Source organism: Narcine bancroftii, chromosome 8, assembly GCF_036971445.1.
Source record: "Narcine bancroftii isolate sNarBan1 chromosome 8, sNarBan1.hap1, whole genome shotgun sequence".
Taxonomy (NCBI): Eukaryota; Metazoa; Chordata; class Chondrichthyes; order Torpediniformes; family Narcinidae; genus Narcine; species Narcine bancroftii.
The window spans coordinates 86,139,372-86,283,550 of NC_091476.1; the positions used below are offsets into that span (position 1 = coordinate 86,139,372).

A 144,179-nucleotide genomic window follows, 5' to 3' on the forward strand; every position below is an offset into this window, starting at 1 on the left:
GCCGAGAGTGTACGATCCCCTGGTGTAGCAGTGAGTGAGAGGGTTAGATCACCTGGATTCTCAGTGGTTGAGAGTGTACAATAACCTGTTGTAACAGTTGGTAAGAGTGTTCAATCCCCTCGTGTAGCAGTCAGTGAGAGTGTATGTATGATTCCCTGGTGTAGCAGTGAGCGAGATTGTTCTCTCCCCTGGTGTAGCAGTGGGTGAGGATGTTCGATCCCCTGGTGTAGCAGTGGGTGAGAATGTTCAATCCCTTGTGTAGCTGTGGTTGATATTGTGCAATCCCCTTCTGTATCACTGAGTGAGAGTTTTCGATCCACTGGTGCAGCAGTGGTTGAGAATGTTCTCTCCCCTGGTATAGCTGTTGTTGAGAGTGTACAATCCCATCGTGTAGCACTGAGCGAGATTTTTTGATCCCCTGGTGTAGTAGTGGGTGCCAGTGACCTATCACTGGTTGTAGCAGTTGGGGAGAATGTTCAATCCACGAGTGTAGCAATGGTTTAGAGTTTACAATACCCCAGTGTAGCAGTGGGTGAGAGTGTTCGATCACCTGGAGTAGCAGTTGGTAAGATTGTTTGATCCCCTGGTTTAGCATTAGGTAGAGTGTTCGATCCCCTGGTGTAACAGTGGTGACAGTGTTTTAACACCTTATGTAGCAATGGGTGAGTGGGTATGATTCCCTGGTTTAGCAGTGGTTGACGGTGTTTGATCCCCTGGTGTTAGCAATTTGCAACAGTGATCGTTCCCTTTGAATAGTTCTGGGAGAGAGTGTTCTGCCCCTGGTGTAGCTGTGATTGAGAGTGTACCATGCCTTGGTGTAGCAGTGGGTGAGAGGGTTCAATCACCTGTTGTCGCAGTGTGTGAGATTTTTCAACCCCCGATATATTAGTTGGAAAGAGTGTTCGATTCCCTATTTTAGCAGTGGGTGGAATTTTCGATCCCCTGATAGGTGAGAGTGTTCTCTCTCCTGATGTAACAGTGGTTGAGAGTGTTCAATCACATGTAGCTATGGGCAATAGTCTATGATACCCTGCGCAGCAGTGAGCGAGAGTCTTCGATCAATGCTGTAGCAGTGGTGACAGTAGCCTATCCCCTGGTGTAGCAATGGGTGAGAGTGTATGATCCCCTGATATAGCAGTGAGCGAGATTGTTTGATCCCCGGTTTAGCAGAGGGTGATAGTGTTCAATCCCCTGCTGTAGCCGTGGGCAAGAGGGTTCAACCCCCTGGTGTAGCAGAGGGTGAGAGTGTTTGATCACCTGGTGCAGCAGTTGCCGAGAATTTTCCATCCCATGGTTTAGAAGTAGATGGAATGTTCGATCCGCTGGTGTAGCAGGGGGTGAGCATGCTCAACCCCCTGGTGTAGCAGTAGGCAAGACTGTTCTATCACTTGGTGTAGTAGTGGGTGGGAGGGTTCGAACCCCTGGTGTAGTGTGGGCATTAATGTTCGACCCACTGGTGTAATAGTGGGTGGGAGGGTTCAATCCCCTGGTGTAGTGGTGGGAGTTAATATTCAATCCCCTGGTGTAGCAGTGGGTAAGTGTTTGACCCCCAGGTGTAGCAGTGGTCAAGTGTCTCCTATCCCCTAGAGTAGCAGTGGGGGAGAGGTTTCGATCACCTGGTATAGCAATGGGTGAGAGTGTGTGATCCCCTGGTGTAGCAATTTGTAGAATTGCTTTTGTAGAAATAGGTGAGAGTGTGTCATTCCATCTTTTAAAATCTTTTTTAATTTTCTCAAGTAATGATATAAATTTTCTAAATTTTTATCAATACTAATACCTAAATATTTGATCTAATTATTAGTCCACCTAAATTGAGCAAACTCTTTATTTCCTTCTACAAATGGCATAACTTCACTTTTATCTCAATTAATTTTATAACCCGATATTATGCCATAATCTTGCAACTTTTTATACAATACTGCTAAAGAATTCTGTGGATCTGTTATATAAATTAATACATAATCTGCAACAAAAGACTAATTTTATATTATTCTTTATTTACCATAATTTCAGCTTCCTGGCTCAATTGCTAAAACAAACTCAGGAGATAAGGGACAACTTTGCCTTGCCGATCTTGTTAAAGGGAAAGGCAAGGAAAGTGTGGGGCGCTGTCATACTGAAAACAGACAGAAAGACTGATCAACAGGCTTTATTCCACTTAAAGACCCTGCTGCAGTTAGCTGTGTTTAGCTGTGCTGGCTCCGAGTGACTGACCTCGAGGAGTCGGATGTAGCTTATAACCTGGTGGATGATTGGCAGCCGACCAGGTGAGGCTTGGTCCATTCAGGTCAGCTGATTGACAGCCGGCCAGGTGTTATCTTGTCCTCCAGTGCTCTTCCTGCAGGTATACAGGTCATCCCCGCAGTAGGCTAGTGGTGTATCACCACATTCACTCCCTTCTTTAAAATTGTCCCGGGGGGAGGTTACATCCCATGTTTCACAAGTCCCAAACATATGTACATATTTACAAATTTAGACAGTCTGGCGGCCGTCACAGGGTTGGCTCCTGGTCAAGGGTCAGTGAAGGTAAGTGGCGGCTAGTCGGGGGGGGGGAGGCTGGGGCGGGTGCCAGAGTGGCTAGCATGTTGCAGCATGGTGGGTGGCCAGGGCAGCCGGAGTTGGAGCATGTGTGAGGCATTGGATGGGTGGGGGAGCGGGGTCATCCCCCACAGTTTAGAGAAGGCGTAGCAGGCTGATATGGTACTGGGTGCCCCACAGCTGTCCAGGGCAGGGGAGATGCATCAGGCCGGTGTGGTCCTGGGGTGATGGAAGCTGTTGTGCTGCGGTTGGTGCTCCCACTGGTGCCAAGTCCTTGGTTGAGACAGTGTCCTCCCTGCCACTTGGATACCTAATGTAGGTGTAGTTGTGGTTGGCGTGTAGGAGGAACACCTGCTCAACCAGGAGGTTGGCCTTATGGGCTCATACGTGTCTGTGCAGGAGTACCAGTCCCGGGGACGTGAGCCATGCTGGGAGAGAAATTACAGTTGCTGATTTCCTGGGGAACAAAAGCAGGCGTTCATGAGGGGTGTCATTGGTAGCCTAGCACAGGAGTGACCTGATGACGTGGAGCACCTTGGGGAGTACGTCCTGCCAGTACTTTATGGACCAGCTCTTGGATTTAAGGGCCAGGAGGACTTCTTTCCCAATGACTCCATTTTTGCACTCCACCTGCCCATTATCCCTTGGGTTGTAATTAGTCGTGCAACTAGTTGCAATGCCCCTTCCTGTCAGGTACTGACGCAGCTCCTCACTCATGAAGCTGGACCCCGGGGGACTCCTTTTCAATGGCAGAGTGCTCTAGCTCGGAACTGTGGAGGGTCCTGGAGAAAAAGGCAGCAAGGCAGCCCTTCTGGATAAGGATAGCAGCGAGCACCACATGGAGGCCTCACTCTCCACCTGTAAGGGGAAGTCCTCATCCAAGACATGCATCGTAGCCTCTCCTGATCCATGTAAAGGATGCCTGCACATCAGGTGGGAGGGGAAAGGTCGTGGCCTGGGCCGGTCCCTGTCCGAGAAGCAGGGAACCCACTGCGAGTAGTACAAGAAAAGGCCAAGGCACCTGCGGAGGGCATTGAGTGTGTGTGGGAGGGATAGGTCCATTAATGGGTGCATCTGTTCTGGATCCGGGCCGATGATACCATGTACTACAATGAACCCCAGGATGGCGAGGTGGGTGGTGCTGAACACGCACTTCTCTTTATTGTAAGTGAGGTTCAGCTCCTCGGCCCTCCAGAGAAGTCTTTCCATGTTGGCACCATGATCCTGCTGGTCGTGCTGCAGATGATGACATTATCCAGGTACAGGAAGGTCGCTTTTAATTTTAATCTCCCGCTGGAAGATGGAGAACCCATTAGTGACCCCAAATGGAACCCGGCGGAACTGGTACAGGTGCCCATCCGCTTCAAAGGTGGTATAGGGCTTGTCCCGCAGATGGATGGGGAGTTGGTGATAGGCCGACTTCAGGCCAATCATGGAGAAGACCCGGTAGCAGGCTATCTCATTGACCATGTCGGCTCTCCTCGGTAAGGGGTAGGCATCCAGCTGGGTGTAGTCTGACTGTAATTCATGACCATCCTCGGCTTGCTGCCCAGGTCTTGGGCTCTCCATGGGCTGTTGCTGGGCTCTATGGCACCTTCCACCAGAAGCCACTGCACCTCTGCCTTGATAAAGTCTCTATCCGCGGCGCAATGGTGCCTACTTCTGGCGGCTATTGGCTTGCAGTCTGGTGTGAGGTGTGAGAAGAGGACAGGAGGGGTGATGCACAGTGTGGAGAAGCTGCAGGTTGGCCGAGGCTGGTTGGATGGCGCGCTGTGGAGCATGGGTGGGGGTGGTGGCCCCCCGAAGGCAAAGGTGATGCTCTGCAGGTGACCTTGAAAGTCTAAGCCCAGAAGGACTGGGGTACATAGTATGGGCATAACCAGGTATGTCTTCCTCCCCCCTACAGTCAGACAGGGCAAGCAGCACCCGAGAGTGTTAATGGTTCGGACCTGGGTGGCGAAGGCGATAGGTGGGGTAGATTTTGAATTTCAGAGAGCGGGCCACGTTCGGGTGAATTAAGCTCTTGGTGCTGCCACTGTCGACAAGGCACTTTGTTACCTGCCCATTGATCTCGACATCTATCATGGAATGCCTGAGGCTGCGAGGTAAGTCTCTGGACAGTGTCGTGGCCACTAGGACCGAATCGGAGTTCCCTGATGGTGGAAGTGAGTTGCGGGCGGTGTCGCTCTCCGTAGGCATGGGGTGCAGTGGGTGGCAATTAGCAATGTACGCAGGTGTGGGGTGCGTCGGGAGGGCGGCCTGGTCAAACCCATGTTGACCATGTCGTCATCGTCGTCATCCATGCTGTGAAGTCGGCAGTGTGTGCGGTGTAGGCCTGGGAGACCCTGGTTGGCTGTGGTGCCTGAGCCTGCCCGGCACAAGATGGCAACGCCACATGGGGGCACATGGCGGCGGCATGGCTGACCTTTCTCTTTGGCTGAGCGGGTTGCGCCGGAGGAAGTGATGTTATGCCATTGACAATCCGTGCCAGTGATGTCGCTACACGCAGCGGAAGTGACGTCACTCCGTGATGCAGAAATGACGTCTTTGTAGTCCGTGAACATGGCATCTTAACAGGGCGGTGCTGGTGTGGCAGGGGTCTGGTCTGAATGCATGGTGAGCATGTGGCGATCATTGCCAGCGAGGCTGGAAGTAGGCCTGCTGAGGCTGGGGAGGCCGGAAGTAGCTGCGGGGGCAATGGCACCACACAGCAATCGCACATGGCCAGAACCAGGAGGGAGGGGTGTTGATCGTAGAGGGCTGCTGGGCTGCTGGCAGGCTTAGAAAGGCATACCTTGGCATAGTGGTCTTTCTTGCTGCATTTTGAGCAGAATTGATACCTGGCCGGGCAATTTCGTCGTGACTGTCGATCAGACCCAAATTGGGAACCACAGTACTTACAAGGACGTGGAGCACCCACAGAAGATATGCTCTCGTCCCTCAGTTTGTCTTGGGCTACAGATGTGGTCTGTGCTGTCCACGAGAAGACTTGGGGGAGTCTGAAGTCAAAGGCTTTGCTGTGTAGGACTGCTACCTCCAGGGCTTGGACTACCTCCACAGCTTTGGCCAGGGAGTAGATATTGTCCTCCAGCATCGTCTGCCTGATGGCTCTTGAGCACAGACAAAGGCGTCCATGATCAACCTTTCAACCTTCTTTTCGGTCACCCCAGGTACTGCCACTCACAGTTGGGCCAACTTATACAGGGCTCCCAGGTAGGGTTCAGCTGTCTTTCTGGGCTGCTGGGCATGAATACTTAGGAAGTATCTGATGAAGACTACGTTCGTTGGGGGTTTATACATGGTTTCCAGGGTGTTCATTGCCTCCAAGTACTCAGTGCAGTCCTTGAGAGCTTGGAAGGCTTGGGGACCCAACTTTGAGCTTTTTCCTGTCGGAGTCTAGGACATTGGCATGTGCCTCGATGACTGCTTCGACCATGTGCTTCCAGATTTAGAAGTGTGCTTGCGCTTCCAGGTGACATGGGTTGACCAAGGCTCCCAGTGCTTAGGAGCTTCTCCATAGCAGCTTAAAATTTTAAGTGGAATAAATTGTGGTGCGCTGTCATACAGAAAGCAGACACAAGACTTAAAGACTGATCAACAGGCTATATTCCACTTAAAGTCCCTACTGCAGTTAGCTCTGGTTAGCTGTGTTGGCTACATGTGACTGATCTCGAGGGGCTGGATGTGGCATATATCCCAGCGGATGATTGGCAGCCAACGAAGTGTTGTCTTGTCCTCCAGTGCTCTTCCTGCGGGTACACAGGTCATCCCTGTAGTAGGCTTGTGGTGTATCACTGCAGAAAGCTGACTGTTGGTAGCCACTTTGGCCATTGAACTACTATATAAAGCCTTAATCCAATTAATAAATATTGATCCAAATTGAAACTTTTGTAAAACTTTAAACAAATAGTTCCATTCTAATCTATCAAAGCCTTTTCTGCATCTAAAGACAAAACTAATGCCAGCTCTGATCGTTTTTGAGCACCATGTATTAAACTAATCAATATTGCTAAATTATCAGTTGAATATTTATTCTTTATAAATCCAGATTGATCTGAATGAGCCAGTTTAAGTAAATATTCATTTATTCTATTTGCCAAAACTTTAGCTACAATTTTGTAATCAACATTTAACTATGATATAGGTCTATAAGATCCCAGCTTCTGTAAATCTTTATCTTTCTCAGGTATCACTGTTATCACTGCATTTTAAAAAGATTCAGATAAAGAACATGTTACAGTAGCTTGTTTCAGTACTTCAATTAATAAAGGCATTAATAAGTCTTTAATTGTTTTATAAAATTCAGATGTTAATCCATCTTCTCCAGGAGATTTTCCATTTTGCATAGAAATCAGAGCTTTAATAACTTCTTTCAATGTAAATGAAGAATCTAAATCTTTTTGCGCTTGACATTCAAAGATGGCAATTGAAGCTTAAGCAAGAAATCATCAATCTTATCTGCATTGTTTATTGATTCAGATGAATACAATTTAGTACAATATTCTTTAAAAGCATCATTTATATCCTGTAATTTATGTAATTCTAGAGGATTTATTAACAGCAGTAATAATCCTCGATGTTTGCTCTGCTTTCAACTGCCAAGCCAACACTTTATGAGCTCTTTCCCTCAGCTCATAATATTTTTGTTTAGTCCTATCAATCACTCTTTCCATCCTATAAGTCTGAATTGAGTTATAATGCATTTTCTTATTTTCTAATTCTAACCAGTCTTTCTCTGATGAATTTTCTGTAAGTTTTTTTTCCAAAATTGCAATGTCCTTCTCGAATTCCTTTACTTCCTGTAAATACTTCTTCTTAACCTTAGCTGAAAAACTTATTATCTATCCCCCTCAAATAAGCTTTTAATGCATCCCATATAACAAATATATTGTCAACTGAATTAGGATTAGACCCTAACTATATCTGTATTTGATTCTGTATAAAATCACAAAATTCTACATTTCTTAACAATGATGGATTAAATCTCCATCTATAAATGGATTCAATTTTTTCCAAATTTAAACATGACAAAAAAATTCATAAAAATCCAAAATTCTGAATAAATTTGACAATTCAATAATATAAATATACCAAAAGGATCAGTAGTTACCGATTGTGTAGCACAGGGTGAGAGTGTATTGTCCCCTGGTGTAGCAGTGGTTAAGAGTGAATGATCCCTTGGTATAGCAGTGGGTGAGAGTGCTCTATCCGCTGGTATAGCTGTGGGCGAGAGTGGTCGACCCCATGGTGTAGCAGTATGTGTCAGTGTTCAACCACCTGGTATAGCAGTGGATGACTGTATTCGATCCCCTGGTTAGCTTTGGGTGAGAGTGTCCTGTACCCTGGTGTAGCAGTGGTCGAGAGTGTTCAATCGCCTGGTGTAGCAGTGCATGAGAATGTACGATCATCTGGTGTACGAATGAGCGAGTGTTTTCGATCCACTGGTGTAGCAGTGGTTGACAGTGACCTATCACCTGTTGTAGCAGTTGGAGAGACTGTTCGATCCAATAGTGTAGTAGTGGTTTAGAATGTACAATACCCCAGAGTAGCAGTGGGTGAGAGTGTTCAATCACTTGGAGTAGAAATGGCTGAGAGTATACAATATCCCAGTATAGCAGTGGGCAAAAGTGATTGATTCCCTCACATAGCAGTGGGTGAGAGTGTTCAGCCATCAGGAGTAGCATTTGGCGAGATTATTCAATCCCCTGGTGTAACAGTGGGCGAGATTGTTCGATCCCCTGGTTTAGCAGCAGGTAGAATGTTAGATCCCCTGGTGTAGCAGTGGGTGAGAGTGTTTTAACACCTGATGTAACAGTGGGTGAGTGTATGATTCCCTGGTGCATCAGTGAGTGAGATCGTTCAATCCCCTGGTTTAGAAGTGGGTGGCAATGTTCGATTAGCTGGTGTGCAATTTGCAAGAATGTTTGGTCCCTTGAGTATCAGTGAGTGAGAGTGTTCTATCCCCTGGTGTAGCTGTGCTTGAGATGGGACAATCCCTTGATGTAGCAGTGGGTGAGAGTGTTCTATCCTCTATTTTAGCAGTGGATGAAGTTTTTGATCCCCTGTTCTAGCTGAGTGGGAGAGTGATCGATTCCCTAATGTAGCAGTAGGTGAGAGTGTTCTCTCTCCTGATGTAGCAGTGGTTGAGAGTGTTCAATCCCTTGTGTAGCTGTTGGTGAGAGTGTGCAACAATCCCCTGATATAGCAGTGGGCAGGAGTGTTTGATCACCTGGAGTAGCAGTTGGCGAGATTGTTCGATCCCAGGTTAAGCAGTAAACGAAATGTTTGTGTGGCAGGCTGCACCAAAGGAAAACACAGGCACAATACTGTTTGGGGCATCACAGCTTTATTCCACTCACATAAATATCTAGTTGGCTGCTCACTGTACTTACAGTGTGATCCCGGGGGAAGAGAGAGAGCACACAGTTGGGATCTCAGCATTATACCATGGGCCCTCTGGGTCCACCTGGTGGTCAGATGTCTTTAGGCTGGGTGCTGTGTCTCTAGGCCACCCGATGTACCACAGTGTATCATTACATTCAACCCCTTTAAAATAGTCCTGGTATTGCTCACATGTCCAGGGTATATTGGTTTCTGCATCCTTTGGGACCTCCGAGGGAGGGTGCGTGGTTTGTGCTGAGAGGGGAGTTGATCGGCTGGGTGTTGTGGGTATACTGGGTGGGTTGGGTGTCCCCAGGGGGGTGGCATTCATCATCTGTGGTGCGGCTGAGAGGGGTGTTGGTGCTTGGAGGGATGCCGATGGTACATCGATTGGGTTGGTCTGGGGTTCTTCTGCTTCTTCCTCTTCTTCTTCGGCCGGTTCTTCTTCAGCTGGTGCCAGGTCCCTCATGGAGACAGAGTCCTCCCTCCCATCAGGGAACATCACAAACACGTAGTTCTGGTTCATGTGGATCAGCTCTCCCCTCTCGACCAGTGGATCCATCTTATGCGTTCGGCCATGCTTCTTGATCAGCACTGAGCCCAGTGAGATCATCTAACGTGTCACCTTTGAGCTCGGGGTCGATTTCCTTGTGAAAGAGAAAAATCTGTCATGTGGGGTCATTTTCGTGGAAGTACACAATAACGACCGTATCGCGTGTAACACCTCGGGTAACACCCTGCCACCTAGATACTGGGAGGTCCTTTGACTTTAGTATCAGAAGGACCGTCTTCCAAATGGTACCATTCTCCTTCTCTACTTGCCCGTTCCTTTGGGGGTTGTAGGTTGTGGTGCGGCTGGTAGCAATCCCCCTCTCTCGGAAGTATCGCGGCGGCTCGGCACTCATGAAGGCTGCCCCCCCTGTCTGTGTGGATATAGTTAGGGTATCCACACATGCTGAAGATGGGTTTCAGGCACTTAATTACTTCTGCCATGGACACATCTGCACAGGGGATGGTGAAGGGGAACCGGGAGAACTCACCTATGACGGTGAGGAAGTAACAGTTGTTATTGGTGGATGGGAGGGGACCTTTAAAATCGATGCTGAAACACTCTAATGGCCAGGTGGATTTGATAAGGGCTACCTCAGGCGGGCAGTAGAACTGTGGTTTGCACTCGCACATATACGACAACCCCTTGTAATGGTCCTTAACTCTTCTGCCGAGAACAGGAGGTTGGCGTTCTTAATGAAGTGAAACATCCTGGTCACTCTGGGGTGTCCCAGCTCGCTGTGAATATTCTGCAGCAGGGGCATGTGTTGAGTGGCCGTGCAAGCACACCTGGACAGCATGTTCGGGGGTTCATTGAACTTACTGGGGCGGTATCGGATGTCATACGAGGAAGTAAACAGTTTGATCCTCCAAAGTAACATTTTATCATTCTTAATTTTCCACCTGTTCTGATTGTCAAATATAAAAGCTACTGATTGTTGGTCTGTGACCAGTGTACAGCGGCTGGCCGCCAGGCAGTGCCTCCAGTGCCTTTTGCCTCTACTAGGGCCTGGGCCTCTTTCTTCCCTGCTGAGTGCATGGTTTCTGAGCCCTGCACTGTTCAAGAAAAGAAAGCCACTAGGCGTCCCTTCTGGTTCAGGGTGGCTACTATGGCTACATCTGAGGCATTGGTCTCCACCTGGAAGGGGAGTGTTTCGTCTACAGCCCTCATGGTTTTGTGTGCCAAGGGGTCGCGCAGGCTGTTAAATGCCTGGACTACCTCACTGGGCAGAGGGAATTATTTTACTCTCATCAGTGGATGGGCCCTGTCTGCGTACTGGGGTATCCACTGCCAGTAATAGGCAAATAAGCCCAGGGATCTTTTGAGTGATTTGGGTGTTGTAGAGATGGGTAGGTCCATCAGGGTGCGCATGCGAGTCAGATCTGGTCCCAACTCCCCCTTCTGTACTACTGTAGTGATATGATTATATGTACTGGCTGGCCCACCCTCCAGGTGTCCTTCTACCTTGGCTCCTCCCTTAGTCCTGCCCATGTGACCCCAGGCCATAAAGGTCAAATCCCCTCTTAGCCTTGGCCCCGGGCCAGCAGTCTCAGGTACAATAAAGTCTATCGTTCCCCTCAGTCTTTATCTGTGTCATTATTGGGGCTATTGATAATGCCCAACAATTCATTGCACTAGATTTTTGTGGTCTCCGGTAATGGAGAAATTGCTGCACCCAGAATGGCTAGAAGTTGACCCCCCAAGTCCCAGATGCTTCGGTGCTCTTTGAGCAGTGGATGAACTGCTTCAACATCTTTCTCAACGCTGCTGCTGAGGTGGTTGACTTTGATGAGAAGAAGTTAAAAATCCTTCGGGCACGAGTCGGCCAGAGGGCCTTCCTGGCCATCCAAGGCAGTGTGACTTACAATGAGGCGATGGCCGAAAGTGAATGTGATATACTCCCGTTACCTGCTGGCATCCAGGAAACAACAGCTTGGTGAGTCCACTGAAGAGTTCATCCAGTCCCTGGTCACACTGGAAAAGACTGTTTGGGGGAACACAAGGCCACTATATCCCTAACCCAGTGCGAGGAAGAACTGATTTGAGATGTCTGCGTGTCAGGTGTAAGGCCAGATTATATCCGGCAACAACACCTCGAGGAGGACCCGCTCCCACTCAAAAAGGCTATCAACTTAATCAGGACTTTAGATGCGGCTCAGCACCACGCATTGTCAATCGCAGGCAGAAGCTGGCCATCTCCATATGTTCCACCACCAAGGCCTTTGGCCTGGGACTCAGCGTCTGGCATAAATAGTCTGATCACAGTTGCGATCACACTGACGTCATCGTCGAGATCCTACTTCTGTGGGCAGTCCCAACATTTGTGATGCCTCTGCCCCGTGAGGGGAGCTAAGTGTTTGGGCTGCGGGAAGAGTGGCCATTACCAGAAGGTCTGCAGGTTTCGACCACAGTCCGGGAGCAGCGCGGTGTGCTTTCCAAAGGAGCTTCCGACACTGATCGCGCGTGCGGTAAGGGAAGCACCATCTTGTCAGCCATCGCTCTCAACCTCAGCACCTCAGCTTACCGCCCTGATGATGTCACTTCCGACTGCCAAGACTCCACTTCCACCTTCTTCCTCATCAAACACTGCGTGGTAAACATGGAGGTCGCCATCTTGGGAAGGCCTCCCCACCGATGATAACGATGAAGGGATGCCTATCTTGGCATCGGTCACTCTGAATCAAGCCAGCCTTCATCCGATCTCAAACTCTATGATGCAGATTGAGATGAATGGGCATGAAACAAACTGTCTTTTCGATAGCGGCAGCACGGAAAGTTTTGTGCACCCCGACATGGTCCAGAGACTCCCTCCCAGTCCGACCCATGACCGGGATGGTTTCTATGGCTGCAAGGGATCAACAGACCAGTATCTGGGGGTATTGTGTAGCGTCGCTGATGGTGTGGGGGGGGGGGGGGAGGGGAGTGTTATAACGATTTTGTATTGTTAATTATGCCTTGCCTCTGCGCACTGATCCTCCTGGGCCTCCACTTTCAGAGACAAGTCAGTTCAGGAGCGTAATGATGGCTTTTGGGGGGGCCCAACCACCGCTGACCATCCACAGCCACCAATCCCAGCATCGCCTTGTGGTCCAAGCACCCAGTCTCCAACACCGTTCTGCAATCACACAACACATGGGTGACCCCAGCCCCCGTCACTGTTTGCGAACCTAATCCCAGATTCCAAACTGATCGCCACCAAAAGTAGGTGCTATAGTTTGGAGAACATGCAGTTCATCCGGGCTGAGCTTCAACGGCAGAGGGGATCATAGCCCCTAGCACCAGTCCCTGGAGGGCGCAGGTCCTCGTGGTCAGAGGTGCGGCAATCCCTGGTTGGTAATTGATTATAGTCAGACCATCAACCGCTTCACCCAGTTAGACACGTACCCGCTATCCCGGATAGCTGACTTGGTAAATAAGGTCACTAATTACAGAATTCTTTTGACAATTGATCTTAATTAAGCCTACTACCAACTCCCCCTAAGTCCAGCTGACCGAATCAATACAGGCTTCGAGGCGGACGGGAAACTTTTTCACTTCCTGCGCGTGCCTTTCGGAGTTACTAACGGTGTTTCTGCCTTTCAGAGAGTGATGGACTGGATGTTGGAGGAGAAAAAGCTGATGGCGACATTCCCCTACTTCGACAATGTCACCATATGCGGCAATGACCAGCAGGACCACGTCGCTAATCTCTCAAAGTTCTTGCGTACGACCAAGTCCCTCAACTTGACGTTCAATAAGGACAAGTGCGTGTTCAACATGGAGTGCCTGGCCCTTCTTGGATGCATCGTGACACATGGTGTCATTGCCCCCTGAACCTGACCGCATGTGACCACTCATGGTGTTCCCTGTCCCAAACACCATGAAGGCGCTCAAGAGGTGCCTGGGGCTGTTTTCATATTATGGACAATGGGTGCCCAGCTACGCTGATAAGGCCCACCCACTAATTCATATGACCACCTTCCCATTATCGGCGGAAGCCCAGGCTGCTATTGACCAAATTCGAGGAGACATCGCTAAGGCCACGATGCATGCCGTTGATGAAACCGTCCCCTTTCAGGTGGAAAGCGATGACTCCAATGTCACACTGGCCACCAGATTAAACCAGGCAGGTAGGCCAGTAGCAGTTTTTCCCCACACCCTGCATCGTCCCAAACTTTGGCACTCCTCCGTCAAGAAGGAGGCTCAAGCTATCATTGAGGCAGTGTGCCACTGGTGGCACTACCTGGCCAATAAGGGATTTACCCTGTTGACTGACCAGAGGGCAGTGGCTTTCATGTTTAGTGCCAAACAATGGGGTAAAATCAAGAATGAAAAGATTCTCAGGTGGAGGATAGAATTTTTCACCTACAACTATGACATCTTGTACTGACCAGGTAAGCTCAATGAGCCCCCACCCCCCCAGATGCCCTATTCCTAGGGACATACACCAGTGCGCATCTCAACCGCCTCCAGATCCTGCACGATAATCTGTGCCATCCGGAGTCACGATGTTGTACCATTTTGTCAAGACACAAAACCTCCTGTACCCCATAGAGGATGTCCGGACCACGACCAGATGTTGCCAAATTTTCGCCGAGTGTAAGCCTCAGTTCTACCGGCCAGAAAAGGCACATCTCATCAAGGCCAACTGCCCTTTTGAATGACTCAGCGTTGATTTTAAGGGCCCCCTCCCAATCACATCCTGACGGTGGTGGATGAATTCTCCAGGTTCCCCTTTGCAATCCCCTACGTGAATATGACCTCGGCTTCAGTCATCAAGGCCCTGAGCAGTATCTTCACTCTGTTCGGATACCCCGATTACATTCATAGTGACCGGGGGACCTCGTTCATGAGTGAGGAGCTGCAACAGTACTTTTTGGCCAGAGGCATAGCCACCAGCAGACCCACCAGCTATAAACCTAGAGGTAATGGCCAAGTGGAAAGGGAGAACGGCACCGTCTGGAAGGCGACGCTCCTCGCCCTTAGATCCAAACATTTGCCAGTGTCCCGCTGGTAGAACGTTCTGCCCAAAGCCTTCCGCACCATCCGGTCTTTAATATGCACCGCTACTAACACCATCCCACATGAACGCCTCTTTGCGTTTCCTATGAGATCGGTGAATGGTTCCTCCATCGCTCCCTGGCTGACAACCCCAGGACCAGTTATACTTTGGAAGCACGTCAGGGGCCATAAGACAGACCCACTGGTTGAAGTGGTGCATCTCATGCACGCAAACCCTCAATATGCATTTTTGAGGTACCTGGATGGCCATGAGTACACTGTGCCAATATGAGACCTGGCAAGGGCTAGAGACTCTGAGACCGCCTTGCTGGCTACTGACCACACCGCAGATCTGATCGTGCTGCATCAGAGCACGACCCTGGAGCCTGAGCTGCCTACCTTGCAGCTGGACGTCCAGGCATCTACATCCCCATGCAGCAGCGGAGGACCCTCCAGCACTCCCGGAGTCCACCGCTGGCACCCCTTCTCAGACAGCCCCTGCAGTGGACGCTCTCCCGTCAGTCCCCTCTCCAGAGGGGTGCCGTACAGACACACCGGATCCACAGCAGTCCGACAGACAGAGGAGGCCGCCCGTACGGCTCAACCTCTAGCTGGCGGGGGCGTCTGCTTCTCCCGCCTCTTGTATTATCTGATTATACTGCGGCTGTTGTGCTACTGTATTGTTATTAAAATTTGTTGCTGTTATCACCCCGGTTTGTTGATTGTTTTCTGGTGGGTTCCATTTTTTTTAAAAGGGGGATGAATGTAGTGATATGATTATATGTACTGGCTGGCCCACCCTCCAGGTGTCCTTCTACCTTGGCTCCTCCCTTAGCCCTGCCCATGTGACCCAAGGCCATAAAGGTCGAATCTCCTCTCCTTCCCGCTCATTCCTAGCCTTGAACCCAGGCCAGCAGTCTCTAGTGCAATAAAGCCTACCATTCCCCTCAGTCTTTATCTGTGTCATTAATGGGTAGTTGATAGTGCCCATCAACTACGTAACCCAACAAAGCCAGCTTCCTAGCCCCGAACACACACTTGTCTTTGTTGTAAGTCAGGTTGCGTTCTTTGGCTGCCTCCAGGAATCTCTTTAGGTTTGCGTTGTGGTCGCTCACCGAGTGCCTGCAGATGGTAACATTGTCCAGGTATGGGAAAACAGCCTCCAGACGTTAGTCGTCCACGAGTCGGTCCATTTCCCTCTGGAACAGTGACTCTGAACGGGAGTCGGAGGAACTGAAAGAGTCAGCCATCATCTTCAAATGCCGTATAGAGCTTGTCGCTCCTCCTGATTGGCACCTGGTGGTACGCAGCCTTGAGGTCGATGGTGGAGAAGACCTTATACTGGGCTATCATTTTCACCATCTCGCTAATCCGGTGGAGAGGGTATGTGTCCAGCTGTGTGAACTTATTAATGGTCTGGCTGTAGTTGACCACTAAGTATAGTTTTTCCCCTGTCTTTGCTATGACTACCTGGGCTCGCCATGGGCTATTGCTGGGTTCAATGATGCCCTCCTGCAGCAATCGGTGTGTCTCCATTTTATATTGTGCCTGTGTTTTCCTTTGGTGCAGCCTGACACAATTTATTCCACTCACATAAATATCTATGGGTTGCATCCGGCTGAGCCGCTGTTGCTGCAGCCATTGTCGTCTCCATCGCCTCTGCCACCTGCACAGTCTCTTCCAGGGACACTGTGCTTCATCCTAACGGCCGCTGGTGGAGTTCATTTAACCAGACCCCCACCACCTGCATGTCCCTCATCAGGTCCTGTTCTATTTGCTGTGGGGTTCTAACGTGGAAGTTGCATGCCTGTCCCAGGACTCTTACTGAGAGCATGAAATCCCAGAAGGACTTCCCTGGTTGCTGTCTTCTGGTCAGGAGATGGTGTCTCGCATGTACTTCGCCTCCCCCTTGGAGATAGTGGGACTGGAGCATGTCCATAGCCTCCCTGTATAAGGGGTAGTCCTGGGCTAATGCATATGGGAGGTCTCTCAGCTGAGCCAATAGCAGCATGAAAAGGTCTTCTGGGTCTGCAGCCGGCATCATCAACGAACATAGTTCAGGAAACAATGTCTCCAGCGGCTGAAGTGCATGCGTGCGATGGGGGTCTAGTTCCAGGCATTCTGGCTGTAGCATCGTTGATTCATTTCTAGGTGCCCCGATCACACTGGGGCTGGGGACTGTTGCCTCCACTGGTGGACGTGGGGCTCCCCAGGAACTGGCGTTACCTGGTAGGCATCTGCTGAGGGTCCGGTGTCCTCGCTCTCATCCCCGTGTCTGAGCCAGTCACCACCAGGTTTGTGGGGGCTTGCAAATGTCTCAAACATGAAGGATTCGACCCCCTCCTCGATCTCCTCCTTGCGCTAGGGTGGGAACGCCCAGGTTGGGGTCGATCTTTGCTGGCTTGCCATATTTATGTGAATGGAATAATGTGGCAGGCTGAACCAAAGGAAAATACAAGCACAATACTGTTTGGTGCAATACAGCTTTATTCCACTCACATAAATATTTAGTTGGCTGCTATCTGTGCTTACAGTGATCCAGGGGGAGAGAGAGAGCCCAAGGTTGGGACCTTGGCATTATACCATGGACCCTCTGGTCCCACTTGGTGGTCAGATGTCATTAGGCCAGGTGCCATGTCTCTAGGCCACCTGTTGGCTGAATGATGTACCGCAGCGTATCATCACAGTTTGATCCCCTGGTGCAGTAGAGAGCAAGATTGTTCGATCCCTTTGTATAGCAATTTGGAAGAGTGATCAATCCCCTTCTAAAATAATGGTTGAGAGTGTTTTGTCCCCTGGTGTAGCAGTGGGTGAGAGTCTCCCATCTCCAGGTGTAGATTTTATCCTCTGATTTAGTAGTTGGCAAGATTTTTCGACCCACTGGTATATTAGAGGGCGAGAGTGTTTGATTCCCAATTATAGCAGTGGGTGAGAGTGTTTGATCCCCTGCTGTAGTAGGGTTGACATTACTCAATCCCCTCAAGTAGCAATGGCCAAAGGTGTTTTATCTCCTAGTGCAGGAGTGGACGTTAATATTTGACCCCCTGGTAGAGCAGTGGGTGAGCATGTGTGATCCCCTGATGTAGCAATTTGTGGGAGTGTTCGATCCCCTTGGATAGAAGTAGGGAAGAGTGTTCTCTGCCCTGGTGTAGCAGTGGTTGACAGTGTTCAATCCCTTGTGTAGCTATGAGTGAGAGTATTCTATCCCCTGGTGTACCACTGAGTGAGAGTTTTCGATCCACTGATGCAGCAGTTGGTGCCAGTGACCTATTACCTGTTGAAGCAGTTGGTTGAGATTTTTCAAACCCATGGTTAAGCAGTAGATGGAATCTTCGATCCCCTGGTGTAGCAGTGGTTGAGGGTACAATACCCCAGTGTAACAGTGGGTAAGAATGTTCAATCCCCTGTTGTAGCTGTGGGTGAGAATGTACGATCACCTGGTGTAGCATTGAGTCAGAGTTTTCAATCCACTAGTGTAGCAGTGGTTTAGAGTGTTCAATACCCTTGTGTAGCAGTGGGTGAGAGGGTTCGATCCCCTGATATATCAGTGGGCAAGATTGTTTGATCCCCCGGTGTAGCAGTGGGTGAAAGTGCATGATTCCCTGGTGTAGCAGTGAGCAACATATTTTGACCGCCTGGTATATTAGTGGGCGAGAGTGTTTGCTCCCCTATTTTAGCAATGGCTCCAGTTTTCGATCCCCTGCTGTAGCAGTGGGTGAGAGTGTTCTCTCTCCTGGTATAGGAGTAGGTAGAATGTTCGATCCCCTGGTGTAGCAGTGGGTGAGAATTTACATTCCCCTGGTGTTGCAGTGGGTGTGAGTGTTTGATCCATTGGTGTAGCAGTGGGTGGGAGTCTTCAATCCTCTGATACAGCAGTGGTTGAATGTGTACAATCCACCTGTGTAGCAGTGGTGAGAACTTTTGATCCCATGGTTTACAGTTGATGGAATGTTCTATCCCCAGGTGTAGCAGTGGGTAGAATGTTTGATCCCCTGGTGTAGCAGTGGTTGTGAGTGTAAGATCCCCAACTGTAGCAGTGTGGGAGAGTTTTCGATCTCCCGGTGTAGCAGTGTGTAAGTGTTCAATCCCCTGTTGTAACAGTGGGTGAGATTGTTCAATCCCTTGTTGTAACAGTGGGCGTGTGCGTTCGATCCAACTGGTGTAGTAGTTGGCGAGATGTTTGTTCCTCTGCTGTTGCATGGGATGTTTTGGTGGCAGTTTGGAATGACCTTCTTTGAGGTTACCTGGTTTGCATCTCCAGTTATGAGTGAGAAGGCATAGGGATACGTAGTATAATGTTTGTCAATCATAATGTTTGGATCCTCCAGTGCCAGCATAATATATGCCTGTGAAGGGATGAGACCACAGTCAAGAATTCCCTTGGACATCAAAGGGTTGGTCCTTCAACCCCAGATGTTCCAGATGAGGGAGTTTTTGGATAGGATTATCATGTCTGAGCACCACAAAGGGTTAACCATGAAGTCAACACCACCACCTCTTCCTTTATCAGGGTACACCATCCAGTCCAAGGACCAGGTCTCCATGAAGCAGAGTACGCAGGAAACTCTCGTGTCCCTGTGGTCCAGAAAACTTGCTCTGAGCTCCTTATTCATTGTACAGAGACTGTACATTGGCTGGAAGAAGTGGTGCAGATCCCTGAGTTCCATCAATTATTCTGTTGTGGAGCCATTGGGGAGCTTAAAGTTCCTTGGTGTGCTCACAATTATCACAGAAGATCACGCAGATCACCACTGGCTTGGTTAATCACCCGGACCAGACCTAATTACCAGCAGTGGGTTATAAAGCACAACATGTGGAGTAGCTGGGTCTCTTTTCTCCAAGGAACCAACCTGAGATCCACTCGAGGTCATGAGTCAGAGCTGACATTGGAGAATCGAAATCAATGTGTGTGTGGGCTTTGTGGTGAACACTGATTAACCTACATCATTGTACCGGGCTTTCTTTTCCTCATTTCATGTTGATGCGTAACCTGCCCTAGGTTGCGGGCTGGTGGGTACAGTTGATGCATTTTCCTCTACTGTACATCTCTATCCAGCATGGTTTATAGGTAAAAATTATTTAGTGGCGTCCAGTGTGATTGTTGTATGTACTCTGTGTGAGAGAGTGAGTGATTGTCATTCCCAGTGGCAAATTTCCCTCATGGGCAAATAAAGACTTTTGTTACAATTGATCTGTCTCCAGACTCTTGGCTTCTTGGACCTGTCGAACTTATGCCTCACATTGCAGGAGCGTTGCTTAAATGGGATTCAAAAATTATTGAGGACACTTTCCAACCAGCACACAGGATCATTGATCCATTACTATCAAGAAGGAGGTAAAGGAGCTTCAAAATCAAGACTGTTGGGCAATGAAATTGCTTCTTCGAACAGATTGTGAGATTGATGAACCATATCCTGTTATCAAGTAAATTATCTCAACATATTCATATATGCTTATTTTAACTGATAACTTTATATATTCATATATATGTATATATGAATGTATAAAGATATCAGTTAAAATAAATATATATGAATATGTTGAGATAATTTACTCAGTATACAGTATATATATATGTATGTATTTGTGTGTGTGTGTGTGTAATATATATTATATATATGTGTGTGTGTGATTATTACCTGCTGTATACATGTATGCATGTATGGGCATCATGGTCCCACTGGTGTGAAATGATATTTGCAAGTCAAATTGAGATTGATCTTTAAATGATTTATTTTGCCCATTTCAAAAAATGCCTCTGACTGAAATCACAGGGAGCTACTGGACACATATTCCAGATAACCTGCGATGTAAAAAAAAAACTGGATGCTGCAAAGTGTTGAAATGTGTTGCACAAGATGATACAAATATTCAACAGGTCAGGTCGTACATTTGGGTAAACAGAAGAGTTAACAGTGGAGTGCAATGGGATTTGATCAAAAATATTCCATCTCCTTCACTGCCAATTTCATGTGGCAGTTTGAAAGGGCCTAGTACTGTCAAGTGAGTAAAAAGTCCCGTAAAGTTATCAGGAGCCAGTAAGTTATGATACCAATTAGATGCAAAATTGGAGATGAAACAAGTTGCGAAGGATGTATGGGGAATATTGAGTTGCTGTCCAACATACTTGCGTTTCAAACTGAAACCTACATGTCTTGAGACAAGTTTCCAAATTAGAGGTAATGAAATGACAGAACTTAGTTTTCATAAAAACCCTGCCACAGCCTGGTGCCCCCATTTGACTGTTAGATTTTCTCTTTAAGTGTCAAAAGGTACTACTTTCTAAAGTTCTTCCGACTGGCAAATTTCTTTATTGTTACAACGATTTTTGCCAAATATCGAAATGTTGGTATTTTCGAGGAGTGTAAGAGGGAAAGGATGACGTGATGATGTAATTCAGAAGTTTCTTCCTCCAACCAGCCACACTTAATTTTGGAATCATTAACAAATCTCTTAACTGTGGCCCTGCATTTAAAGAAGTTGTTAACAGGCATTACAAAGATGATATTGCTTATTATCATATGCACTGTACAATGTACATACAGTATGTACCAAAATTCTTACTTGCTGCAGCCAAACAGGATTAAAATTGGTCATATATAATTACACATTTATAGATCGTGAATTTTTATAGCAATCATCGTACATAAAAAAGGGCAGGGCTTCCCAAGTGCCATTAAAATTCTCATCCATCAGATCGCCTTTGATATTTTTCCACTGAGTTAATTCCTGTGGATTCAACTCCTTCATGATCAGTACAAGATCCTCTTTGCCTCTTTTCACTCCCTCAAAATATCCAGTCAAGCTTACTTTCTCACAATCAAATGACAGTCTGATTAAGCTATGAATCTCTTGCCACTGATTCACATCCTCCCCCTGAATGCTTTCCAATCACTGATGAAAGACTGACTTTGAGTTGTAATTATGCGATCTGTCTCTTTCTCCTTAATTTACAAAACAGTCACACATCAACATGATTCTTGCCCTCTGGTACCAGTCCGACAGGCAAAGATCACTGAAAATAATAGCTGGAACATTTGCTTCTTTAAAGGAACTGGAATATTTTAATCAGGCCTAGTAATGCGTCCATTTTTAAAGAGCAGGATCCTTAATTTTCACCGTCCCAATATTTATCATTTGCACTACTTCACAGTCTTACTGTTGAAAATTAATTCCTGTGTACCCCCTGGGTGAAAACAGATGCAAAGTAATCGTTTGGAACTGCCCACTTATATTCTGACTCCCGACACAGTTTGGGGGTTTAGCTCCAATATATAATCGATCCTTTTATGTATAACCTTTTGTTGAAAGTATGATTTTCTTGCATTTTACCTACCCTTGAATCTTCTTAACTTTCTGGATTTCATTTTTTAAAATTTCATGTGGCACTTACTATACATTTTCGGCAGGGCAAGCATTTATCATAAGATTTCTCTGCATTTTCCTGAGATGTCGATTTTGGATTTATTTAATTGACTATAAATTTCTGACCTCTCTTTAAAGGTTGCCCTCTGATCTGAGAGTAGATGCTTCCAGTCGGCCTTTGCTCAATTATGTCTCAGTCCAGTAAACTCGGATTTACCTTAGCTTTTTTTTGGTGTCTTTTGCGATCTCTACGTTAGATCCTACTGAATTACGTTTGCAGCCTCCACAATATTTTCCCATTGCTATCTTGCCACTTGCTGTTTATTCCCTAATACTGAATGATGTTACAATATCATTTCCTGATATTGAACATTGAACCCATACCCATCCACTGTGTCAGGTTTGCTTCATTCAAATTTTAGAAGTTCTCAAATATTTTTTTTTTAAATTCTATATCTGTTTATTACTGCCCAGTTCAGGTTGGGGTTGATGAGACTCTTTATCTTTGTTGCTTTGTTATTTTTGTTCATCTTCAATGTCTGTCTACATATTTCCAGTCATGTCTCCTTCTCTGGGGGGGAGGGGGTGTATTATACACCCCAGAAATGCCATTGGTCCATTGAAACATTTGTGTCGTTCAGCTCCTCTCATTGATCTTCATAATATACCACCGTTTCCCTACCACTATATCTGAAATTATTTCCTTAGCCAATATTGCTACATTGCTTCCAATTCCATCCCACCTCCTGCCTTCTACATCAGGAAACGAGAAACATTCAGTTAACATTCCTGCCCATGTTTCCTTACTGGCTACCACACCTTAATCCCACATTGGCTTCTTTGGATGGATGTCTTGGATTAGAGACAGTCCCCGGGTTAAAAATGTCCTATTTGCAAGCAATCTGTAGTTACAATCAGACAATCCAACCGGAAATAGAATGGTGTCAATTTCTAGTTTGAGCGAGGTTGAGTCATAATTCTAATAGAACTGACCAAAAATTGTTAAATTTTATTAGTATTGTGCCACTCATTGGTCCCACCGCCCCGCTCTCTCCCAACAGCCCACACTAATCCCACTGCTCTGCACCCTCCGACAGCCGACCACCAGCCCCCACACCGATCCCACCGCACTGCATTCCCCAACTGCCCACCACCAGCCCACACACCGATCCCACTGTCCTGCACACCGCGACAGCCCGCCACCAGACAGACACTGATCCCACTGCCCTGCACCGCCCCCCCCCCCCCCGCGACAGCCTGCCACCAGCCCCCCCCCCCACAGATCCCATTGCCCTGCACCCTCCGACAGCCGACCACCAGCCCCCACACCGATCCCACCGCACTGCACTCCCCAACTGCCCACCACCAGTCCCTGCACCGATCCCACTGCCCTGCACCCCCCTGACAGCCTGCCAGCCTCAGGGAGGGAGGGGGGAGGAGGAGAAGAAGCAGTGTGACCCATCGTCTTACGACTGTCAGGCTACGCCACACGCTGCCTGGGCAAAGCAGCAGGTGGGAAAAGTGCCACGGAGGAGGGAAGGAAGGGGAAAGTGAGGAGTGAGTGAAGGAGCTAGGTGTAGATCGCAAGAAGCAAAGATGCAGGAGGGCTGTGCGGTGCCTGAACAGTAGCCAACTCTCCGTATCTTCTCCTATAAAGTGTTTGGATTTATCCAGTTACTTTTATTATTGTGTACAGTACTGTATTATTATCCTTATTACGTTTAAGATATTTTAGTGTATTGTTCTGACTTACAAACAAATTCGAATTAAAGACAGACCTAAGGTATTAGAACTCACCTTTAACCAGGGGACTGCCTGAACTTCCATGAAAGCATAAAGAGCTGCCCAGCTTCTTTGTTTTTCCCATCTTCACCTCTGCTGCCTTGCAAATTCATTACTTATCCCTTATTTTCCACATTTAATTTGCTTCTGAAACTACTGCCAGTTTCCCAGTTTGAAATAATTTAGTTTAAATTCTCACCAATAGTATTAGCAGAACACCCCACAAGAACAAGGGACTAGCTTACACCCATCCCATGAGCAGTCCAAGCACTCCAGGAATGTGATGTCCTACTTCGAGCATCCCCTCCTCAGTCCTTGTCATGTCCTTGTGTTTGAATAGTGTACAAGCAGCAACTTCACACTCCATGTCACCAAGACCTAAAGCTGATTGTCGACTTCAGGAAAGGGAAGTCAGAGGTACACAATCTAGTGATCATTGAGAGATTAGGGTGAGCAAATTTCAATTGCTGGTGGGTCACTATCTTGGAGGAGCTTTCCTGGACCCATCACATCATTGCAATTGGGAAGAAAGCTCGTCAGCACCTCTGCTTCCTCTGGAGTTTGCGGAGATTCAGTATGACATCAGAAACACTGGCAAATCTTTACAGATGTGCAGTGGAAAGTGTGGTGATTTGCTGCTTCGCAGACTAGTATAGGGCCACTGATACATCGGAGCAAAAAGTCCTGCAAAAGGCAGTCATCACTCACAGTACATCACAGAGAAAATTCTCCCAACCATTGCATTAATATACTGCCTTCAGCAGTCATTATCAAGGATCCACACAACCCAGGATATGCCCTGTTCTCACTGCTGCCATCAGAAAAGAGGTTCAGATGGTACAAGACCTGTACCACCTGGTTCGGGAATAGCTGCTGCCCCTCAACCATCAGATTCCTGAACAATAGACTAATTCAGAGACTAATTTAAGGTCTTTTACCCTTGGCTCATTATTTATGACTGTATATATGTTTTCTGTATTTGCATAGTCAGTTTGTTTACCTTTTGCTCTTTTGTATTGGTCTTTCTTCTCGAGTACTATTTACTGTTACGGGTAATTAAAGATTCTGCCTGACCAGCAGGAGAAAACATCTCAGGTTTTAAATGTCATCCCGAACTCACTGCAGACACCCCATCCTTCTTCCTAATTCAGTTCTTGATGCTGATTTAGACCGTGATTATTTTTTTGCAGTTCATGACCCACCCAACTGCCTCTACAGTTAAACAGGAATATCTGCAGATGGTGTGACTGAGTGCAATGTACAAACATACTAGAGAAACTCAGCAGGTCATTCAGCATCCACAGGGAGGGGCAAAACCAACGTTTTGGGCCTGGGCCCTTCATCAGGGAGAGGTTTTCCTGCCCTTTAGTCAAATACCTTTGCAACCCTTCTTTCAAAACCTCCACCACCTCAAGAGTAGACCACAGCTCAGTGGTATCCTTGAACATGGCACCTTGAAAGTTCACATTCAAACAGCATCCAAAAAGCTGCAAAGGTTTTGTCTGCCCCATCCCCTGCTGATAGTGAATTATGTCACCGTGTCCTTTCTCCTTCCACTCTAAACAGTATGATTTATGGAGAAATGGACTTTGTCTTGACTACATATATATATTTTCTGAGGTAGGCCGACTGCAGAAATGGGCAGTCACATGCCAAATGCAATTTAACTCCAGGCAGTATCTAAATGTTTTGATTTTGAATAGGATACAAGAGGTCTCACCTTCCATATTCACAAATGTGTGAAGCTGCCAAATGTCCCATTTTCAAAAACTGCCCAGGATGCATACATTACAGTTGCCTAGGTGCTCTAAATTTGAAAGTTTACTTATTGAAGGGGGGGAAAGAGAGGATTTATATCTGAGATGTATGCTTTATTACAGAATGAAATATTTAAGCCGGATATTCATAAATCTAAATTAAAATGGTAAAAAGATTTATCCATATCTATTTCTCAAGATGATTGGATGACTATATGTGAGGATAGTATGACTAAAATTGTGAATGTAAGGTATAGATTGGTTCATTATAACTGCATTTACCAGTTAAATTTAACCCCTGAGAATTTTTGGAATAGAATTAAGGAACTTTTGGAAGTTTTATTTAAATTTAAAATTTCGCTTGATCCTATGGTATTTTTGTTGGGTCATATTAAGAAATTGAGTTTAGAATTAAAATCAGATAAGTCTCAAATTTCCGTTAGCTGTGGCTAGAAAATGTTTGGCAATGACTTGGAAAAATGAGACTGATTTGAGTATTCAACGATGACATCTGGAAATGAGGTCTTGTAGTCCACTGGAAAAGATAACGTATAATTTACGTCATAATTATATTTTCTTTGTTAAAGTTTGGAGCCCGTATATGAGATATATGGGATTGAATTTGTAATCGTTTTTTCCCCCCACAAGTCATTGGGGTTCCACTAAATCATGGCGATAGTTGAAGGTTGTTATGTAAGTTGATCTCCACTTTTATCCCTTTTTTTCTTTTGGGGCAGTCTAGAGGGGGGTTGGGAGGGGTGGGTTAGGGCTGGTGGTTGGGGCGGGGGGGGGTGTTATATGGGATAAAATATTATGTATTTACTTGCATTTTTATTGTATGACTTATTTTGATCAATAAATAAAATTTGCAAAATAAAAACCCGGCCCAGGATTCTGAGCTTTGTAGATGGAGATGTTCTTCTTATCGATGCATAAATGAATGGTAAACTCCGGAAAGGTGTGCAATTCTGGAACTACTCTTGAGAGAGGACGCGGAGGCAATGCGGCATTTTTTCGGGATTTCAGCTCTAGTTCGGTGGACAAATTGATGAATCCCTGCATATTCTCAGATCCAAGATGGTTTTAATGAAAGATCTCACGGAGGTTTGCTTTGCTGGAGAAAGAAAGAAGCTCTTTCTTCGGGCAAGTTAAAAGTTTTAGCTCCCATCTAATTCCCAAAGTACCCGATGGGATGAGGAGATGGAACCATTTCACACTTGCAGCTTAGCGATTAGCGCAACGGCGATCAGGGGTTCGAATCCCGCTCTGTCTGTAAGGAGTTCGTACAGATTCCCCGAGTATGCGGTGGGTTTTCGCCGGGGGGCGGCGGCTCCGGTTTCCTCCCATCGTTAGAAATGTACCCGGGGAGGGTTGTAGGTTAATGGGGTGTAAACTGGGCGGTGTGTCTAGGTAAAGGTGGGCTGCTTATTGAAAGATCCAGCACGAACATTTTGGGCCGAGGGGCGGTTTTTGTGCCGCCCGCACTTGTGAATTCTGGACTGCCCTGTAAATTCTAGTGGAAAAAGCCCGTTTCCTGTTCCCACATGCTATCTCTCCTGTTTGTGAAGTCCTAGTGCGCTTTACATCGCGTCGGAGAGCCAGAACCGCGTTGATGTGGTCCAAACACATCCAATTGCCAACGGGATACTTAGGCGGGTTCATTCCAGTGTGTTATCGAGGGCGAGTGAATGACGGCTAACAAGAGGTTGGAGATTATGCACAAGGACGACGTTCAGTCATATCGACTCTCTTTCCAAATTGTGGGCGACCGGCCTCTTTCAAACTGCCTTCGTTCTTCTTATCGATGCATAAATGTCATTTTTTTTAGAAAAATGTCCAGACCTGGTGTTGCTTATTTTCATTGGACCTCGGCCAGGTGCCGCCCATTCATTCATTCCTCTCTCTCACACCCACCCCCCCCCCACCCCCCCCACCACCACCACCACCACCACCACCTCCTTGGCTTGCACCAAGCGGTGGGTGTGTGACTAAAAGAATGGAAACGTCAGTAATAATCACCAGCTGCGGGCGTGGGTGGGGGAGATTCAAATGTATATTAATTCGTTAACACACTGTGATTTCTGAATCAGCGGGCCCTCTCGGCAACAATTTGAACTTCCTTGCAAAGCCACGAACTAGTTAACTTAGTTGGAATTTAAATACCTTCCTCAGTTCCGTTAGAGTGTAATTGGACGATAGACCTGAAAACAGACAAAGCGACCCGTCTGGCCCCTTTCACCTCGACTCTTTATATGTTACTGCTCAGAGAAAAATGTTTCAATATGTTGGAGTCTGGACCATATAGGGGGAGGGGAGTCGCAGGATTTAAGGGGCGGCGAGAAAACTGGATACATGTTCCTTAAGTCACTGTTTACGAAATAACTAATGTTTTATTTCATTTGTTTTGATCGGGGTTTAAGTCTCATAAAAAAGTTCCATGGAATTCGGTTTTTATTTTAATATCGGAGTTTCCCTTCGGTTACGCGCGGATCTGGAGCTCCCCTCAGCGTCGCGACGGTTTAACGTTTCAAAAGCGCAGGGAAGTCAGCGGTTGCCTGAGTTGCTGGTGGGAGAATTCGGTGGGCGAGAGGTGGTGGAGGAAGAGGCGGAGGAGGGGGTTGGAGGGGGGGGGGTGCTGTCAATTCCACGGGGTAGCCTCACAACCTCACAACTAGCCCCAGCAGAGTGGCATTTCAATTTCACAGCAATTCATCGGGAATTAAGAGACGAAATTAGTCAACAGTTAATATAGAGAGGGGGGGATCACCATTACGCACCGGTCATAATAATTCCCTGAGGTTTTTAAAAACTTGGTCTGTCTGGTATTTGGAGGCACCACAGTGTGGGGTTTCTTGTTAACACTTACACATACAGTTGGCAATGGACTGCTAATCCGCCTTGTCTTCCTGGGCACGGCTCCGGAGTCACAAAACCCTTCGATTTTTACCCAACATTTAAGGTGAGTGCGGCTTTTTAACCACTAGATGACCAATGGCAAACTAAAATACTCTGAGTACACGGAGTCCTGGAAAGTGTGTAAAAATTATGTTTTTTTTAAAAAAAGATCGAATCCATCCCCGCCCTCCAACTAAACGAAGTAAAAATAAAAAGAAGCCGGGAAAAATGGGGAAATCGCAGAGGACATGAAGGTGAAACTTAAAAGGAGCGAGAGAGGAGAGAAAGGGACTGAGAAAGAGAGATAGAGAGGGCTTAGAAAGAGAGAGGGGCGAGAGAGAGAGGTGAGAAGGCGATATGAAAGGCCTGGGGCAAATTAGTGGAAATGACACTGTTAACTCGACTGCAGTTCCCGGTTTGAACTGAGGAAACATGGGGAAAGGAGATATATACAGTGGCTGGAAATAGAAAGAAGGAGATAAAACGCGTCTAGATACGGAGAGAGATAGGCAGTTTAGGGAAGAGGACTGAACAGTTCAGTAGATGGATAATTTGGAGGAGCGCTTGCGTGTCTGGTGCGGATTAGGAGAAAGTAATTTTCTATCTGAATGAGTTTGGGTGCAGTTTGTGCCCACGGTGGACGGTTGGACACTTCCAAGCCTCCGACAGGAAATATAGAGAGATCTGGGTGAAAGGAGCACTGGCTAAGTCCGACTTCTGTGCACACTCTCAAATGTGGGAATTCTTTCAGGACGTGGAAGCAAACGGAACGCGACTCGGGGCAGCTTGGAGGAAAATGTTTCAGACTGTCCCAGACACCTCGTCTTACGTAAAGGTAAGATTGAGGCAGCAGTAAACGACCAGACGCTTGCAGTGGCCCAATATTAAACTCATGGAACGTCTCCGAGAAAAAAAAGACCTTTATTGGTAGGAAGAACAGAAGATAATTTGATGCTGGATAAGCAATATTGAATTTGTCCTTATTTAACTGGGTTTAAACGCCCCGCTATAATTTAATTCCAAATTATAGTTTGTTCAACGTTCAGTCATGTCCATCCAAGTGGATTCCAGTCAGACTGACGCAAAGAATCACGACCCTGTCTGTCCGCTTAGTTATATAGGAAGGGAAATCGTTCCTTCCCACCATCGACCCTGCACTGTCCCCAATCTGTTCTTACTACAGCGACAATACCTGCTGGTCTGCAGTTCTTTTGATCTCACTTGTCACTGACTTGGGTGATTTCTTAAAAAAAAGACTTCCCCAGCAACCTGACAGCCCCCGGGTCGACCATCTTTATAAATTTAATGCACCGCTCAGATTCTAGTGATACCATCCTCCCATGCCAGCCACCCCCCAACTCCCAGTTCGGCGGTGAACGCGAGTTTCCAACAAAAACCTCTCTCCTTTTACCTGTAGAATCAGAGTTTTAGCTCCAGCAGGCCTAGAAACGGCGTGTGCGAACCTTAGTCAATCCAATGAACTAATCGCCATCACAGATGAGCTTTAAGTTTCGCCCTCAACTCCAGTGATTCCAGACTACCTTTGAAATGAAGGGTTACATCTGATAGGGACTGGAACAACGAAATAACACCCTTATCAGTCAACCACGTTTGCATTTGTTACAGAGACATAACTAACCAAAGTTCCAACTTGATATTTGTGGATGTTCTTCACTCCCCGTGTATCCTCCTTTAAGTTGATAATTTCTCGATCAGAGCATTGAATTACCATCAGGCAAATTGTTAGAGCCCCTCGAAAGTGCCCCATTCCACAATGAAACGGTGAAATCGTTAAAGCAAAAAAAAAAATCAGAAAGCATGCGTGCAGCCGCAACTTTGATCCGTTAGCTAAATATCTGGTCACTCGGGATGATAAGTGTACGTGCATATATGAAATATAAATATTTTTGAATTTACGTCTTAAATTAAGTTTAACGTAAAATAACGATTCAATGTATTTTGCAATCGCTGCGTTCTTCTAACTTATCGGTCGTATTTTTTTTACAAAGTGAAAATCAGATAATTGCAGGTGCGTTAAGGCGTGGATCCATTTATTTCTGACACCGTTGGCACTAACACTTAATCAGAGGGGAACCAATATCACAGCGCTTGCAGCGCGCCTCAAACTATTCAAAGAGGACCTTCAGAAAACATTTATGCTTCTAATATTCTCCGGCGGTATGCAGACCTCGAGTTTGTGCCTAACGCCCTTTTAATAGTATTTTTTTCCCCTCTCATCCAGTCATAACGTTTGTGTTATGATACAATGCTTGGTTTTCAGACAGTCTCCAGCCAAGGGGGAGAGGTCTGTGAAAGTGGAACAATTCTCAGTCTGTTCGCTGTTCTTACCCCGAGTCTAGGGTTCAACCAAAGCTCAGAGAGAGAGAGAGAGAGAGAGACTCAGAACTTGGGAGAAAACCTTTCTTGTGCTAACATGGAACGATATTTAGCCCTTTATATACTCCAATACTACGAACTGGAAGTCCTTGATCTAATTACAGCTCGAACATCTATTACTTTCTTAAGATAACTGTGCATCAGTTTTTTTTAATGGAAGCCAAGACAAAACCTTAAAGCAGGAAAGGAACAAATACTTTGCAGTTATATTATGTTTCATTCAAGCGCATCCAGGTCTTGGTCGCAGACTTGTTTTCCTAAGGTCAGCCGAGACTAGGAGTTCTCCAATAAAAATAAATCTCAAATTAATTATGGCCCCGAGCAACAGCCCAGACAGCTTGCTTGTGTATTTGGAAGAGCGGATTTTTCTCTCCCGTTTTAACATTTTCCTTCGTGTCTTGTAATTGTGGGAACGACCATTTGCTTAAACAACAGGGAATCGTTAATCGAAATCATTGCATTTTTTTTTTCAATTGCCCCTTGTTCCATCAAAATTATACATTTTATCATCTGCAAAGCGGCCTCACAAAGAGCTGTTATGCTCTGGTTACAAAATGTAACACGACTCAATCCCTACCCTGGCGTCCTGAATCTCGCGTCAGAAAGGAACCTGAACTTATTTGTCCCATTCCAAATTGTAAACAAATCTTGATGTTAATTTGCGATGCCCTGCTTCCAAAGTGATGACAACCAATGGGGACCCCAAGTGGACCAAGATTCAACGCTCGCCTTTTCTGAAGGATGCGCGCGCAAATATCAATCTCTGTAGCAGCTACAGCGAAGTGGTGGTGAGTGTGTGTGTGTAGGTGCGTGTGCAAGGGGGTCAGTACAGGGTGGGGGGGGGGTTGATGTGGATGTGTGTGGGGTAGGTGGATGTGCCTGTGTGGAAGGGGAGTGGGTATGTGTATATGTGTGTGGGGGTGGGGGGGAGCGGGTGGTCGGGGTGTGTGTGTATGTGTGCGTTGGGGGAATGGGTGGGGAGAGTAGGTGTAAGTGGGCGAGTGTATGTGTAGGGGGTGTGAGTCTGTGTGTGCGGGGGTTGTGGGCGTATGATGATGAGTCGGGCCCTGTACCGTGACTTTAGGCTGTGGGGTGCGTCAGGATGGGACCATCCTGAAATATCAGGCCCCCGCATTGACCACAAGGTTCTCTGGAGAAAGTTTGGCCGGGTGGGGGGGGAGTTACTGACAAAAGAATTCTGAACAGTAAAGCTCGCGCATAAAGATAACGAAATAAACATAAGTACAATAACGTTGTTCCTGGTGTTCAGGAATAACATTCCTCTATAATCGACACGCAACCAAAAAAAAAATCCGAATACACCAAATGTGTTGCTCTTTCACATTATACAAGAGGGTTTAGCTGAGGCTAGCGACGGGACGCTCAGAACGCCTTCAGTGTGAACAGACGAGCAAAACTTTGTAATTATCACTGGCTGGAGCATTCGCCCCATCTGTGAGCCCACCGCGACTCCCCGGCGGTCTCCTCAAGTTCGGATCTCCAGCTGCATTGAAATGCTGGCTGGATTGATGAGGATAATTTCAGAGGGGGGAGGGTTCTGTGGGCTTTAACTCGCCAATTTAGTAGAGAGAGAGAGAGAGAGAGAGAAATCGAATAAGGAGACTGGAGACTAGTGGACTCGTTCAAATAACTGGAGCACAAGGTCTAGACATAACGGGAGATTTCACATAAATATATCTAAATATATAAAAGTTTCACCAGGTAAATTCTTCATTCTAAATTCTACTGTTTCAGTCAATGTTCAGAAAGGTGTACTTTATAGAGAAAGGACAGCTGGTTTCCCAGGCGTTTGCCGCGTTTATTGGGAAAGTGTTGGGTCGAATCGTTTTACGTTTTTCGTACTTTTTGGACAAGTTTACGCCGTTTATGTCGCTGGCCCCCGCGTGGTTGTGTTTTTTTTTAAATGCGCAAATTCCCGCTTGATCATCCGAAACAGCAGGAAAAGAGCTGAAAAATATTCCTCTAAGTGACGAGGCTCGAGCGACAACAAAAAAGCGCTGATAGTTTATTTCATTTCGAAGTTTTGGGAAAAAAAAACAAGTCACCGAAGCGTTCGGTTGTGGTGCGAGTCCGGGTTCGTGCTGGCGGCGGAGGAGGAGGTGAAGCCGTTTCGGTTGAAGGGCGCTTCCCGACAGGAAAACGCACGGAAAGCAGAACTCGCTATTGTTTCTCTTTCCCCTTATCTTGACGGCCAAAATATCCTGCTTTAAAAACATGTGTAATGAGCGCCCATCCATTGGTTCAGCGGCTTTCTCTCAAGCGGCTGACTTCACTTCCCAAAATCGCCAATCTTTCATCCGGTTACCTCGCTTGTCCGGCCAGAATTGCCGTTGTAATTACCCCTTGACTGTGTCATGTTCGGGAGACTGTTCCGATTTGGGAAAAAGGGAAGAAATCGGGTGAAATGGACGGCACGATTACGGTAAGGAGAGGTGGGGAGGTGGGGTGGGGGGGGGGGGGGGGCTCTCTCAGAGGCTGACTGACTGAAACGTCTCATCGCCAGCCACCCCTTTCACTGGGGACGCGGCGTCGCTAGTTTCCAGCCCAAAGCGGTAATCCGATTTCCTCATTTTTTCCACGTCCTGCTAAACTTCCTTTTCCTTTCAAACCTGGACGCTGGTGTGGGAGACTCAGCTTCAGGCAGCGGGGCGCCTGTGATGAAAGAGACGCGTCGCGGTGAGTGGCAGCCTTTCGCATCGAGTGGACATTGCTTCCTCGATCACTGGGACGGCACGCTCTCAGCGTTGGGCGCTGCTCGTAAACTTGGCCATCGCTTACTGGGGATTAAACGGGAGGGGGGGGGGGGTGCGAATCCGGGGCTGGCCCACTCAACGCAACCTGTCCACCGATCCCTCTAAGGCCACGATACCCACAACTTGTTGGCTCACTAACCATCCACCCCACAGGTATCAGGCGTGAGCCGAACATAGCCCAACAACCATGACACCACCCACCTCATGAGTTCAGAACGCATTGTAACCAGCTTGGTCGCGCCCCCCCCCACCCCCAAGTCTGTATACTGCCGGGATCACCCCGCTCGATCCCCGTCATCTGCTGTTTGCAGACAGAATTTATTTGTCTCAGATGTTCAATCTGTATTTGTGAATTGTCTCAGCATGGGAGCGGGTCTCACAGAAGGCACAACGAGGGATACAGATATAGAACGGCAGGATCGACAAATTAAAGATCGCTGCAGCATGAAGATTTTTTTTTATTTGAAAGGTTGATTGACTCTTAACCGAACACCAGGTTTCTCATGAAACCCGCGCCCTTATCAACTAAACATACTCTTCCGTTCTTTACACCCATGTTTCCTGACAGACTTCCTTTCCTTAGTATGGAAAACTAAGGACTAACCCCCTAAAGGAATATTAGAGTGTTCGTGTTCCCTGTTTGTCAGCGCGTCTGTTATTTGGAATGATATTTTTTTCTATCACTTGTTCTGGCCCGGAACAGGACTTGCCTCCTCTCCTTCCTACCCTATCCATTCACATCCCCGTTCAGCGCAGATGGGGCGTGGGTGGCGCCAGTTGCCTTTGGGACCTGACAAGTGCAACCTGGTTGATCCACGGCGTGCCCTTGATACATAGTCCTTTGACTGTGGGGAGAGAGGCAAGAAGATGCTGATTTCGACAACAGGACCAAGCCAACTGCACCACCGTTCCGCTCCAACCTAGCGTATTCCTGCCACTTTAAAGTCGACAATGACCACATACAGTCCTCACTGTATTTCCCCAAGTGTATGCGGATCTTAATCAAGCCCAGAGTTTGAAGTTGGTAGAAGCAATCCAGCTGTAACAATTCCAGATCTAACACTCGATATTCCTTCAACTGGTTAAATATTTAGGCGTCTTTCACTTAATAAATATCATAGTTAGAGAGATTCTGCCATGGGTTGCAAATTAGAGACCTCACACCATTACAGTTATCGCACACAGGGAAGATTATCTTCTCTACAGTCTACAGGTCTCTTGTTATTTGACAACATAATGGTTGATTGAGTTCAGAGTGAGAGCTGCCTACCCTCCACCATCAGACACCTCGACAGCAAACTCACTCATTTAAGGTCTCTTACTTGTGCACTTTAATGATTTTTTAAAAATTCTCTCTGTATTGTACAGTCAGATTGTTTCTATTCGTTACCAGTTTACAGTTCTTTATTTATTTACATGTATGCGGTGTGTACAGTTTTTTTTGCACTACCAGCCGCGCCCGCAGGAAAAAAGAATCTCGGGGTTCTATGTGATGTCAAGTATATACTCTGACAAGAAATCTGAAATCCGAGAAATTAACCCGATGTGAATATAGGATCACGTTTGTCTGGAGAAGTGGGTGTGTGTCTGCCAGCTTTCTGTCGGAGGGTAGAGTTTCTGATGTTGTTCTGGGTCCCTGCAACTCTCTCACTGCTTGCCCCATCTTTGCTCTGTTTCCAGGAGGCTCTGTCCGTTGTGAGCGACGACCAGTCCTTGTTTGACACCACGTACGTCGCTGCACAGCTTCCCAAAACGGATATGACGGCTTCAACCGCCGCAGACTATGGACAAACGCACAAGATTAACCCTTTGCCTCAACAAGAATGGATCACTCAACCTGTCAGGACAAATATCAAGAGGGAATGTGACCACATGAATGGTTCCAGGTAAATCGGATCATCCTTCAAGCATGTGCCCTCTACCCTGCATTGCAAATGGTCCTGATCTGAAGCTCTGGGAGAGTCTCCGCACCAGCCTAATCTTTTCGGTGATGTGGACTGTTTGTAAACAACACCACTAAGAAGGAATTAAAGCATCCTTGAGAATGTTCCTATATAAGACCATAAGACGGAACAGAATTAGGCTTTTCAGCCCATCGAATCTGCCCCACCATTAAATCAAGAGCTGACCCATTTTCCCACTCAGCTCCCCTGCCCGGCCTTCTCCCCATAATCTTTGATGTCCTGGCTAATCAAGAACCAATCAATCTCTGCCTCAGATACACCCAATAACCTGGCCTCCACAACCGCCTGCGGCAACAAATTCCAGATATATCCCCCCCAACACCCAATCTCCGAAAATCCAACGAGCACAGGCCAAGATCTATCCTCATAGATAACCCTTTCATTTCCCAAACTGAATAGGCATTTGTAGCCACAGTAACGGTGCGACAAGCTTAACTTAACCTATGTAACATGAACAGTGAAGCAATATTCATCTCAACTCAGCAGAATGCATTCTGTGACACTAAACCCCAACCCGCCCTCCCTACTCCGCGACGAATCTCGCTGCCTGCAGGCCTTTAACTCAAGCGTCGTTGTTGGTAAGTGCTCAGTTGTCCCTGGATCCAAGTGCAGGCCAGAGAAAATCGCACACACCCAAATGCCGTCCACCCACAACTAACAGACCTCGAGGCGCGGGGCGCAGTTGCACTCCGACGGCTGGGATTGAAAGTGGTCTGGTCTGAACTTCTACGTCTTGAGAAAATGCCAGCGGACCGTTTGCACAACTAGATTGGGTCATTTTCGTCATAACATGGAGAAATAGGTCAGAGCGAGGAGTTTCAGCCAGTGGCCTTCCTTCAATGGTTTGTTGAAAGCCGAGGGAGGAGGGAGCGTTGAAGGACCGTTATATAACAAACAAGTCGAAGCTTTTAACGATGGCATTTCCAGATGAATTGGCATTCTTAGCTCACGCTTTCTAGTGTAGGATTCTCTAATCCTCTTTTTTACCCTCGTCTGCAGTGCGCCAAGAAAGAGCAGAACCCTGTCAAACATCTTACAGGCAGCGAAACTTCTGCAGTCAATAGTCCCTGTTTCAATGGGTAAAACAATTACATAATTTTATTAATTCAGGGCGCTTGTAGCAAAGTTCCCCCACTTTAATTGAAATCATGGGATTCTTTATACCCAATTGAGAGTGAAGTGGCTTCATCCGGAAGGCGCCCAGCGCTCAATCTGGCAACAGAGTTTTAGTTTAGAGCTCACAGGATATCTGCTCCGGTACATATTTTTTTTGCCACCCTTACAACCGCTGAAATACATATATATATTTTTTGAACGCGCCTGTACTGTTTATGTCCTTGGACACACACGCACCATTCGCAAAATAGAAGCCCACAAATGGACGGCATGACCTGGGGAAATTAGAGCCAGATTGAAAAGGACGGTTGATTGCACCTTTGCACGCAAGTGGTTCATGCTTCCTTCAAGAGAGGCGATGGATATTGTATTTCCAGGCGCACACAGTCTCCCCTTGACCATTTTATTGAAAAATAATCTAACTGAAATGATCCACCGTGCGGAATTCGTGGTAACTTGTGCCCATATTTTAAGGATGGTCGAAAGAACGTGGGCAGAAGGGAATGTTGGCGAGCAGCGTCAGTTCCGCCGCCACATCGATGCTCATGTCTCTCTGTGTGTGCCTTTCTTTCTCTCGTGACGTTTGTGTTGATTTGCACGGACAGGGATTCCCCCGTGGACTGCAGCGTTGCGAAATGTGGCAAGCTGGTGAGCGGCGCTGACACCAACTCCATGACTTACAGCAGTTACATGGACGAAAAGGACGGCCCCCCTCCGCCAAATATGACTACCAACGAGAGGAGAGTGATCGTTCCAGCAGGTAATTCGTCCAGAACGTAGACCTCGGGTGGGGGTGAGGGGAGGGGGCGTCATTGTCTTTAAATCCAGAGTTCCCCCACATCAAAAAAAATTTCTGCATAAAACCAGAGGCCACCAAATTCCCATCTCCCCAAAGTTAATGAACTAAGGGGAAGTGCTCTAACACTGCGCAGAAATTGACTAAATTTGATCCAATTATACACTGAATTGCTCTGGGTTGAGTACATCTGGATTGAGTAAATCACTCGCTGCGCCGGCCGGGTGGGAGATAACCCCCACCATTCCCTGCACGGAGCAATGGTACTGCCCCTTTAACGAAAACAACGTACGGATTGGGGAATGAGTATGTTGGAGTCGGTGCAGTTTGCGCAGGATATTGAATGAGTTACTTAGCTGGCTGGTATTCTGCAGATCCCACTCTATGGAGCCAGGAGCATGTCAGGCAGTGGTTGGAGTGGGCCATCAAGGAGTATGGGTTGCTGGAAGTCGACACCGGCCTCTTCCACAACACAGACGGCAAGGAGCTCTGTAAAATGAACAAAGAGGACTTCCTCCGCCTGACCTCCCTCTACAATGCCGAGGTCCTGCTCTCGCATCTCAATTACCTCAGGGAAAGTAAGTGCCGCTTCTGTTCTTGTCAGCGGTTAAAGTGAGAAGTATGTAACGAGCCGCGTTGTTTGGTGCATGCCGGTTCGGTGCTGCGTGGAAGGGAGGACAGCCTGTTCGATCCGTGGCTACTTTAAAGCACATTTAAATAATTAACCAGAAGCCAACAAACTTCTTGCACATTGTGTGGTCCATCCGTTCTGAAGCAGTTGCCACTTTCAAAAGAGGGGACGCGGTGGTTTTTAGGACTGAGCGTTGCCAGAATTTGAATCCCTATTCCCCCACCCCCCCCCTCCCCACTTCATCCATGGAAACTGGTGATCTGTGGAAGAATTTGACATCTTCCGGTTTTTGGCACGGGAGATTCCACGCCGCCGTTTCGGTGACGAGGGGGTTAACTGTCGTGGGGAGCTTGCAGCTGGAGTGAACGCGCGTGTGTCGGAGCTGGGTCGGATTTGCAGACTCCTTGTCGTTCTTGACTGTGGAAGCTTCAGTCTTGCTTGCGATCTGGTGCATTGATGGTGCCGGTGAGAAATTTATTCCATTAAAAGCCTGACTGTTAGTCTCTTCCTTTAGATTATTTAACGAGCAAAACTCGGTTAAGATTTTGCAAACTGCACACATCTAAAGCCACCATATTGTTGATAACGTCTCAACCCAGTATAAATATCACATTTAAAAATTACATTAAGCAATTAAAATGTATTGGTTTGGAGAATTCCCTGATCTGGTTTCTTTTGCTGCAGTGATCTCTCTTTATGTCTTAATTAATTCGTCGAAATCTGTCAGGCCTAATTGTGAAAGGGTCTTCGCTTACAGATTTTTAAACGTATTGCTTTGAATTGGCATATGTTGTCAGTATGGAATGGGAACTTCACTGTGCAAAGAAAAATACGCGTGTAAGCAGTAATGGGAACGGGCCCTCTCCCACCTCCCTCTCTGCCGACAAAGTTATAAGGCCGAGAAAACTGTGTGGGTTCACTGGCTGGGAATGTCTCTGAGGGAACAAGAGTAGGTTAGGTCTCTGCTTGTAAACGGGGGTGGGGAGATGCTTCTATATTTCGGACATTCAACTGTGAATGTCTGTGGACTTCTTCATCGGTCATTGCGGCTGGAAATAAAAGTTTTGCCCAGAGACCGAACCCAGTGAGAATGGACCGGATTTTGAGATTACAAATGTGTAATAATACGGGGTTTTAACTCTGGTCTCAGCGACTAACTTCCACCCTCTACATTCCTCAATGGGAATTTCCTCTGTTCCAGTCGTTCTGCTTCCGGACCTGTATTGAGTTTGGGCAAAATTCGGTCTGCAATTCTCATTTTAGAATGAAAATACTCAGTTCACTTTGTCCAATATCCCAACCTCAATTAATTCCATTATTGCAGATTATTTCCCCATTTTTTTTGGCGTCGACGCTGCTTGATCTGGAATTTTATTCCATCTTAAAACCGTTTAGAAATGTGCAGCACATCTTTACCTGCAGGAAGGATTGTTGCAGGGGGCATTTTGTTCTGGATGATACATCAGAACTGGAAATGACACTCTGGTGTGGTCCAGCGCTCAGCAGATGTGGCAACCCTCATGTTCATTCAAGGCAGTGAGGCTGATCACAGTCCAGAGAGAACAGTGGAAGGAAGGATAGAACCCCCGTTCGCATTGGTTGCCATGAGGCCTAAGGCGATGTGTTTAGGGTCCATATTAGTTCTGCATTTCGGGTCAAGCCTGTGTATGTGTAATTCTGACCCAGAAATCCACAATGCTCGGAGGATGACGGCAGGGACTGTCACCCCTCAGCATACAATTCATCCCGGACCCACGCCCGATCCAAATCATGGCATTGCCCGGGTTTCTGCTCCATTTCAGGCCGTCTCAGAAGTGGATGAATATTTCGTGGAGAGCGTACCTGTAAAACACCAGGGCTGATGAGGTTGGCGGGACATCGGGCGGGCGGGGAACCGCTCCTCCTGAATCTCGTCTGAGTCGCTTCCATTCTCTCTCCTCTCTCTCTCTTTTTCCGGTTGAAAGCGGTTTCAGGGTCGTCACCCCCCCCCCCCCCCCCACCGGCAACGTGGAGGGATAATGCGCACGAACCCGTCTCAATACGTGGGGAACATCAAGCCCATGATCGAGAGTATATTGTGGTCTGGCTCTAATGGGAAGACAGTCTAATAATGTTAAATCGCAAGATTTGCCACTGAAGGCAAATTTCCCACATACCAGACGCGCGTTTCTCTTCAATCGCCGCGAAACTTCAACACACACATACAAAACACCGTGAGATCCAACTGAGAGACGGGCAGCCCCCGGACCCACCGCCAATGAGTTAATTCACTTCAGTTCAGGGTCTCCAGCAAAGAATAATAAACTGGAGGACTCGAGACCCCAGTATCTCCAACTCTTGCCTTTCTCGGAAGTAGTCTCCCTCATCCAACTATTGGATGGTACTCTATAGACGAGGAACGAAGCAGAGGAACTATTTAATAGTCTTGTCTATCAATGTTTAATGTAGCAACAATAAAGTCATATTCATCAGCGCTGGGTTTCTATCCGATCTCGAAAGCCTGGCGCCTCGATGCAACAACAACGTTCGTGAGCGACTGCTTTAAAATTTAGCAGCTTTGATATCTTTTAACCCTACGTGGTGGCGGGAATTGAGCCGGTAACTTCACTTCCCCTGAGAGTAAGGGAGCAATTCGTTGCCGAATTCGTTCTATGCTCGTTTCCATATCCAAGCTTATCTTGAAGGTTGAGACTTTTGCAAATACAAAACAAAACAAAACTGCTAGGCTGCGGACTGCGACAAAACCCGGGAAACGGCGTTAACATGAACAAACAAGAGGGGGAAAAGAAAGGCACATTAAGGGTTAATTACAGCGAGAGCGGGCTGCATTCTCCGCGCCACAGCCCAGGTGTAAGCGGCTGAATCTTGACCCACCCTGCTACCTTACAGGTGGACAGCCCGGAAGGTGTTCCACGCCAGGTTCATTACGCCTGCTCTCCCAACCTTGCCTCTGTGTACCACCTGCTTTTCACTTGTGTTTATTTCAAGGACGATTGCATGCTGTATTATTGCCAGTGTCCACATCAGTTAAAAGCTTCTGAGTCATCCTCATATACCAGGCTGTGTATTTCGTAAATTATAACCTCACCGACATTAAACATTTATAGACACACCCTGCATTTGTCATCTCCACCCCCCTCCCCTCCAGCCCTAGGCTCTTCCCCTCATACCATCCCAAAATGAACTACATCCAAAACGGTCAAGAACATGAAATGTGAAGGGGTTCTCTCTCCATAGATGCTGCCCGGCATCATTTTGATCATTTAATCGCAGTGTTTTACTGTAATGCAGATGCAGACCATCATATAAAACGCCACCCATGTCAGAAATGGGGAGGATTTCTTTTGATGGTTTAAGAATCTTTTGGGATTTTTGGCCCTCTCAGTTGTGCATGCAGAGTCATAGAACACAGGCCCTTTGGCCCACAAGTTTGGATCCCAAATAAAAAACTAAACCCTCATACCCTTCTATTTTTCTTTCATCCATGCACCTGTTTTTTTTTAATCCCCTATTGTTCCAGCCTCCAACACCACCTGTGGCAATACATTCCAGGCAGCCACATCCCTCTGTGTGTAAGAAAATAACTTACCCCTGATGTCTTCCCTAAACTTTCCTCTCTTCACTTTGTACAGATGTCCTCTGGTGTTTGCTACTCCCACCCTGGGAAAACGATGCTGGCTGTCCACCTTAACTGTGCCTCATAATATTGTAGGCCTCTATTAAGTCTCCTCCCATGCTTTGCTCCTAGATATATTTAAAAACTGCATTGTTTTGGATTTCAAGAGACCAGAAATTTAGGGATGAAACCAACCATAAAATCAGTCAGAATCTTACTGATTGACAGAGCAAGTGGCAGAACAGCTTCTCCTGCTGCTTTCTATTTGAATTGTTAATCAATTAATCCTATTAAATTCCTTCTCAATTCCCAAGCTTATGGAGTCAAAGAGTCACACTGCATAGAAGCAAGCTGACCACCTGCCTGCATCTAGCTCACCTTCCTCCAAACCCATTCGATCCATGTATCTCTCCAAATATTTCTCAGTTGTATCTGCCGCAACCTCTTCCCTGGGAGCCCATCCCATACACCAACCACTTTCTTTGTTATTGTTACCCCTCAGGTTCTTGTTAAATCTCTCCCACTCACCTTGAATATATGTCCTCTGGTTACTGATTTCCCTGCTCTGGGCAAAAGATACTCTGCATTCTCCCAATCTATTCTCCTCATAATTTTGTACACCTCTGTGAGATCACCCTTCATTGTTCTGGACTTCAAGGAATAAAGCCCTAGCCTGCTCAACCTCACCCTGTAGCTCAGGCCCCTGAATCCTGGCAATGTCCTCGTAAAGCTATTCTGCACTCTCTCCATCTTGCCAATATCTTTCCCATAGCACAATGACAAAAACTTTACACGATACAGCTGCAACTTGAGCTCCCAACTTCTATACTTAATATTCTGAATGATAAAGGCCAGTGTGCCAAAACATTTTTTGACCACCTATCTACTCTTGATACTCCTAGATCTCTCTCTCTCTCTGCTCTATAACACTCTCCAGATCCCTACCATTTATTGTGTTGGTCCTACCCATGTCTTAATTCCAAAAATTCAACATTTCTCATTTTTCTGTATTAAGTTCTACCAATCATCTCTTTGCCCAACTGATCAAGAATTCTTCTGCAAACTTTAGCAACTGTCTTCACTGTGAACAATTATTTGGTGCCATCCACAAACCTACAAATCATGTTTTCATCAAAATCATCTTCTTTTATATGAAACCTGACTATTATTTATAATAAATCACAGAATGAGTTGACAAATGCCCAATGCCACAGTAACTGAATGGAAAACTAGGATTGAAAATAATAATTTTAGCAATAGGGCTTCAGGAGTGCCAGGTTTAGACAATTCCTCCTGGAAACTTGAAGGGAACAAAATCAACACAAGCTGTGTGGCTCTTTGAAAGAAAAATCAAATGACAGAGAAGGTTGATCAAACAGACAGAATCAAGTTTTCTTTCGAATTTATGCATACGGCCCGGTAACAGGTCATTTTGGACACACCGCCCAAGTACACAAATTAACCTACAATCCCCATGCAATTTTTGAGGGTGGGAGGAAACTGGATCCCCCCAGGGATCCTTATGGATTCGAACCCCGGTCCCGATCGCTAGTGCTGTAACAACGTTGGGCGAACCCCTATGCCAACCGCGTCACCCCTGATTTTAACACATGATTGAATTATGTATTTTTGAGAAAATGAGGAGGATTTATTTTTAAAGGAAGAGGATTTATAAAGGACTGCTCTCATCAAGCACTCAAGTGCATCTAAATTCATTTTTATTGCACAATTACAGGGAATTTTACATTACTTTGAACCTTACAAATGCTGTCTCCTCCCAACTTATTGATCACAACCTCTGTCCATATAACTCCATTCCTTTCTAGTCTGTATTATCCACTGCTTATCATACTCAACAGAGCATATTTTCACATGTCAAAGCGTGAAGCCCTTGAAGTAAATTTACTGGTAGGAATTGACGTCCCTCTCTCCAGCAAAGGGACACAACTCACAGAGCATTCCAAGTTGATGGCAACTGCTGCAATGAACCATATTTTCAAGTTGGAACTGTTTGTGTCTCACAGTAGAGCTCATTAAATTCTCCTCCTCAACACTGTCAGGCCAAGCGGCTTTGTCAGAGGTGACTCACATGTTGCTTTGGGCCCATTTTCCAAATCTCACAAGTACAATCCAAAAAAACAAACATTGCGCAATTGTTTTTACTGATTCGTCATTTGATTTTTTTTCATGTGAAGAGAGCAGATTTAATACATTAATCGTATTTAAAACATTTTTACATAAGGAAGACACCAATGTACATCTGCCAGTCCCACATCGCTATTTATTTTGTACTTTTGACAAGTATTTTAAACAGGACTTGACAGGACTCAATGAATAAGACAATGAATAAAGCAAGTATTTTGGAAATGAAAGGGTGGAGGAAATTGGGATAGTTGATGTTGGAGCTAGTAGGATCTTAATGGGCATAATGGTCTCCTGCTCTGAGATTTATTGAATGATTTTATTGTTTATAAAGACCAGAAACTTAATTATTGAAGTAATTTTTAGTGTTCATCGGTCCTTTCTCTTCAACTGTAGTGAAAAAGATTTACATAATCACATTCAAATGAAAATTTTTTTTCCAACATATAGCTGCCAGAGCAATTCCCTGCAGACTCCACAAGATACTTGCCATTTACAATCGAATAAATACAATTAAAAAAAAATCAAAAAGTTAAAAAAAAATGCTTGTGACCACACAGTGAAGCCAAAAACACATCATTTCTTCTGGTCAACACATGATGGCCTCATGCCGAGGACACTTCTAAGCTGATCCATTTGCATCTTCATTCCTTTCTTCAGCAACCTGGATCTATTTGTCACTCACTCTTAACTTTACTTACCAAGTTATGGGCGCATTTCATCTGTTATCTTTCCATATCAATAGTGCTCGAACTGCACACTTCATAGTCCTTTTATAACTCACACCTTTCTGGGTTATTTGTTTTCTTTTGAATTACTTTGTGTTTGGGTTGGATAATGTGCAAAGTATAGATATTTTAGATCACAGATCTGATAGAGGTAATGCAGATCACAAGTGATGTGGAACAATAAAGTGATATATATTTTAAATCAATAGTAAAATTGGGAAAGAAGAATTTAGAACAAATGCATCCTGCAGTAGGAACTCCACGGGTAAAGCATCATTTGTGAAGGGAAAAGAATTGTCAATGCTTCAGGTTAGAATTCTGCATCAGGTCTATTCCTTTCCCCCACAGATGCTGCTTGACCCTCTTTTAGTTTGGTTATTTTTCTCCCAATTCCAGCACCTACAGTCTCTTTCATTTCAAAGATGAAATTATGTTCACCATGAAGCTTCGAGCCAAACTTGAAACAAAAAGTGAATCGCCAAGGATAACTTGAGTAATGGAACATAGCAGACTACAGCACAGTACAGGCCCTTTGGCCCTTGATGTGCCAACCCATATATGCCTTAAAAAAAGTATTAAACCCGCCCTACTCCATAACCATCTATTTTTCTTCCATCCATGTGCCTCAGTTTCTTAAATGCCCTTCATTCTTCAGTCTCCATCACCATACTGGCAAGGCATTCCAGGCACCCATAACTCTTGGTGTAAAAAAGAATGTACCCCTGATGACTTCCCTAAACTTCCACCCCCATTCACTTTATACACATGTACTCCAGTGTTTGCTATTCCTGCTCTGGGAAACAGGCACTGGCTGTTCACTCTATCTGTGTGCCTCTCATAATCTTGGAGACCTCTATCAAGTCTCCCCTCATCTTTCTGCGCTCCAAATAGAAAAGACCCATCTCTGCTATCCTTGCCTCATGAGACTTATTTTCCAATTCAGGTAAATCTCCTTTGCACTCTCTCCATAGCATCCATATCCTTCCTATAATGAGGAGACCAGAAGTGAACACAATACTCTAAGTGTGGTCTCACCAGAGATTTGTGGAGTTGCAACATGATCTCTCGACTCCAGAATTTAGTCCTCCTATTAATGAAACCCAGCATCCCATAGGTCTTCTGAACTATCCTATCAACCTGTGGGGTGACATTGAGGGATGTATAGATTTGAACCCTAATGTCCCTCTGTTCATCCATTAAGTAACCAAACATTAACCCTGTACTCAGGGGTTTGACCTTCCAAAATGTATCACCTCATAGTTATCCGGATTGAACTCCATCTGCCACTTTTCAGCCTAACTCTACATCTTGTCCATATCCTCTTGTAACTTTTGACAACCTTCAGCTCTATTCAACTCTTCCAATCTTTGTGTCATCTGCAAACTTACTGACCCATCCTTCCATCTCTTCATTCAGGTCATTGATAAAAATCGCAAAGAGCAGGGGTCCCAGAACAGATCCCTGCAGCATTTCACTAGTCACTAACCTCCAGGCAGAATACTTTCCTTCCACTACTACTCTCAGCTTTCTACCTGCAAGCAATTTTTTTAATCCACACAGCCAAAGTTCCATGAATCCTATGCCTCAGGACTTTCTCAATGAGTCTCGAATGGGGAACCTTGTCAAATGCTTTGCTAAAATCCAGGTAGACCACATTCTACCACCCTACCTTCTTCAATTTCTTTAGTCACCTCCTCAAAAAACTCAATTAGGCTAATGAGACATGACCTTCCCTTCTCAAAATCATGTTGACTATCCTTCAGTAGGCTATACTTCTCCAAATGCTCATAGATTTGGTCCTTAAGAATCCTCTCCAATAGTTTGCATATACCTGATGCAAGACTCACCGATCTATAATTCCCAGGATTCTCCCTATTATCTTTTTTAAACAAGGGGACTACATTTTCCATTCTCCAATCCTCTGGCACCTCCCCTGTGGCCAAAGAGGACTCAAAGATCATAGCTACTGCCCCAGCTAGCTCTTCTCTCACTTCCCACAGCAACCTGGAGTATATTGTGAATGACCCCAGAGACTTATCAGTCTTGATGTTTTTAAGATGATTGAACACTTCCTCCCTCTTCCTTAATCTCCACATTGTTCAGCACACAGGCCTGTTCTATTCCAACCTCACCCTGGTCCAGGTCCTTTACTTTTGTGAATACTGAAGCAAATAATTCATTTAGGACTTCCTCCACCTCCAGGCACATATTGCCTCCTTTATCCTTTAGCAGCCCCACCTTTATTTCATCATCCTTCTGTTCTTCATGTACGTGTACAATACCTTGGGGTTCACCTTAATCCTACATGCCAAGGTCTTCTCATGACCCCCTCTAGCTCGTCTAAGTCCCTTCTTAAGCTCCTTCCTGACTGCCATATACTTCTCATCAGTCTTTCCTGTTTCCTGCTTCCTGTATCTAATAGATGCTTCCTTCTTCCTCTTAACAAGTTGCCTCATCTGCTTCATCAACCATGGTTCCCTTTTCCTACCATCTTTTCCCTGTCTCAGTGGGACAAACCTATCCTGAACCCTGTACAAGTGGACCCTAAACTTCCTCCACATTAGTTCTGCGGTTTCACCCTTGAACGTCTGTTTCCAATTTACTCTCGCTAGTCCCTGGCTCATCCCATCGTAATTAGCCCTTCCCCAATTAAACATTTTCCCATTTTGACTGCTTTTATCCTTATCCATAGCCATGCTAAGGATCAGGGAGTTGTGGTCACTCTCACCAAAAAGGTCCACCACTTGACCAGGTTCATTACCCACAACCAGATCCAGTGTGGCCTTTCCTCTCATCAGCTGGTCCACACACTGCGTCAGGAATCCTTCTGGAACACACCTGAAAAGTTCAGCCTCATCTATCTCTCTTGTAGTCAGGAGGTGCCAGTCTATATTAGGGAAGTTGAAATCACCCGTAACTACAACCCTGTATTTCCCGCACCATTCCAAATTCTGCCTGCTTATTTGCTCCTCGGTGACCCAAGGACTATTTTGTGAGTCTATGGACTACTCCCAGCATGGTGATAGCTCCCTTCCTGCTTCTGATATCCACCCTCATCAACTCAGTGGAGACTCCCTCTGCAGCTTCCTTCCTTTCTATAGCGGTGATATTGTCCCTGACCACTAATGCTACTCCCCACCTCACTTACTTCCATCCTATTCTTTTTAACACACCTAAACCCCGGTACCTGCATCAGCCGATTCTGCCCTTCCTCCAACCAAGTTTCATTAACGGCCACAACATCATAGTTCCACATATTGATCCATGCTTTGTTAATCCCCTTTATTCCTAATACTCCTAGCGTTAAAATAGGCACATTTCAATCCCTCTAACTGCCTACATTTATACCTGTCCTTCCTCATAAGCTTAGAACACTTGGCATCATGCTTTTGACCTTCTGCCCTATTCTCTGCACTTACATTCTGGTTCCCACCCCCCCACCAAACTAATTTAAGTGATAATATTACTGTTATTTTTCATACAATCTGTTTCAGATCACTTGCACCTTTGGAATCCAATTTAATGATAAGATATGTTTCTGACCAGAATTCTGTCGATCACTGATAGGCTTTTTTCATCCATTTATAGTGCACAGAGAATCTAAGGGTCACACTGCATAATAAAAGGCTTTGAACCCTCATCCACCCCGACTGAATCCCCTGCCATCAAGGATCCATTTAGACCACTTCCCTTTTATTGTCCCCACATTTGACCCCCTGCTCCCCATGACTCCTTTCAGATACCATGCTTCCCTGCTCTTTGGAAGCTGTTTGCAGCGGTCAATTAACCAACCACCCAACATACCTTTGGAATGTAGGAGGAAACTGGAGTACTGGTGTGGGGGGGGGGGGGGTGGGGGGGATCCCCACACAGTCACAGGGAGAATGTACAAGCTGCACACGGTCAGCATTGTAGGAGAGGAGTGAACACCGGGCTCGGGAGCTGTGAGGCAGCAGCCCCACCAGCTGGGCCATCCCGACCTTTGCCTCAGGTGAACTGCTATTGAAAGTTTTATGGCCTCGTGCACATTTTGCTCTAGTATTGTGGTCATTGCTTGACCCGCTAAAGTTCCCTTCCAAAAAAATCTCAGCTGAAGCCATGCAATTTAGGAACAGGAATACACCATTCATTTCTCAATCTGTCCAACAAACGTAGGACTACCTGTCGCTACAATTTAAAACATTTAGTTATTTAGAAATTTATCTACTCACCTCTGAGTCGAGCTACGCGACCACAGGCTGCTGCAGGGACTAGGCCATAGAGCCTCGGGATTGCAGAAGAGAAGGAAGGAGTGCGCAAGATGGAGAAGTGCGGTAAGCGACCAGGATCCGTGCTTGGCTGAGAGCAAACCCCAGCCGCCTGGTTCTCCCATCCATCCTGCTTGCCAACGTCTGCTCCCTGATGAATAAAATGGATGATACCTTACTCTAGAAGGATGCACAACGTGAGGACAGGGACTGCTGTGTTTTGGTCTTCACAGAATTGTGGCTCAGCGACAGGGTCCCAGATGCCACCATTCATCTGGATGAGCTCACCTTATTTCAGGCTGAAAGAGATGCTGCTCTGTGTGGCTTGTGCATTTACATCAACACAGAATGGTGCAAGGATTCGGTACTAGTCTCCAGTCATTGCTCAGTGCTGGTAGAAGTTGTGACTGTCAGAAGCAGATAATTTTATCTACCACGGGAATTCATCACAGTCTTCATAGTAGGTGTGTACATCCCACATTCCCCCCTCCCCAGCGCAAATGCTAAGGAGGCGATCCGGGAACTGTACGAGGAAATAAATGATCTGCAGACTGCACACCCTGATGGACTAATCATCATCACTGAGACTTCAACCTCAAGTCAGGGCTAGCTAAATTTCACCAGTATGTGGACTTTGTTACAAGAGGGATGAACATGTTGGACCTTGTATATACGAACATTTCCGACGCGTATCAGGCAGAGCATCGACCCCACCTCGGATATTCAGACCACATCTCTGTAATGCTAATCCCAGCAAACAGATCACTCGCTAGATGCTCCAAACCAGTCTTGAAGCAGGTTAAAACCTGGTCAGCGGGGTCCATTCACGCACTTCAAGACTGCATTGAGCTCACTGACTGGCACATGTTCTAGGAAGCAGCAACTTTTGGCGACTGCATAAATCAATGATTATCGGCCTGTCGCACTCACTTCCATCGTCGTGTTTCGAGGGGATTGTCATGGGGCACCTCAATCATCTTGCTGCCCCCTCACTGGCCCCCCTGCAGTTTGCATATAGATCCAACTGCTCCTCGAACGACGCTATCGCCACCACCCTTTATCTAGCCCTCACCCACCTGGAAAATAAAGACACGTATGTTCGAATGCTGTTTATTGACTTCATTTCGGCATTCAACATGATCATACCTCAGTACCTGATAAGGAAGTTGAACCTGCTGGGCCTAAACACCTCTCTCTGTAAATGGATTCTCGACTTCCTAACGGGGAGACCTCAGGCAGTCCGGATCAGAAATGGCACCTCCAAGACCATCAGGACTGCGTGCTGAGCCCACTGCTGTTCACTCTGCTGACCCACGACTGTGCAGCCAAACACAGCTCAAACTACGACATCAAGTTTGCTGATGACACGACATTGGTGGCCCTTACCAGTAAGAATGGGGAGACGGCATACAGAGACGAAGTGTGGACACTAACGAACTGGTGCAGAGCAAACAACCTGTATCCGAACGTTTAAAAAAAAGATGGTTGTCGACTTCAGGAGGGCCCTGGGGGAATCACACTCCCCTGACCGTTGACGGCTCAACCGCTGAGGTTGTCAAGAGTATCAAGTTCCTTAGAGGGCACTTGGTGGAGAATCTCACCTGGTCCCTAAATACCAGCTCCAGTTCCAAGAAAGCCCAGCAGAGCCTCTACTTCCTGTGATGGCTGAGGAAAGTCCATCTCCCGCCCTCCGACTTCAATACATTCTACAGGGGATGTATCGAAAACATCCTGTGCAACGGCATCACAACCTGGTTTGGAACCAGTACCACCTCGGACCGCGTGACCATACAGGGGATGGTGAAGTCAGCAGAAAAGACCATTGGGGAACCTCTTCCTAGCATGAAGGACAGGTACTACTCTCGATGCAGGCGGAAAGCAGTAAACATCGTGAAAGACTCCACACATCCCGCACATAAACTGTTCTCCCTCCTGCCAGATGGCAGGAGGTACCGAAGCACTCGAGCCTTTACGCCCAGAGTGGAAAACAGCTTTTTGGCTCCTGAACTCCCAGTACAGATATGGATATTGTGCCATGGACTTTCAGTGTGTACGTCTCAATATCTTAATATTTTAATGTGTTAACTGCTTTCCTAACTTGTATCTATGTAAATATGCTCCATGGTCCTGAAGAAACACTATTTCATTTTATCGTGCAAGGATGAAATGAATGACAAAGTAGATATGCTAGTAAGTGTAAGTTTTTAATGTCATTCTCCTTATATAGATCATAGAAGATAGAACATTACAGCACAAGAACCAGGTATTTGAGTCAGGATATCGCTGCCAAACATGATGTCAAATTAATCTAATCCCATCTTTCCACATTTGGTCCATAACCTTCCATTCCCTACCCTGTTCATATGCAGTTTTTAATGCCTTAAATATTGTTACCATAAAATGTTCCACCACTTCCCCTGACACTATGTTCCAGGCACTTACAACTTGATGTAAAAAAAACGTTTGCCTCCCAATTCTCTTTTAAACGATCCTCCTCTCAGCTTAAAGTGGCAGCCTCTAGTATTTTAAGTGTCCACCCTGAAAAACAAACCCATCGACCATCAATCCTTCTCATAATTTTGTAGCCTTCTATCACGTAACCTTCTGCCTCTGATGTTCATGAGTAAGCAAATCAATTTCTGTCCACCCTCTTCTTAGAGGTGATAGATTTAATCCAGGCAACATCTTGGTGAATCTCTTCTGTCCCCTCTCCAAAGCCTCCACATCCTTCCTGTAATGTGGCCACCAAAACTGCGTACAATCCTTCACCAGCGCGTTTCATACCATTTTCCCATACCTATTAACACCTTGGTTCACAAAGAACTCTCACTGTGATGTAAAATGACATTTGACTGAACACCTACAGCATTTGCAGAAGTAAAAACTCAGATTTTAGATCAGCTTGTCTAACAGTGTCCATTATATAGCAAAGATAAAGATACATAACCAAGATTTCAGGCTTGATGCCTTCACTGTTTGACCTGCTGAGCTTCTCTAGTATTGTGTTTTTACTTCAACCATGGTGTCTGCAGACTTTTGTGTTTCGCTTCTGCCATTTGCAGATGTGTCTAAATGTTCAAAGTTATTCAAAATACCACGTGGCAGGTGCCTGCTGAGAAATCAATGAGGAATACACAGAAATATGTAAATAAAGGGTGATACATTCATAAACAACACATTTTATGTGCACTTTCAGTTATTCCTTTCCCTTATTTTGACCCCATATGCCTTTTGACATGAAATTCATGCTCTCTCCTTTTGGACACATTTGATTATAAGTTTGAATAACCAGCAGAAAAGAATTTAGCTTTCTGTTTCATTGTTCTGGGATTGCAGCCTAAAAAAATCTCAGTGGGTTACAGCAAATGGAAAATGCCTTCTTAGCATTGAGTAATGGAGCATATATTCTTTGGATTGGTGCATTCTGAGCCTTTATATGCAGGCATGAGCCTTTATATGCAGGCAGATTAATCAGATCATGTCCAGTTATAACCATGTAACAATCACAGGCCTTCTAGTCCATGCTGAACACCTTCTCCCTCCTAGTCTCATTGAGCTGCATCTTGTCCATAACCTTCCATACCACCTCTTGTCCATATACCTATCCACTTTTCCTTAAATATTAAAATTGAGGACACGTCTATATTTGGCTACATTCTCCAGATCCACAAAATGAAGGAAATGTTCGAGCCTAGACTGGTCTTTCCCAATCTTTTTTTTGGCTATGGCACTGTAGTGTATGCACTACACGGGCGTGGAGAAGAACGACACACAGATACACCAAAGCCATGAAGTCAAGACTGATTTATTGCTCTGGATGTCGCATTTGTATGGGCCCCAGGCGCCTGGGATTGGCCGGTGTTCCTGCCACAGTTCCCATCTTCCCGCCGTGCGGGACGTCACCTGGGACAACAGGTCCTGTTCAAAGTTTATGGGCCACCGTTCCTGTGAAACAGTCAAGTTTAATTGGTTTCTTCCAAATTTCTCTGCAACTGACAACATTAAAAATATTTTTTTAATTTCAGTCCTGTGGCCCCCATAAATATACGTTACCCCTGGGGTGGGGGGGGGTGAGGCGTATGACCCGTGTTGGGAATGGCTGTCCTAGACCAATTGCCACTGTGTCCATACTACTTTCCAATCATTTTGCACCAATTTATTTAAATGCTGGAGATCTGCAAATCGAGAAGAACTCACCGGCAGATCTGTAAGATGTTGTGGTCAATAGTGAGGGAGGATGGTTGAGATTGTGGGGAGTTTTGATTGGACTGAAGGTTGGTCAGAAAAATAACAAATGGTCTGGAGAAGTTATAAAGTACAGCATTTATGGAAAGGCAAATAAAACAAAGGAATCCATGCATAAAAAACAGTAAGGTACTGAGAGATTGTAGAGGAAGAGAAGTGGATCTTGATAATCCAAAAGATGACATGGCAGGTGATGTTGGTGAACAGCCAGTTTTGCTTGTCATGGCCACAAATGGTCCAACAGGAGGATGACCTTTGATTATATAGTGCACAGGATCCACCTGCGTAACATGTGTGAAGAAGCAGCATCTCTTGATGCTGCCTATCTCAGTCACCAATATGCTGTCTGATAGACCTCATGAGTGCAAGACCGAGTCAAACAAACCAGTAAAAATCTGCAACCGCAAGGTGTTTCACAGCGAGTGCACGACTGAGTCAAACAAACCTGTAAAAATCTGCACCTGCAAGGTGTTTCACAACGAGTGCAAGACCGAATCATACAAACTGGGACCAATGCCTGAAGAGGGCGCACAAAATCAGTAAACCGGTGCGGACTCGAAAGGCCAACAGGCCTGTTTCCGCTCCATAAATGGTTATATTGTTATATGCCAATGAGTGGCCTCATGCAGGAACTCTCCACTGTGAAGAGTGTCAATGTTTTACGAGCAGTTGCTCTGTCAACATTACATTCACAGAGCTAACCCCCCTCCCCCGATCAATTCTCAGTTTTTCTCTCATGCCCTCCCACACATATGACCACTTGGCTGCAGGCCTGTACTCCTCTCCCCCCCCCCCCCACAACTGCCCCTTCTACCCTACCTTTTTATTCCAGACGTCTGCCTGCTTCCTGTTCATATCTCGGGCCCGAATTATTGGTCGTATATCTTCACCTCCTATGGACGCTGGTGCTCCTGCTGTGTTTCTCCTGTGCTTTTGAGTCTTTACCACAATCAGAGCATTTGAAAACTTCTCCTTTCACTGCAAGTGGCAGAAGCGGATCTTTATTTTGCTTTTGCAATGTTGGTGCACCAGATATGAATGATGAGTTACTTCATGAACTTGTGCACCTACGGATCCTCGGGTTCATTCAGCCTTAAGATTGGTCTGAGGCAAGGCTGCGTCACTGTGAAGGAGCACGTAATTTACCAAGGTCTGCTGGGAATAAGGCATTGGAGAACGATGCTAGCTGACCTTCACACTCTAACTGGTGAAGTGCTTCATGCTGCATAGACAAGAGGTTTTTTTAAAATCAAATGATCAGAAAATAATCTGATGGAAACGAGACTATAAAACACTGCAACAATTCTACTTATAGTGAAACAAATTTGAATATCAGGAAACAATGCTGAAGGGGTAACTCAGGATGACTGAGCTAAAATGCACTGAAATCAGTGAAACAGAAATTAAAAATATATAAAAAATAATTGAGGGCTATAAGGTGGAACTAACCAGATAGATAGGATGGGAAAGACTTATTTCTATCAACGCACGCAAGTAACTTTCGGACATTTATTGAAGTTAGTTGGCGGAAGTATTAGAGTCGAAACGTAATTACTACCTGTGTTGCTGTTATGCCATTAGTAATGTATCTCTGTGTATGGCAGGCCTGCCTCCTCCCTGTAACTCTTCCCTCTGGAATTCCCCAATGAAGGCCATGACGCCCGAGTCCCTCCCTCAGTACAAATCCTGGAATCGGGCCAGCAACAGGAGCATGTGGCAGTCTTATGGTAATAAAAGCCTTTCGTAGTGTAGCTCCAGTCTTTTGGCATTGCTGATAGGGTATCACGACCTCACCCTAAGTATGACATAGAGAAATGTGGGGATATCCCCTTCAGAAGGAAGTGTAGAAATACAGAATGCTGGTATAAGGGAGAAAGTTTACAGATTGTTTGAGCAATGGGTGGCCTTGAATAGAAGCACAGGAAGTTAACATGCAAGCACAAGGAGCAATCAGGAGTACAGAAGGTTGGCCTTTCTTTCAAAGGGTGCATGCATAAAAATAAGGAAGTTTTGCTGCATTAGTACAGGACTTTGATGAAAGCACACTGGAGTCCTGCATACAGTTTTAGTCATTTATTTAAAGATGTATAAGACCATAAGACATTGGAGAAGAAATAGGCTATTCAGTCCATCAAGTCATCCCTGCCATTTAATCATGAGCTGATCTATTTTCCCTTCCTTCTCCCCATAATTTTTAATGCCCTGGCTAATCAAGAACCTCTGTCTTAAATACACTGGATGATCTAGCCTCCACAACCGCCTGCGGCAACAACTTCCACAGATTCTCTGTCCTCTGGCTGAAGAAATTCCTTTATACTGTTCTAAGTGGATGCCCTTCAATTCTGAAGTTGCGCCCTCTTGTCCTAGACGCTTCCACCGTGGGACACAACCTTTCCACATCTACTCTCTCCAAGCCTTTCAGCATTCAAAATGTTTCAATGAGATCCTCCCTCATTCTCCTAAATACCAACAAATGCTGGCTAAGAGCTGTCAAACGCTCCTCATATGATAACCTTTTCATTTCTGAAATCATCCCAGTGAGCCTTCTCCACATCTTTTCGTAAATGAGGAATCCAAAAATGCTCTCAATTCTCCAAGTGAGCTCTCACCAGGGCCTTATAAAGCCTCATCATCATATCCCTGCTCTTATATTCTATTCCTCTTGAAATGAACGCCAGCATTGCATTTGCCTTCTTCACCACTGACTCAACCTCCAAATTTACCTTCAGGTTAGCTTGCACAAAGTCTCCCAGGTCCCTTTGCATCTGGGTATTTTCAGTTTTCTCCCCATTTAAAATATTATCTGCCTGTTTATATTCTTCTACAAAAGCGCGTGACTGTCCATTTTCTGGCTTGCCATTTCTCTGCCCATTCTCCTAATCTGTCCCAGTCCTTTGGCAGCCTCCCTGATTCCTCCTCATGACCACCTCCTCCACCTACTTTCATATGATCTGCAAACTTGGCCATAAAGCCATTCATTCCATAATCTAAATCATTGATATATGACATAAAAAGAACCGGCCCCAACGCCGGCCCCTATGGAACACCACAAGCATCTGGCAGCCAAGCAGAATATGATCCTTGTATTCAAACTCTCTGTTTCCTGCTCATCAACCAATGCTCCACCCATGCCCATATGTTTCCTGTTATACCATGGGCCTTGTTAAGAAGCCTCATGTGCAGCACCTTGTCAAAGCCCTTCTGAAAATCCAAAGACACAACATCCACTTCATCTCCTTTATCCAGCCTGTTTGTCACCTCTTGAAAGAATTCCAGTAGGTTTGTCATGCAAAATTTTCCTTCAAGGAAACCATGCTGGTTTTGGCCTATCTTGCCATGTACCTCCAAGTACTCCATAACCTCATCCTTCATCCAACATCTTTCCAACCACTGACATCAAGTTAACTGGTCTATAATTTCTTTTCTGCTGCCTCCTTCCCTTTCTGACTATCTTTAACTTAGACGTACAAAACGGCAGCAGGCCTTTCTAACCCATGAGCCCGTGCCACCCAAATACCTCAATTAACCTACAACCTTAGTTTTGAAGGATAAGCGGAAACCCGAACACCCTGAGAAAACCCATGCAGACACAAAGAGAATGTGGCAGATTCAAACCCGAGTCACTAGGATTGTAGTGGCATTGGACTCACTGCTACAGTAACCGTGCCACTCCAAATAGTGGGGAGACATTTGCAATTTTCCAATCCTCCAGGACCATTGTTGATTCCTGGAAGATCATTGACAAAGCCTCCACAATCTCTACTGCAACTTCTTTCAGACCCTGAGGGTGCATTCCATCTGGTCCAGGAGACCGATCCACCCTTAGACCATTCAGCTTTCTGAGCAACTTCTCCCTTGAAATAGTAGCTGCACTCACTTCCCTTCCCTAATACCCTTTGACATCTGGCACACTGCCCATGTCTTCCATAATGATGCAAAATACTCCCATCTCCCATCTTCTTGTCTCCCATTATTATTTCTCCAGCATCAGTTTCTCGTGGCCCTCTATCTACTCTCACCTTTCTTTTACTCCTTATATATTTGAAGAAGCTTCCTATGCATTTGATATTATTTGCTAGCCTTCTTTCATACTTTATATTTTCCCTCCTTATGAGTGTTTGAGTTACCATCTGCAGTTTTTAAAAAAAAAACCCACTCCTCTAATCTTCCCACTAATCTTTGCTTCCTTGTCCGTCCTCTCTTTTGTGTTCACGTTGGCTTTGATTTCCCTTGTCAGCCACAGTTGTGACATTTTTCCATATGAATATTTCCTCTCTTTGGTTCGTATTTTATCCAGCTCCTTCCCCATTTCTTGCAGAAACTCCATCCATTGCTACTCTGCCATGTTCACTACTGGAGTCTCCTTCCAATCAACCTTGACCATTTCTTCTCTCATGCCACTGCCATTCCCTTTACTCCACTGAATTACTGACACATCTGACTTTGTTTTCTCCTTGTTAAATCTCAAATTGAACTCAATCCTATTGTGATCACTGCCCGCTACTGGTTCTTTTACTTTAAGCCCCTAATTACCTCCAGCGTATTACACAACACCCAATCCAGTACAGCCGATCTCCTCATGGGCTCATCAACAAATTGCTCTAAAAAAGCCATCACTTTGGCTTTCTCTTTATTGAGATCCAGTCCCAACCTGGTTTTCCCAATCTATTTGCATGTTAAAATCCCCCATGACTATCATAACATTGCCCTTCTGACACATCTTTCCATTTGCTGTTGTAAATTGTTGTCCACCTTCCAGCTACTGTTTGAAGGACAGTATATAACTGCCAACAGTGTCTTTTTACCCTTGCCATTTCTTAACTCAACCCATGATGATTCTATATCTTCTGATCCTATGTCGCCTCTTTCTAATGATTTAATGTTCTTCCTTACTAACAGAGCCACCGTCTACGTACTTGCCTATCCTTTCAATACACTGTGCCTCCTTGGACATTAAGCTCCCAGTGACATCTATCCTTTGGCCACGACTCCGTGATGACCACAACATCCTACCTGCCAGTTGTGTGGCTATACGACAAGGTCATTCACTTTATTTCTGAGGCTGCGTGGATTTAAGTTCAAAACCGTTAGCCCTGTATTTGTTACTTTGGACTCTCTGGCTCTATTGCATTGCTACACATTCCCATGGCTGCAATTTTCCCCAAACTCCCTATCAGCTGTCCCTACATGTGTGCTGACTGCCTCTTGCTAAACCTCTTCACCTCCCTGTGAATCTAATTTAAACATCCCCACCCCCACCACAGCATTAGCAAACCACCCGGCCAGGTTGTCGGTTCCCTTCGAGTTCAGGTACACCGCCTACTTGTACAGGTCACCCCCTTCCACAAAAAAATGTTCCAATGATCCAAGAACTTGAAACCTTATCCCCTGCACCATGTCTTCAGCCACACATTTGTCTCCACAATCTTTCTGTTCTGATCTTAACCAGCTCTTGGCTCCGGGTGTACCACCTTGGAGGTCCTGCTCTTCAGCTTCTTTCGTAACACATGGAAATTAATTTAATTTAATATATATATTTTTAATTTAGCATGGCAATAGGCTCACGAGCATATGTGCTGCTCAATTGACCTACAGCCCCTGATAGATTGTGAACAGTGGGAGGAAGCTGGAGTCCCCAGGAAAAGCCCACACAGACACAGGGAGAAAGTACAAACTCCTTACAGACAGTGCGGGATTCGAACCCTAGTCCCAGTCGCAGGCACTGTAACAGTGCTGCGCTAACTATACTAACTGTGCTGCCCCAGGGCCTCAACCCCACTCTTGCATATTTCATTTGTACCAATATGTACCACAACCTCTGAATGTTCATCCTCTCCCTTAAAGAATATTCTGCACCCACTCAGAAACATCCTGCATCCGAGCACCTGGGAGGCAACACACTATCCACCCTCGAGTCTCTTTTGTTAACAGAGAATCTCCTATCTGATTCCTTGACTTTCGAGTTCCCCGTGACTATCTCTCTACCTGTTTTCACCCTTTCCTTCTGAGGCTTAGAGCCGACCATGATGCTATTGGTCTGGCTGGAGCTGCCTGGCCCAGATAGGTCATCCCGCCAGGAGTATCCAAAGGGGTGTGCTTGTTGCTGAGGGGAATGGCCACAGGGGTACCCTGCACCTGTCTGCCTATACCTTTCCCTCTCCAGGTGGTCACTCAGCTACCTTCTTCCTTCCTCCTAGGTGTGATTACATACTCCTGTAACTCCTGTCTATCATCCCCTCAGCCTCCCAAGAGATAAACCTTGCAGATGAAGTCATCAGAGAGGATGCCGTTGGCTTCCCTGACCATCCACATTCTGCAAGTTCAGCACATTCCTGCCCTGGCTTTCTTTCCCACTGTCTATTAAAGAGGAAAGAGTTCAGAAAATCTGCCCTTTCCTTGCCTCAAATCTTACACCTCAACCTCAGCCTCCATTCACCGATGCCTCTCGAACCAAATCCTCAAAGTTATGCTCCTACAGTGGGCCACTCACACACTGGCCAGTCTACTTGACCTTACCTTCCTTTTATTGACTACCGCCAAGTGGACAATGGGGAGATTTAAACGAGCACCTACTTCTTCTGGTTCTTTATAACCGCTCCTATTGTCATTCACAGACCCTCTCGCGTAGTACCTGACAATACTTGAATGAGCATCTGCCTCTCCCGTTGATTTTTAACCACTACTCCTCTCTTACACAATCCCACTCACGCATTCCTGACTCACATCCCACACATGTACTTGCAATAGGATGCAGTTCAGAGAAGGTTCACAAGGTGGATTACTAGGATGAAAGGGGATGTTATGTGAGGAACGTTTGACAGTGTAGCTCAACACTCTTTGGAAGATAGATGAATGAGAGATCATTCTATTCCAACATAACAGATTCTGAGAGGAGATAACAGAAAGATTCTGAGTGGATGTTTTCCCTTGTGGAGAAATTTTGACAGAGAGGACACTCTTTTAGAATAAATTTGCACCCATTTAAGAGGAAGTTGAGGAAGAAGGTGCAGGTGTTAGTCATCTGGAATGAAAATGGAAAATGTTAAAATGACTTGGCAAGTCATAAATTTAAATTAAAATTTTAAATTTAGACATACAGCACGGTAACAGGCAATTTCAGCCTATGAGTCCATGCCACCCAATTTACACCCAATTAACCTACACCCCTGGTATTTTTCGAATGGCTGGAGGAAACTGGAACCCCTAGAGGAAAACACATGCAGACATGGGCAGAACGTACAAACTCCTTACAGACAGTGCAGGATTCGAAGCCTGGTCCCAGTCGCTGGAGCTGTAAAGGCGTGGCGCATAGAGAGAAATTGCCAATCAATATTTCAGATTAGGATCCTTTATTGCAATGCACTGTGATCACAGTTTGAAGGGTTGACTGGTCATTTCTATCCGTGGATGTTGCTGACCCACTGAGTCCCTCAAGTTCCTCGTTGGTTTGGTCATAGATTCCAGAATTTGCAGTTCCTGCATTTCTCAATGTTTTGGGTCGGGGTCCTTCTTTGGAACTGTGAAACAGAAGCCTCTTTCAGGTGGCCAGAATACCCCAATTTCAAGCCATATATTCTACCCAAATGCGGGTGTAGGGAGGCCACCTGAAAGAGCCTGACATGGCTCAGAGGAGTACTCACCAACGAGGAGGGAATAATCTCCGCATCTGAGCAGTCTTCCCGAGGCACCTGTATGCAGCCACCCGAAAGCGGCTGCTAGGGGGCGGGCTGATGACAACCAGCCGGCAACCCAAATTCCCGCTGCCTGACAGTCCCCCTCCCCCATTGCCCCTGCCCTGACATCCCCGTGCTGGCCACACCCGCCCCAATGTCCCGCGCTGACAGGAGCTGGAGTGTGCTCGGAGGGGCTGTCACTTGAAAGGGCTGTATCCGCTTCTGCAGAGGCATTCTTGGCAGAGAATGCACGTGAAAGCGGCTAGAGAAAAACAGTTAAATTTTAGCAGCAGTGTAGTTGGAGGGGAGGTAGTGAATGGCTAGAAAAGAGGGAGTGTCTTTGATAGCATCAGACAAGAGGCTGATTATCTGTGTCGCGTGTTGAGAGGATACAAGGTGCCCCAGCCTCAGAACCACTGACACCGACAAAGAAGCATCATCTGATCCTGACTAAACAGGAAAACAGAAAAAGGGCAGAGCCAAAATGATGACAGGAATAGCCAGTTCGGATGCAGATAGAAAGAGGAAGCTCTCTAAAGGATTTCATATTAAGTCCTGAAAGATCCCATGTGCTGAAAGAAGATGGTGAGGAGCTTAATGTTCCATTGGTCCTCACTGTAATAAAGCAGAAAGCCACAGGGTTGAAGATGAGAGTGAGAATGGAATGGGATGATGAATTATTTAAAAAAAATTAATTTAGAGACATAGCATGGTAACAGGCCCTTCCAACCTATAGACCAGTCACGCACAAATACTTCAATAAATCTGCAAACCCCGCACGTTTTTGGAGGGCGGGGAGGAAACCGAAGCACCTTGGAAGAAACGCCCAAACTCCTTACAGATGCAGTGAGTTGGAAAGTGGCAGGCAACCTGAAGCTGAGGGTCACTCCCTGGAATGTGGGTGCTCAACTGTAGGGCGCTACCAGTAACTACAAAGAGGCTAAGGGAATGATAGGCTTTAATATACAGAAGAACCTTGCTGGCCTGGATCCAGGTATAGGAATGGAGGGAAGGGGGAGGTGGCTGGACCTTTATGGCCCCAGGACCACGGGGGAGGAGTCATAGGGTATGAATCATCAGTGGGCGGGCCAACTCCATTTATACAGTAGTCCACAATAACTATCTACAATGGAGGAAACATATCACCACATCAACAAAGCGAATGCCGAATTTAGTTTGGTTATATTCAGTGCAGGGAAGGCAAGAGCTGAGGGGAAACCTCTTCTCTGAGAGTCGTGCATGATTGCATGATTGAATTTCTAATGGGTTTTTGGTCATTGGGGGAAGATGTGGGAACAGACTGGAATGTGGATTTGAGGCCATTCAGAGAGCTATCCCTCCCCCATCAATACTCACCATTTTTCTCATCTGGCCACCCAGCCATATCTACCTATGACCTCTTGCCTGCCTGTTGGCCTGTGCTCCTCTCCTTGCTCCTTCTTCCCTCCTCCCCCCACCTATTTATTCAGCCACCTGCCTGCTTTCTGCTCATACCTTGAAGGAGGGCTCAGCCCCGAAACATTGGTTATATCCCTTTGCTTCCTACAGTTGCTGCGTGGCCTGCTGAGTTTCTCTAGAACTTTTGTGGATTGCACTACGGTCACAGCATTTGCCGACTTTCCTGTTTAACACTATACTGTATTTGAGCTGGTCATGTGTAATTGAGTATCATTGAAGTGTTGAAGAAAGCTAATTCAGCAACTTTGCAATTATATATAATTATGTTTTGAAACACTGTCATTTTCTGACTTGATTTACATAATATAACCATTCGGACATCAGCTCTGAGATGTGTGATGCAATATTCAAATTATCTGTAAGGTTTTGGCTGTCTGGTTGTGGCATGCACTCAGGTGGTCCTGGGAATCTCTAGTGGTCAGAGCAACACTCTTACAGAACAAGCGATGGGACCGGGGTTCAAATTCTGTGCTGTCTATAGGAGTTTGTATGTTCTCCTCATGTCTGGGAGCTCTGGTTTCCTCCCACCCTTCAAACCATACTGGGGGTTATAGGTCAACTGAGTGTAATTGGGCGCGATGGGCTTATGGACTGAAAGGGCCAGCTACCGTGCTGCATGTCTAAAATTACATTTAATCTAAAAAGATATTATGATGGACTTGGTATGAGTTGGATATCTGAAATCTGCAATTAACTGGTCCATTTTCTCCTCCAGGTAGTTCTCCACTAAGTTATTCAGCATCATCTCATTCTGACCAATCAACACGTCTCCCAGCCAAAGAAGGTGAGTCCTATTCTTTTATTCCACTCTTTTTATATGTGATTTCAACACGTATCTGATCTTCATTTTTGATTTTAAGGCCAACTATGTAGCAATCTTGCCTCTGTTCACGTATCCATTCTGCAACGTGATTTTCCAACTCCTGCCAATGAGTGATTCCTTTTCTCAATGAACATTGCCTTTTTGGTATTTTTCTTAAAGTCTCTTCTTTCTTCCTCCAATCTCTTACCCACTTCTCATGCCCATCAAATTTTCTTGCAGCTGCGCAGTTGGCTTTCTTGGCTATTTCTATCACTTTTAACTTAAAGCTCGCTTCATATTTTCGTCACGTGCTGTGTTGTGTCGATGGTCCCTCCATGATAGCAATCACCTCCAGCCAACATGCAGCAGATCCATCTGCGCGATTTATTGGCGGCGGGGGGAGGGGGGTGTCGATGTATACACCAGTCAACGGCCCACCTCAGCCATCATGATCTTTTGGTGTCGACTTATACACTGGTCAACAACTCAGGCATCCAGAAAATTCGGGTTGACAGATATGCTGGATATACCATAAAACCTTTCAAATGAGGCGGAAAAACTGAGGTTGACTTATACACCGGTCAACTTATATGCTGAAATATATGGTAATCTTCAGATGAGTTATTTCCTTCAGGTGTGCCCTTTACACTTAAATTTGGCATTGAGTTCTTATTTAGCAAAAAATGCCTGGACATAGACACAATTGAACTGTTAACAGACTGGGATTACTGGGTAAGCAGGTTACTGGAAAGAGAATTCTGACCAAAAATGTTCTTTCTGGATTTCTGGAGTAATTTCTGGATCAATAAAACTTGGTCATCTTTAGTATGATTCCAACATCTAGACTTATTCTGTGTATAAAACACCTGGATTCATTTACCACCATTTACTCCCAGATAATATCTATTTTACAGGTTAGTCACCAAATGGCTTGATTAGATTATTGCCGGTATATTTTATTAACAAAACACCTGCACATTTTGCTCTGATTCTAGTTGTACCTGGAATAATTTACACTGCTCCCGAGTTAGACTTGCCAAGACACCGTACATTATAGGCTAAGGAGGAGGAAATGTATAAGCTACCTATACCTGCTCTGTAAATGTGTAAACTTTTATCAAATTTGGATTGCACCTGACCTGAAATTTTCTATTGATTTATATTAAAAAAAAATGCATGCAACTTTCTCTTCATATTTTTCGGACCATTTAATGTTTTATTAATAATATGATCCTGTTACGTGACAAAGCTTTTAAAATTGCATTTTCTTAAACATGCTTCACATGGCTGCAAATTGTAGTGTGGTGGAATTTTCCTGTTTCCAAAGGGGAATTTGAAGAAGCAGCTTCTCTGAACACTTGACTTTGTTCTCATTGAGTGTAGATTTATTTTCCCAAGGAAATAGAGTAGATGTAGAAAAGGTTGTTTTCTGTGGTGGGAGAGTCAAGGACAAGACGACACAACTGCAGGTTTGAAGGGCGTCCTCTTAGAAGAGAGATGCGTAAGAATTTCTTCAGCCAGAGGTCAGTAGATCTGTGGAATATGTTGCCACTGTCAGTTGTGGAGGCCAGGTCATTGAGTGTATTGAAGGCAGAGATTGATAGGTTCTTGATTAGCCAGGGCATCAAAGGTTGAGAGGAGAAGGCCAGGTAGTGGGGCTCAGTGGAGAAATGGATCAGCTTATGATTAAATGACTCAATGGGCTGAATGGCATATTTCTGCTCCTATGTCTTACAGTCTTATGAAAACATCCCCCAGAAATCAGTTTCATGGGCAGGCTTGGGTTCTTTCTTGGGCAGGGAACACTGATACAGAGGCAGACCAAGAAAGAGATCGAGAAAAGTGTGCCCTTTGATCAGATGCAGGATCATGTTCATGGGTGAAGGACGTAATGCACAAAAGTATGCAGAAACTCAACAGCTCACATGGCATCCATAGGAAGTAAAAGGACCATCAAAGTCATGCAACCTGATCTTTCATGGGGAATCGCATAGATGCTGTAAGACTGGCGGAGATTCTCCCAACACTGGAACTGAGCACTTGCTGCTTTTTGTTTAACTTCATGAGTGCTTGATTGCAGGGATGGTTAAGTCCGATTGCTTGGAGACCACTCATTGATTGTGCAGTGGGGGGGGATGGGGGGGGGGGGAAGAGAGAGGATAGATTCAATGGCAGATATGTTGAGGCAAGTTCTGAATGGAGAGTGGTAAACAGATGATCTCAGAGACCTGCATCCTCCAACACCTTGCACACAGGTAGCTTTGAGAAGGTACTTAGTTCATCCTTTTAACTGCAAGGCTTCAGTTAAGCCAACGAGCTAAGATTAAACCTGGTAAGGAGATGAAATATGAGCATGATGTTGCATGAAATGATTTAAGTAAGCAAGCTATCTGCTGGCAATGAATTGCACATGCTAGCGAGGCGTAGTCACGTGCACATTTTGACTAAGCGGAGAATTTGACAGTATGTTCGGATCCCTGTGCAATCAATTTTAGATGTTGAAATGCCCTGTATTTTCATTGAATTTTACTTTCTTAACACTAATCAGTTGTTATATTTGAGGATTGTTTACATTTGTGCATTCTCAGTTCAATATTTACATGGGGGGGGGGGGCTTCTTCGATCGGAGAGGGGTGGCTGTGTGGATTGAGCTTCCGGGAGAAGTAGTGGCGGCAGGGTCCATTTTGCCATTTAAGGAAAAATTGGATAGGTACATGGATGGGAGGGGAATGGAGGATTAGGGGCAGGGTGCAGGTAGGTGGGACTAGAGGAGTTTACTTGATTCGGTGCGGACTAGGTGGGCCGAGGTGGCCTTTTTCCATGCTGTGATTGTTATATGGTTAATTCTGTATTATTTTTGAAGTTGGATGAAAACGTTACATGAGCTTGTAGTGTGGTCAGTGTTTTGAAAGAAGCACTGAGTTCACATGTTGACTTTCATTTTGGTGACATGACCAGAAATTCTGAGGTAAAGCAGTCTCTATGGTAATTGCACCAAAAGAACTGCAGTAACTCTGCTCCTGGTCAGAAACTCTTGCATAATCCCTGTAGAAATTCTCAGGCACGGTTTCAAATACATTCTGGAAGGACTGGGTAAAAATGTTTTGGATGTGAGGGACCTAAGGTGAAACAGATGGAAGGGTTTCAAAAGTATGGCGTAGAATATAAATTGAATGGTGTCTGAGAAGGAGCAGCAACTCATCATAGTTTTGTTCAAGGGCTTATTGGAAAATATAATAGCATATAAAACCCAAAGGATTCTGTCAAAACAGAATAGCCTTGCACACTCAAAAAAGCTGTCTTTCATGTGCTTCACCTGTTTTCATTTTTGAATGTGTTTAATTGCATTGCAGACAAAATGAAATGTCATGTAATTCAATTTCAAGGCACTTATGCCCACAATAGAAAGCTTCCACTGAGAAAGTGAATCAATGGATTAGTATGACAGGACAGCTGACCATTCAACTTACCACCGGTGCTGGTGCTTCTGGAGATTAATCAAGATGGTTCCATTTCTCAGTTCTTCTTCATTTAAAAAAAAATCCTATAGCTATTTTGAAATCTACCGAACGACCATGCCAAATAACGTTGCCCAAATCCTAATCACTTACAGCATGGAATAATTTCTTTTATTGGTTGTTTTATGCAAATAATGGTGTGATGCCGTTAGCGTAGCCATAGCACAGCACCAGTGACTCAGGTTTGAATCTGGCACTGCCTACAAGGAGTGTGTACATTCTCCCTGTGACCTGCGTGTGTTTTCTCTGGGTACTCCAGTTCCCTCCCACCCTCCAAAGTGTACAGGGTTGGAAGGATAATTGTGCAGTTGGGGTTTCATGGGCTGGAAGGGCCTTCTTAAAATTATTTTTAAAATATTTAATTCATCTGGTGTCGGGCTTTTGGAAACAATTTCTCCTTCATTTATCTGAACTCTTCACTGTTTTAAACACCCTCATTAAATTTAGGATTTGCTTTCTCTACCTCAAGCGGCAAAATATGTGGCAAAAATAAATGACACTCTCTGATTACATTTCTTCAGGCAGCAGTAGCAGAAAGCCAAGACTAATGGCTGAAGTTTATTGGCAATTACATTTGAGATACTGTATTAGGAGATGACTCAGGCCAATGGATATGGGTGAGCATCAGACAGGAGGAACACTGGCATCAGAAGCAGAGAGCATCGACCCGCTGTGGCTGTAGCTAGTCCAGACAGGGAGGCACCGAGGCTTCCATCCTGCACCGCTTCCATCATATTTTGGACCAGGGATTTGGGAATCTCAAGAGTGTGAATGATATCAGCTTGCCTGCTAAATATCGTCAGTGTTGGAGTGATAGCCGGGGAGGGGTTTGGCAAATCTTTCACTCAGAAGATAGTCTGTATCTGGAATGAGTTGGCAGAGGAAACTGCGGAAGTGGGTTATATTCTGCTGTTGAAAAGACATTTGGGCCAGATGTCTGGCAAGGAAAGGATTTAGAAAGTCAAAGTGAAAATCTAAGTGGAGATTTATTGTCAGAGTACCAACGTAAAGCTGGGAAAACTCACCAGTTCTAACAGTATAGTTTACATGGCAAAGATAAAGATAAATAACTAATGTTTCGGGTGTGAGCCCTTCATCAAGGTATGAACAAAATGGAGGCAGGTGCCCCAACAAAATGATGTGGGGGAGGAGCAAGTTCCCACAGGCAGGAGATGGCGGATAAGGGAGGGAGGGCACACCAACAAACAGAAGGAGGAGGGATAGCTCTGTTAATGGAGAGGGAAGGGGGTGGAGAGCTGGAGGAGCGAGGACAGAGGGATTTTAATTTATTTAATTTAGACATTCTCCACTGTAACAGGCCAATTTGGCCCTATGAGTCCGTGCCACCCAATTCACACCCTATTAACCTACACCCCGGTACATTTTGAATGATGGGAGGAAACCAGAGCCCTTGGAGAAAACCCATGCAGACACAGGGAGAATGTACAAACTCCTTACAGGATTGCACTCGGGTCTGATCCCGAATGCTGGTGCAGTAAAGGAACCCCTACACCCACCGTGCCACCCTTAGGGATAGGATAAAGAGGGAGAATGGGGTCGATGTTAATGCGATCCAGTTGAATCTCTTCTGATTTCCTGGTGGTCTTGGTTTGGCAGTGCATGAGGTCATGGAGAGTCATACCAGTGTGAAAGTGGGCACTGGGACATCCCTGTCATTAAGGTGGACAGAGTGAAGATGCTTAGTGAAGCAATCTCCTAGTCTGCATCCAGTCTCTCCGATGTAGGGAAGCCCGGATGGAACAGATGACTCCTGCGGATTCTCAAGTGTAGTGTTGCTTCACTTGGAAGGACCGTTTGGGGGTCTGAACAGTGGTGAAGGAGGAGGTGTGGGTGGCAGTGTAGCACTTTCTGCAGGGGAAGGTACCAAGGGGGTGATTAATGGGAAGGGACGAGGGAGTCATGGAGGGAATGGCCCCTATGGAAGGCAGAGAGAAAGAGAAAGAAAGATGAGTCTGGTGGTGGGATTGTGTTGTAGGTGACAGAATCTCCGGAGGATAATTGCGGAGGGCAGCATGGTTAGTGTAGCAGTTAACACAATGTTATTACAGTGCCAGCTACTCAGGCTCGAATCCGACGCTGTCTGTACATTGTCCGTGTCTGCGTGGGTTTCCTCCGGGTGCTCCAGTTTCCTCCCACCCTCCAAAACCTATAAGGGTTTTAGGTTAATTGGGGGTATTTGAGCACCATAGGTTCATGGGCCGGAAGAGCCTGTCACTATGCTGTATATCTAAATTAAAATAATGTGTTGGGTGCAGTGGTTGGTGGGATGGTAGATGAGGACAAAGGGAATCCTGTTACTGAGGCATCTCAGAATCAGGATTTATTGTCATGTCAAGTCATTAAATTGTTTTGCGGCAGCATCACAGAGCAAACATTCATATTATGAACCATTTTATAACATTACGATAAAAAAAAACAGGGCATGAAAAGTAAGGCAGTGTCTTTAATTCATTGATCATTCAGGAATCTGATTGCAGTGGTGAAGAAGCTGTCCCTGTGCTGCTGAGTGCCCATCTTTAGGGTCCTGTACCTCCTTCCTGATGGTAGCAAAGTGAAGAGGACATGGCCTGGGTTTGTGGGGGTCTTTGAGGATAGAGTCTGATTTTTTTAAGACACAGCCTCATGTAATGTTAGATGTCCTCAATGAAGTCTGGTGCCTGTGATGTCACAGGCTGTTAACAACCCTCTGGAGTTTTTTCTTGACCTGAGAGTTGGCTCTACCATACCAGGCAGTGATACAACTAGCCAGAATGCTCTCCACGGTACACCTGTAGACGTTTTCATGAGTTTTCATTGTGACAGGGTATATAGATAAGTTTTTTGGAGAAAATTTGGGAAAGGTTTGTTAGAGTAGGTTACATACAAACACTTTAAAACAGATCTTATTTAAAATACTGGAGCTCTGCCCCATGCTAGACATATTGGTGCCTCAAGGCTTTTGCAAGAGCTTTGAAGAGTGCTCAAGAGACTTCACTAATGGATAGTTGTTTACAGAAAGCAACAGATGAAAGATCTTGCTGGAGCCACAGATGTCTGGAAGAGAACTTGTTATTCTAGCAGGGTCATGTGGTTTTGCAAGCAGAGAGAGTCAAACAAGCTTTCTCTCAGAGAGAGAGAGAGAGAGAGAGAGAGAGAGAGAGAGAGAGAGAGAGAGAGAGAGGGAGGGAGAGATATCACTTGTACAGTATCACATCCAGCAATAGTAGCTGGGACTGGAACAGGACAAGCTGACAAGCTTGTGGAAAGCCCATTTGAAAGATGGCCTGGTCAAAGCCCTTGTGGTTCATGCGAGAGGAAAGAACTGACTGTCTAATGTTTCACTTGGAATAAGGGAAACAAAAGGAACTCTGTGGTGACCTGAAATAAAGAGGTTTTCATCTGGAGAACCCTGAAGGGGCAAATTTTGTCAGCAAGACACTAGAGTGGCTGATGGAAGTCCATCAGTTATGGATGTGCTGGAACAACAAATTTCTCTCTGAAAACCGACATGAACATTCCTGAGTGGTAAACATTTACCTTTCAAGCACCAAAGCCTGGTGAACTTTATAAATGTTCACAGTATAAGAATTGCCTGCAACCAGTGAACTTGGAAGAATGAGAAGTGAGATTGGACTGTGAATGAAAGAACTTTTCTGAACTTGCACACACATCACATACATGTGCGCTTAGAATTAGAAGGGGGTTAAGTTGGGTTAGTTAAGTCAATAGTGATAAGTTAAAGAGTGATTCTGTTTTCTGTTTAAAGATAATTAAAAGCAATTTTTGTTTAAGTAACCATTTGTCTTGCTGCTGGGTTTTGGGGTCCTCTGGGCTCACAACATCGGTGACATACCGAATCTCATCAGATACCTCACAAAGTCTAGCCACTGGCGAGCCTTCTTCGTGATTGCATGAACATGGGAGTAGAGGGGCCAAGACAGGTGAGCGGGAAAAGGAGGAGATGAAGGTAAGGGCTGAGCTGATGCTGGTTGAGAGGAAACTACATTTTTTAGAAGTAGTAGGATATCTCAGTTGATCTAGGCTGGATGACCCCATCTTGGGAGCAGATATGACAGAGACAGCGGAATTGAGAGAAAGAAATAGAATCTTTTCAGGGGACTGGTTGTGAAGAAATGTAGGTGACATAGTGTGGGAGTTGGTAGGTTTGTATAAAAACATCTGTAGAAAGCTTGTCTCCTGGATGGGGACAGAGAGATCAGGAAAGGGAAGGAGTCACCAGAGATGGACCAAGTGAATTTGAGATCAGACTGAAAGCTAGCAGTAAAGTGAATAAAGTTGATGAGCTCATCATAGGTCCATGTAGCCATCATTGTAGTGGAGGAAGAGTCGAGGTGCCTTGTCTGTGTAGGCTTGCTTTGTGGATTGCTCCACAAAGCCAACAAAAAGACAGATGCAGCTGGGACCTTTGCGGGGACCCATGGCTGCTCCTTTGATTTGGAGAAAGTGCAATGAGTCAAGGGAGATGTTACTGAGGGTGAGAAGAAGTTGGGAGAGGGTGGTGATGGAAGGGAGACTAGTTAGGTCTCTTGTCAAGAAAGAAACAAAGGGCGTTGAGACCTTCTGTATGGGGGATGGAGGTGTAAAAGGATTGGACATTCACAGTGAAAATGAGGCGGTCAAATTCAGGAATTGGAAGTCATTGAGGAGATGGAGGGCAAGTGAGGTATCGTGAATATGGCTAGGGAGGGACTGGAGAAAAAATGGAGTCAAGATAGGATGATACCAGTTTAGTGGGCTGGAGAATGCAGAAAAAATGGGTCTACCCGAATGATTGGGTTTGTGTATCATGGGTTGGAGGTAGGACCTGGCAGTTTGGGGATGGGAAACAATGAGGTTGGAGGGAATGGGAGGGAGATGACCAGAAGTAATTATGTTAGAGATAATACTTTAGGTGCTTGCTTGAAATTCATGGGTAGGGTCATGATGAAGGGATAAGTAGGAGGAGGTGATTGAGAGCTGCCATCTGGCCTTGGCAAGGTAGAGGTCAGTGCACCAGGTGACAACAGCACCATCCTTGTCTGTGAAGTTGATAGAGAGGCTAGGATGGTTGTAGACAGTGGAGGGCAGAGGGTCCAGAGGGGTTGAGATTGGAATAAGAGAGGGAAGTGATAAAGTTGATTCAGTTTTGTCTCAGTGGCAATTGGAAATAAGAGATCCAGAGTGGGCACCTGGCCAGGACAAGGTGTCCAGAGGAGGGAGAAGGCTTAAAGAAGGAAGAGGTATCTTCAGTGGGGTGGGGTGGGGGGGAATGGAAAATCCTGGTTGTGGAAGTGGGCATGGTGGTGGAAGAGTTTGGCATCATGGCAAACACAGAACTCATTAAAGTGTAGGCCAAGGGGGACAAAGGTAAGGCCTCAAATGAGGACAGCATTCCATCTCTGAGAGAGGAAAGCCAGAGGGGATGCTGAAAACCAAGCAGGGGTCAGAGTGGGTGGGTGGAGGGGAGGAGAGATGGGGGGGGGGGTGGAAAATACCTGGATGTGGCTTTCTCTACCTTGGAGAGACTGGATGCGGACTGGGAGATCACTTTGCTGAGCACCTTTGCTCTGTCCATATCAATGATAGGAATCTCCCAATGGCCAACCATTTCAATTCTGCTCTCCACTCCCACCATGGCATGTCTGTCCATAACCTCATGCCCTGGCAAATCAAGAGAAACTCTTGATTTTCCATCGAGGCACTCTCCAACTGGATGGCATTAACATCAACCTCTGGTTTCTGCTAGACCACACCCTGTTTTCCCTCTTCAACCTATCCCTTTGTCCTCTTTCCTTCAGCTCTCCACTCCCATCCCTTTCCATTTACAGAGCCACCCCACCCTCCCTCCCTCCCTTATCAACCTCCTGCCTGTGGGACTGGGCACTCTCCTCTGCCCCTCCCCCATCATTTTGTTTGGGTGCCTGTCTACATTTTGCTCCTACCTGAAGGGCTCAAGCAGAAAACATCGGTTATGTACCTCTATCATTGCTATTTAACATACACTCTTTGACCAGCTGAATTTCCACAGCTTTGTGTTTTTATTTCAATTACGGTGTCTACAGACTTTTGTGTTTTGATCTCTGATTGAGTCTGTTGTTGAGGAGTCTGATGGTTGAGGGGTAACAGCTGTTCCTGAACCTGGTGGTGTGAGTTTTGTGGCACCTACACCTCTTTCCTGATTGCAGCAGTGAGAACAGAGTGTATGCTGGGTGGTGTGGATCCTTGATGATTGCTGGTGCTCTCCCTATAGATGTTCTCAGAGATGGGGAGAATTTTGCCTGTGATGTCCTGCTCTATGCCCACTACCTTTTACAGGGCTTTCCACTCAAAGGTATTGATGTCCCCCATACCAGGATGTAATGTAGCCGGTCAGCACATGTCCCACTGCATATCTGTGCGCATTTGCCAAGCCAGAAAGTAGAGGTGCTGAAGTGCTGTCTTCATGATAACATTGTGTGTTGGGTCCAGGAAAGGAATTTAAATGTGCTCATCCTCCCCACCTCTGATCCCCCAATTATCACTGGATTGTACACCTCTGGTTTTCTACTCATGAAGTCCACAATTAACTCTTTGAGTCACTGAATGCAAGGTTGTTGTTAATACACCATTCAGCCAAGTTTTCAATATCTTTCCTATATGCTGTCTCATTGCCCCCTTTTATACAACACACTACTGTGGTCCTGATGAAGATTTTCTTACCAATTCTCATTGATTGTGGTCTGGAGGTGAGGAAATCCGGGATCCAATTACACAGTAGAGTGTTAATTCCAGGTCTTGCAGTTTGCTGATCAGTTTTGAGGGGATGATGGTGTTGAATGCCAAACTGTAGTCGATAAAGAGAATCCTGATATCTGCGTCTTTGCTGGCCAGATGTACCAGGGCTTTGTGTAGAGCCAGTGAGATGGAATCCACTGTAGACCTATTACTACAATAGGCAAACTAGAACGGATCCATTTCACCACTCAGACAGGAGTTGATTTCAACACCAGTATTTCAAAATACTTCATCACTGTGTTTGCGAGTGCCACTGGTCGGTAGTCATTTGGGTGGGTTACCACACTCTGTTTGGGCAGAGTATGATTGAGGCCTGTTTGAAACAGGTGGATTCCATGCCCTGCCAAGGTGACATATGTAGAAGGATATGGAAAAAATACAGGCAAATAGGACTCATCTGAATGTTAACTTGATGGCGTGGATGAGTTGGGCCAATGGGCCTGGTCTGTTCTGTGTGAATCTATTCTGGATCAATGTAATTATCACCAAAGAACTTTGTAACAAAAAGCAAGGAAATATCACAGCACAATGGACTTTAAAAAACAAATGAATTTCAAGCAGATTTTGGTGTAGTATGTTATATTTATGGAAGGAAAATAAATGAATGCCGAGTGAAAGGAGGTTGAAATGGGATCTTGTGGCACAGATTCACAAATCATTACATGTTCAAGTTGAAATTCATTTAATGTCATCTGACTGTATGTATACAAGCTGACTAAACAGCGTTCCTCCAGACCACAGTACGCGCGCACGCACGCACACACACACACACACACACACACACACACACACACACACACACACACACACACACACACACACACACACACACACACACACACACACACACACACACACACACACACAAAATTAAATGTAAAATTATTTTGGAATAATTTACTCATTCCATTTATGAGACCCGAGGTCACAGGATACTATTCATCAATCTCACAGCCTGCAGGAAGAAACTTTTTCCCAGCCTGCCAGTCCTGATTTTGATGCTCCTGTTCCTCCTTCCTGATGGAGAAACTTTCAGTGACTTCTGCACGAAGGCTCCCAAGTTCCTCTACACCTCTGATTTATGAAATCATTCCTCATTTATAAAATAGCCCACATATTTAATCCTTCCATCAAAGTGTATGATCATACATTGTTCTCTACCTGCCAGTTCCTTGCCCAATCTCCTCACTAGTTCTTCTGCAAACTGTGCCCCCTCAAAACTACCTGCCCCTGCTCCTGGAACCATAGAACCCTGCAGCAGAGAAACAAGCCTATTCAGCCCTTCTAGTCTTTGCTGAAGCTTTAATGTTTGCCTAGTCCCACTGACCTGCACCCAGCTTATAGCCCTCCATACCAATCCCAACCATGTACCTGCCCAAATTCTTCTTAAATATCAAAATTGAGCCTACATTGTCCATTTCAGCTGGCATCACTCTGAGTGAAGAAGTTTCCCCTCATGTTCCCTTTAAACTTTTCCCCTTTCACTCTAACCCATGACCTCTGGTTTGTATTTGACCTTCCTTCAGTGGAAAAGCCTATCTACATTTACTCTGTCAACCCCCCTCATAATTTTAAATACCTTGATCAAATATCCCCTCATTCTTCTATGCTCCAGGGAATAAAGTCCTGTTTAACCTTTCCCGGTAACTCAGTTCCTGAAGTCTGGGCAACATCCTAAGAAATCTTCTCCACTCTCTTTCTATCTTATTGATATCTTTCCTGCAGTTAGGTGACCAAAACTGTACACCATACTCCAAATTTGGCCTTGGTTTTATACAACTTCACCATAACATCCCAACTCCTGTACTCAATACTTTGATTAATGAAGACCCAAAGCTCTCTCTATAACCCTATCCACCTGTGACGCCACTTTCAGGGAATTATGTATCTCCTATCTTTGTCTCATCTGCAAATTTGGCGACAAAGCCATCATCAATCTCATTTGCAATGTTATAGAGGTGAAATAAGCAGTCTCTGTGATTGGCTGGGTTACGGGGTAAAATGGTCATCTCTGTGAATACAGGAATGATATGGAAAATCCACATCAATGTCATTTATTGCATTAAAGTTGCAAGTACACCTTTTGCAGGGGGAGGGGGTGACGGAATGATGAAGATATCTCTGATGAGATTCCTTTTGTGGAACAGTGGCACTGGTAATGATTGAAAGAATGAAAGAAAATGCAAAAGGATAGCGGAAGGTGGGATGCTCAAAGCAGGAATAGCCTGAGGAGCTGCCGGGGCCCAATTGGAAATATTTTTTGTGGGGCCCCAGGTTCACCACTAAGATCTGTAGAATCTTAGAGATATTAAATAAAGTTTATTATGGACTTTATATCTATTATAGAATGTGCGCTTAAAAAGTACATGTAATACTGGGTGATCCAGTATTTTAGAGGTTGTTATTTTGGACTTTCTACTGCACAGTTAAAAAAAAAATCAAAATATAAACCTTATAAACAAACACTACTGACTTTTTTATGAATTCAGAAGAAAATTAAAATCATTGCTGTTCTCTATAAAACAAGCAATGTGGTGTTAGATGTATGTTGCAATGTGTGGTTTGTATTTGACAAGACTAGAGTAGATATTCCCCTGGCGCAGGGCCCCCTTAGGCGTGGGGCCCCCTTAGGCGCGGGGCCCCCTTAGGCGCGGGGCCCCCTTAGGCGCGGGGCCCCCTTAGGCGCGGGGCCCAATTGGCTTAATGCCGGCCCTGGTTCAAAGAGTATATGTCAGTGGTGAAGTCGGGAGAAGGACACATTCTGATTTACTATGATTTACCTTCTCCATGGATTAGACAGAGATAGTGTTAAGTTTAGACAGGAGGGGGAGCTTGATTTAGAGTGAGCACTCCTCACCCGAGTTTCTGCCAAGCCCAAGATCCTGCTGCAGTCATCCACAATAAACATAGGGATGGAAAGAGTCTCATTTGCAAGCCAATGTGTGTTCAGGAAGCAACTACAACATGACTTGCTCACTTTTATACCCAATGAAGGCAAGCATCCCACATGCCTTCTTTACCATCTCAACTTGCATGGCCACTTTCAAAGATCTATGGATCTGAATCCCACAATCCACCCCATATCTCTCTTTGAAGTGCCCTGCCATTCACTGAATGCTGTCTCCTCCCAAAGACTTCCCACTTCTCCGCATTAAACTCCATCTGCAATCTCTCCACCCATATCTGCAGCTGATCGATATCCCTTTGCCTTCTTCGATAGCTCTCTATACTGACAACAGCTCCACCAAATTTTGTTCTCTGCCAAATTACAAAGCCATCCATCTCCATTCTCATCCAGTTGATTTGTCTAAATTACCTACAGTTGCAAAAGCAACAGAGGGCCCAGCACTGATCCCCGTGGAAGAATTTCCGTTTGTTGCCTTTTGAGGCATTAATGATATGGGACAGAGTCACATAATGAGTACTGAACGAAGGAAGTCATTTGGCCCATTGGCTTCATACTGGCTCTCTTACCTGTCCAAACTGTGATCATACATACCACCTCCTCTGGCAGCTTGTTCCATATACCCACCACCTTAAAACTGTCATATCTCCTTTAAATATTTTCCCTCTCACCTTGAAGCTATGCCCTCTAGTTTTAGACTTCCCATCCTTCAAAAAAGTGCAACTATCAATCCGATCTCTAATCACATAACTTTATGTATCTCTATAAGGTTACTCCTAAGCCTCCTGTACTCGAGTGAGAACACTCCCAGCCATCTAACCTCTCAATATAACTTAACCTCTCAATATAACTAAAGCCCTAGATTTCGGACAACGTGCTGGTAAATCTCTTCTGAGCTCTTCCTAGTGGTGACTAGAATTGCACACAGTATTCCAAGAATTGCCTAACCAATATCTTGTACAGCTGCAAAACAATGTCCCAACTCTTATACTCAATACCTAAGCCAATGAAGGCAAACAATCTAACCAACCTTCTTTACTACATGTCCATCTGTGTCACACTGTTTTCAGGAAGCTATAAGCATGCACACCAAGCTCTCTCTCTCTGTACCTCCACACTTCCAACATCTCTGCCATGCACTTTATGTGCCAGTATTAGGTACCTGAAAAATTCATCTAGGTGAAAAAATGTTTCTTCCGTCTTGGTCAAGAATCCCAGTGCCAGCGACCAAAATTTGAATCTGGCACTGTCTGTAATGAGTTTGCATGTTCTCCCTGTATCTGTGCAAGTTTCCTCTGGGAGCTCCAGTTTCTTTCCACTCTCCAGAATGTATCGGGATTGGAAGTCAATTAGTGTATTTGGGGCTGGAAAGGCCAGTTCCATGCTGTATGTCTCAATTAAATTTAATGCAATGAGTATCCCCTTATTTTGCGACTGTGACCCTGGTCTAAGACACACAATCCAGAGGAAACATTTGTCTACATCTATTTTGTTAAGTCCTGACTGAATTATGTACTTTTCAATCACATCCAATACAGGCCTTGTTTGTACTGGACATTTGATCTTGCCTCATGGCACAGATCTACCCCATCCCAGGAAACAATTTAGTGAGCTTTCGCTGCACGTAATTGAGAGCAAGCATTTAAGAGGCTTTTAGATAGAGATGGATGTAGAGGCATACATCATAGATGCAACCAGCAAAGTTTTAGTTTAAATTGGTCACCATGTTTGGGGCAGACATGGGCTGAGGGATCTGTTCCTGGGCTCCACTGTTCTATGTTCTAATGTGCTCCTGATTGAAACCAGAGTTCAGTTTGACCAGCCACACACAAACTTCTGATTATTCATTTCACTATTTTTCACCTTCTACAGTATTTTCAGACTTAAAATTGATGCAATGAATTTGTGCTCTGGTCACAGTATCAATACCTGATTCAAATACATGTATCATGAAAATGCATTTGTTAGTGCAGTCATGTAATTCATTAAAAGTTTTGGAAACAAATTAAAGGATAAATGGATATTACCTGGTTGGCTGCTAAGAGTATTATACAAAAAAAAAATTACACTTCTATGAAATGTTCCAATTTAATCATATTGAAATCTATTTCAGTGAGGGCAAATTTGCCTACCTAGTAGTGACCTGAAATTTCTAATAAAAGACTAACTGCTTCGACCTCAAAATAACTCTCGTTTTTGGAAGTCTTATCTCTCTGCTCTTCTCTTCCAGTCCTTTCAATCTACTCCAACTGCCTTGTTACAGTATATGACTCAGTCTTTCTTAAGGTCTCCCTTGCTTTTAGGTTCATTGGCCACTTTATGCTTGATAAATGAAATTTGAACATTTATATTTTGTCTCTTCCAAGTGCTAGCACAGAATTCTCATTTCCTGCCACTATTAATGTCCAAACTGATTGATCCACAGCAGTGCCTGATAAACTGTGTCAAAATTTGAGAATTTTGACGGGCCTCATAGTTCACACTCTATGTGAGATACGATTTATCAGGAATTAATAAGATGTCCAGATTAAGGGTTAGCTTCGTGGTTAACACAACACTATTACATATCCGCGACCCAGGTTTGAATCCAGCACTGTCTATAAGGAGTTTTTGTGGGCTTTCCCCAGGTTCTCCAATTTCTTTAGCATGGTTTGCAGGTCGATTGGCGTATTTGGGCGGCACGGGCTCGAGGGCTGAAAAGGCCTGTTACCATGTCTAAATTAAATATAATTTAATGTTGTGCTCCGTTTTATCTTATTGATGTTCCTCACCCTCTCTCCTAATAGATTTCTCTGCTCGTCAATCATTCTGTCCCTTCAGCTATGGCCACCGAGCAAAATCAAACTTAGCTTCTCTGCAATTCTTCTCAATGTCTCATTCCAAGATAATATTTAACAGTCATTTTTGAGTTTGATAAATGAGGACCATGAAATGTTTTGCTCACTGAGTAAATTCTAAGGAACTCCATCCTATGATAGTTAGAAAACCAAAGTTCCATTCCAAATCAAAAAGCAAGTCCTGCGATTTATTTTTTTCTCCCAGAGGGTGGTGGGTATATGGTATGAGCTACCAGACAAAATGGTAGTGGCAGGGACAATTGCAAGCTTTAACAGATATTATGGCAGGGAATTAGATAGGAAAAGGTTTAGCGGGATATGGGCCAAATGCAGGTAAGTGGGACGAGTTTAGTTGGCACTGAAAAGTCGGGCCCAAGGCCTGTTTTCGTGCTGTTGGGTGGCACAGTTAGCACAACACCATGAGAGCACCAGCAACCGGGGTTGGGATCTGGCACGGTCTATAAGCAGTTTGTGTGTCCTCCCTTGACCCGCGTGGGGTTTCTCTGCAGGTTCGGGTTTCCTCCCAGTCTCCATCCTCCAAAAATGCACGGGTTTGGTAGGTTAATTGGGCGGCATGTGCTTAAATGGATGGAATGGGTTTCTACAATGTTGTATCGTTAAAATTTAAAATATTTTTAAAAAAGCCAAATTCTATCCCTCTGGAGAAAGGACAGTAGATTGAGGCTAAATGGATTATATTTTGGTTTGAAATCCCAACTTGAAAATATTGATCTGTAAGGATAAAGCAACCTGAGAAAAGATAAGCTCTGGTTGTTGCCTAAAAGGAGTTCTATATTCAATCTGGGTCAGAAGCGATATCATCCACATCATAGTATATCCTCCTATGCCTAGAACATATAAAGAGTGCTGACCATTTGTATCACACTACAGACTTGATCATTTGAGATCAGTCCAATTTTTGACGGAATAGTCTCAGTCATATGAATGAAAAGTCTCACCTATTTTACAGATAATCTTTATATAACTGGGGGCTAATAGTAGACTAGTTAGTGAATGAACATGCACAAATATTTGAAAATGTCAAAATACAGGGTCCCTGGCACTGTAAATAGAGCTAAAGATGGCAAAGAAGTTGTTCTCAACTGCAACGTGAATTACGGCCATCACATTTTCGAAAAGATGCCAAGATCCTTGGGAGGAAAGATTTAGTGGAAATAGTCGCAGGGACAAAGGTCAACAGTTCTGTGGAGAGGCTGGTGAAACTGAAGTTGGTCCTATCAGGGAAGTGGTTAAGGGAAAATACATGAATGGCGTCCAAAATCATGAAGGGTTTTGACAGAGTGGGGGAAAAAAAAACATTGTTTCCAGTCAGATTTTGAGGAGAGAGCTCTATGGTTACTGGAGAAAAACCAGGGGCGGGGGGGGGGGGAGGAAACTACATTATTTCACTTTATAATGAAACTGGAAAGATTCAACATCAGCTTTCAAAAGGAAAGGGGTAGAAATAGGACATCAGGACTGGTCAATTGGATAAAATACTGAGAAAGGAATGTTCTCTGCAGCAACAACTAGCCACTTGGCAACCAGATTGAAGAGAGGAGGGGAACCAAGATGCAGAGTGAGAGTTATGTAGGAAGGTCCTTGGTTTCAAGAGCGACTTGTCAAGCAGTTGATTTCATCTGGCGAGCAGTGACGCAGCAGGTAGTGATCCTGCCTTAGCTTCCGCAACCCAGGTTCAGTTCCAACCCCCAATGCTGAAGTACTTGTGTTTGCCCATTCTTCCTGTAGCCTTGGTGTTACCTAAGGTGAGTGACTGCACCCTAAAGATCTACAGCTTAATTGGTGAACAACTTCTGTAATTCAACCTGATGTAGTGGGGAGAATGGGGGGGGGGGGTGATGGGTGGGGATAATAGGGAGGGTAAGAATGGGGAGAGAACAGGAGGTGGAGAATGGGGAAGAGAATGAGGGGGATGGGGAATGGGAGGTGGAGAGTAAGGAGGGGGAAGAATGGGGGCTGGAGAATGCGAAGTAGAGAGCAAGGAGGGGAGAATGAGGGGGAAGAATGGGTGGTGGAGAATGAGGAGGGGAGAATGGGGTGGGAGAATGAGGGAAAGAATGGGGGCTGGAAAATGGGAGGTGGAGGGGAGAATGAGGGGAAGAATGGGGGCTGGAGAATGGGAGGTGGAGAATGAGGGGGAATGGGGGCTGGAGAATGGGAGGGGAGGGATGTTGGACCCTTGGGAAAGAATGTGGCAGGTAACTAAATGGAGCAATGAGAAGCGGTAGCGAGGACCCTGCAGCAAGGGAGCGTGAACGAGGAACAGGCCAGCAGCGTTGAGTGAGGGGGTGGGCTCGGCTCCCTGCCCTCGCCGGGGGCTGCAGGTGCGCCCATTGTGTCACCGCCACAATACGCACTCCGCTCGCCTGTTATTCAGCCGCCCTTCGCCTCTACCTGAATTCTGAAAGGAAGGATGCATTCCTCGAACAAAGGGCCGGCCGTTTGATGGCTCTCATAGATTCCCTTGAAACCGGCGGCGGGTCATTTGGACAAGGGACAGGAGCCCCGCCAGGCGCAGCAGCGCTGCTGGGTGCAGGCGAGAGGCTGACTCGCGGGGACAGGTGGTCTCCTTATTGACAGAGAGGGAAACACATGTCCCATTGTCGCCTGAAAGCTCTTGTCGCTGCTTGTTGAGTGCCGGAGTAACAATGGGGCAGCCCCGGCCAGTCTTCAGAAGCTTGGCAAAGAATGTTGGTTTGTTAGATTTGTGCAGGGACGCCTGGAAAGGGCTCCTCCGACTGCCCCGGACATTGGGATCGGGTGTATCGTGCGCAGTTTTGGGCAACCGACTCCAGGAAAGTTGTCCTTAAGTTGGAAAGAGTTTAGAGAGAGAGAGAGAGAAACAATCGCTGGGGTTATAAGGAAAGTCTGCATAGGCTGGGACTTTTCTCCCTGGCCTATTGGAAGCTGTGATCTTATGAAGGTTTGTAGATAGAGTCAACACTCATCATCTCTCTCTCCCCCCCCCCCCCCACAGGTTGGGGGAATCTACAATCTAAGGTGAGAGGGGAAAGATGGCAGAGGGATCTGGGGGCCACCTTCACACAGAGGGTGGTGAATATATGGAATGAGCACCCAGAGGAAGTGCTACACAACGTTTCTATTCAAAAGGCATTTAGACAGGTGCATGCCCAAAGGACCATAGGGTGGAGGGGCAGAACGAGGCCTATTGAATCCGCAGTGCAATTCCAATCGAGACTGATGTATTCTCCATTCGCTGCCCTCCCTCCCACACCCTTGCTGATCAAGAAGTGTGAATTGCATCCAATGAATTGGCCGCTACATGTATGCCATCCTCTAACTGAAGACATGTCTCCTCATCTCTGCTCTAAAAGGGATGTTCTTTTATTCTGAGCCTCTCTCATCTGCTCCTAGATTCTCTTACTACTGGAAGCATCTTCTGCACATCCACTCTATTCAGGTCTTTAGTGGATAAGAAAGATGTATAAGCCAAATGCAGAAAGATGGGACTAGTATTGACAAGATGGGCCAAAGGGTCTATTGCAATTAATATACTGTCTGCTTTTGGTTGAAGGCTGGCTGTTGGGGTTAATAATCTCAAACTCTCCTGTGACTGGTCTTACCCTTGAAGTTGTTACAGTGAGACTCAGAGCATTCATATCCCTTTTGTGTCTGCCCTTCTCCACAGACACTCGGATTAAACACAACTGGAGGTCATTCTCCAGTCCTTGTCCTCCACTCCATTGTGAGGTGCAGCTGCACTGGCCTCTGCTGCAAACCAAGCAAGATGATGTCTGTTCAGGAACAGTTACTGAATATAGCACTGGGGTCAACGTCCTTATTCGCAGACACAGTGCAGCTGGGAAACAAATAAAGATGAAATTTTAATAAAAAAAATTAAGCATACAGCATGTTACCAGGCCCTTTTCGACCCATGAACCTGTGCTGCCAAATTGACCTACACCGCCAGGACGTTTTTTTGAATGATGGGAGGAAACCAGAGCTCCCACTCAGACATGGGGAGAAAGTACAAACTCTTTAGAGACTGCGCCAGATTCGAACCCCAGTTGCTGGCACTAACGGGGTTGCTTTAACCACTACACTAGCTATGTTGGCTTTAAAACAAAAATCTGAAACAAAAACAGAGACTGCCCGAAGAACTCAGCCAGTCAAGCAGCAACTGTGCAAAGAGAAACCAGTTTTCCTTGCTTGGGAGAGGAGACCTGTTTTGAAACTTGTCATCTTGATCACTGGTGAACCAGCTTAGATTGTAGTTCCTGCAGCAGGACTGTGCAACTGCGCAGAGATACTTGTGAACATGTTAGTAGAGATCTGGGCAGTACGATTGGTGTAGAGCAGAGGTTCTCAACCTTTTTTGTTCCACTCATATATCACCTTAAGCAATCCCTTACTCATCACAGAGCACCGATAGGGGTTACTTAAAGTGGTATGTGAGTGGAAAGAAGAAGGTTGAGTACCACTGGCATAGAGGTGACCGCAACACCTTTACAGCGCCAGCTATTGGGTCTGTAGTTCGAATCCTGCACTGTCTGTGAGGAATTTGTACCTATTCCCCATCTCTGCATGGGTTTTCCCTGGGGACTCCAGTTTCCTCCCACCATTCAAAGAGTCTACAGCAACACACAACATTTTAATTAAAAAGAGATAATGAAAACAAAGATAAATAGTTATCCCTGTGCAAGAAAAAAAGAGAGATTTCACATACAGCCATTCTCAACCCTTTTTTTGGCTATGGCCCTCTTTGGAGTCTGTTCACGGTTTATGGACCCACTTCCCTGTGATGCAGTCAAGCTTTCTTTGTTCCTTCCATTCCTGTCTCCTACCCCCAATACATCTTTGGCACCCCTCTGTTACCTGTTCAGGATGGCTGGTGAAGACGGTCCTTATGTAGTGTCAGAGCCATCTATGATTAATGTAATAAAGTACGGTTCAAGAGTCCGATAGCTGTTGGAAAGAAACTATTCTTGAACTCAGAGGCACTGCTCCTTAGGCTTCTGGACTTCCCTGAGATATTAAATACTTCTTGCATGAATGTTTGGAAAGCATGTGAAACATTTACAGCATTGAAACTTCTCTACAAGTGCAGCAAATAGGGTATTGCATGTTGTACTAGAACTATCTGACTGATACTGATATTTATCTCAGTCTGTTGGCAAAATACTGTTGAATTATCAAATGGTTGACAACAACATCTGGATTTTCACTTCCCATCAAGAATGCTGAAATGAAGGGGCATTACATTGGCGTGAAGTTGAGCTTTCTGATGTCTTGCTTTCCTTTATTCTTAGGATGTGGGTGTTACCAGACGGCTTGACATTTTTTGGGCAATGCTAGTTATGTTGTATTTATAGATGTGGAAAGACTTCCATCTTAAAGTGAGAAGGCTGTGAGATCACTGCTGGTGGAGATTTAAAAAAAAAATTACCTGGTTAGGTTTAGACTGAAGTCACATAGAAAGAAGCCAGACCATGAAAAAAAAACCTCTTCATTTTTTTGAAAAAGAGATCAGTGAATGAATATTCACATCAAACTGAAGGGTTTTATTGATACACGTTATGTGGCATGGTTAGCGTGACACTATTACAGGGCCAGCGAACCGGGGTTCGAATCCGGCGCTGTCTGTAAGGAGTTTGTACACTCTCGCTGTGTCTGCATGGGCTTCCTCTGGGCTCTCCAGTTTCCTCCCACCCTCTGAAAATGTATGTGGATCGCAGGTTAATTGGTGAATTTTTGGGGGCATTGGCTCGTGGGCTGGAAGGGCCTGTTGCTGTGCTCTCTGTCTAAATTTAAATTTAAAAGTTATCTTCCGTTTCTTAAGCTAATTTCAATTCTCAGTTTATCAGGACTTGAATCTATCAATATAGGCCTCTGGTTTAATCATGTATCTACCTAACTACTCTGACACGATCACATCGATATCTGATTGGGTTCTACAATGAATTGGCACACAATTTAAGTTCTTTCCACTTTTTAATACCCTCTGGGCTGTATTGCCATAGTATCTACAAAATGATGTGTTTCTCTCACAAAGAAGCCGGCTTCCTTTTATGTTGCAAAGGCTGCGTCAGAAATGTCTGCTGCGAAAGATGGAAAGATGAAGTGCAGTGTGAGCTGAGAATAGCGCTAGCCCTATTTCATGTTTTGTTTGGTTTGAACACTCATCAACAAACCTGCAACAGATGAAAATTGTGGTGGAGGTTGGGGGAGGTGGGGCGAGAGAGTGAAACAAAGAGAGTACTGTGCCCTGAACCTGCAGCTCAGGAAACACAACTCTTTGGGGATCCCATAAACCACTGGAGCTGGTGAATCAGCCTAGTTTGGGGGACTGGGGCCGATGACTTCCCTGAGGCACTTCCCAAAATGATTACACTCTGAATGAAGACTTTTTCTGCTGAATATCAAAAGATGGCTCCATTCATTTTCAACTTAAAGTTAGTAACTAATAAAACAAGCCAAAGTATATTAAATCAAATGATTTATTGCTTTCCTCTTTCCAACCAAGATCTACTTGATAGTGGAGACATTTGGTTGAATGAAATATTTTGGATGTCTGTTTTCAATTGTTGAATTTCACTGAGCAGTGTTCGATCATATACTGTATTGAAAGTTGCCTGCTTGTACTAAAATTCGTTATTTTCTGTTTTCTTGGACGGGAGGATTTGAGAAAGTTTATTAATCTGGAAGCACCTTAATTTCCAAATATTCCCTTTTTGGTGCAATAAATCATCTGACTCCTTTCAAACAAAAGTAAACAAAACACAACTCAACTTTAGGGGGAAAAAATGCAAAGAGGAATTTATTTTAATGTTTCTCCACTCAGTTGATGGTTTGTGTGCAAACCCAGTAATTGTGGAATTGTAACACTGTGCACTCTCAGCATGTTTACAGTGAAATGATTAATTCCTGGCCCAATTCCTAGGTCTTGTTTGTGTATTATTTCTTGCAGTCTGGCTACTAAGTAATTACTTAAGCCCATGATCTTGGCCTGCATTTAAAATTCTCAGACAAATCGAAGCCATCAAATTTAAATATCACCGTTAGTTTTCAACGTTAGTTTTCCACGTTTAAATCACTTTTCTGAAAGGCCAAAGTTTACTTTGGAAAGCTGCAGTGAATTTCAGACTTTTATTTTTATAGATATTCTTCTACTTTTATTTTTGGAAAAATGCAAATACATTTGCAAATAATTGTGTGGTTATTTCAAATACAGGCCTAACAATTGGTGCAGTGTGTGTAGTTAATTCAAACAGTGAAGGTAGAGAAATAAGTAGTATTACCTTACTGTCTGATGGTTTCGTGCCAAGTTCTAAGCCTCATTCGATTATACAATGTGAAGAGGCCATTTGGTCATATATAAGCATATCATCTCTCCAAAGAACTATCACATTAACCAAACTCCCCTTGTTTTTCTGCAAGCCTTGCAATTTTTTTGTTTCTTTTCTTGTTCAATCCTGACTCCCTTTAATTTTAGACATTCAGTGCAGTGATAGGCCGTTCCGCCCAGCACACCAATTTAACCTCAAAACCCCAGATGTCTTTGGAGGGTTGGAGGAACCAGAGGAAACTGGAGCATGACACACAGGTCATGGGGCGGAGGGGGGGTGGTGGGGGGGGAAGAATGTACAAACTCCTTACTGACAGCGCCGGATTTGAACTTGGGTTGCTGGTGCATTGCGCTGACTGCACCACCCTTGAATCTGCCTTCGCTTTCCTTTCAGGAAATAGATTCTGGATCACAATAAACAGTGAGGGAGCAGATAATTCAGCATTGCTCTCATTCTACATTTGGTGTATCTTCACGTAGCCTTTCATTCAACTGATTGGATTACTTTGTCTTGGTAGCTGTTGTTCACTAATGCCTTTTGTGAAGATCGGATGACCAAGCTAATTGTTGAGCTTCTGCAGAGCAGACAATCAGTACAGCAACAGGTCCTTTTGTCCAATTACATCCAAATGTCCTACATTGTGGTGCATTTTCGAACGGCAGGAGGAAACCCACACCGACATGGGCAAATTCATTGGAGCATAGAAGGTTGAGCGGGGATTTGATAGAGGTATATAGAATTATGATATATAGAATTATGTGAATAGGCTCTTCCTCTTGAGGGTAGGGGAGATTGGAACGAGGGGTCATAAGTTAAGGGTTAGGGGGCAAAACTTTAGAAGTAACATGAGAGGGAGCTGAGAGGTGGCTGAGTGAAATGACCTTCAGGAAGAGATGGTTGCAGCAGGGTCAATTCTGTCATTTAAGAGAAGGTTGGATGTGAGGGGGTTGGAGGGTAATGGACAGGGAGCGGGTAGGTGGGACTAGAGGAATTCACATAAGTCGGTGCAGACTAGAAGGGCCGAGATGGCCTGTTTCCGTACTGTAATTGTTATATATGGTCATATATATATATATATATATATATATATATACATTATGTGCAAACTCCTTAGAGATAGTGCTGGATTTGAACCTGGGTTGGTGGCACTGTAAGAGTGTTGGCTAACTGGCTCGCTAACCTGAATTGTGACCAGGATGCTTCAAACTTAAAAAATTAAGGTTGCATTTTGTAACTTGAATCCTCATATGGTTGCAGTGGGAGTCAGATTTGTGTCTGGAGAAATGAAGAAATGATCTGGAACTTTGACTCCCAATCCTTTAAGTTAACCACTACGCTACTGAACACTGGGCTTCTGACATTTCTAATTTGGTTACATCAGCAAAAGTAACCAATGACTAATATTTATATTGAAGTTAAAACACAAATATGCTGGAGGAACTCGGCAGGCCTCGAAGTGTCTCTAGAAGGTAAGGCTACTAACATTTTGGGCCTGAGCCCTTCGTTAAAGTATGAGCAAATAGCAGGTGGCTGTTGGATTTCAAAGACTGGAGGGAAGAAAGGGCAGGGGGAGGAGCCCAGGTCAACAGGGAAAAAGTGACATGGATAGGACAGGGGAGTGAAGGTGAGAACTGATAGGGGGAGAGGGGCGGATCTCTGAATGCAGAGCTGAAGGAAAGAAAGAGGGGGAGATAAATAGGGAAAGGCAGAGACAGTAGATGGTGGGCGTGGGGGGGGTGGGAGGCTAACAGGAACCTGAGAAGCTAATTATGTTTTTTACACGGCCACTGCCTTCCAGGAAATTATTCCCAATTTTCCAGAACACAGTCTGTGTAAACATTCCCATTCTGACATTTTACCTCCTCAACCCCTAGCAAGTTTCCCGGAGCACCTGCAGTCTAAACTGAAATGCAGGCGACCCATGAACCACAAACCAATGAATAGCCTCCTTAACTACCGCACTTCAGGTATCCTGTCTAAACTTGCGGTGTGATACAGATATTTGGAGTTTTGGTCATTCCTGTGTGAATGGCCAATCCCAGAAGGTTGGAAGACACCTCAGAATGGAACTGTCATGTAAGGTCTTTGTAAAAAAACATCAATCATCTGGTTGGAGGATGTCCAGATGGAATATGAGGTATCATTCCTCCAATTTGCACGTGGTCTGTTCAGGCACCTGCCTGCTTTTTGCTCATGTCCATGGACTCAGGCCTGAAAAATTGGTGATATGTTGTTACCTCCATTACTAAGTTCCTCCAATATTTTTGCATGATTACTATAATCACAGCGTTAGCAGATTTCGTTTTTCTCTCAATATTTATACTGAGTTTTATTCATGCTCTTTGACATAATGTGTAAAAATTCCTGATTGGAATTTTGCAATAAAGTTTCCTGCTTTTTTAATGAAGATAAAAATTAACACAAAGATATGAAATGAGAGTTGGGTGTGGTTGATTGGAAGAACACTCAAGGCAGTGGACAGACGATGGTTTAAAAATACTTAATGCACATTGCATAAAAATCTTTTGGGGCACAAAAAGCCAAAAGATAACATGATTCATTCATAAACAGAGGAATTAAAGACAGTGTTAACTCAAAAGTATTGGCTTATGAAAGTTGCCAGAAATAGCAGGGAGCCTGAAAATTGGAGTGTTTCAGAACTAAGCAGGAAGCAAGAAATTGATAACAAAGGACAAGATTGAATGTGAATGTAGACCAATAGGGAGCATAAACCACTGATGGGAAAAGGTAGTTACAACAAAAATAGGAAAAGGCCAGAGCTGACAAATATCAGTTCCACATAGGCAGGGACAGGAGAGTCCATGTTATTGGAAAACCTTTCCTGGAGCCAATACATTGAGGCAGCCAGGTGAAAAATACCAACACCTCGACTTTCTAAGAAGTCTATGGAGATGACTATGTGGCCAATGCACAATTCAAATCCTATCCACAAATTTGCTGATGACTCCACAGTTGTCAGCAGAATCATGAACGGCAATAAGGAAGCGTACAGGAGGGAGATAGATCAGCTCCTTGAGTGGTGTCACACCAACAACCTTGCACTCAACGTTAGCAAAACCAAGGAGATGATTGTGGAAGTCAGGGAGAAATGTTCCAGTTCTCATCAAGGGCTCAGTAGTGGAGAAGGTCAAGAACTTCAAATTCCTGGGTGTCAATATCTCCGAGGATCTGTCCTGAATCCTCCATATTGATGAAATCACAAGAAGGCTCACCAGCAGCTATACTTTGTGAGGTGTCTAAGGCCACTCGGTATATCACTGAAGACTCTCAAAAACTCAGCCTGTGACATTATAGGAACCAGACTTCACTCCATCGAGGACATCTACAAGAGGTGATGTCTTAAAAAAAAAACTACCTCTATCCTCAAAGACACCCACCACCCAGGCCATGCCTGCTTCACTCTGCTACCATTGGGAAAAAGGTACAGGAGTCTGAACTTGAGCACACAGCAACACAAGGACAGCTTTTTCCCCACTCCCATCAGATTCCTGAATGATCAATGAACCGAAGACACGGCCTTACTTTTTGTGCACTGGTATTTTTATTGATTGTTGTAGGTGGTGTATATGAATATTTGCACCATGAAGCTGCCACGAAACAATGAATTTCATGACTTGTTCATGACAATAAACTCTGGTTCTGATTCTGAGATTTGGCATGTCATTAAATATTCTATCAAACTTCTGCAGGTGTACTGTAGAAAGTACACTGACTGGTTGCATCACGACCTAGTTGGGAGATTTGAATGCCCAGGAATGAAAGTGGCTGCAGAAAGTGGAAAATCCCTCGTGGGCACTGACCTCCTATCCAGTGAACACATCTATGTGAGACGCTGCCTCAAGGAAGCAGCCAACATCCTAAAGGAACCCCCTCACCCTGGTCACAACTTCTGCTTGCTGCTACTTCAAGGTTCAAGGAAAGTTATTTTCAACAACTATCAGGCTCTTAATCCTCTCTGTTTCCAACCCTAACAATGAGCTGCTCCTGGACCTCCAAAGGTTCTCTTGACACTATTAAATGGCCACTTCTTTCCTTCCACTAATTGCAAATTATTTATCTACCCTTTTATATTTATTATCTCCTTTCCTGTCTCATATTGTGGTAATTCAAGGTACACTATTGTAGTTGGTGTTTGAGACAAACTTGCATGTCTTCAGCAAATAAAAGTTTTGCTGCATCTTTACAATGCACTGGTATATACAACAAGAGACTCTCATTTCATCGTAGCAGTGAGCGATGGACTGTTTGCACAATGTAGGTGGCAACGAAAATGCAGGAACCTATAACAAAAGATGCAATGACAGAATACCTTTTAAAGGATAACAGGATTGAGCAGGACCAACATGGATTTATAAAGAGAAGGTCATGTTTGACAAATCTTTGAGAATAATGACAAATAGAATAGATAGGGAGAAAGAATGGATATGGTGTATTTGGATTTTCAGAAGGTTTTCGTGAGGGTAATGGAGTGAGAGTTAAACAGTGAGTCAACAGACCCTTTGGCCCAACTCTTTCATGCCATTCAAATTGTCTATCCAAGCTTGTCCCATTTGCTTGCATTTGACCTGTATTTTTCTAACCCTTTCTTATTCATGTACCTTCCAAATGTCTTTTAAACATATTAATAGCACCCACCAGAGATGTCACTAGGGTTGGTGTCACCCAGTGTGGTCACCCCCCCCCCCCCACCATGGACCTCCTCCAGTACCCATCCATGCAGACTCCTTAGTAAAATTTTTTGTACGAATGTTACTCTAAATCATAATTCCCACAGCTCATTGAATGTAATGCCCATAGTAGTGAGATAAACAGCTTAGCAGAATTAAAATTATACCTTTAGTTGCAACTTTATTAGTAACTGAGCGGAAGCCTTTTTTGACATTTTTCTCTTTCTTTTCCTTTAATTACCACTTCATTCTCAAAAAAGGTTCACAAATACTAATGACCACAATATTTTAGCTAAAATGCCAGAATATTTGACAAAAGCAGCGACTATAAAAACACCAGCAGCAATGAAAACAACAGCGCGAGCTGGTAGCGCGTGCAGATGAAACCACATGATTCAAAGCGTCGTTGTCATTGGGTAATAATGACAGGTCTGACTGGAGCACATTAGAAGGCTCGAAAAGTAAATGAGCATCAAAAATTTTAGCTCTGACGGTACATTGATACATTTAAGATGGGCTTACTAAAAAATGATTTTGTTGTTGTAACTATCAACAGGGATATTTTCATAACAAATATTAAATTTCTGCTGAAACACTGCATAAAAATTTTATAGACAGTTATTTTGGTGTCACCCCCTCTGATGGTGTCATCCAGAGGGGTCTGCACCCCCTTAGTGACTCCAGTAGCTCCCAGCTCGACCAATTAATCTGGCAGCTCATTGCACATAGCACAGACTCCATTTGAAAAAGTTGCCTCCCTTCATTTAAATCATTCCTTTCTTACAGTTATACCCTCCAGTTTTAGACTCCCCTACCTTGGAAAAAGATCATCTGCCTTCTCTAAGCCATTCATGATTTTATAAACCTTGATCAGGTTACCACATCCTTCGCCATTCAAGAACCAAATGAAGGGCCCAGGTCCAAAATGTTGGCCTCCATTACTTCCTGTGGATGCTGCGTGACCTGCTGAGTTTCTCCAGCATGTTTGAGAATTGCACTTCACCCCAGCATCTGGAGACCTTCTTGATGAACTCCCTTCCTGAGGACTGTTCATCGGCCGTTAATGTACAAGAATGTGGGAAAAGGATCAGAGACGAGGGAGCGAGCGGGCGATGGGAAAATGGCCTCACTGACTTAGTGAGTGAGTGAGTTTGCTTGGTGCTCCAAGTTCTGCTCGACTCAATGAAGGTGGAGGGAAGTGGGGACGAGATGGCACATGGAATAGTGTGTTCCCACCCAACAGAAGATGCCTGCAGCTCCACACCACTGGCAAACCTGTACCTCAACATCTCAAAATGTTCATTTGTATGGATGTCCTTAAGTCAAGTAGTGAAAACACACAATACTGGTGAAACTCACCAGGTCGATCAGTGTACTTAGAGCAAAGATAAAAATACATAACTGACTTTTCAGGCTTGAGCCCTTCATCAAGGTACGAATAAAATGTTGGCAAGCGTTTGAATAAAAAGGTAAGCAGTGAGGCATGGGGGAGGACCTGGTCGCAAAGGTAGGAGGTAACAGGTGGAGAAGGGAGAGACGACACAGCAGCAAGCAAGAGGAGGGATGGGATGGATAGAGAGGGAAGAGGTGGAGAGCTGACAGGGGAAAGAGAAGGGAGAGCAGATTAGCAGAAACCAGAGAAGTCAATGTTAATGCCATTCAGATGGATAGCACCCAGATGGAAAATCAGGTGTTCTTCCAATTTGCAGGATTGAACACGAGGCCATGGACAGACATGCAAGTGTGGGAGTGGGACGCAGAACTGAAAGGGTTGCCCCAATGGGAGATCTCTATCACTGGTGCAGACGGAGCAAAGGTGGTCAGCAAAGTAATCTCTTAGTTTGTGCCCAGTCTCTCCAGTATAGAGAAGGTCACAAAGAGAGCACCGAATGCAGTAGATCAGTCCTGCGGATACACTAGTGAAGTGTTGCTTCACTTGAAAAGCTTGTTTTGGGCCCTGGTCCATAGTGAGGGGGGAGGTGTGGGCACACGTGTGGCACCTCTTACTGCCCGTAAGTTAGGCGATTGTTACCTGGGGTAAGCTTGTTTTACTATGTACACAACCAGACGAAGCAGTGTTTCACTAGACACAGCGTATACACAGCATATAATAATCACACATTTACATGAAGGTATAATACAAAATAAATCTATATAAATATTTTGGGATAATTTACTTGGTTGCAGGATACTGTTCATCAGTCTCACCGCCTATGGGAAGAGGCTAATTTCCCAGTCCTGATTTTGATGCTCCTGTTCCATCCTTTTGTTGGTAGCAGGTCAAAAATAGGGTGTGCTGGATGGAAAGAGTCCTTTACAAGTCTTTGAGCCCTATTTAAGCAACATTCCTGGAGAACGTTGTCAATAGAGGAAAGGGGCTCTTTGGTACTGAGTAGTGGAGAAATGTGTGTGCTTGTGAGGGTTGTCAATCTCTGCCTAATTCAGCCACACAGAACATTTAAGGGTGAAGATGATAAATGTGAGGAACTAAAGGGTTTGGAGATCGGGCAGTGAAGTCAACTTGAGAGCAGAGCTCAGAAATGACTTAGAAGGAGGGAACAGTCTGAAGACCTGTCTGACCTGTTGCTAATTGCGCTCGTTATTTTCTTGGGTTATTTTAGACGGCTGGAGTTGAGATCATTGTTGCACCCTGCATTCTCCTGTTTGCTGTTATTTCAGACTGAACTAGTGGATCATTCTTAGCCAAACATTGGCACACCGAGTCATTACTGCTGTTCATGCCTCACTGTATTGCGCCAGGTTTATTAAGGTTTGCACATATGTCATTAATCCAGAGATAAATGAATAAAACCTTTTAATTCATATCCATAACAGTGTAAGTTACATCAGCCTTTTATACTAATGCAGGACCAAACTGTTAGGGAGAAAGGATTCCCATTGTCGCTGTGGCATATGACCAATTTGACCAATTTTCAAACTCTTATTTACAACCAATGTGTATTTTACAGCCAATGAAGTTGTAGGACAGGAATTTTACCAATTCCATACAGGACAAGCTACCATTACTCAAAAGTGAGAGAACTAATCAGATAAATGACTTTCGTGGTTTTATGCCTTGCTAGATTGTGAAGGTCACCTGTTTTTATTTAAATCTGCACACAAGGGTTGTTTGGTATTGGTGAGTCTGCAAACTTAAATCAGGCCAAGATTCCGCAGAAGGTTAGGTGCACTATGAACAGATGTGATTCTGGATTCACAAATTGCCAGTTGGTTCATCTGTTCATTTTGGTTTCTTTTTTCTTTCAGATCCATTATATGATACTGTCAGGAGATCCGGATGGGGTAATAATATGAACAATGTCACAAAAAGTAAGTGCCTTTCAATATCCTTGAAAACTAACTGGAATCAAAAATATCAATAAACCTGTGACTGATGGCAAAATGGAACATGTTTGATTATTGTCTGAAAGCATTTTATAAGAAGGAAGTGTGATTGTTCGCTATGTGTATTCAGATCGCTTGAATCACTCCTCCCATGTAACTCAGAAGAGGTCTCAGTGATCATTGTTTGGGCGATGCAAATTTGTTGAATGAAAACTTGGGGAAGATAAAGAGTTTTGGTTCAGAGCTGCTTGTACCTACAGATGGTGCAAAGCATTGAGGTTAGTGCAGTGAGGAAGCAATGCCGAAAGAGGACGTTGTCTGCTTCTGAAGCTCAGCTCATTATGTTGCATGGCAACAAGATGATTGAACTTTGGGCAGGAGAAAATGATCATCTGTGGAAGCCTTTAGAAATTTTTCTCCAATGTTCTAATTCTGTGGCAGTTGTACCTGGTTCTTCTCACAGTGAAGAGTCAGAAAAATGAACAAAACATTCATATCCAAAAAATGAGCTGCATCACCTTGCCTGATCAGGGCATCACGAAACACAGGAGAGGAAGATATTGATGCCAGGTTCATTACAGTAATTTCTGTCATCAAATGTAGGAGGTAAAGCTCTTATCAGTGCTTCCCAGAGTTCAATTCAGGCCCCCAGTGCTGTCCCTGACACCACACGAATTTCACCTGGGCACTCAGGATTCCCCTTCCATCCTGACAACATGCAGACTGGCCTGGCAACTGGCTCCTGTAAATTTTCCTTAGAGGACAGACGAGTGTTAGAATCTGAGGGGAGGCACGGTTGGCATAGTGGTTAGTGCCACGCCTTTACAGCGCCAGTGATCGGGACCAGGGTTCGAATCCTGTGCTGTCTATAAGGAGTTGGTATGTTCTCCTGGCGTCCGCATGGGGTTTCCCAGGGGCTATGGTTTCCTCCCACTGTTCGAAACATACCGGGAGTGTAGGTTGGGCGGCACAGACTCGTGGGCTGAAGTGGCCTGTTACTGTGCTGTATGTCTAAATTAAAAACAAATTAAAGTGGTAGGGAGAAGAACATGTGATGTGTAATTGGATGGTTAGTACTGACTCAGGGGTTGAAGATTCTGCTCCTATTTCAGTATGCCTCTCAGTCTTTGCTGCTGTGTAAATACTCCGACATACTAAACCAAAATTATGTTGCTGGAAATGGACAGACCTGAATTATATTCACACGGCCATCAAGAGTATTTAAGAAACAGGAAAAATGAAGAGTTTAAAATCTTCCCAATTTTGGGAGAATATTTTATGGCACTGTTTGGTGAACTTCATCAAGTTGTATGTTATTTTTCTCATTTGTTTTTAAATGATAATTAAGGCAGGTGCCCCTGTAAGGCATTTAATTTTGCACTTCATTTTCTGCTTTTGTTTTCCTTCTGTTAGGTTTCGCGATATCAGCAACACTTAATTACTGTCTATCTTGCAAGCATTTCGAGTCTCTTGTCCATTTGGCCATGAGAGGCCTTATAACCAGGCACATCTGGTGTGTTCTGGTGTGTTCAGCTGCACTCCTGCAAGGCACCGGTTAAAGTGTTCCTGCTGCAGTTAGCGGAGTCAGTGCAGCCAGGGTCAGGCATAACTGGGACACCCTGTATTAAAACACACAATGCTCTTTTCACTTCAGCCACGGTGCCTACAGATTTTCCTGTTTTACACTCTCTTTGTGTTGCTCTACCACCAAGGCTCCCGCCCTATTCCACATTTAAGTTGGTCAAAAAGTGCAGTAAAAATAATGAGTGCACAAACACAGTTAGAACAAATATTTTCAGACTGAAGGTCAAAAGAAATCCTGATGTTGGAGATCTGAAATGAAGGCAGAAGGTGCTGAAAACACTCAACAGGCCAGCCAGGATCTGCGGAAAGGGAAACGGAGTGAACGCTTCGGGTCAGTTGCCTTTGAATGAAGGATCTTTGACCTGAACTGTTTCCCTCTCCATGGGTAATCCCTATCCTTGCTGAGTACTTCTCATGTGGGGTTTTGTGCTTCCAGAAGGTCGAACCATTAATTTTCTGGTTAGAGCACCAATCTGTTTCTGCTGACTGGAGCCACTTTGGTGACCTGTTGCAAAACGTTCACCACCTTCTGTGCAAAGGAATACTTTGGCAGGTTGGTTCAATGTCTCCAGCCATGCTCAGGTCCATCAGTGATCCAGGTATCACAAGGATGTCAGCCCAATCCTGTCTTTGCAGTGGTATAAAGTTTATGAATCTATTTTTTCAGCTTCCCCTGGAGCAACGCAGAGTGGGAATAAAAGTGCAGAACAGCCTCGTCCCCAACCAGGTAATAGTGAGGAAAAAAGGAGGAAATGCAATGGATTTATAGATAGTTGTTCAGATGTAGCAACATGGTGGAGATCCAGGAGAATAAAGATTATTCCCTCTGTATTTTCCAATATCATCCTTCCCTTAACAGCTTCTCTGATCATGGTCTTCTGGTGCCTTGCCCAAATGCTTGAAATAATGGGAATAGGAAGGTAGATCCAGATTCTGATCAGTAACTGTTTAAAGTAGTGTCACTGGATAGTGGGTCACAACCAAGAACCAGCTGATTTAACCCCGATCACGATCATCTTTAATGATGGTGACGACTGCGGTGTTTCAAAGGGTGGTGCTGCAGCTACCATCAGAAAGATTCATACATAATCTGGGATCTTCCTGATCATTGACACTTTCCTCAGAGCTGCGTCTGCCGCACTGTGAGAACCCGGGAGTTCATTGGAGTCTCCTCTTGGCCTGTGGCAGGCTTGATGTAGCTGCGAGACTATTTACACCGTAACACCTTTAAACAGTGAACTCAGTTAGGATGGCAGGGTCAGCGTAGCGGTTAACCGCTGTCTGTGAGGAGTTTGCATGCTCTCCCTGTGTCTGCGTGGGTTTCTTCTGGGTGCTCCAGTTTCCTCCCATGTACCAAAGAGGTTAATAGGTTATATGGGTGGCGCAGGCTACAAGGGCCTGTTACTGTGCTGTATCTCGAAATTAAATTAACTTCTTTCGAGCAGCCATATTTTACATTTTATTTATTATTAAATTTGCATGATCAATGGCCTCAAACCAAACATGCAATATAAAAGTTTTTAAAACAAATCGAAGGATTGCTGTCCTTTTTCCAATCCAAAAGATTTTAATAACACCTGATCGTGGGTTAATTATATGAGAGAACCTGTTAGTCTTCATGTTGTTCCTTCCACTGTGCACCAGCCATGGCTGAATATGAAAAAAATAAAATGACAATCTGTCTGGAACTGAGAAGACTCCAATGAATGTATAAAAATCAAGCATATTTCATGCTAACTTGTAGATGTTAACAGATGCGTTTAATGAGCAAAACAAAAATAATAAATACTTCATTGTCCAGAGGCCCTTTCTCCAGCTCACCCAACGTCACTGTCTGTAAGGAGTTTGTATGTTCTCCCCTTGTCTGCGTGGGTTTCCTCTAGGTGCTCCCATTTCTACATTTAAACATTTTAATTTAGACATACAGCCCGGTAACAGGCCTTTCCAGCCCAGAAGCCAGTGCTGCACAATTACACCCAACTGATCTACAACCCCCCCCCCCCCCATAGGTTTCTGAAGGGTGGGAGGGAGAGAACGTGCACACTCCTTACAGACAGCGCCAGATTCAAACCTGGGTCACTGGTGCTGTAATAGCGTGGCACTAACCGCTACGTTACCCCACCTTCTGATAAACCTACGGGTTTGTCAGTTATTTAGAGTAATTGGGCAGCATGGGATTGGGGGCTGGAAGAGCCTTCTACCCTGGTGTATCTCTAAAATAAAAATATTAAAATAAAAGCTTTAGAAAAGAGACCTGGGTGTTTAAAATTGGATGGGTAGGGTTAGTGGTGACGATTGCCAGTGCATCTTCTGAAGCAGTAGATGAATGGGAAGAGGAGGAAGAGTGAGAAGCAGGCCTAAAATCAACAATTCTGGTGTAGTTGTTACATCTTTCTATTTTGCTTATTGTAGAATTCCAGCATTTGAAGTGAACTTTCTTTTAATTTAAATCCATTTTTATTTAGTTTTCCATTCTGGTGAATACTGAGGAGGGTGCTTCTGTATTTCAGATCCTTATCAAATTCTAGGACCCACCAGCAGCCGGTTAGCCAATCCAGGTAAGATGGTGAACTGATAAAGGAAAAGTACTCTACCAAAGATGTAAGCTATGTTCACTGTGTGAACTGAAGTTATTAATGCATGTGCAAAAAAAAATCCTTGTGTTTACAACTATGAGGTGGCACGGTTAGCCCAATGCTGTCACAGCGCCAGTGATTGGGGCTAGGGTTCGAAACCCACTCTGTCTATAAGGATTTAGCAAGGGAAGGTTGAGAACCACTGCTCTAGACCTAATTGTTATTGAAATATTCTGCTTGAAAAAAAATGTCATTGGAGTTATGAAACTGTGCACATAATGAGTCAATTAGTTACAATTAAAACAATGGTTTTCAAACTTTTTATTTCCACTCACATACAACCTTATGCATCCCTTTTAGAGCACTTATGGCATACTTAAGATGAAATGTGAGTTAAAAAAAAGGTTGCCCACTCCTAATTGAAGCAAACCATGCATTAAAACCTTAATTTCTTCATCTCTAACATTGCTGGTTATTTCCATTGTATCCTTTTGGTGACTCAGCTGTCAATGGGCACCGTTTTTTTCCATAACTACTTCCTCAGAAACTTCTGTAACTTAGAACTCCTTCATTAAATGTTCTCAGCCTTTCTGTTCAAATGCGAATGTCCAGATTTTAGAACCATCGAACAATACAGCACAGAAACGGGCCTTTCCAGTCTGTACCGAGCTATTATTCTCCCTAGTCACACTGACCTGCACTTTGACCATAGGCCTCCATATACCTCTAATCCAAATTCTTCTTAAATGTTAAAACTGAGCCTGTATTCAGCACTTCAGCTGGCAGCTCGTTCCACACTCCCACCATTTGTGAAGATGTTCTCCTAAACTTTTCCCTTTTCACTCTTAAATCATGTCCTCTGGTTTGCATCTCACCTAACCTCAGTGTAAAATGCCTACCGACATTTACACTGCATATCCCCCTCATAATTTTAAATTCCTCTATCAAATTCCCCTCATTCTTCTACGCTTCAGGGAATAAAGTCCTAACCTATCTAACCCTGTAACTCAGTTCCTGAAGTTCGGGCAACATCCAAGTAAATCTTCTCTGCATTCTTTCTATCTTATTGATATCTTTCCTATAGTTAGGTGACCAAAACTGCACTCAATACTCCTGTACTCAATATTTTGATTTATGAAGGCCAATATGCCAAAAGATCTCTTTACAACCTTGTGACACCACTTTCAGGGAATTCTGTATCTGTAATCCCAGATCCCTCTGTTCTATCACTCTCCTCAGTGCCCGACCATTTACCATGTATGTCCTTTCTTGGTTTGTCCTTCCAAAATCCAACACTTCACACGTGTCTGCATTAAATTCCATCTGCTATTTTTCAGCCCATCTTTTCAGCTGGGCCAGATTCCTCTGAAAGCTTTGAAAACCTTCTTTGCTGTCCACAACGCCTCCAATCTTTATGTCACATGCAAATTTGCTGATACAATTGACCACATTATCATTGGGTGACATGGTTGGCATAGCAAACGGTTGCCTAAGTGAGTAGTTTGTTCGTTCTCACCGTATCTGCATGGATTTTCCCCAGGAGCTTCATTTTCCTCCCTCCGTTTGAAATATCCCACGGGTGAAGGTTAACTGTGTATAAATTGGGCTGCACAGACTTGTGGACTGAATTGGCTTGTGCTTGTGCTGTATGTCTAAATTTAAATTTAAATCATCCAGATCATTGATGTAGATGATAAACAACTATGGTCCCAGCATTGATCCTTGAGCCTCATCAGTTGTCGCAGACCTCCAGTCAGTCACTCTCTGTCTTCTACCATCTAGCCAATGTTGAATGCAGTTGACTAGCTCCCCAGGAATACTGAGCATCTGAACTAATCTCTCATGTGGTACCTTGTTTAAGGCCTTATTAAAGTTCATGTAGACAGCATTCACGGCCATTTATTCATCATCTTTCCTGATAACCTCCTTGAAAATCTCTATGAGAAAAATTCTAACCCCAAAGACACTTATTTATGTTAGACTTCCATGAATCCTTGACTGGAGTTTGCCAAAATCCTCATTGAAGTGTTGAAACTAAACTCTGTATATAAAATGGTGAGGTTTATCACAAAACCATTTACCCATTGGTTACATCATCCTTCCATGACATTGTCTCTGATCAAATACTGTTTGTTACGGTTCTATTCAATTGGCCTGAAACTGGCTTCTGCTATTTTTTTTTTGATTCATGAAACATGAGCTGTGTATTTTCTTAGCAGCCAATTGGACCTCCACAAAAAAAATTGTGAAATCTCCAAAAAAAATGTTTTAGAAACACCACAGCATTCTGGGCAGGAACAGGATCAGGATAGTTCACACTGGGAGGTCAGGCATCACCAGAATTCACACTCTGCTTTCAGTGATCGATCAACCAGTGATGGGGTTGCAAATGCAGTCTGCTCTAGCTGTTGTGTGTCAACCATTCATGTCAGAGCGGAGATCGCTCAAGTCTACCTTATCGACACAATTTGCAGACAAGAGATCCAATTAATGTTGGTAGGGGAGGAACATAGAACATTCTGGCACGATTCGGGCCCTTCAGCCCAAAATGTAGTGCTGACCTGTGTAAGCCTGCTCCTCAGCAATATAATCCTTCCCTGCCTCCAACCCATAACGGTCTATTTTTGTTGCATCCATCTTTCAAATGTCTTACTGTGACAGTTGCCACAGTCACCCCTGGCAATGCATTACAGGCTCCCAGCACTCAGTGTGTGGAAAAAAATTGACTTCTGACTTTGCCTCCAAACATTCCTCCACTCACCTTAAACAGGTAAAAGGTGCTGGGTGTCCACCCTATCCATGCCCTTTATGATCTTGTATACCTCTGCTTAGTTACCTCTCATCCTTACCTTAAAGCCCTGAAGTGGTTCCCTTTACCAACATGGAAACAATTTATTTTTGAAAATTGCAAGAAGATCCTCTTCCATCACTTGTCAGATCATCTGATGCATGACTGATATTGGAAAGATGTCAGGCGCATGAAAGTGAATTGTAGACAGGAAATGCCTGGGCCAGTATCTACAAAACTACTGCTAACTTGATTTATTCTGGTTAAAAACATTTTTTGTGTGTGTGTGATTTGTATGTCAAAAAAAAAAGGTCACGGACTGATCTAATTTCCAAGGAAACCCCTCCAATGCTTTCCAGACAGTTTGTTTACTTTTCATGCTCCATAATTTCGATCTCATGTTATAGTCTGCTGCCTGAGTCCTGGCGCTAAATGTCACCCATTCGCATGCTGACCTGTGCTGGCTTTCACGATAATGATGTGATAGTTTTTAAAATTCTCTCACTCATCTTCCAATCCCTTGCTGCTCCACAATCCTCCAATATCTTTGCACTCCTCTAATTTTAGCTCCTTGTGTATCCCGGGTGTTCCTCGTTCCTGCTTTAGTTCAGAGGAACTGAAATTCTCTGCATCTTCTTTCTCTTTAAGCAGCTTCTTAAAACCATTTCAGTAACCAAATTTCTGGTGTCTAATTATTGTTTGTTCCTGGACAGAAGCTTAGGAATCTTAAAAACAATATTGAAGGCATTGATTGTTTATGTATGATACAGATTAGTATTTAAGAAACTTGCAGTTTTAGAGTGTCTTAGTTCAATTTATTTCACAATGGTTTGATACGATTTGCATTGGATATAAGTATAGAGAATATATTTTAGTGTAACACAGTATGAAATATTTATTTAAAAAATGTTCATTTTAACATATTGAGAAAATGTGTTTTAATGTGTATGCAGTTTATTAGAACGTTTTGCCATATGAAAATATAATGAGGTTTATTAAACTGTGACCTTGTCATTATATGCTCTGCAATTTATTGCATTGTTAAACGGTATTTTAATGTGGTTGAACTTATCGGGATGTGATTTATATTTTAGCATTCATCATTACTGTGCAGTGCAGTTGCTGTTTTTATTGTAGATTAATTTATTAACATATGGTAGAGTGTTTACTCTGGGCTGGTTTTAAAGCCTATGTTAGTATTTTCATGGGTCCACTTTATTACAGTCCATTGCAATTTGTACTTAATAGTTAAGATGGTGCAGTTAGATCACTGTTAGAACAGTTTTTTTTCCAGTTTGTCAGAGGGCATTTTAGTCTCTACTTTATCAAAGAGTGATGTAGTATTTTCATGCAAAAATATGTAAACTGTGCTGGACAGGGAGAAATTCTACTCCATCCAACTTGCCCCATGCAAATACTATGCCTTGAGTATCACTATCTGTGCATTCCCTCATTGAGATGGATGGATGCGATCTCCTGGGAGAGGCACAAAATCCTGAAAAGCAAACGTCCATTAGAATATGGAAAATACTGCTCTGAACCTCCAAAATCATACAATACCTTCACCTCAAAAAAGATAGTCCACCTTCCAACCAAAAAACAAATTCAGCTTTTCCACAGGGCCCTAACTTTACCTCGCTCTGGGGTTTCCTTGACCTTGGGATATCACCCTGTTGTACCTTTACCCATTAAATTAAAAACATTCTCAACATAATTGCTGCTCATTCAAACAAATGTTTCACGGATCTTCTCCACACTCATCTTAATCCCAACTCTTTGAACCTGTGATTAAGGTAGTTGAAACTTGTAACCCCCCTCTCCTGCCCTCTTTTCAAACTCTCAAAATGAGGAAATGAGAACTAAATTCAGCTTTCAGTTTATGGCAGAACTAAAAATTTTAATGGTTTGCTTATTCAAATCCACACAACAAAATGCTGGAGGACTCAGGCAGCATCTGTAGAAGGCAACAAACAATTTGGGCTGAAACCCTTCATCAGGATTGCAAGAAATAAGCAAACACAAATGGGCCCACAAATATTAACTGTACACTCCCTTCCATGGATGCTGCCCGACTCCAGCATTTTTGTGTTGGTCCAGCTTTCCAGCATCTGCCGCTTACCTCGTGCAAATTAGAATATTGGATTGCCCTATACCCTATAGATGGGCAATAAAAACACAAAGTGCTGGAGAAGCTCAGCAGGTCAAACAGTGTCCTTTATGCAACAAAGGCAAAAGGTACATAACTGACGTTTTGGTCTTGAGCCCTTCATCAAGGTCTGAGAGGATGCCCGATGCTTGCTTTAGAACGTCTCACAGAAGAACATAAGCATTGAACCTATTCCTGTGTGTGGCATTGCCCTTGTGGAGGCATTTGTTATGCCCATCTTTGACCTAAAGCATAAAAATCTGATGAAAGAGGTTAAGTTTTACATCTTATTTACAACACGTATGTGGACATTTAAACCATGCCTCCCCATTACCCTACAACCCTGTATGATTTGGAGGGCGGGACGAAACCAAAGCTCTGGCAAAAACTCATGCAGAAACAGAGAAAACGTAGAAACTCTGTTGCGGACAGCACCGGGTTTAAACCCAGGTCACTGGTGCTGTAATAGTGTTCCGCTCACTGTGCTGCCTGGGCTTTGCACACAATCTTCAGATTCATACTTTATACCATTGCAAAGTTGCTGATTGTACTCACCAGAGATATACTAAGGTCATGAAAGTGTGACGACCTCCAAATTTTATTGCTTATTTTCTATGAATAAGCTTTGAGGCAGTCTTTGCTGTAGATACCAGATTGTCAATAATATCAGACCTTAGTTTTGTTTCTTTGGCATTGTGCAATGGAGTATTGTCAACTCATCCCATCTCGTGGTGACTTGTTTAAAAACTACAGTCAAACATATAAGGACGGACTTCCTTTTTTGAAGTCACGTTGAATATCCACGCTATGCCCTGATTCATCTTACTGGTGATATATTGCATCCCAAAAGATCCCCATTATTACTGACACTGAGTTAATGGGCCAGTTGTAACCTGGATCCATCGTATCTCCTTTCTTAAGGAGCCACCTTCCCGATCTATATTACAGTGAGATAATAAAGCTATAGGCAAAGGGCTCACAGAGCAAGTGCCTCATCTCCATGAGGATGCTCAGCTGGAAATCATCTGGACTGGCTGCCCTGTGCATATTGAGGTCCACATTTTTACTGGAGTGTGGTACAGCATTATAATGCAGCTCAGTGTAATACAGCATAGCAGGTTATTTTAGTGTTGTTTTACACATCAGAGCAAGTTACTTTAGTCCAGTGAAGTTTATTACAGTGTGGTACAACTTTTTGGTGTGGTTTAGGTTATCACAGCATGGTAGAATATATTTGTGATTTTGTCAATATAACATTTTACAGTATTTTAGATTATTAAACTTTATAACATTCAGGAAAATAATGTTGCCATATTTATAATAGTGTGCAAGAAGATTTTAGTCTAAATCAGTTTATAGCTCTGTGGCTTGTTTTTAGTGTACAATTATTCATGGGATGGTACATATTTTTAATGGTGCCGTTATTAGTAGGCTTCAGCCTTTTAATGTGTGGCAGTTTAACAAAGTGTTGGACATTATTTGTTAGGGATAATTTGTTATTGGGTGGCACAGAATTTTATGTCACTGAGCAGTACATTATTTCCACAGTGTAGTCCATTAAAGCATTGGAAATGATTTACTGGGTCCAATTTATTACTGAGCAGTACAGGTTTTTATTTCATGGGTTGAAGTCGTATTTTAATGTTAATTGCAATGTGGTGCAGAATGTTACTGGGAGTCCACTGATCAGAATGTGGCACAAAGCTTTACTCTCTTCAGTTTGGAACCACACCACCCAGCACATGCTCTGTTCTCGCTGCTGCCACAAGACTCACACCACCAGGTTCAGGAACAGCTGCTTCCCCTCTACCATCAGACTCCTCAACGACAAACTCAATCAGGGACTCATTTAAGGACTTACTTTTGCACTTTATTGATTTTTTTAGTCTCTCTGTATTGCATCAATTTCTTTACATTTCTTTATTTGTTTACATGTGTACATTGTGTACAGATTTTTTTGCACTATCAATAAGTGGTATACTGCCTCTCCGACAGGAAAAAGAATCTCAGGGTTATAAGTGATATCACGTATGTCTCTGGCAATAAATCTGAAATGTATTTGTTTTGTCCAGCTTTAAAGTGTTGGACAATATTTGTGTCAGAAGCTGATGATGCAAATGTCTTCATAAGATTGTTCCTAACACTGAAGAACATATTCTAGACGTCTGGAATTCTTGAAATGTACCAAAAACTGACTGCCAGTAATTCCATTGTTGACTCCAACAACTTAATTAGAGTGTGACAAAGCACCACAGCATAGTTCATCAATGTATGGTCAGTTATTTCATTGTGTCTCTTCCCAAAATTCCTGCAGTATTTTGGACAAAAATGCAGGAGAAACTCAACAAGTCACACAGCATTCTTTATGTAGCGAAGATAAAGATACCTAACCATTGTTTCGGACCTGAGCTCTTCATCAAGGTATGAGCATAATGCAGTTAGGACACCTGAACAAAGTAGTTGGGGGGCGGGGGGGAGGGAGGGCCAGGGGAGGAGCATAGGCCCACAGATAAGAGGTGGATAGGGATGGATATGTTCTGTCCCAAGCAATCATGGAGATTTCCCAGTGACCAACTGTTCCAATTCTGTGCCTGGGAGCCACTACCCACCAGTCCATTGTTCCTGTTGTGGTGTGAGTAATGGAAATATCCTTGTCTTTCACGAGGATAGTGGTGTAGTCTATCAGGGTTAGGGTTTTAGGCAGTTGCTATGAAGTCCTGAATTTGATTCATTGATGAAACCTGTTGCTACTCATCCCAATCCATGTTCCAAGCATCTTGCCAGCAGGAGGGGTGTGTTTTCCTATTTCTTCAAGACCATCTATGGCCCAACCCCCAATGCTTATCCTCAATGAGGGCCAAACACAGAGGAGAGCCTATCTTTCATAGTTCTTGTGACATAAGAAGTCCATTTGGTCTTTCAGATCATGAAGATTTTCAGAGAAATCACCCACTCCAACTCCAACAACTTGTCTCTCACATCTCAGTCAATTCCATCATAAATCACCTCCCACCCACCTCCATGAGGGACAATTTACAGTCACAAGTCAGTGGCTCTTTGCAATGATGAATGAAACTGAAGCACCTCGGGGCACTTCCTTTTCAGGTACAGGAACAACATGCAAATTCCATACGGAAATTGGGACGGTTGTGGCCAGAACTTGGATCACTGAAGTTCTGAGCCTCTGTGTTGCCCATCAGGGATAGAGAGGTAGTCAGCGTTTCTGTTATGAGCTCAAAACTCAGCAGCAATACATATTCACCAAGGCAAATAGTTACTTAAACAAAAATTGCTTTTAATTATCTTTAAACATGAAAACACAATCACACTTTAACTTATTACTATCGACTTAAGCGCACATGAATGTGATGTGTGTGTAAGTTCAGAAAAGCTCTTTGGTTCACAGTTCAATCTCACTTCTCATTCCTCCAAGTTCACTGGATACAGGCAATTCTTATACTGTGCACAGAATTTAACGTGTATAAAGTTCATCAGGCTTTGGTGCTAGAAAGGAAAATGGTTACCACTCAGGAAGGTTCTGTTGGTTTTCAGAGAGAGATGTGTTGTTCCAGGATATCCAAAACTGATGTACTTACATCAGTCACCTCAGTGTCTTGCTGATGAAACTTGCCCCATCAGGGTTCTCCAGATGATGACCTCTTTCTTTCAGGTCACCACAGAGTTCCTTTTTGTTTCTCTTATTTTATGTGAAACGTCAGACAGCCAGTCCTCTCCACTTGCATGAACCACAAGGGCTTTGAGTAGGTTGAACCAAGCACTCACAACCTGTCTTCAAATGGGGGTTTCCACAAGCTTGCCAGCTTGTCCTGTTCCAGTCCCAGTCTCTTTCTCTCAGAGGGAAAAAGCCTGTTTGACTCTCTCTGCTTGTAAAACCACCTAGAACAGCAAGTTCCATTTCAGACAGAATGTGGCTCTGACAAGTTCTTTCATCTGTTGCCTTTTTGTAAACAACAATCCATTAGTGAGGTCTCTTGGGCACTCTCCAAAGCTCCTGCAAAGGTTCTGGGGCTGATATATCTAGCATCAGCAGAACTCCAGTATTTAAAATAAAAACTGTTTTAAAGTGTTTGCATGTGACCTACAGTAAAAACCCTGCCCCAAATTATCTCCCAGAAACATATCTATATTCTGTCACGTTTCATGGAAGGAGAACTTCAACCAAGTCTCCAAACTAGCCATGAACAAACACTCTGGTTCAGCCTGGTCTTGACAATGATAAGCTTATTGTCATACACATTGTACAATATACATATGCACCAAAATTCTTACTTGCTGCAGCCGAACAGGTACTTCAGAAAGGAAAAATAAAATAACCACTACAATATACATTAAATTAAATGTAAAAGACAATAACTAGAAAAGATAGATAATAAGTACTGCAAAATACTGCAAGAAAAAATAGTAGTGTTACAAAAGTGTCAGAGCAGTCCACGATACCATGGTAGTGGGTATATAAAGGGGTGATGAATCAGCATACAGGATGGAGACTGAAAACTTGTGTGAATGGTGCACCAACAACAACTTTTAATACAAAATCTGTACTTGCACAGTAGTTTTAATAAAGATTTTTTTTAAAATTTGGTCGTGTGTATGGTGGACGTAACTCGTGTAAGTCAGAAGTCAAGGACTACCTGTATTTCGGAGGCACAGCCTGTGGACTGGATGAGCCCGTTATCTCTAAACCGTTAAAAATTGAATTAATAAAACTAAAAAAGAAGTGAAACTAACAAAATTAAACAGGCGATTTACCTGCTCTTACTCTTTCAAAAGAGCTCAGTGAGCCAATTACAATTAATGATGTTATTCTCAATATGCTGGCCCTGACTGGAGTAATGCTTAGAGCCAGCTTGTAACATTCAGCCTTGCCAGGTTGCAGTACCCAGGTGGGGAAGTCAAAACTGATCTGATCTGACACGATGTTCCTGGCTGAATCACTGGGTGAGAAAAGTAAAGACCATCACTGCAAACCTTATAATGTTGTTAATTTTATGCGAGGAAGTGCGTTGTATAGTTAGTTCAGCATTGCTTGCTGCTTATATTTTCTTGCAGCTCCATTTTAATGACCCGTTGGAGGATTTTCTCTCAATTTATCCACAGGTTCCAATGTAGAAGTAGGGTGGCCATTCCAAAGGAGGGCATGGTCTTCCCACTGGCTCCAATATGCACTTGCTGCAAAATATACAACAAACCCACAGTGTGCACCACTGAACATACTGTAACCTGGGGCAATAGACAGAGATCATGTTGTTTTTGTTGCAGAGGAGATGACGGGTTCAGACTACACCAGTAAAAACACAACGCTGGAGAAGCTCAGCAGATCAAACAACATCCTTTATATAACCAATCTTTCAGGTTTGAGCCCTTCATCAAGGTACCTGATGAAGGGCTCAAGCCCAAAATGTCATTCATCTACAGTATCTTTACCTTTGCTCTGTAAAGGGCACTGTTTGATCTGCTGAGTTTCTCCAGCGTTGTGTTTTCACTTTAACCATGCTGCTTGCAGACATTCATGCTTTACTTCAGACTACCCCAGTGCTGGTGGAATGAAGATAGTGAAGACTTGCTGATCCTGACTGATCAGTTTGGAAGACATGTAACCAGAAGAGAAATGGGAATGGAGGAAAAAAAATCACAACATTGCGATGGGAGAAACTGAAGATGCTGGAAGTTTGAAATCAAACAGAGAATGTCACAAATACTCAGCAGATTAGACAGGAACTAAGGAGAGAGAAAGGCAAGAATAAAAGTTACGGGGAGTGGCCAAACAAACTGGAATGGCTGATTACCTGAATTTGCTGAACTCTGAAACTGTTCAATTAAATGCTAAGTTCTATGCTTAGTCAGAAGATGATGTAGTGTTCCTCAACCGTATGCTTGGATTTGTTAGAAATAAGTGCAAAAAAAAACCCAGCCAGATCAAAATTGGAATGTGCTGAAAACTTAGTCACAGCCAACTCAAATCCATATGTAGATTGACTCTCTGCAGACTCTCTTGATTTAATTTATAAGTGTGACCTGAGTTCGCAGACGGTTGTCACTTTAATTCTTCATCCCATTCCCAGTCTGACATCTCACACAGAAATGCTGGAGGAAGTAAGCATGTCTCGCAGCATCCATAGGAGGTAAAGATAGATAGCAATGTTTCATGAAGTGAGCCTTTCTTCACCACGAGAAAGCATAAGCCCCAATGAGCCTTTATTACACACTGTAAAGGTTGAAACCTTGTGTTTTTGATTCATAGTTAATTTTATGCCTATCCCTTTAAGAAAGCATTGCTTGTAGTGTTACCATAGTGACTATGATGTCATATGTTGTAATATCCGAGCGGCTGAGAGCTTGCATCTCGTTCTTCGAAGAATCATGACAGAAACGTGAGCTCGAAATATTTTGAATTCATCTTAATTCATCTTATTTTGTCTTAATTTTGTCTGTTTCTTCTATCTGTTCAAAATTGAATATCATTATATCATTATACAGTATATGCTTTGCTGATTCATCAGTAAGAAAATCTCAATGCAAAGTTATGCAAAATGTTTATCCATTTTATCAATGAATTAAAGCTACATAGAGCTGCAACTACAAAGTTTGGTTTATTGGATTAATAAGATAGTAAATCGGATTATCGTCCCCATGTTTCCTTGAAGTTGACATGTTTTGAAATCAGGAAATACTAGAACTTGGAAAGTGTCATCATATACACAGGTCCTCACTCACAAAAAACCCAAATCATTGGATGTTTTCTTTCACTGATTATTTTTTTATTTTGCACTAAAGTTTCCTGTTGTTACATCAAATTCTTTGGGACAGGATTTACAAGCATTGAGAGAAGCACTGTCTTCTCGAGGATAGCCAGCATGGCTTTGTGAGAGGCAGACCGAGCTTCACAAGCTGAACTGAGTTTGTCGAGGAGGTGACAAGGTCCCCCGTGGTAAGCTCATTCAGAAAGTCACGAGGCATGGGATCCAAGGAACCGAGGCTGCTTGGATTTGGAATTGCCTTGTGTGCAGAAAGCAGAGGCTTTTAGTCCATGGAAAATGATCAGTCTAGAGGTCAGCATTTAGTGGCGTTCCATAGGATCTGTTCTGGCACCTCTGCTCTGAGATTTATACTGACTTAGATGAAGAACGGGAAGCTGGGGTCGAGAAGCTTGCAAATGATTCAAAGTTTGGTGATGTGGATAGTGTAGATGATTGAGATAGGTTATGATAGGATATACACAGGATGCAGAGTTGGACAGGGAAGTGACAGATGAAGTTTAATCTGAATAAGTGTGAAGTGATGCACTTTGGAAGGTCAGTCTTGAAGGTGGAGTTAATGGTAGGATTCTTAATAATGTGGAGGAACAAAGTGATCTTGGCGTCCATGTCCATAGATCACTCAAGGTTGCCACGTAACCTAAGAGAGTGGGTAGGAGGCACATGGTGTGTTAGACTTCATCAGTCAAGCGATTGCAGTCAAGACCCCTGCGGTAATGTTGCTGTTCTATTAAACTCTGGTTAGATTGTAATTGGAGTACTTTGTTCAGTTCTGGTCACCTCATTACAGGAAGGATGTAGATGCTTTGCAGAGGGTGTAGAGGAGATTTATCAAGGTTTTGCCTGGATTGGAGAACATGACTTATGAAGCAAGGTTTGACAGAACAAGTGAAAAAGGATGTGAGCAGTTACTTTATAGAGATGTACTGAATGAGGGTATTAGATAGGGAGGACAGCCAGTTCCTTTTTGATAGGGTAACAATAGCAAATACCAGATGCTATCAGTTTAAGGTGAGTGGAGGAAAGTTCAGGAGAGAGAGGTAAGTTTTATACTCGGAGCATAGTTGGTGCCTGGAATGGATTGCTGTGGTGGAAGATGAGACAATAGACTCTTAGACAGGCACATGGATGTGAGAAAAATAGAGGGTTATGGGTGTAAAGTGGGGAAAATTAGATTGTTGTGCAGTGGGCTTCCATAGGTTGACACAACATTTAATTCTCTTTTAAATTTAGATATACAGCACAGGAACAGGCCACTTCAGCTCACGGGTCCTTGCCACCCAATTAACCTACACCCCTGGTACATTTAAAACGATGGGAGGAAACCAGAGTCCTCAGGGAAAACCCACGCAGACATGGGGAGAATGTGCAAATTCCTTACAGACAGCGTGTGATTTGAACCCTGGTCCCGGTCGCTGGCGCAGTAAAGGCGTTGCACTGCCCTTACGCCAACTGTGCCGCCCTTTGTGGGCTGAAGGGGGGGGGGGGTTTGCACTGTGTTGTAATGTAAATTCTTCCAGAAAATTTGAAGATTCATTAAAAACTCCATCTATATCTTTATTAAACGGTAGTATCAAGGATGTTAATACAAGGTAGATCAGTTTTGCGACAACAACTAAAAAAATGATTGCGTGGATTGCTGGGACCAGGAGATTTCCAAGCGACTCTTCAGTCGAATGCACTTTGAACTTTCATGACAGAGCAACCATCATAAATAGAGCCCTGAGCTCTGGTGGCTAAGTCAACAGAAAGGTTTAATTTTCTTCTACCTGATCAAATTATGGAATAATTTATTTGCATTGTAGAGCTGGCTTGTAGGACAATGGCTTTAGGTGCATGACTGAAATTGGTGAATTAATTCATACCATTTGTTTTTTTTTTCTAGGAAGTGGTCAAATACAGCTTTGGCAGTTCCTCCTGGAGCTGCTGTCTGACAGTTCTAATGCCAGTTGCATCACCTGGGAAGGAACAAATGGTGAGTTTAAAATGACAGACCCGGATGAAGTGGCTCGACGATGGGGAGAGAGGAAAAGTAAACCCAACATGAACTACGACAAGCTGAGCAGAGCTCTGCGTTATTACTACGACAAGAACATCATGACCAAGGTTCACGGCAAACGCTATGCATACAAATTTGACTTTCACGGCATTGCACAGGCTCTCCAACCACATCCCACGGAGTCCTCTATGTACAAATATCCCTCAGATCTCACCTACATGCCCTCCTACCACACGCATCAACAGAAGATGAACTTTGTATCTCCTCATCCCACCTCTATGTCAGTCACATCCTCCAACTTCTTTGGAGCAACCTCTCCATACTGGAGTTCTCCTACAGCGGGCATTTACCCCAATCCAAATGTACCCCGTCATCCTAACACACATGTTCCCTCTCACTTGGGCAGTTATTACTAACAGTAAGGCTTGTGTTTTTCTGCTTGCCAACCCTATGGAGATTCATCCCCAATCTTGGAACTCTAGGGACTCAGGAACTTTATCTGGCTGTGGAACATTAATTAATGCTAGGCCTGTTACCAAACTGGATTTCTGTCCATTCCTGCATCACGTGGATAGGGATGGGCTTGTGACCATCTCAATAGTCTCCGATGATTACTTTGTTGTCTGAAGGTGACAATGATACATTGTGAAACTTTTACGTAGTTGTGAGTATAAAACCATTTGGGTCAAAAATGAATCATTCTCCAAGATGCAAGAACCAGGACATTTGCACCAGTGAAGGGCTTCGAACCTTGGCAATTCAGAAATGTTGCTTCTTCAATCAATGAGCAAATCTGGATTATTAACCGGCCCTACAACGTAACTTCAGTCACCAATAACCACGGATCTGCCAACCTATTCCCAGTTGGGTGACCAACTGGACATCTTTGCCAGTTGAAGGACTACCGGATCTGGATATTCCGCAGCTCTTTATTTCACCGGTGATGCCTTGTTCTAAAAAGGACCTCTGTGGAAGGGAAACACTTCCTCAGTAGATGAATTGAAAGTGATGTATTTGTGAGGACCTCAGACATGCAGGAGAATGCTAACGTCGGGATTATTGCTACTAAGAGCTGTGTTTTGTCCTTAGGAATATAAAAGCTAATTAGATGACACAGGATACACAAACGCTGTGCGTTTGTAAGAGTTCAGTGTTGGATTAATCACGCATCCTCGTATAAAGCAAGTTACTGTATAAATTATGCAGATGACGATCATTCCTTTATGACACAGTATTACACGAGTTGACCTCGATCACAGGTTCAGTCTTACTCTCGTTCATTTTGACGAAATGCAGTCCTTTTGTAGCCTGTAGATCATTTTTTTTATCTGTACATATGGGCTCTGCCTTTTCATGGAGTGAAGGGATACATAGGATAGAAATTGTTGAGAAAACTTTATTCTTCTAAAGTATTGTTAATGACAGAGGCACTGATCTAGCTATTTTCTATAACTTGTGAATAGCTGGAAGCAATGTAGTCCTTAGTTCTTAGTGCTTTTGAACTCTTTATGTAGCATCTTAAATAATGACTGACACTATTTTCCCATTAAAATGGGATGTCGCCTACTATATATGCAATTAGTTCTTAATGATAATTATGTACCTTTGCAAATAATCCTTTGCAGCATATTGTATTAAACCGAAACACTTATCCAAGGGCTACTTCAGGTGAAAGGCCTTAGACAGATGGTTGTTAATTACACATATGTATTTTTACATGAGGAGAACTGTGTACTATTGATCTAGTAGTATGTATGACAGTTTCTTACACTATGCAAAATGTTCAATAAACAATGGCATTAGGGAGTGCCTTAACAAATCCCTGTCACATGCAACATGTGTTAATGATGTAACTTCTGAGGGGACCCTATGTCCAAAAGATAAATGTGAACGATAAATGGGTGCATGGTCAAGTGTAGCATTTAGCGCAAAGCACCGGCGACCGGAGTTCAAATCTGGTGCGGTCTGTCGGGAGTTTGGATGCTCTCCCCGTGTCTGCGTGGGTTTTCCCCGGGGGCTCTGGTTTCAAAACATACCAGGGGTGTAGGTCAACTGGGTGCAATTGGGCCAAAATGGCTTGGTACCATGCTATAGGTCTAAATTTAGAATTTAAGATCACCCCCAATCAAAGTGGATAAAATAGGACTCCAGGGAAGGTAATTTTCCTACTTTCTTTCTCTTCTACCTCTTTCATTTATTGCTGAAGCACTGCTCACATAACTTAAGCTAATGCTACCTTGGAATACTGGCTTGGCGATGATAAAGGGAACGGTCAATGTTCATGGAACACACAGCAAGATCACATTTAAAAGCTGTATATTCAATTTAGTCCTTACTACAGAAATGGGGGAGGCTAATGGAAATTATTTCTGCTGAGAGGAACAATCAGTGGATTTAAGTTTGTTTACTGTTTTTACAAATTGATTAATTACTGGTTAAATACCACACATTGCAATATCTGTGAACAGCTCAGCAGGTGAAGTTGGTCATTTGCTATTAATTGGTATGTAATATTTAATATAATGCACTTGAATTTCAATTGTATCATTTATGCTTTACCCGAAATTAACAGAGAGTTGGGGATTTCCAGCATAGGCGAGAATAACATTACAGCCTTACCAGTCAGATGAAAGGCACACCTGATGGGTGGCAGCAATGCCAATCCATGCAACCGTGAGGTGACCCTCCACCCCCCCACCGTGAAAATGATCCCCCACATCTGTTATAAACATCCCACAATGGCCATCCACAGGAAGTGACGTCATGCCTCAAGGACAAGTATTGAACCCATTCTAGACAGAGAGATTATCACTGGTTTGCTGGCTTGTTGCGAGAGGCGAGATTGTTCTACGTCAGCAGCAACTCTTCATAAGAGTTTGGGTTGCTTCTTCCTGTCATGTCAGCATCAGTTCTGGCACTCTTGGTCCTTCCAACATGGCTGAGAAGAACAAGTATTAAAGGACACAAATACTCTTACATCCATGAGTCTTTAAAATGTCTGTATTGTACCAGCCTCCCCACAGTGTGACAGAGGCACACCCCCGGCAATGCATTCCAGGCACCCCTACTCTCCATGTAAAAGAAAACTCTCTGATATCTCCCTTAAACTTCCATTCATCTGAAACAGATTTGCTATTTTCACCTGGAAAAATGGTGCTGGCTCTCGACCCAATCTAAGTCTCTCATTATAGAATCATAGAACATTACAGCACAGAAACTGGCCCCTTCCACCTTTCTAGCCTGTGCTGAACCATTTTTATTTTGCCTAGTTCCACTGACCTTCACCCAGCCCATAGCTCTCCATATCTCTTCCATCTATGTACCTGTCCAAATTCTTCTTAAATGTAAGAATTGACCTCACATTCACGACCTCCGCTGGCAGCTCATTCCATACCCCCACCACTCTCTGTGTGTGAAGAAGTTCCTCCTCATGTTTCCCCTAAACCTTTCCCCTTTCACCCTTAACCCATGTCCTCTAGTTTGTATCTCACCTGCCCTCAGTGGACCAAAGCCTATCTTACACACATCTACAATGTCACCCTTCATCACTTTAATTCTTCCAGTTGACAGGATCCACCCTGGTTTTCTCAGTTTTTAAAAAAAATGTTTATTTGAGCTTTATTTTATCCTTTATCATTTTAGTTATCCAGGGCTGTTATTTATGGTAAGTGGAGGTCTTGCCAGTTGTGGCTATATCCTGTCACACTGTGTTCTTTCCCATAAGCAGGGCTGTTCAATTTACCATAAGCAATCTTGCATGGAAGTCACTCTTCTTCAGAAGCCTGGTAGATATTTTGCAATTGTCGTTTTCAATTAATGCAATCTTATTAAGAAACATAAAGGGTGCCGATGCTGGAATGGTGAGTAAAGAAAGAACTTAGCTGGTCAGACAACACCCATTGGTGCTAATGGTCAGTCAACATTTCAGGTGTGGACCCTTTATTGAGAATAAAAAGACGAGGGGCTGGTGTTAAATAGATAAAGGGGAAAGTCTTTGGGATTAGCCAAGAGGTGTTGGGGACTTGGACAGAAGGTGCAAGAGATTGAGAGATAGGTAGAGGAAGAAACTAATGGGAAGAAAAGGTGAAGAAAAATAAGTATAGGAGTAAGTAAAGAAGAGGGGAATCAGTGGTAGCAGATAGGGTGGGGGTTGCCTATAGTTGGAAAAATCAGTCTTCACGCTGTTAGGTTGAAGACCATCCAAGAGGAACGTGTTGTTCCTTGTTTGGCCTTATCCTGACAATAGATGAGGCTGAGGACAGATGTATCATTGCAGGGATTATTGGGGAACTTGGCATGGTTGGCGACGGGAAGCTGAAGCTTAGACCCACAAACAGAGTGTTGATATTCGACGAAGTATTCACCCAATCTGTATTTGGTCTCACTGATTGAGAGAAGGCCACTAAATTCACCAAATTAGGTTGGATAATGTGCTTACCAAGTTTTTGCTCACCTGGAAGGTCTGCTTGTGACCACAGATGGAGGTGAGGGGGGAGATGTAGGAGCAGGTTTTTCACTTTCCATGGGAAATGGCTGAGGAATTGAGAAAAGTGGGTGGGGAGGGATAGAGAAGGGTGCCTTGGAGAGACTGATCCCCAGGAAGAGTGGATAGGGATGTGACATGGAAGAGGGACAGCATTGGGAAAGTGTATAATCTATGTCCCTGAGAGAGTCGGTGGGTTTGTAATAGACATCAGTGGATAGTTTTCTCCTGCAATGCAGAACAAGATGTGAAGGAAGGGGAGACAAGTGTCAGAAACGGTCGTATAAATTTAAGGTCAGGGTGGAAATTGGCAGTGAAATAAATGAAATAGTTGAATTCTGCATAGGTACAAAATGTAGCTTGGCCATTCTCATCGGGGGTCATGCAGCTCCAGTGGGAGCCACAAAACATTTAAAGGGGGCCATGGACTGCAATCTTAAAATATTCTAGTGCATTTTTTTCTGTAGTCAGTAGGAGAGAAGCACAGAAGTAACCAATGAAACTTGACTGGTTCACATGGAAGGGGTCCATAAACTTTGAGGAGAGCCCAAAGGGGTCATAGCCAAATGTTGAGAATGGCTGATGTAGCTTCAATGCATTCATTGATGTGGTGGAGGAAGAGCTGAGGAGTGGTAGTTGAGTAGAATTGGAGCAGGGACTGTTCCACGTACCTGACAAAAAAGCAGGTGTAATGGGAGTCCATACATAGTAACTTCTATCCTCCTGTATGCTTCTGAGATCTGAACAGCATGCAAGGGACTGGAAAGATACTGCCAATGCTGTCTCCTCAGAGATCTGGAATTCACAGGATTTGTTCTGAATGAACATTGGTCTCCTCTCCCAAGCCAACATCCCCAGGACAGATGCTACATTCTGGATCTAGAGGAAATGAAAGGGATGAGGACAAGTTCCATCAAGTGGCAGAGAATGTAAGTAGAGGGAGACTGAACGGCACTGGGTTCAAGAAAGCCTGAGGCCTTCCTGATAGGGATTCCACACCCATGGGGAAGGTGAGGAGGTAGGATTTGGAAATTCAGAACTCTTTAAAGAGGTGAGAGCATGATTTGTATCCCAGATGTAGGTGGGATTAGGTGGTGTGGCGAGGGGGGGGGAGGTAGTGTGGTGAAATAAGATGATATCGAGGTCCAAGGAGGATAATTGGGTGTGCGTGAAGCAGGAAGAAACATTAGGTTTGTCAGGGCAGTTTTGTTTGTGAATTTTGGGAAAGAGATAGTCGTGGGCAGGGTGGGGCTGGAGAAACTATCGGGTTGGCGGCAATGGTAGGGATATCCCCTGAAGTCCATGATGGTCTGGGAGATGATGTCCTGATGATGATGTAAAAGAGAAGACTGCAGAGTTAACGGAGGAGGGACAGTAAGACTCTGGTGTATCACTGGAAGGCATAATTTGTTTTGCTTTTTTGGGTGTGGGAGGGGAGCTGGGCTCAGTCAACAGCTTCCTGGGAGAGGTTGTTAGTGGGTCTGCAGGAGAAAGGGCCAAGCATAGTATTAGGTTGCAAATGTAGGGGGGTTGGGCAAGTTCAAAGTACGTCCATGGGTACTTGCTATGGTTATTATGATCACAATGGAATAATTTAATTAAACCTCCCTGTTGCATGTTACCAGAATTATTCTTGGCATACTGTCTTGTTGGTCAAGAACATTTTGTTATTGGGTACCACCTTGTGCATGTCCCCCACATGTGTTACCATTCAAGCATCGGCTCATATGGTTCACTGAAAATATAAGAAAATTAAACTACTCCATGAATATCTCCCAAGTCCGTGTGAATATGTGCAATTAAACCTCCAGAGGTGCTATTAGATGACCTGAACTGCCATTAGAGTGTTTAATCATTTCTTTAGCTAATCAGAGAACACAGACTCTGTTAGTGAGGGCAACTTTGTTGTCCCCAGAGTAGCTTGCAAGATCACTTCAGAGAGCATTGTGAAGTTGTATATAGCCCCAAGGAAAGATAATGGTTTTCCATCCCAAATGGGCCTAATCAAAGTAGTAGATTAATAATCTTAAATTCCACAGTGGGATTTGAACTCATGGATCAAACAGTTCAGGAACTTGACCACATTACTGTTAACTTATTAGCAGGGTAAGCCAAGATAATAGACAATAGACAATTGGAGCTGGAGTAGGCCCTTCGGCCCGTCGAGCCAGCACCACCATTTTACAGATCATGGCTGATCTCTACTATCAGTACCCCGTTCCAGCCTTATCCCCATAACCCTTAACTTCTTTGCCCACTAGAGTCTTATCTAACTCTCTTTTGAACATAATCAGTGAATCTGCCTCTACCACCCTCTGTGGCAGAGCATTCCACAGATTCACATTTCTTTGGGTAAAAAAATGTTTTCTCATCTCCGTCCTAAAGGGCCTACCCTGTATTCTTAAACTATGCCCTCTAGTCCTCGTCTCCCCCATCATTGGGAACAAGTAATCAGACTTCACCTTGTCTATCCCCCTGATGATTTTGTATACCTCAATCATGTCCCCCCTCATCCTTCTAAACTCCATCGGATACAAGCCCAGTTTTTCTAGCCTTTCAGCATATGTCAACTCCGCCATCCCTGGAACTAACCTTGTAAATCTGCACTGCACACCTTCTATAGCTAGTATGTCCTTCCTCAAAATTGGAGACCAGAACTGGACGCAATACTCCAGGTGGGGTCTCACCAGGGCCCTGTACAACTGCAGAAGGGCGTCTCTGTTCCTATACTCCAATCCGCTCTTTATGAAAGCCAACATGCCATTTGCCTTCTTCACAGCTTTCTGAACCTGCATGTTAGCCTTCAGTGACTGGTGAACAAGTACACCCAGATCCATTTGCACCTCCCCACTCCCTAGCTTGTCTCCATTTAAATAATACTCAGCTTTCCTATTATTGCCCCCAAAATGGATAACCTCACATTTGATCACATTGAACGTCATTTTCCATTCAGCAGCCCACACCCCCAACCTGTCCAAGTCCCTCTGCATTTTCCTGACATCCTCCTCACACCCCACACCGCCACCCAGTTTAGTGTCATCTGCAAATTTGCTCATGTTATTAATAATCCCCTCATCCAAATCATTTACATAAATTACAAACAACTGAGGACCCAGTACCGATCCCTGCGGCACTCCACTCGTCACATCCTGCCATCCTGAAAAAGACCTGCTTACTCCAACCCTTTGTTTCCTATTTCTTAACCAATTTCCTATCCATGTCAGCACCTTACCTCTAATACCATGTTCCCTGATCTTGCCCACTAGTCTTCCGTGCGGTACCTTATCAAAGGCCTTCTGGAAGTCCAAATACACCACATCCACTGGCTCTCCCAAGTCCACCCTCTTTGTCACATCCTCGAAAAATTCCAGAAGGTTAGTCAAGCATGACTTACCCTTAAGGAATCCATGCTGACTAGCCCTTATACTATTATTTCTGCCTAAGTGTTCTGCTATTACTCCTTTTATGATAGATTCCAATATCTTCCCCACCACTGACGTCAGGCTGACCGGTCTATAATTTCCCGTTTTCTCCCTCCCTCCCTTCTTAAAAATCGGCACCACATCAGCCACTCTCCAATCCTCAGGGACCTCCCCCGAATCTATGGAACTTTGGAAAATGTCGACCAGTGCCTCTACAATTTCCATAGCAACTTCTTTAAGCACCCTGGGATGCAGCCCATCAGGCCCTGGGGATTTGGAACCAAACCTAATCCTTGTACTAGTAATCTGTATGGCTTGAGCAGTGACTTCCAGTCTCCATTACTGATAAATTGCACCTTCCTTTGAGACCAGAATAAGGAATAACTTTACATTTCTAGACCACGAAGATGCTTAGAACAGCGTTCAATGCCTTTCAGACAAATGAATGAAACCTTCCATCACTCCAAGGCTAATGGAAGCAAGCTTTATTCAACCAACAAGATAAATCATTTTAACTTTGAGCAAAGCAAAAATCCAGGTTGTGAAAATATGGTAAGGATATTCCGAAAAGTCTGAGTGGAGAACAGTTGAAGAGACAGACTGAGAATGACTAGACCCTTTTAGAAATAGAACCTTTGATGTTTCTGCAATTCCGTTCAAAGTGGGAGTGAAGCTGTTTCAGGGCACCTATGCTCCTCGTGGCTTCCCCTGCCAGTTTTTATTTCAGTGGTAACAGTGATGCTCAGTGTGAACTACAGATTAAAGGCAGCCTTCCCACGGAGCAGCGGCCAGCACCAATCCCCAGCAGGCATCTCACAGTGGAAATAACATGCAGCTTCAAGCCGCAGCCTGCAGTCGTCTTGTCCCCTGTGCAGACTCAGACATTCTTGCATGTGCACATGAAGTAGATGAATTTCAAGGCATGAATTTAAAACAAATCTGTTGATTACTTCCAAGCTTGGAGCTGAGTTGATTGATTTTAGTTGAATCAAGAGTTGGGTGTTGCTGCAGTATATGCCTCGACACCGCAGAAAGCAAACTATCAGGAGTTTCCAGTCCCAAAGAGAAATTTTAACTTTGGGTGGAGGAGAGTTGTGGGAGAGTCTTGCATTGTAGATCAGTTTCCTTGCAATTAAATCCTGAGAAATAATTGATATAGGAAAGTAAATCTGTCCAATGAATGCACACACAAATACATTTAATTTTGTATGTTTGCATTTGCATATGATTGCATGGGTTGTTAAGTGTGCCCACACTCATATGGGAATCGACACATGTGTTTGCGCGTGTGTTCTTTGTGCAGTGTGTGGGCGTATGTGTTCTTTGATCAGTAACTGCGTATGGATGTGTTCTTTGATCAGTGTGTGTTCTATATTCAGTGTGAGTGTGCGTATGTTCTTTGTGTGTATCCACGCAAGTACATGCATGTATGTCCTTGCACCTATGCTGAATGAGAATCAGACAGGATGGCAATTAACTAATGTTTACAGACTAGAAGGGAATGGCCCAGATCACCACACCCATGGGGAAAAACAATTCAAAATGAATCAAAGTTTTCCCAATTTTTCCCATGTCTAGAATCTTGCTGTGTTTTACATTTTGATGCAACTGAATGGTGGGCTGAAGGGTCTGTACGATGCTGTAATGTGCTATGTTCTATCATCCAAATGCAGTTATCTTGGTCTGACCTCATCCCCACAACAACATTTGAGAACTATAGAACACTATGTCACACAAACAGGTCATTCGGCCCATCCAGTGTATGCCGAACTATTATTCAGTCTGGTCGTGTTGATCGGCACCACACCATAACCCTCCGTCCCCCTCTCATCTACTTTTTTGCATGAAGTTAAAAACACAGTTAGCCTCATGAGGCATGACTTGCCTCTCACAAAGCCACGAAGACCACAACCCCCTGAGTAAAGACAATCATTTGAAGGACTTTACTCATCTCTCTATTGGCAGCATAGCACTCGAGTGAAAACTGGAGATGGAGCTGGGTTTGGGGAGTGGTTGGTCGGGTCAAAATCCATTGGAAGATTTGAAATAAGTAGTTTTTTTTTGGAGAAAATTACAGCTAAAGGACATGACTGTGATGGTGCCTGAATAAATACATCAAAGGGAAAGGGTTGAGTGGCTTGGAACTGAGCAAACCGTGGCCATTACTATGTCTTTAAAGGTCTATTTGTTAATAAAATATTTTTCGTTACTGGCTTCTCATACCAACAAATGGCATCATTTTACTTTGTAACTGTGCATAACACAGCCATTGAGGAAAGGTATGTTTTCCAAGGCTGCCCAGAATCCTATTTTAAAATAAGTCTCAGTGTCTGAGTGTACACAATTTTTTTTTTGCTTTTGCCAACACTTTTCTGACTTTTGCTCTGCTCTGTTTGAAGAGCGGAGAATTGGATGGCACCCAGTTCGTTATTCAGGCAAAGTGTGGGGAAGTACATGACCACGGTGAACACTGTGGAGGTCACAACATCGGTTTACCTTAGGTTTACTCTTGGCCACAGCTCACATGTGGTCTGAGTGCCTTCCATTGGAGAGTGTGTCAGTGTTATCAAGAATCTATTTTACTGTATCAACCAGACGAAAAGGGGTCCTAGTCTTGTTTATTTCACAGGCATCCTTACATAAGCCTCCCACTTCCTTCTGAAATAGAGCTAAGGGGCATTTGGTAAAGTGAAAGTGAAATTTCTGTCGACGAGCTGCTTGATTTTGTAGCTGAGTATCACTAATCCACGCTAACCAGGAAGGAGGAGTCTGGATGATTATCAGCCCATCTCTACCTCAAGCCTTGATCAAAGGATGTACCATCAACAAGGTGTACTATAGCAACTGATGAAGGCTTCTCTGGCAGTGTCCCTTAAAGCTGTGACCCACCACTGCAAAAGATAATTTGGAGCAGGCACATACAAATAACAGCACTGCAAATTATATATCCTCTTGTGTCAGTTATTGGGATAAAATACTGGAACTCTTGACTTAAAGCGCAGTAGTACATTCACCAAAGGAAGTATAATGCACAAAAATGCGAGAGAAATTCAGCAGGCCCCATAACTTCCACAGAAAGTAGAAGGTAACCAATGTTTTGGGCTTGAGTCCTTCATCAAAGTATGAGCAAAAAGTAGACAGGCACCTGAATAAAAAGGTGACAGAGAGGGTGGAGGAAGGGGCAGGGGAGGAGCACAGGCTAACAGGTCACAGGTGAATAGATCAAGAAGGTTGGCATGGTTAGCCCAGAGGGTGTCTCAGTTGGTGTAGCCATTGGCGCAATGCTATTACAAAGCCAGCGATCAAAACTGGGGTTCGAATCCTCCATTGTCCCCGTGACTGCGTGGGTTTTCCCTGGGGGTGGGGTGGGATCTGATTTCCTCTCACTGTTCAAAACATACCGGGGGATGTAGGTGTAATTGAGCAGCATGGGCTCGTGGTCTGAAATGGCCTGTTACTGTAAATTTTAAATGAATATAAATTTGAGGTGGCTCTCACTATCATCTTTTGGAGATGATTTGTCATTGATATTTAGTTCCTGAAATATACTAAAGGTAATTCTGAGCTTTGAAAATGTAGTGAAAGAGTAAACCAAACTCTTACTAATTTTGGTGCTGATTGGTTTTTCAGACCACTTTTTTTTAAAGAAGGAATAAACACATGGAATTCATAAGGCAGAGAGCCAAAGGGACTTGGGAGTCCATGTTCAGGATTCTATTAAGGTTAAATTTCAGGTTGGGTCAGTAGAAAGGAAGGCAAATCAAATGTGAGCATTTGTTTTAGAGAACAAGTTGATAAGAGAATGTAATACTGAGGCTCTATATGATGCTTGTCAGACCATGTTTGGAGTATTGTGAGCAGTCTTGGGCAAGGGCGCTATGGTTCACATTGTGGTTAATTCAACACTAGTTCAGGCCCAGTGACCTGGGTTAGAATCTGCTGTCCGTACAGAATTTGTACTCCTCGTGTTTGTGTGGGTTTCATCTGGGTGCTCCGGTTTTCTCCCACCCTTCCAAAAAAAAATGTATTGTGATTGTAGGTTAGTTGGTGTATTTGGGGCCACGGGCATGTGGGTCAGAAGGGGTAGTTGCCATGCTGTATGTCTAAAAATATATCTAAAGAAGGATGTACTGGCATTGGAGAGGGTCCAATGGGATCTCATTAGAACCTACTAAATAGATAGCCTTTAATAGATACTATGGACGTGCTGAGGATGTTTCCAGTAGTGGGAGAGTCTGGGACCAAAGGGAACAGCTTAAGAATGAAGGGATGTCCCTTTCAAATAGATAGAAGGAGAAATTTTTCACCCGATGGTGGTGAATCTGTGGAATTCATTGTCACCGACGTCGGTGGAGGCCACCATTGGGTGCATTTAAAGTGGAGATTTATATATATTATCGAGAAAGGGTGGAGAGGCAGGAAAATGGGGTTTAGAGGAAAAATAGCCATGATTCCATGATTCTAATGACAGAGTAAACTCAATGGTACTAAGCAAAGCCATGCATTCTAAGTGTTGTCCACTCTATAATTACGGCAGGAAATTCCTTTTTCCTTAATCCTGAAGCACAGTGCCCACTTATACCCCTCCAAATGTGGGTATGGACTCCATCTGAGGCAGTTCTGGAACTGTGCTGTTACACAAGGATTTGGGTGGTGTCACTGAACACCATCAAAAACCTCAAGCCATTTAGTAGGTGTAGTGAAAGAGTGAACCAAACTCTTACTGTTCCACCATTTAATCAAGAGTTGATCCATTTCTCCCCTCAGCCCCACTGCCCAGCCTTCTCTCCATAACCTTTGATGCCCTGGCTAATCAAAACCTATCAATCTCTGCCTATCCCTAACCCTATGACTTAGCCTGCACAACTGCGTATAGCAACAAATCCCACAGCTTTACCACCCTGACAGTTGAGAAATAAGGTCAATGGAATTCTAAGAAATTCATATCAAAAGCAAGAGTGAGTTCAAATGGGCTCATCTACGTAGGCAGCCAGGCAAAGTGCATCATGTCCTGAATAAGTACTGCTCATCTGTGTTTACCAAGAAGGAGAAAATGAAAGCTAGTGCATTCAGGGACGTGTGTGGAGATAGTAGGAGGCAGCAAACATGGCAACGCATCTTTCACTGGTTCTACTTTTGCCCTGTTTGGATCTAATATCCCAAGGAACATGTTTGAGTTGGGCTGTGATTTAATCTGCCAGTGTGCGAGGCTTTAGTCCTTTGATGAGTTACAGATATTCAGATCTCCAGGTTGTTTGGGCCTTGTGTAACAATGCTTTTCTGAATCCTGCAGACGAAATCACACATCAGCACAACAAAAAAATGAATTCCATGAGCACTCAGAAGTTGCTTTAAAGCAGTCCTGCGTCCTTTGCTTTCTTCCTATCCCATTCTACATTTGCCTGTCTGCAGAGATAAGGAAATAGTCCATCTTCTGAAATGAAGCTGGCAGCAGGTTGATTCTGGTAGTTATAGAAAGGTATAAAGTTGGTCCTCAAGTCCAAAAGTGGAGTGCGGGGGGGGGGGAAAGGCTGATTTCAATTGCATTAGGAAGGGCCTGGTGAATGTAGATTGGGAACAGTTGCCCGATTTTCAGTATATGTGTAGACTTTTCGCCATACCTGAAGAAGGAATCAGGCTTGAAATGTCAACTCATTCCATGGACGCTCTATGTCCTGTTGAGTTCCTCCATAACTTCTGTGCATTGCATTAGTCCCCAGCCTCTTGTTTAAACTTGAACATAATGGTTCTGGTGCTCAGGCATCTGTCTGAAGAAACATAAGAATTAGGAGCAGGAGTAGGTCATCTGGCTCATTGAATCTGGCAGTACAAACTGGGAGTGAAAAGGTGAGTAAATATGATGAGGACTCTGGCTTCAGAATCAGAACAGAATTTATTGTTATGAACAGTCCAAGCATTTATATAACCCACCTTACAAAATAAATAAAACTAGTGCTCTGTCTGCAGTGAGGTAGGAGCAAGAGGAGGTTGTGACCAGGGTGGTGGCAATGCTTTGTAATGTTGAGTGCCTTTGATATAGCACCTCACAAACATACCAGCCACACTAGTCACATATGCAATCAATAACTACAGTTTGAGGAGCGACAAAGCATGGAAAGCTGCCCTTTCCAACATATATTCCTTGCCAACAAATTTGTCCATCAGATCTAGTCCTATCTTCCAGTGTATGGCTCATGAGGAGAAATTTCTTTACTCAGAGGGTGGTGAATTTGTGGAGTTCATTGCCTTGGATTGCTGTGGAGGCCATCATTGGGTATATTTAAGATGGAGGTAGATAGGTCCTTGATTTGGAAGGGATTCAAGGACTATGGGGAGAAGGCAGGAGAATGAGGTTGAAAAGAATAATAAATCAGCCATGATTGAACAATGGGGCAGACTTGATGGGCTGAATTGTCTGATTTCATTCCTAGATCTTCTGGTCTTGTATTTCTCCAAGCCTTTCCCATTCCCATTTCCCAATTGCTTTTACATTGCCACAATTGTATCCACTACAAGAACTTACTCTGACATCTCATTCCATCTCCCCAGCACTCTCTGTGTCAAAACTTTGCCCCATTAAGGCCATTTTCAATCTTTCCCCTCTCACCTTGAACCTATTGGTCCTAGTTTTGGACCCCACTACCCTGGATAGAACTGTGACCATTCACCTATTATAGCAGAGGTTCTCAACCTTTTTCTTTCCACTCACATACCTCCTTAAGTAATCCTTATGCCATCGGTGCTCTGTGATTAGTAAGAGATTGTTTAAGGTGGTGTATGGGTGGAAAGAAAAGGTTTGAAAAACTGTTACTTTAATTTTACCTAATTGACTCGTTATGTGTGCAGTTTCATAACTCCAAAGGAAATGGGCCAATGACAAAATATTTCAGTAACAATTGGGTCTAGAGCAGTGATTCTCAACTTTCCCTTCCCACTTACATATCACCATAAGCAATCCCTTACCAATCACAGGGCACCGATGGCATAGGGATTACTTAAGGTGGAATATGAGTGGAAAGAAAAAGGTTGAGAAGCACTGGTTGAGGAATATAAAACATGATGAGCAGTTGTTTCAGAGTTCCCTTTGTGATTTTAAGTACTGTACATCTACAATCCCACCTCAGCCTCCAATGTTCCAAGGAAAAGGTTTCAGCAAATCAAATCTCTCCTTGTAATTCGAGCACCTCCAGTCCTTGTGTATCTCTTCTGCACCCTTTATTGAGCTGGAGCCTGAGATTCAGTCACTGAATCCAGAAGGTAGAACATTACTAAGATGTTCCAGAAAGGAAGTCTCAGCCTTTCAATTCAGTGTTGTCGATTTGGTCAGTAGACAAGTGTCATTATAAATGAGGCAAGTATGTTATGTGAAGGGTAGGTCAACAACCTACTCCAAATTTTCGCAACCTGTGTGGATGAGAGGTGAGAACAGTGGGTGGGAGAGCTAGCCACAGCACATACAAGCTGGGAGTGAAAAGGTGAGTAAATATGACAAGGTCTCTGGTTTCTGAATCAGAATAGAATTTATTGTTATGAACATGTCACTAAGTTTGACATGTCCAAGCATTTACAAAATAAATAAAAATAGTGCAAGAAAAAGAATAAGACAGTGTCTGTGGTTTATTGTACATTCAGGAATCTGATGGCAGTGGGAAAGAAGCTGTCTTTGTGCCACTGGGTGCTCGACTTAGGGCACCTGTACCTTTTATCCCCAATGGTAGCAGACTGAAGAAAGCATGGCCTGGGTGGTGGGGGTCTTTAAGGATAGATGATGCTTTCTTAAGACACCACCTCTTATAGATAAGAGGTGATGCAGTGAAGACTAGTGCCTGTGATGTCACTGGCAAGATTAACAACCCTCTGGAGTTTATTCTTGTCCTGAGAGTTGGCATCTCTGTACCAGACAGTGATGCAACCAGCCAGAATGCTCTCCATGGAATACCTGTAGAAGTTTTCGAGAGTTTTCGGTGACATACCAAATCTCCTCAAACTCCTCAGTAAGCATAGCCACTGGCGAGCCTTCTTCATGATTGCATCACATGGAGGCTCCAAGACAGATCCTTGGAGATGTTGACATTCAGAAATTTGAAGTTCTTGACCCCTCTCCACTGCTGACCCCTTGATGACGACTAGTTCATGTTCTCCTGGCTTCGTCCTTTGTTTTGCTGATGTTGAGTGCCAGGTTGTTGTTGTGACAATCTATCTCTTTCCTGAATGCTTCCTCATGGCTGTCCACGATCCCATCAGAAACTGTGGTGTCATTGGCAAACTTGTAGATAGCATTGGAATTGTGCCTGGCCACACATTCAGTGGTGTATCATGAGTAGAGTAATCGGCTAAGCACACATCCTTTGGGTTTATCTATGTTGATAATCAGTGAGGAGGGGATGTTGTTTCCAATTTATACTGACTGTGGTCTTCCTGGAAGTCAAGGATCCAGTTGTAGAGGGGAATACAGAGGCCTAGGGTTTGGAGCTTCTTGACCAGCACTGAGGGGATAATGGTGTCGAAGGCTGAGTTGTCATCGATGAAGAGCAGCCATATGTATGAATTGCTGTTTTCTTGGGATCAAGAGCTGAGTGGAGAGCCAACGATATTGCATCTGCTGTGGAACGATTATGATGATCCAGTTGAATTGCATAGGGTCCAGTAGGTTGGGGGGGGGGGGGGGATTTTGTTGCTGTCTCCCGATAGAAGGTCATGAGGAAACAGAGAAGAAGAGATTTTGCACGTTTATAAGTGAGCAGAGAATGACAAAAGTAAATAGAATGAACAAGTTTTAAGTAAGCCCTTTGGCCCAACTTGTCCATGCTAACAAATACTGGTTCCTTAGAATTGAAAGGAATGAGGAAGTGACAGGGCCATTGAACAATGTCTCTGTGTCTGCAATTGAAGACCATGAAATCATTATTGGATTATCTGAAAATATAGGGCAACAAGAAGAAGCATCACATAACAGACACAATCTCAATGGAACAGGAAACTAGGTGATGAAAAGACTGACCCTGAAAAGAACAGCAATGAAAGGAACCGTCATTTTATTTAGACACTTGTTAGTGTAGCGAAGGAAGAGCAAAATTAATCTTTATGGAAGTAATTAAAAATGAACAATCAAAAGATTGACAAATGATGTTAAGATTCGGTATATAAAAAAGGCTTTTAAAGCTTGCAGCAGGATCTGGACCTGCCAGAAAAATGGGCTGACAAATGGAATTTAATGTGGACAAATGTGAGGACTTAGCAAATTGGGAGGACAAACTAGGGGAGGAATTACACGGTAAATTGTAGGATGTTATTGGGTGCTGTAGAACAGAAGGATCTGGGAATATAAGTACATCATTGCTTGAAAGTGGTGTCACGGGTAGATAGGGTCATAACAAGAGATTTTGGCACATTGGGCTTCATAAAACAAAGTGCATGATGTTATGACAACACAAAATATTGTGTGAATCTTTGGTCACCTACCTACAGGAAAATATAAATATGGTTGAAAGAATGCAGAGAAAATTTACAAGGATGTGGCCAGGACTTGAGGAGTTGAGTCATCGGGAAAAGGTGACTAGGTTGGGACTTCATTCACTGAAGCATTGGAGAATTAAGGGAGACTTGAGAGATATACAACATTATGCGGCGTATAGCTAGGATAAGTGCAAGCAGGCATTTTCCATTGGGTAAGGCAAGAACTGGCAGACATGAGTGAAGAGTGAGAGGAGAAATGTTAAAGGGGAACATTAGGGGTAACTCAGAGAGTGGTGAGAGTGTGGGTTTGGGTTAGGGAGAGGAATAAAGGGCAATGATCTGAGTGTCGGAGAATGGCACTAAGCAGAATAAAAGTTTGGCATGGGCTAGATGGGCTGAAGGGCTTGTTTCTGTGCTGTCATGCTGAAAATCAAATATCAAAACAGAACACTGTAAACACTTAGGCAGTCTTTGTGGAGAGAGAAGAGAGTTAATTTTCAGGTCAATGACCTTTTGTCACAACTGATTTGCTTGAGTTAACAGCATTTCCGTTTTTAGTTAAATATCGAATTGCCAATTAATAGTGGGAAGATTATGTTTAACTTTACAGAAGTATGAAATAGGGGTGATGTTAAAGAGACAGTTAACCACATTTATGCACCATTTTGGATACTTACAGGGTGGGAGCAATATCAGGGAAAGTTGATACAATGAAATTTCTGGATCGATGCTCACTGTCTCTTCCTCACTAGGCCTTTGAAAACTGCCATGTAAAATAGGGTTGTCGGTTAGCACCCCTGTTACACGGCAGTTAGAAAGGGTCCAACCCGGTCAACCCCATTGGAATCCAATTGGGTCCCTGACCTACCTCAGAGGTAGTCAGGGAACCCAGTAAAACTTACCTAGGTCACGTTCACAGGCAACTTGAACAGGATAATGGCCAACCCGCTAATTCCAGTGACATCAGCGCTTGCGTGTGTGCGCCACGAGACAGCCAGCATCTGATCATCCAACGGTACTTCTGGAGAGTATGTGACGCGTCACTCCAGGGGTGGGATCCCCCTTAAATCACTGGGTTAGCGATTTAATGGGTCGATCCCCTGCAATTTAAAAAGCACCTTTGTCCTAGGAGGTCTGCCCAGGTGCTGTCCACTGACTAACAATGCAGGCGCACCTCAAGGATGCGTGCTTAGCGGGGGAGTCACGTGATGGAGTAGTGGCCGGACGGTGAACTCCAGCCCTCTCCATAAAAGTCGGGAAAAACAAGAGAAAATACAAAGGCACAGAAATAAAAGTTAAAGAAAAGCGAGTATAAAGGTGGAAAGAAGATGGCGACAAAAAAAGAAAAATCAAAATCAACGGTAAGAAGAGAGGAAGAAAAGTCAACGGAGGAAGAAGGAGAAGGCCTTACCTGTCCGAAGAGGCCCGCTGTGGAGAGAGAAGCCCGCTTCCTCAGGTCAGTAGAAATAGGACTACAAAAATGGCTCGCAGAGCCGAGTAAAAGTGCGCAACCGCATGAAAAAAAACACACCGATGGGAGGGGGGACCAGCTGGGGAGTCGATCTCCACAGCCGGCAACGACAGCTGCAGAACACCTGCAGCAAGAAGAGAACACAGAAGACAATGGAAACAAGAAAGAAGAGAAGAAAAGGGCAACAAAGAAACAACAGATGGCCAACCCAGAGGAAGAAGAAGAGGAAGAGTACAGTGAAATAGAAGAAGGAAAAGGCAAGGTAAAGGATATACTTTCTCTTGTTAGAGGATACATGGAGTCATTTAAAGAATGGCAAACACAGGAATTTAATGATTTAAGAAGAAGAATAAACAACACAGAAGAGAGAGTGAATAAAATAGATATGACCTTAACAGAAATGGGAAAGAAAATGGACAAGATGGAAGAGCGGGCAGTAGCAGCAGAAATGGAGGTAGAAGACTTAAAAAAGAAATTCGGGGAATCTAATAAAAAAACTAAAGAGACACAAGAACTACTAGCTCAAAAAATAGATATAATGGAAAATTATAACAGAAGAAATAACATAAAGATAGTGGGCCTTAAGGAAGATGAAGAAGGCAAGAATATGAGGGAGTTTATAAAAGATTGGATCCCTAAGACCCTAGGATGTCCAGAACTACAGCAAGAAATGGAAATAGAAAGGGCACATAGAGCATTGGCCTCTAAACCACAACCACAACAAAAACCAAGATCTATTTTAGTAAAATTCCTAAGATATACTACAAGAGAAAAGGTACTGAAGAAGACAATGGAAAAAGTAAGAGAGGGCAACAAACCACTGGAGTATAAAGGGCAAAAAATTTTCATTTATCCAGATATAAGTTTTGAACTCCTAAAGAAGAGAAAAGAGTTCAATACAGCAAAGGCGATTTTATGGAAGAAAGGGTATAAATTTATACTAGAGCATCCAGCAGTATTGAAAATATTTATTCCAGGACAACAAAACAGACTATTCTCGGATCCAGAAGAAGCACGAAAATTTGCAGAACAATTACAAAAATAGACTGAGGGATGAAGACGGGTAATGAGAGTAAAAATGATCATGATTGATATGTATGTGGGCAAAGACAAAAATAGACTGAGGGATGAAGACGGGTAATGAGAGTAAAAATGATCACGATTGATATGTATGCGGGTATAGAGGTATAAGAGTGAATAGAGACAATGTGCATACGTGAATGTATCTGTACTTAGAGGAAAATATAGATAGTATAGACAAGAATTAATAAGGGAAGGTAATGGAATAGAGAGAATAAGGAGGGAATTAAAAGAGTGACCTTTGTGACATATGAAAAGTGAAATCTTTTCTGGGGGGGGGCTGGGTGGGGGGAAATAGCGGTCACTGCAAAATCAGTTGACGCTTGCGAGTGGATTCGCAAATCCAAATGGAGAGGGGAGATGTGGTTGTCCGACAAGGGATAAAGGACAACTCAGGAGGGGAAGGGGAGATTGGGGATAAAGAAGATATAAATAGGAGAATAAGGAAAATGTTGGATGTTGTAGGAATGTTGTCTTATAAAGAGTTGAAAATAAGAAAACAGAAATGGAAAAGGAGGAAAGGTAATGATGGAAAAACGGAAAGAGAAGATAAACAAAATATAAAATGGCTACGCTGAACTATATGACTTTAAATATTAATGGAATACATAACCAAATTAAAAGGAAGAAACTACTAAATTTACTGAAAAAGGAAAAATTTGATATAGCATTTGTCCAAGAAACACACTTAACTGAATTGGAGCACAAGAAATTAAAGAGAGATTGGGTAGGACATGTAACAGCAGCATCGTATAATTCAAAAGCAAGAGGAGTGGCTATATTAATTAGTAAATATGTGCCATTTAAATTAGAAGAGGAAATAATAGATCCAGCAGGGAGATATGTTATGATAAAATGTCAGATATATTCGGAGTTTTGGAATCTACTTATATATATTCACCTAACGAAGAAGATCAAAAGTTTATGCAAGATATCTTTTTGAAGGTAGCTAATATGCAAGGGAACATACTAATAGGAGGGGATTTCAACCTGAATTTGGATCCAAATATGGATAAAACGGGGAAAAAAATTAACAAGAAGAACAAAGTAACCAAATTTATAATTAAATCAATGCAAGAAATGAAACTTTTGGATATATGGAGGAAACAAAACCCAAAAGAAAAGGAATACTCATACTACTCGGCTAGACATAAAACATACTCAAGAATAGACCTATTTTTGTTATCAGCTAGTATGCAGGATAGAGGAAGAAAAACAGAATATAAAGCGAGAATGCTATCGGACCATTCACCCTTAATATTGACAGTAAAGCTAGAGGACATCCCTCCAAGAATGTATAGATGGAGATTAAACCCCATGCTACTTAAAAGACAGGATTTTAGAGAATTTATTGAAAAACAATTAAAAATGTATTTTGAAGTAAATACGGAATCAGTGGAAGATAAGTTTATACTATGGGATGCAATGAAAGCATTCATTAGAGGGCAAATAATAAGTTATGTAACCAAGATGAAGAAGGACTATAATCAGGAAACAGAGCAGTTGGAAAGGGAAATAGTAAACATAGAAAAAAAATTAGCAATGAAGGAAGATACAACTAAAAGAAGAGAATTGGCGGATAAAAAAATAAAATATGAAACATTACAAACATATAAGGTAGAGAAGAATATAATGAAGACAAAACAGAAATATTATGAACTAGGTGAAAAAACGCACAAAATCCTAGCATGGCAGCTTAAGACAGAGCAAGCTAAGAAAATGGTATTGGGATCAAGGAAAAAAGACAAACAAATTACATATAATCCAAAAGAAATTAAGGAAAACTTTAGAGATTTCTATGAACAATTATACCGAACTGAAAACGAAGGGAAAGAAGGGAAAATAGATGAATTTTTGACTAAAATTGAACTAACAAAACTACAAATAGAGGAACAAAATAAATTAACAGAACCATTTGGAACAGTAGAAATACAAGAGATAATAAAAAAATTACCAAATAATAAGACACCAGGAGAGGATGGATTTCCAATAGAATTCTACAAAACATTTAAAGACTTATTAATACCACCCCTCCTGGATGTAATCAACGAGACTGATGAGACACAAAACTTACCAGATTCATGTAAAACAGCAATAATTACAGTAATACTAAAACAAGGGAAAGATCCACTCTCACCAGCGTCATATAGACCAATACCTTTGCTAAACACAGATTATAAGATAATAGCTAAACTATTAGCAAACAGATTAGCAGAACAGGTACCGAAAATGGTAAATTTAGACCAAACTGGATTTATCAAAAAAAGACGCACAACAGACAATATTTGTAAATTTATTAACTTAATTCATGCAGTAGAAGGAAATAAAGCACCTACAGTAGCAGTTGCTTTAGACGCAGAGAAGGCCTTTGACAGAGTAGAATGGAATTATTTGTTCAAAGTATTGCAAAAATTCAGTTTACCGGAGAAGTATATTAATTGGATTAAAGGGACCGTTAGCAAAAGTGACAGTAAATGGACATGTATCAAAGCAATTTAACTTAAGCAGGTCAACGCGGCAGGGATGCCCACTATCACCTTTATTGTTTGCGCTAGCTATAGAGCCACTAGCAGAATTGATAAGAATAGATAATAATATAAAAGTAATAAAAATAAAAGACAGGGAATATAAAATCAGTCTATTTGCGGATGATGTTATAGTGAACTTAACAGAACCAGAACTATCAATAAAAGAATTATATAAGAAATTGAAGGAATATGGAGAAGTGTCGGGTTACAAGATAAACGTAAATAAAAGTGAAGCAATGCCTATGAATAATGCGGATTTCTCAAAATTTAAGAAGGAATCTCCATTCAGATGGCAAATGCAGGCAATAAGATACCTAGGTGTACAAATAAACAAAAATCTAGGCCAATTATATAAACTCAATTACAATCCACTAATGAAAAAAATTACAGGACGATTTAGAGCATTGGAAAGATCTACCACTAACACTGATAGGAAGGATAAACTGTATTAAAATGAACATTTTTCCAAGGATATTATACTTATTTCAGGCATTGCCAATACAACTGACAGAAAAATTCTTCAAAGAGTTAAAGAAAATAATAAGGAAATTTTTATGGAGAGGGGGGAAACCGAGGATAGCACTAGATAAATTAACAGAATGGTATAAACAAGGAGGCTTACAATTGCCAAACTTCAAAAATTATTATAGAGCCGCACAATTAAGATACCTATCAGATTTTTATCAAACAAGGGAAAACCAGACTGGACGAGATTAGAATTAGATAAAATAGGGGAAAAGATACCTGAACACATATTATATAAATGGGACGAAAAATTGGTACAACATAGAACTTCTCCAGTATTACATCATCTGCTCAATATTTGGAAGAAGATTCATGTAGAAAGAAATAAAACAAATTATCAATTACCAAAACTAATATTGACGCAAAATAAGCTACTCCCTTTTACAATAGATAACCTTTCCTTTAGAGAATGGGAAAAAAAAGGGATTAAAAGAATAGAAAATTGTTTTTCAGGAAGTAGATTCTTATCCTTTGAACAAATGAGAGATAAGTACAATATAACTGGAGATACAGCGCTGGCATATTACCAACTGAGATCCTACTTGAAAGATAAATTAGGAAGCAATTTGAGTTTACCAGAGGGAAGTAACCTTGAATATGTGATTACAGATACAATGTTAATCAAAAGATTTATAACAAATATGTATATTAAACTGCAAGAAAAGGAGAATGAGGAAACAAATGGTAAAACTAAACAAAAATGGGAACAAGATTTAAATATAAAGATAAAAAAGGAAACATGGGAGAAATTATGTTCTGGAACGATAAGAAATACAATAAATACGAGGCTACGTATGATACAATATAATTGGTTACACAGACTATACATTACACCGCAAAAGTTAAATAAATGGAACCCAACAGTATCTGATAGATGTTTTCGATGTAAAAAAGAAATGAGAACAACAATTCATGCAATCTGGACATGTGAGAGAGTAGAAAAATTTTGGGATGATCTCAATCAGATATTAAATAAAATAACAGAAAACAATATACCAAAGAATCCAGAGATCTTTCTTCTAAGTAACATAAAAAACAAAGAATTTGGAATTGATTTGGAGGATGCACAAAAAAGATTTGTTAAGATAGCCCTAGCCGTAGTAAAAAAAAATGTATTATGTCAACCTGGAAATTGGAAGATAATTTGAAAATACAATAATGGTATATAGAAATGAATAAATGTATCCCATTAGAAAAAATAACATATAGTTTAAGAAATAATATTGAAATATTCAAACAAGTATGGGAGCCTTACATTAAATACAATAGCGAAAACCTACCGAGGACAAACATTACCTAAGTTGATGGAAGGAGAAGGAAAGAAAAGAATGGACTCAGTAGAATTTCTGGTGTATTTTTGTTGAATGACAACATTGTCTGACTGGTTTAATGCAACCTAGATTGTATACCTAAAATGGATGAGAGTGGGGGGTGGTGGGGGGTTGGCTTGGGAGGAGGAGGGGGGGGGAGAAAAAGTCACTGTATATGTGTGAAAAAGAAAAAGTGTATATCATGGCTAATGTGATTTATGGTGTGAAAAATAAAAAAAATTAAAAAAAAGGATGCGTGCTTAGCTCTACCCATTCTATGCCCATGGCTGTGCGGGTAGAAGCAATTCCAATGCTTTTTACAAATTTGCCAATGTCATCACAGTTGTTTATAGAATAACAAATGGCAATGAGGGAGATAGATCAACTCATTGAGTGGTGTCACACTACCAACTTTGCACTCAATGTTAGCAAAATGAGGAAATGTTTGTGGACTTCAGGAGGAAGTCAGGAGAACATGATCCAGTCCTCAACAGGGCTCAGTAGTGGAGAGGGTCAAGAACTTCAAATTCATGGGTGTCAACATCTCCGAGGATCTGTCTTGGAGCCTCCAAGTTGATGCAATCATGAAGAAAGCTCGCCAGTGGCTATACTCGTGAGGTGTTTGAGGAGATTCAATACGTCCACAAAGATTCTCAAAAGCTTCAGGTGTACCACAGAGAGCATTCTGGCTGGTTACATCACTGCTTGGTATGAAGACACCAATGCTCAGGACAAGAAAAAACTCCAGAGGGTAGTTAACTCAGCCTCAGACATCACAAGCACCAGACCTCACTCTGTTAACATGAGACGGTGTCTGAAGAAAGCAGGCTCTATCCTCAAAGACCCCACACCACCCAGGACATGCCCTCTTCATTCTGCTACCATTAGAAATAAGGTCCAGGATCCTAAAGACAAGCACTCAACAGTGCAAGGACAACTTCTTCCCCTCTATCATCAGATTCCTGAATGATCAATTAACCACAGACTGCTTTACTTTAAGTTTTTCTTGCACTATTTTTATTCATTTTGGAAGGTGGTTTATATAAATGCCTGCATGTTTGACATGTTCACGATAATATTTTTTTGTTTCTGAAAAGCAGGTAACAATAATGGTGCCACAAAATCATTAGGCAAGGTTGGCGTAGCAGTTAGTGCAAGGCCTTTACAGCACTGGCGATCAGGACAGGGTTTCGAATCCCGCGCTGTCTGCAAGGAGTTGTATGTTCTCCCCGTGTCTGTGTGGATTTTCCCCAGGGGCTCCAGTTTCCTCCCACCATTCAAAACATACCGGGGGTGAAGGTTAATTGGGCTGCATGGACTTGTGGGCCAAAATGGCCTGTTACCGTGCAGCATGCATGTATAAGTTTAAAATTTGAAAAATTCAAAAATATTAAGTTTAACATTTAAAAGATCAGCCTTCATGGGTTGGGAAAAAGTAATGTTGATTGAAGTGGACTCATCATACATGGTCAAAGTTTAGATCAAATACCATCTGCATGTGTTGAATTGCTGGGAAGAGAATGTAGACCGAAGATACAGTGAAGAGGAAGCTCTGAGATCACGGACATCATTGCTGGGCTGACATCAGTTGAAATAGAATTCCACGAGGATTTGTGGAGGAAAGGTTAAAAATGTACATAGAGCATAAAGAAAATTGGGCACTAATTTAGTTGGGGTAAGTGAAGAATCCTCACAATGGCACAGATGCATCAGACAAAATGACATTCCTTGGTGTTTTCTTGAGCTGAAGTTTCCTGAACGAATTGAACGAAGACCCACATTGCCATCCTGTGGCAGGAACAGAAAATGTTGGAAGAACTCAGCATACAACTGATGAAGCTGAGCAACCTCTCTCTGTTGCAACATCTCCGCATCTCAGTTACATCCAGTTGTGAATGGTTGTGCCCAATTAAACAACCAACGAAGGGGGAAGCTTTCATTAGACCCTTTTAGAGTGGGAAAAAAAAAGCGATTGTAAAGACAGAGGTTCTCTGTCTTTAAATTGCTTCACTTACCTCCATAAAAGGCCCAAAGGCAGATTGACTGGTCGAACTCGCTCCATCTTCCATCTATCTTGGGGTGTAGACTCAGAGGTGGAGTCCAATCGCTCCATGCCCTCTGTCAAAGGATTGCTGCTAAGTGTGGCTCCAAAGGGGAAGGGTGATGACATCACGATGATGCCGTCAGCATGAGACCCAGTAGCGCAAATTTTATATGTTAATAGAGGCAATTACATTGTGCAGGAGATCAGGTTGATTCCTAAGACTGCTTGCTCAGATCTCCACTAGTGCTCTTACCTGCTCTCCAGTCACCATTTTTGAGTAAAGACCACATTCCTTTCTCGGTGGATATGTTTGAGGTCACAGTGGCAGGCAGCACCACTCCTTCGGCTCTGGAAGCCGGCTCCCGACACAGCTCTGCACAAAGGCACCGTGGGATCTGCCTTATAGGTCGTCACCATAAAAGGTAAATTTGCCTTTTTGTTTTAGCTTGAGCCAGCTATAATGCGGGGTTTGAGCAAAAAAGGGTTACTATCCCTCAGGTCAGTGACGATGTGGTCCAGGTGGGGGGGGGGGGGGGGGAGAGATTCAACAGGAACCTAAGAACCTAAGGGGTAACCTCTTTACTCGGAGGGTGGTGGGTGAATGGAATGGGCTGCTGGAGAATGTGGCTGAGGAAGGTACTGTAGCAACGTTGGAAAAAATTGGTCAAATACATGGATAGGAAGGGGATAGAGGGTGTGGGCCAAATGCAGGCAGGTGGAACTAGTGTGGATGGAATAGTTTAGTTGGGCCTGTTCCCACACAGTATGACCCTATGTAATTGTGAAAGAAGAGGGTAAAGCATTTACAATGAGTTCAGCTGAAGGCCTTGATCCAGCTGCTTCCTGAGATCCCTACCATCACAAAAGCCAGTCTTCTCCTTCAACAACATCCAATTCGCTGAACTCAATCACCTCATTTTTACTGTGGACATCCAATCACTATACACCTCCATCGCTCATACCGAACTGGCCAAAAATGTTCCTTTGGAGTTACAACAGTGACGTCAATAGACTCAAATGCTCCAGACACTGGCCCTTTGGCCCAAAATGCCATGGTTTGACTGTCAAGCTAATCCCATTTTATTCTTATGACATTCCCATCAACCAACCCCTTCCTAATTCTATCACCTGACTACGTACCAGGGGCAATTTATCATGGCCAAAACCACATGTCCTTGGGATGTGGCCTGAAACATGCAAACTCCATACAGACAGCACTGGAGACGAGGATTGAACCCGGGCTGCTGGAGCTGCGCGAGGTCTTTATGCTCTATATACATTTTTAACCTTTCCTCCACAAATCCTCATGAAATTCTAATTCAACTGATGTCAGCCCAGCAATGCTGTCCTTGATCTCAGAGCTTCCTCTTCACTGTATCTTCAGTCTACCTTATCTTCCCAGTAATTCAACACATGCAGATGGTATTTGATCTAAACTTTGACCATGTATGATGAGTCCACTTCAATCAACATTACTTTTTCCCAATCTATGAAGACTGACTATTGCCCAATAACATTATTTGCCATAATCAACAAAGAGATGGGAGCCACTATTGAGAGTACTTTCAAGTGGTATCTGTTCAAACTGAAATCAATGGGTGACAAACAGGCCATATTGTAGCCACTGGAGTACAACCTCACACAAGAGAATTTGGTTGTGGTCAATCACTCCAGGACAACACTGCTGACGTTCCTTTGGTTTGTGGCCCAGGTTCAACGATCTTGTTGTTTCTGGACGAAGAAGTAGAGAGGTGAGCCAGTAAATCCTGGATGAAGAAGAGGGGTGATGACAGGAAGGTTAGAGGCATTGTGGATCATATTGAAGGCTGCTGTAGGTTACAACAGGATATAGACTGGATGCAGAGTTGGGCAGAAAATTGGCAGATGAAGTTTCATCCAGATAGGATTCCTTTTTTGAAGGTCAAACTTGAAGGTAGAGTTCATAATTAATGGTAGGACACTTAACAGCGTGAAAGAACAGAGGGACATTGGGATCGAAATCTATATATTTCTCAAGGTTGAAGCACAGCTTGATAGGATAGTTAATAAGCCCTATGTTATGCTGGGCATCATTAGTCTGGGGATTGAGTTCAGAAGTTGTAAGGTAATGCTACAGCTTTGTAAATCTCTGATGTAACCACACATAGAATATTGTGTTCAGTTCTGGTCACCTCATTATAGGAAATATGTGGAACCTATTGAGAGGGTGCAGAGGAGATTCACCAGGATATTTCCTGGATTGGAAAATAAGTCATACGAGGTAGGTTAGCAGAGCTAGGACTTTCCTCTTTCGAGTGAAGAAGGATGAAAGGTGACTTAATGGAGATCTACATGAACAGGAGAAGTATAGATAGACAGTCAGCATCTTTTTCCCAGGGCAGGAATAGCAAACACCAGAGAACATCTATACAACGTGAAGGGAGGAAAGTTTATGGGAGTCATCAGGGCTAGGTATTTTTTTTACACAGCATTGTAAAAGAGCTGGGATGCATTGCTAAGGATGGTGGTGGAGGCTGGAACAAAAGGGGTATTTAAGAGATTCTTAGTCATGCACATGATGAAAGAAAAATAGAGGGTAATGAGCTAGAGAAGGTTTTTTTTATAGGCACAACATTGTAGACCAAAGGGCCTGTACTGTGCTGTAATGCTTTCTGTTCTATGTTCCATGTTTCATCAGTAATCTTCTTTGGAAGGGCAAGCTCAATGATGGTTAGACAATGTTCAATTCCATTTGTAACTTTCAAGTCATTGGCATATCCCATACCATCATGCAACAAGGCCTGGAGAACACCCGGACAAAGGTTGATAAGTGGCAAATAACATTTGCATCATTGATGCACAATGGAATGACTGTCTCCAAAACACATCGAACCACTTTGTCTTGACATGAAGTGGCATTACCATCACCAAATACCCATTATTTACATCCTGGGCTCACCTTTGAGCAGAAACTCAACTGGATCGACGGTACAAATATCACAACATGAAAGTGGGTCAGAAGGGGAGATCAGATTTAGAAGCAGAATTTATTGTCACGAACAATTCCCAATTTTTTTGTTTTGCACTGCATCATTAGTGCAAACATTCATATAAATGGCCGTACAACAATAAATAAAAATATTGCATTAAAAAGCCAAAGTAAGGCCGTGTCTTTGGAATCTGATGGCAAGAGGAAAGAAAATGTCCTTGTGTCATTGAGGGCTTGTCTTTAGTCTCCTGTACCTTTTTCCCAATGGTATCAGAATGAAGAGGGCATGACCTGGGTGGTGGGGGTCCTTGATGATAGAGGCTAGTTTATTCAGACACCGTCTCTTGTAGATGTCCTCGATGGAGTGAAGTCTGGTGCCCGTGATGTTGCAGGTCGAGTTAACTACCCTCTTGACTTTTTTTCTTTTCTTGAGCATTGGCACCTCCATACCAGGCAGTGATGCTATCAGCTAGAATGCTTTCCACAGAACATCTGAAGTTTTTGAGAGTCTTCAGTGACATACCGATTATCTTCAAACACCTCACGAAGTATAGTTGCTGGTGAGCCTTCTTCATGATTGCATCAACATGGAGGCCCCAGGACAGATCCTCAGAGATGTTTACACCCAGGAATTTGAAGTTCTTGATCCTCTCCACTATTGAGCCCTTGATGAGGTCTCGATCATGTTCTCCTGTAGGCCACAATCATCTCCTTGATTTTGCTATCAACGAGCTGATCTAACTCCCTCCTGTACACTTCCTCATTGTTGTTTGTGATTCTGCCGACAACTGTGGTGTCATCGGCAAACTTTGAGATAGCATTGGAATTGTGCCTGGCCAAAAGTCATGAGTGTATAATGAGTAGAGCAGTGGGCTAAGCATGCATCCTTGGGGTGCACCTGTGTTGATAGTCAGTGAGGAGGAGAAGTTGTTTCCAATTGGTACTGACTATGGACTTCTGATGAGGAAGTCAAGGATCCAGTTGCAAAATGGGGTACAGAGGTTCAGGGTTGACCAGCACTGAGGGAATAATGGTGTTGAAGGATAAGCTGTAGTGTATGAAGAGCAGCCGTATGTACGAGTTGTTGTTTTCGAGGTGAACCAGAGCTGAGTGGAGATAATGAGTTTATTGTTATGCACACTGTAGGAAGTACACATGCACCAACATTCTTACTTTCTGCAGCCAAACAGGTACATCGTAAAACAAAAATCACCTACATTTGGATACATTGAATCACCTCATGGAAAGAGATAATAAATACAAGTGATAGATAGATAATACATATTCATTAACCATATTGCAAGAAAAAAGTGGCATTACAATGATGCTTTTTGAGGTGTCAAACTGGGGTGATAAGGGGAGGTTCAAGAGCCTTATGATGGTTGGAAAAACAACTGCTCTTGAAACTAGAGACTCCAGCCTTCTCTTTCTTTCCCCCCAAAGGTAGTAATGCGAAGACATTGTGATCAAGGTGATGGGGGTTCCTTTATAATGCTGGCTGCCTTCAATGAATGGGAGGTCGGAGCCTGTGTTGGACCTGGCTACGTTTGCTATCTTCTGCCACCTTCTGGACTCTCTGGGCAGTTGAATTACCAAACTCAGCAGCAATGCTTCCAGACAGTATATTTTATTCAGTAGGTAAAGATTTTCCACCATCTGCAGGGTACAAACTTGGAATAGGATGGAATATCTCCAGTTGCATGAATGAGGGCTGCTCCAATTATTCCCAAGACTGACATCATCCAGAGCAAATCAACTTGTTTGACTGGCACCTCATCATCCACCACTGGTACACAATGGCTGGAGTGTGGAAAATGTACAAAATACACAGCAATTACTCTGCCCCTCCAAAACCATTGACTTGAGCATCAAGAATGAGAAGGGCTTATATAGATGGCCGAGGTTTTCATTTATTTCTATACCTAGGTATCGCATTGCTTGCGTTTGCCCTCTGAATGGTGATTCTTTCTTAAATATTGAGAAATCCGCATTATTCATTGGCATTGCTTCACTTTTATTTGCGTTAATCTTGTACCCCGACACTTCTCCATATTCCTTCAATTTCTTATGTAATTCTTTTATTCATATTTCTGGTTCTGCTAAGTATACTATAACGTCATCTGCAAATAGACTGATTTTATATTCCTTGTCTTTTATTTTTATCCCTTTTATTTTATTTTCTGTTCTTATCAGTTCTGCTAGTGGTTCTATGGCTAACGCGAACAATAAGGGAGATCGTGGGCATCTGCCTTGTTGATCTGCTTAAGTTAAATTGTTTTGATATATATCCATTTACTGTCACTTTCGCCAATGGCCCCTTATATAATGCTTTAATCCAATTAATATATTTCTCTGGTAAGCTGAATTTTTGTAGTACTTTGAATAAATAATTCCATTCTACTCTGTCAAAGGCCTTCTCTGCGTCTAAAGCAACCGCTACTGTTGGACCTTTATTTCCTTCTACTGCATGAATTAAGTTAATAAATTTACAGATATTGTCTGTTGTTCGTCTTTTTTTAATAAATCCAGTTTGGTCTAGATTTACTATTTTTGGTACATAGTAAGTAAAGATAGTTAAGTAAAGATATTGGTCTATATGACGCTGGTGCGAGTGGATCTTTCCCTGTCTTTGGTATTACTGTAATTATTGCTGTTTTGCATGAATCTGGTAAGCTTTGTGTTTTATCAATCTGGTTGATTACTTCCAGAAGGGGAGGAATTAATAAATCTTTAAATGTTTTATAGAATTCTATTGGGAATCCATCCTCTCCTGGTGTTTTATTATTCGGTA

The 144,179-nt window shown here is 43.7% G+C and overlaps 2 protein-coding genes across 11 annotated transcripts; one reads left to right on the forward strand and one right to left on the reverse strand.

Annotated features, from left to right (window-relative positions):
• Window positions 1–8,878: 8,878 nt before the first annotated feature.
• LOC138740996 (uncharacterized) lies at window positions 8,879–27,636 on the reverse strand. The gene is made up of 2 exons (XM_069894415.1): window positions 27,517–27,636; window positions 8,879–9,566 (listed from the first exon to the last, which is right to left on the reverse strand). The coding sequence occupies exon 2, from the start codon at window positions 9,530–9,532 to the stop codon at window positions 8,927–8,929; it is 606 nt and encodes a 201-aa protein (XP_069750516.1). The 5' UTR covers window positions 9,533–9,566; window positions 27,517–27,636; the 3' UTR covers window positions 8,879–8,926.
• fli1 (Fli-1 proto-oncogene, ETS transcription factor) lies at window positions 25,959–113,929 on the forward strand. Of its 10 annotated transcripts, none has more exons than XM_069894405.1 (11): window positions 25,959–26,046; window positions 29,000–29,083; window positions 35,100–35,305; window positions 37,105–37,259; window positions 37,670–37,873; window positions 57,804–57,944; window positions 62,751–62,819; window positions 94,155–94,217; window positions 96,484–96,543; window positions 98,327–98,374; window positions 111,988–113,929. In XM_069894405.1, the coding sequence occupies exons 1-11, from the start codon at window positions 26,023–26,025 to the stop codon at window positions 112,515–112,517; spliced, it is 1,584 nt and encodes a 527-aa protein (XP_069750506.1). In that variant the 5' UTR covers window positions 25,959–26,022; the 3' UTR covers window positions 112,518–113,929. The 10 variants fall into 10 exon arrangements, with proteins under 10 accessions (XP_069750506.1, XP_069750507.1, XP_069750510.1 ...); XM_069894407.1 differs by lacking the exon at window positions 25,959–26,046 and adding an exon at window positions 27,990–28,312; XM_069894406.1 differs by lacking the exon at window positions 96,484–96,543.
• The last annotated feature ends 30,250 nt before the right edge of the window (window positions 113,930–144,179 follow it).

Excerpts from the sequence above, each read along its gene's own strand:
- LOC138740996 (XM_069894415.1), bottom strand. The coding sequence starts at position 9,532 with ATGATCTCACTGGGCTCAGTGCTGATCAAGAAGCATGGCCGAACGCAT.
- fli1 (XM_069894405.1), top strand. The coding sequence starts at position 26,023 with ATGGCGATAGTTGAAGGTTGTTAT. Across the intron at positions 29,084-35,099 it reads ACACCTCGTCTTACGTAAAG|GAGGCTCTGTCCGTTGTGAG; the intron begins GTAAGATTGAGG and ends CTCTGTTTCCAG. Across the intron at positions 96,544-98,326 it reads ACAGCCTCGTCCCCAACCAG|ATCCTTATCAAATTCTAGGA; the intron begins GTAATAGTGAGG and ends TCTGTATTTCAG.